The sequence below is a fragment of the Amphiura filiformis genome, chromosome 13 (genome assembly GCF_039555335.1).
Source record: "Amphiura filiformis chromosome 13, Afil_fr2py, whole genome shotgun sequence".
Classification (NCBI taxonomy): domain Eukaryota; kingdom Metazoa; phylum Echinodermata; class Ophiuroidea; order Amphilepidida; family Amphiuridae; genus Amphiura; species Amphiura filiformis.
This window is the reverse complement of record NC_092640.1, coordinates 53,659,682-53,803,860: the sequence shown is the minus strand read 5'-3', so window position 1 is coordinate 53,803,860 and position 144,179 is coordinate 53,659,682. Positions and strand designations below refer to the sequence as shown.

The following is a 144,179-nucleotide window of genomic DNA, read 5'->3' as shown; positions in this document are numbered from 1 at the left end:
GATTTTGAGAGCCTGCCACACTGTTTCTATTCTATGTTTTTACGATTTTCGCATGATCAGTATATGGCTGGCCGTAACCGCCACAACCTGGAGCTGCTACGCGTAGCTTACTTTTCGCTTCGCGGAGCTAAATTGACCAATCATGTTAGATCTTTTCATTACGCGGAGCCAGTGGATGCATCCTCGTTCCAGAGAGAGAAAACTCTTGCCAAAATTAATGTTTACTATGGGGATTTTAAATGAATCGATTGTAAATAAACCACGACCAGTTGTACAGGATCCATACCATTGTTTGATTAGTGTATAGTCAATGTTACCTTGCATGCATGTGTCATGTGTGTGGCGTGTTTGTTTGTTTGTTTGTCTACTGTGTCAGGCCAGGATCACTGACACCCACGGTACTGATACTGTCATACTATCACGGTGATCATATTGTTGAATGTTGTTGACTTTAAAATAATCATGATGCAGTCATGTCTACAGTAGAATTCACCACGACCTTTGAAGGACTTAAACCCCATTAAAAGCTATTAAACCAAGATAACACTCAATGAAAACAGCTCAACTATGTTACATCAGATCTTATCTGGTTAAATACACACTGCACTTGTGTCTGTTTTACCTGTGCAATGAGCAATGAGCTGGTATTATAGTTTCAGTTGGGTGAACGATTATAAAGCGAACGCAAGGTAACAATACTGTGGGCTTTTGTTTACGAAATGAGACAATAGTCTGCTTATTGTTAACCAGCGTTCTTGAAAATGAGAAGCTTAATGACTTAACACGGTTTAAAAATAATTTCTTCATATTTTTTGGTGTTATCTGTCGTTTACATATCCTTCCTAAAACACTAAAGTACCAATATTTCCAAACACCTAAATTAGCTAAAAATTTAGGACATGTTACAAAACTATATTTTCTAGAATTTTAGAGAATACTTTAAATATTGGCCGGTTATTTTTTACACAGTGACGTCAACTAGGCAATGGCCTATACTTCTAACATACACTATTTGTAGAGGTCACGCGTCAATGGTGAGCGCACTGAGTATTATGTATAGGAAAACGGACAGTAACTACAGTATGTATGGCCTACTGTTTGTGTTATATCAACCTTTATTCAGGAATGCAAAATACAAAATATAAGCAATGCAAGAATACAAGGAGGAACAAAAACCCAGGACAAAATCTGGACAAGATGCCCAAATTAATGCAGGGTGACATATTATACATTAGCAAAAATACACAAGAATATACAAACAAGCAGAACACACCAGGAATACCAAGCAGGACTGAAAGAACCCAACAAAACGGCAGGGCGGCGGGTGCGATCACAAACTAATGTGGGGCTGATCTTCGGAGCCCCAGGCCGGCTCCTGCCTAGCATTCCAGATCGTGTAACTAGACAGGAGGGCCATTTTCTCTCATGAATTTCTTGGACGGTTTGGCTCTGCCTACAAAGGAAAATATCTCGACAATGCGTCCAACATTTTCTTGGGTAATGAGCCCACGTGATCCAACTTCAAAACATGTCAAATCACAAGTAAACCCATTATCTGAAATGTCGGACACAAGGTCAAGGTACTTCGTTTGTTTTCGCTCATGGGCTTTTGATATGTTGGTTTCAAATGGCACAGTTAACTCAACAAGATGGATGGAATCGTCTTGATTATTTTGGATGACAATGTCAGGCTTGAGTTTAGAAACAATGACATTAACTGGTAGGGTACCCCCTGTTGTGGTGAAGCCCGAAACACCCCTGAAGATAAGGATATTGTTATTTTCATGACCGGTTAACGCTTTAAGGGTGTGTTTGAGGATGGAGTTATGGCGCCAGGTGTATCTACCTTGAGTTAGTGACACGGGGCAGTTGTTCAGAGCGTGGAGCAAGGTCTCATGATTGCCACAGAACTTACATCCAGTTTGGAACCTTTTCCCCCACGTTCTGAGGTTGCTGAATGTTGGTAGGAAATCAATGGCAGACCGAACGGCAAAGCTGAGGACACCTCTGGGGAGATCATATATTATTGATCTCCATGTTAGGTCTAGGTTTTCAAGTTCAATGATCTTTAGGAAGTTACCCTGTTGAACAAGAGGTCTTATGTACTCACGCCAGAAGTTGAGACGATTATCAGTGACCAGGTTTTTGACAGTTTGTTTGATGGAAGTCCATTTATCTGTATATAAAGTAAATCCGAACTGGTTTGCAGTTTGCTGAAGGTCGAATTCCGCAGGGACACCGCGCAAGTTATACAAATTAGCTCCCGGCAATACACTGCACAGATCGCAGAACTGTGTGCATAGTTTACCACCACTCTGCCTAGCTATATAGTCATGTACAATACTGTATGAGTTTCTTATGAGTGCATGTCCATCTTAATAATAAGTCAGTCCCGGGAAGTCAGTTCGTACTTTTCATAAACTACTTTTTGAATCATAACTTTCGTGACCGAGGATATCTTGCAACTACGTGACGCTCGTCTGGCAAATTCTTAATGAATAAATTCGCTTCACGTAATGAGTAAGTCGTACTTAATTGGTCAGTTTTACCTCCGAGTAATGAAAAACTCTAACATGATCATGATTGGTCAATTTGGCTCCACGGAGCAAAAAAGTCAGCTACGCGTAGCAGCTCCACGTTGTGGCGGTTGCGGCCTACCATATCAGTATCCCATATGATATTTCTATTGCAAGAAAATTTTATTTGTTGTCAGGTTTTATCTTAAATACACTAACTGGAAATTAAATACACTAATTAGTGAGGACCGGTATTTTGCTGTGGATATGTTTAACTGCAATTTGCGGGTAAAAATTTGAAATCCTGGGTAAAAATTGTGATCATATTCAACTCTTTGAGAAAATAATAATATAAAGGAATGCATGTAAAATCCAGCTGCAATACAATGTACATTATTGACACACTATCACTCTCTTTATCTACGGCAATAATAGAATATCGATTTCAATCGATTTGAATACATTGCTCAGTTTTGAGTTTGTAGTTGACTACTAAGCGACCTAAGCGATCGATTGCTAGCCAATCAGATAGAATTCCTTTTATTGCGTTCGGTGAAATACCACTCGCCCGTCGCTCACCAACGGAGTATTACATTTATATTTATCGTATAGGACGTCGACACTGTGTGCCGGACACTGCTTCGTTTATATCTGACGATTTGCGAGATCCGAAGCGGTTATCTCGCCACAGAGGGCGCTATCCCCATTCATGTTAAATACGAAAATATTTGCTCCCAGAAGTAAGTCACCTTCTGAAAGAAGAAAAATGGATACTATTAAAGGCCCATATAAAATTAACAGATGTGGAAATAGGAGTATAAACTGACCAATAGATCCAGTTGTAGTCCTACTAATTCATGGCATATTGGATGGCCTAGGGGAAAGTTAGCCCATATTAGCAAGACTATCCTTGCCTTCAAGGTGAAACAAACCTACTCATGTTACCCTTGGGCTGGTCTGGTATCAGATCTTACCCAGGGAAAGATGACATTCCAATATATGCCTTTAAGTCACTGAAGTTTTGAATGAAGTTAAGGCATTCACCCCCCGGGATTCACCCATTTTCAGAAAAACAATGAGGAAAATTTTACCCCAGAATGACATAAGTGCATTTAATCAGGATTACGTAATATAAAGTGTCCTATTATTCTAACATTACGTTTCACAACCTGGAGAGAATTGATCAAAAATTTAATTCCCTCCTGAAGTTCGTATCTATCAATGAGTTGACCAGATCTTAAGGATGTCATTATAGCTAGAAGCAGTATATAACACAAATGGGTCAATGAGTTATATAAAAATGACCTTGTGTGGTATTTGGTTCCCATGAAGTTATGTTGATCCCTCACTACAGCAGTTATTACCCAGAAGTATAATTAAAGACAGAGATAAAAAGAATTTATCGCGTCTGACGTCATCTGTCAATCAAACTCGAGCACGGTTTGTTTACAAGTGTCGTGATGATGACTTGCTGAACAAGGCGGTATAACCGCGGTCGCCTTATTGTTAATTTTGCACCTTGAAACGTGCAAACCATCTCAAAAGTTAGGTCTTTATAGTAGGAAACTTTCTTTCGCGAAGACAAGTTCACGGATCAGGTGTATAGTACATGTAGGCTACTTTGAGCTACTTTGGTCTAACATTTAATATTCATATCTAACCTACTCTGCACTTATTCGACAATAAATAAGTGATATGAGGCTTAATAATGATACCTGCGTCTTGACTCTGGAAAACAATATTTTTTAAAAACCTCATTCCCAGACCACATTCACAGGCGAATAGTTGGAACCCAACAAAAGAAATCTGTTGGGCTGTGAATGTGGTCCAGGAAGGTGTTCCATGTCAGTGCATTTTGCTGTTGTGTCAGTTGGACAACTGCTTGGTTACTGACATGTGTTTAGAGTAGAGTATTGTAGTAATCCTATGTGTAATTTTTGTTCATTTTTTGAAGATATGACGTTGTTAAAAATTATAAGTTTCTTTTTGAGGCCAGTTTATATAGTACCGAAAGGTTCAGGTATTTCTAGCTAGAATTACCCGAGGGTAAAACATCTTTGACAGAAACTGAAACGATGTCACGACTTCTCCGCTCTGTCGCACCTCGCGGCTCGATGTCACGGCTTCATCGCCTCCAAGCTTTTGTGGGTTTGTTCTAGCACATGAATGTCAATAATAGAGTTGGTTCACTCACTGCGCACGCTACATTTAGGTATGAACATTCATGGATAACATGGCCTAGAGTAAGCGTGACTGCTGTTTTAGATTATAATTAGGATATATTGACAATATTAAACTTTACTTTAAAACAGTTGAAGTGAAGATGAATTTCCTTTAGATCAATGGATTCATGTTTTTTTGCCGAGACAAAGTCGGACAAACTCACTCAAGCAAAGTTTAGGGAACATTTTAATGTAAATTATGCACCCAGCCGAAATACAATCCAGCAACTAGTGCAGGAATTCCTATCAACTGGATCTGTTCATAATCTACCTCGGGCAGGACGTGGAAGAACAGGCAGATCGGCTACAAACATTGATGTCATATGAGGAGTGGTGGCGAAAAACCCAAGACGATCAGTACGTCGACTTTCAATGGAAAACAACGTACCGCGTACAACTGTTCATCGAATCCTCAGAAAAAAACTTAAGCAGTTTCAATATAAAATCCTGATAAAACAGAAAATGAAGATTACGCATTGAAAACAAACAAACAAACAATCAAACAAACATAGCAAAATTAAACAAAACAGATTTGAAAACGATAACACGTTATATCGTGTTATCACGTCTCAAATAACGAGACTTATTTTGCGATGTGGGTTTTACGGTACGGTAGATATCCGTTAATTTCATACCAAAGGGTCATGACCACATAGGCATGTTTGGTATCATAACATTTCTAAAAGTATTATCTACATACTGAGCAATTTTTGTAACAACACTATTAACACAACGCAAGTTATGGCCAATTCATAATGTTAAGTTACTTTTGGGACACCCTGTATTTCACAAAGATTCACAAATGTGTTGATATTATATTTAAATATGATAGAAGTCACTTCAAGGTCACCAGAGGTCAAACGAAGGTCAAATTTTGATATTAAATGGAATGTTATGAAACTTTTCACGAAAAGACAACTTTGTCTAAGGTTATTTCAAGGTCATCAGAGGTCATTTAAAGGTCACATGTCGACTTCCTGGTATTTTAGACGGTAAATGCCTTATTTAAGCACCATATGCTAATTAGGGTCAGGGGTTACTAACCCTAATCTTAACCCGTACCTAACCCCTAATCCTCGTAATCCTGACCCTAATTATCTTATCGTGATGGTCTGTCTTAAAAGAGTAGTTCGTGATCCTAACATCCTCTTTTTATGACATTTTTCAGAAAAAAGTTATTTCCCAAAATGTCAGTTGATTTCCACTTTGCGATTACGAGTTAAGCATGATTGTGTATTACATTGCACCATAGGCCACTGTTATAATTTCGTTCTGGTACACCGAGGACGTAATTCAAACTTGACAATATTTTTGCTATAAAACGAATTATTCTGCAAGAATTATGTAGCCAGAGGTTTCCAGTGATATAAAAATCACATCTTTTTTTGAGAAAAATGAGGTGGATGAGGTGGGGCATGAGGCTGGATTACGAAATGCCCTTTTAAATGAGATATCTACCTTTTAACCCGCAGCATATCTAGTGTTTAACTGCATTTGTATTTAAGTATATAGGGCCTAGTACCGGTAATGGAATTATTCGGTTGACTTTAAAGGGAGTCTCCGGCAATATCAACATTATGTTAGAAAATAATTATCAAGCACGAATCACGTGAAACAAACTCATATTGACCATAAAAACGAATTAAAATATCCGTCTCTCAACACGCGATATTCAAAATTCTCGGGCGCGGAAATTGTCGAGTGCAATGACGTCCCAGTAATACAATGAAGGCTGACGACAATTGAGCACAAACAACCATTACGTCATTGCATTTGACAATTTCGGCGCGGGAATTTTGAATATCGCGTGTTGAGAGCCGTTTTTCGTTTTATGGTCAATATGCGTTTGTTTTAAATAAAACCATGTGATTCGGGCTTTATAATTATTTTTCTAACATATAAGGCATAATGTTATGATTGCCGGAGACTCCCTTTAAATAATTCAGCTCATAGAAATCCTATATTTACCGCAAGAATTAGGCTGTCCTACATCGCAGTATTCCCATCGGGTGGCAGGGTCCATCGTATAGCACCAGGCAGTCGTGTAAGCATCAGCAGGATTGCGGCAGTAATTGTGATCACCGAATCCGTCATAGTCGGGGTTATTGACTTGGTTGTATGGTACTAGGGATAACCATCAAAATTTCATGTTGCCCCTATTGCTACAAAAGATTTTTTCTGGATAGAACTCATCAATAGAAGTATTTTGGTGGTTAAATGGTCAAAATTGGTCAAAAACTTTTCGAATTATGAATTTTCAAAGTTTCCCATTCTGACCGGTCATTGGAACGAAATAAAATGACAAGGTCCAAAAATATCAATTGGGAGCAAAATTGGCATAAGCATATATTTACCTTTATATATTTCTTTATTTTAACATAATGCAAACATGAAACAAGCATATTGTGAAAGTATCAAAGGGGTTTCTTATGAAATGGCACTTTACTAGTTAATGGCATAAATTATTTTTTCAAACCGAGGCATTGAAATCATGCATTTAGCGAACATTTGCCAAAAATCATCCCAGATGGCCGATATGGCACAAAATCAAAATTGCAGGTGAACTTTTTTTTTCACAACCAAAAATTTCGATGTTATTGGGTTTAATATGACCAATTAGTAGGTGTATGCAAATTAAATCTTAAGTGTCATTGAAGGTCATTGACTCATTCACAACAATAGAGGTTATCCCAGGGGCTATTTTAACGTGCCTCACTGTCACGTACGTGACGAGATAAAATATTCGTGCAGTGAAAATTAACAATCCGAGTAGATATGCTTTAATAGTAGACAATGGTAGAGCCTTTCTTATGGTCACATTCAGGTAAAAATGTCAATTTTTTTATTTTTGAAACGCACTCTACTTCATCAACACTTTTATCTCATTGCACGATCGTGACAGTGAGGCACGTTAAAATAGCCCCTGGTTATCCACTTCACTCATCATGCTCATGTGTGACTTCTAACAAAAGGTGCTGGTTCCCGTAGTATTCCTCATTCAAAACAATTCAATACATGACCTTGGAGTTACCTGCATGACTTTCGCGGGCTATTTTGAAACAGTTATGGTTGCACATTCAGGTACTTCTAAACAAGGTATACGCTGGCAGAGTTACGTAATAATCGGATTAACTACCATAGCAATAGGTGAAAACAATTTTTGAATATACCGCGCTGCACTGATACGTTCACGCGGTACCTCTTCATTGAACCATATCATGCTGATTACTTGCACCTGTAAGATTAGTATCTTTGAAAAGACCACTATTGTATTCAATCTATGATTGCAGACAGGCACATGTGATGAGTGTAACCTGTTTGTAGTGTAGCGCGATATGTTCAAAATTGTTTTCACCTATTGCTATGGTAATTAATCCGATTAATTACGTAACTTCGCCAGCGTATAGCCAGCAGCAAGTTGTAGATGGTATGGGCCTAAATATAAGAAAACGTTTAGGGTTGAAATCAGGTGAAAAATACATCAAATGAGCACGAAACTTCACATTTATGTTCAGAAAGGTGTCTTCTTAGCATGATTCGAAAGGAGCATGGAAATTCCAAAGGGAAGCTGGTGATTTAATTTGTAACTCGAGATCTACTTGTTCAATATTTTAACCTTTTTTTTACAGAGGGTATGATAGAGGTATTACTGGCAACTCTGCCAAATTTCAGCTCAGTAGGTTACGTTTTTCACCTGAAATTATTGACATGAATATTTTGTGCCATTCTTGAGCAGTGCTGAACTCAGCCACTGGCAATTAAGCGCACTGTGGCGATGGACCAATTTTGACTTGCACTTACAGGAAAATGAAATAAGTTATGTTGCTGTAATTTGCAAGATAGTTACAAAATATAATTGGCATTAACTTCCCCAATTTTTACAGAAAAATATTAAAAAATAAAAGAATGAGATCAATTTAGAAATGTCTGTGCAAGTAGTGCACAGTTGAGCTACCTGCATGTCTATGGGAGTGTTCTAATCAAGTTGATGGTTCATTGGTCATCCCTAGTATAACATTGTGCTGATGTGGCGACTGAGCCGTCCATTTTTGGCAAGTCTTTCCAGATGCGGTAGTTGAAAATCCTCCACGGTAGTCAGTGGCACTGGTTTTTCTATAACATTCTGCGGGAGAAAATAATTTCATATCTACATGTAAAGCAGATGTTTGATGAAAATACTGGTCTCATTTTTGGTTAATCAAGGAATTCTACTATCATCGTTAATATCATCAGTTACATACATTATGGAAAGGTTTGGCTACAAAAACGATTCTCTTTAAAACCATCTATGCACAGTTTCCACCTCGATACACCTGAGCACACAATTTCGTCCAAGAGCTTCCAAGTAAGCAGAGAATTGTCTCCACGCAGTTTTTGATTACACTACACGGTTAAGTGCGTAGAGCTGTGTGAGCTTCTAGCTAGCTAGATTTCCAATTGTTTTGGGGTTTTTTTTCTTCAAAATTTCCAATTGTTATTTTTTGCTTACACCGGCATGTTCCTGCTTACACCTAATCGGAAGCAGCCACGTTTGTTGTGTTTCTATGACATTTGAATGAATGTCGAAATTACGATATGAAATGCCCCATATAGCACCACGATATTACAACAACCGAGGTAAACATTCAGTTTGCTTTCATTTGCCTTATTATTTCGGCTTAAAATGGACAGAAAACCTTTCTGATAGCTAGCCATATTACTGATACTTAGTCGGTCAAGAATAGATTGACAATATGATAGAAATTGTACGTTACCCTTGTCATTGACGTTCCAGATGGTAACCGACTGTATACATTTATCTTCCCCCTTATTTAACACCATCGCAATATATGTCTGATTGCGCGTCTGCAATCAAAACGAAAGAAAAACGATTCATAATCTACCGCAAGCCGTATCGGATATTCAACGACAACAATGAAACTTAACGACAACGATGAAATTTTGCACACAAGTCTATGGAGCATTTCGTTGTTGTCGTAAGGTCAACTTTTCATCGTTGCGTGCATGCTCATCGTAGATTATTATACGACCAAGCACCAATATCGCGCCAATGCAGGGGCTCAGCGAATGATCGTTGTTGTAACATTTCATTGTTGCTGATTTTCTTCATTGTCGCTGATGTATTTCTTCATTGTTGCTGGTTGTAATTTCATCGTTGCATTCTACATTGTTGCTGTTTTCTTCATTGTTGCTGTTATTGTCGCTGTTGTTGTATTCATTGTTGCTGTTTTGATCATTGTTGTTTAATACTAAATAATTCCATTGTTGATGTTTTTCTTGTTCTTTTCATTGTCGCATGTTTTCCTTTATTATTGCTGTTATTGTCGCTGTTTTTTTAAATTTATTGTTGCTGTTTTGTTGTTGTTGTTGTTGTTGTTTTTTGTTCATTGTTAGCTATACGGGCCTACATCGTCGCTATTTTCTACATTGAGAGAAAAAGAAAACACATTTTCATTTATTTTATTTTAAAAAAATTAAAAGAATAAAAAAGAATATACTAGAATGGGATCCAGTGATAGGAATTTTGTGATTGGATTTTACATCTCCGAATATATATACTTTTACACTCTAAATAAGTCACGAAGGGCAAGATAATGCCGAAATAATACATTAAACTGAGAAGAAGTGATTGAAAGAAAAATAAAACGCATTTTTTATGTATTTTATTGTACAAAATACATAATATCCCATTTACCTGTGTTGTAGGTAAAACTTATACACAGTTTAATCAATCTGACGTACAAAATACATTGTTGTATAGACATGTCGGCCAACAGTGGCGAATCGAGAGTGCCCAAATATATTGTGTAACATTTCGCTTTTATACGGCGTGCATAATGCTTGTCGTTCAGCTTGGCGTATACATTGACCTCATGTAGTACGGACTCAATGCACACGCTTTAAACTATGCACTTATGAGTTAACACTGTCGCAATAGCTCTGTATACGTCAGTATTGCAAACGTGGCGTTTACCGTAACATCGTTTGGACGTATTTACAGTATGAATGAAGCCAAAATAATATTCAATTTTAATGCATGACTTGGTTGTTTTTGTTTGGTTGTTGGTTTTTTGGCATGATTTGTTGATTTCTTCACTATTGCTGAACCAAGAAATGATATCAACCTATGTTAGTCTTACTTACTTACCCGGTACTTACTTACTTAGGCCTACTTACTTACTTACTTACTTACGTACGTACGTACGTACGTACGTACGTACGTACGTACGTACGTAGTACCGCAAGCCGTATCGGATATTCAACGACAACAATGAAACTTAACGACAACGATGAAATTTTGCACACAAGTCTATGGAGCATTTCGTTGTTGTCGTAAGGTCAACTTTTCATCGTTGCGTGCATGCTCATCGTAGATTTTTATACGATGAATCACCAATATCGCGCCAATGCAGGGGCCGGGGCAGGGGCTCAGCGAATGATCGTCGTTGTAACATTTCATTGTTGCTGATTTTCTTCATTGTCGCTGATGTATTGCTTCATTGTTGCTGGTTGTAATTTCATCGTTGCATTCTACATTGTTGCTGTTTTCTTCATTGTTGCTGTTATTGTCGCTGTTGTTGTATTCATTGTTGCTGTTTTGATCATTGGTGTTTGGTACTAAATAATTCCATTGTTGATGTTTTTCTTGTTCTTTTCATTGTCGCATGTTTTCCTTTATTATTGCTGTTATTGTCGCTGTTTTTGTTTTTTATTTATTGTTGCTGTTTTGTTGTTGTTGTTGTTGCTTGTTCATTGTTAGCTATATGGGCCTACATCGTCGCTATTTTCTACATTGAGAGAAAAAGAAAACACGTTTTTATTTATTTTATTTTAAAGAAAATGAAAAGAATAAAAAAGAATAATACTAGAATGGGATCAGTGATAGGAATTTTGTGATTGGATTTTACATCTCCGAATATATATACTTTTACACTCTAAATAAGTCACGAAGGGCAAGATAATGCCGAAATGATTACATTAAACTGAGAAGAAATGATTGAAAGAAAAATAAAACACATTTTTTATGTATTTTATTGTACAAAATACATAATATCCCATTTACCTGTGTTGTAGGGTAAAACTTATACACAGTTTAATCAATCTGACGTACAAAATACATTGTTGTATAGACATGTCGGCCAGCAGTGGCGCGTCGAGAGTGCCCAAATATATTGTGTAACATTTCGCTTTTATACGGCGTGCATAATGCTTGTCGTTCAGCTTGGCGTATACATTGACCTAATGTAGTACGTTTCGTATCGGACTCAATGCACATGCTTAAAATTATGCACTTATGAGTTAACATTGTCGCAATAGCTCTGTATACGTCAGTATTGCTAACGTGGCAAACGTGGCGTTTACCGTAACATCGTTTGCACGTATTTACAGTATAAATGAAGCCAAAATAATATTCAATTTTAATGCATGACTTGGTTGTTTTTGTTTGGTTGTTTGTTTTTTTGCATGATTTGTTGATTTCTTCACTATTGCTGAACCAAGAAATGATATCAACCTATGTTAGTCTTACTTACTTACCCGGTATACTTACTTACTTACTTACTTACTTACTTACTTACGACGACGTAATGGAGTACGGTTTAATAATCCGACCCATTTTGTGTCCCCATTTTCATCACTGAAATAACAATAACAGTATGACTACTAGTACTGCTCTTACTATACTAAATTTACTACTACTAGCCTACTGCTACTACTACTACTACTAAACATCTCAAACAAAGGAACTAACCCCCCTTAAATAATGGCCATTTTTAATAAAAGGGCTATTGTATTACAAATCTGTAAAATGCGTTGGAAGCAGAATTTATTTCTGCGCATTTTGACACCTCATTTGATACGATAGCCCCGAAAACAATAAAACAATTTAAAGTAGTGAGGTCCAGATTTGAAAGTTGCACTTACATACAATTTTTTACAATACAAAAACACTCAGATATCAGTACACAGATTTCCTTCCATTATACTGAATACAAAATCAATACAATTTACTGCAACTTTACATTGATTTAAATGTACGCTGTGACGTCAATATTTAATAAATTTCTACAAAAAAATTGAGAAAAACAGTTTTTATAATTTGACCTCAGATGGCCCCTGAATGACCTTGGGGGACCTAGACCCACTAACCAATACAAACTTGTTCTGTCTCAGGTCAAGAAGCACTCACCCACCAAATTTGAGGAACGTGCGACCCATAGTCTCCGAGAAAATAGGCGGACAGACAGACACACAGACAGACACACATATTGACGATGCGTATTATTATATAGATATTAAACAATAATAATAATAATAATCATGATAAATCTAACCTACCCGGCTACCTAACTAAATAAATAGCTAAATTACAAAATGAATAGGCCTACTAGTTAATTAATGAATAAATAAATAATTAATTAATCAATAAAATAATTAATTAATAAATTAATTGATAAATAACACTGATTTACACAATACACTATACCCACAACGATGAACAACGATGAAGATAGCCATATACATGCCCGTACGCAGGGGGGTGCAGGGGTGGCGACCGCACCTCCCCAAATTTGCAAAAGTATACAAAAAGTCCCAAAATTTCATAATTTGCGAACGCTTTTTTGGTCAAAAAATGTCAAAATTTGGGGAAGAAAGTCCACTTTTCACAAAATCGCCCCCCCCCCCTTGGAAAAAAGTCCACTTTTTCAAAATCAGCACCCCCACCCCCCAAAAAAATCCTGCGTACGGGCCTGGCCATATACAGGGTATATAACCATACACGGTGCATACATTCGTCGTCTTATTTTTACACGATGACATTTTCCCAAATGAAAAAAAATCTACGACAAAACACTTTGACAAAAAAAGAAATCGTTTTGTTCAGACCTCCTATGGGAAATTTACCAGATACCGCAAATTAGTAGATATACATGTAGACGGAATGAGTGCCTATTCCCCGCAGGCGATACCCCGTACGAGTTGGTTGAAAGTTACCACAACGATGAAAAACTTAGTCAAAAAAATTGTGTTGTTTTGTACAGAGCTCCTATGGAAACTTTATCACACCCCGCAAACGCAATAGCTGGACTGAAGCATTGCCTATACCTCCCAGGCGATACCCCGTAATAGTTTGTTGAAATTTAGCGCAGCGATGAAAAACTTAGTAAAAAAAAGCCTATTCCTCACGCCCAGGCGTGCGTAAATGCTTAGCCTTCAGTATGGCGTATATATTCACCTATTATGCAGTACGTTTCGTATCGGACTCATTACACCTGCTTAAAATTACGTATTGATCAGTTAACATTGTCGCAATAATTTGTATACGTCAGTATTGTAAACGTGGAAACGTGGCGTCTAACGTAGCGCGGTTTTTGCACGCAGTTTTCACATGAAGTTATACTAGGCCTAGGCCTACATGTAGTTGATCAATAATATTTATATGAATAAAACACTGGCCAAAGTAAAGTTCAATTAATTAAATGATTTGTTGGTATATAGATGAGTTGACTTCTGACGTCAATGCCTGGCAGTATGCCACGCATCATTCATCACAAATTGCCTCGCAGTATGCGCGCGCACCATATTTTGTTTAGGGCTCGTGTTTTAAAACTCCCGCCACATCACAATGAGGCTATTGAACAGTGCAGTGGTTGCATGTGGGGTTCACTCAAGCATATCGATATACCAGTCCCTTGCCTTTGTTGATAAACATTGAGGTCAACTCATCTATACTATACATAGGCGTAGATCCCGGAGGATGGGGATAAATCCCCCAATATTTAGTGTGGATGGTCCATACAATCATCCCCCCAATGTTGACGCCTGTATGTGGGTTTCTGACCAAATTAACCTCTTATTTGGCCATTTTAGCCCCAAAAGTGCCAATTTTTTCTGTCGCCGTATAAGCCCTACTTCAAGAAATTTTTCCAACCTCACCCCCCCATGTCAAAAAGAAATCTACACCACTGGATCGTCGGCTTTTCATCCCAGCTACATACACTTTAAGTACAAACAATTAGATTTATAAAGTTTGCTTCGAGGACTATTAAATAAACAAATAATATCAATTAGGCCTATAAATAATTTACCTTAAATTTGTATTACACCATAGGTTAAATTGGTGCGTTATGATGCGTTAAATATTGTAAAATGCATATTTTTGGGGAAAAATACGAAATTTGGGTCGTTTCCATAGTTACAAAGGTTTAATTCAAAATTGGCTCTGAGTAATTCAAGATATATAAATTATGCCAATGACATATCTGCCAAATTGTAGAGTGATCGGAGCTGGCGTTACTGAGAAAAGCTGCTCTCAACCTGCGTAAAATCGCAATTGGCAGAAAACGTCTAGTCTATAAAAGCCTAGAAACACTAAATATGCAAAACGGTTGGTAATTATGCAAATTTTCTATTCTAAAAACATACTATTAACTGTGATAATAATTTTAACAATTAAAATCAACATTTGCATTGCAAATTAATGACAAATTAATATCTAAATGGCATTTATCTTTGAATTTGTTAAAAACCGCCCTTGAAAAACAATAAAATAGGCCTACATAAGAATCGTAATGTAGGTCTACGTATTAGGCCAAGTAAATAAAAAAACATGTTTCTCGTCCCCTCCCGCTTCCTTTTTTGAAGATTTTGCATTTTTATTTTTATTTTGCAATCTTTCTGTCATAACTTTTTGAAAAGATACTAGAGAAGTTACAACTTCTACTATAAGCCTTTACAATAGTATTAGAAGCATTTGTGAAGTGTTTTGTGATGACCAGAGGGGTTGACATCTCAAAACAACAAAATAAAAAGAGCCTCTTCATGTTTTTCAGCTTCTAATCTTTACGCTATAGAAAGGATAAAAGGCGTCTAAATAGGGCAATTTAGGGCATTTTTTTCAATAAAAAATAAAAAATAAAAAGCCCCTCTTCCTCCTATTTTTCCAAAACCTGGACGAGAAACATGTTTTATTTTTTACTTTGCCTTACTAAATTGGTAGAATGTTGCGGTAATGATGGATTTAAAAAAAAATACTTTGGAGACACTCACAAATCTGGACCCTTTTGATTACGACCCAATCATTCCAGATAGGAAATACATGGCAGAAACCTACGCCTGGTGTTATACAGGAATTCTTTTGAATTCAATAACGAATACGTCCTATAAACCTCAGGGGTACCTATGGGCCAAAGATCATCAGGTAGCATCTGTAACCTTGTAGTCCATGAATTGGAAAACAAGATCTTACAATCGACTACACACATCCACACCTGATACAGGTATATGAATGACACGTTAGTCTTCTGGACGGGAAGTTTAGAAGACCTACACACTTTCGTCCAGCAGGTGAACACCTTCCACGACACTTTGAAGTTTACATATTATGAAGCTTCCGAGGACACCATCCAGTTCCTAGACCTGGTCATAATACAAAGGCAAACGTTTTAAAGAGAAAGGTATCCTGGACATCAAATGTCATACAAAGAAAACAGAGACAGGACAATTCTAATTACATAGATCATCATGCCACCCACAGCCAGTTTTCCATGGTTTCGTGCGCGCTGAAGTCATGTGATACGCAAGAAATAATAACAACTATGAAACATTCTTGGAAAAGAAAGATTTCTTCATGGAGAAACTTTACACCAGAGGCTACAGCGAAGCTGAACTTCTCAAGGCGGGTTGAAGACCGCCGTTTATTCCTCGAGGAGAAATCAAAATCTCGAGAAATACATTTGGTTTTCAAGACCAACTAGAGCGGTTCTCGGGTTGCGCGGTTTTCGGCATACGCGGTTGGTGTGTAAGGTTGTTGGGTGATGGTATGGTAGTGGTTGTGTTTAAATGTGAGTTTCTTTTCAGAACCCTGTATGGGCGAAGCCTGGATGGTGGATGAGGAATAGACATGATAGACAAGCTCTTCAAAGAGTTTCCAAAGAAATAGGGCCTCCAGCAAGATACTGATGAAGGACTATCGTATCCCGTTTACATGGTCCAGAAACGCGTGTCTAACAAGCTGCTATTATAGCCTGGACTCGACCCTGTTAAAAGTTACAAGATAACAACCCCTAGTGAATCACATACAATCCATGATTCACTGAGTAACAGTTTTCAGGCCACAAAATGGGGCCTGAGATGAGAGTCGCAGTATCCAGCTATACTCCGGTCACATATCTCAGGACATGTGACCCACCTTGTCTTAATCAACAGGTGAACACAGAAACCGAAGATCTCCCCATTACATGAAGTCTCTAATAAGAAACTCACATGACGGGTATTTCTAATCCTATGGATCTCTTCTATTTCGGAGCCAACTATCCTAGTTAATTACTATACGTTACTAGTATCTCCGTTTCCGACACTAGCGCGCATGCACGCTTGATTCTTGATTGCGTTTATACGCACCATGCGCGAAATACGTGCACATACCTCTCACAAAATAGTCAAAAAAAGGATGACAACTACAGTTTTCTATTCATTGTTGCTGTTTTGTTCATTGTTGGGTATAATTCCATTGTTGATGTTTGTTTGGTTTTTTTTGTTCTCTACATTGTCGCCTGTTTTCCTTTATTGTTGCTGTTATTGTCGCTGTTTTTGTTTTTTATTCATTGTTGCTGTTTTTCTTAATTTGTGATGTTTTCTTAATTTTCTACATTTAAAGAAAAAGAAAACATATTTTTATTTATTTTATTTTATTTTATTTTAAAGAAAATGAAAAGAATGAAAAAGAATAATATTAGAAATTTTGTGATTGGATTTTACATGTAATAATATATACACTTTTACACCCTAAATAAGTCATGAAGGACAAGATAATGCCGAAATGATACATTAAACTGAGAAGAAATGATTGAAAGAAAAATAAAACACATTTTTATGTATTTTTTTGTACAAAATACAATAATATCCCATTTACCTGTGTTGTAGATAAAACTTTTTAATCAATTTGACGTACAAAATACATTGTTGTATTATATTAAGTCACGAAGGACAAGAGGACAAGACAATACATTAAAGATAAGAAATGATTGAAAGAAAAATAAATTACACTTTTTATGTATTTTATGGTACAAAATTGATATATCCAATTTACCTGTGTTGTAGATCAAACTTCTACACAGTTTAATGAATTTGACGTACAAAATACATAAACACCTCAAATAAAGAAAGTCCGCAGTCATGTAACCCGTCCTACACCAAAACCTGATCTTGTTATGACAATTTGATTGAAAAGGTCGTGTAAAATCTTGTTAGCTGCAATTTGATACCAAATTTGCTACCGAAAACTGTAAATTCACAGAGATTGATACCATTATATGGAATTTCGTGCATTTTCAAAAGTTGCAAATTAAAAACGGACCACGCGGACCTGTAGAGGTGAATGGCAGGGCGCGACCATTGACATAGCCCGAAACAACCGCCAGGTCATATCGATCGCATCGTGCCCTAGTATTCATCAGTAAAGCACTGTAGCAATCCATGCGTTTTAAATTAACAATTGAATAAAGCGCGCACTTGGGATAGTCGACAGGGGGCCCATCGTGGGCAAGCAAGCTTGACCATATTGACACGCTATAAGCAATTTCGACCGCGTGCTTCGTTTTGATTTGCAACTTTCAAAAATGCACCAAATGCCATAAACTGGTATCAATCTTTGTCACTTTTGAGTGTTTGGTAGCAAATTTGGTATTAAATTGGAGCTAACAATATTCTGCACACGACCGTATCAATCAAATTGTCATAACAAGATCAGGTTTTGGTGTAGGACGGGTTACATGACTGCGGACTTTCTTTATTTGAGCAGTTTAGTTGTATATAGCTGTGTCTGGCAACAGTGGCGGGGCAAGTAAGCCAAATTATTGTGTAACATTTTGCCTTTATACGGTGCTTGGAGTATGTACATTCACCTTAAATGTAGTGCGTTTCGTATCGGACTCACTACACATGCTGAAAATTACGTACAGATAAGTTAAGGGCTGGGGTATGAACGTTTGGACAGTATTTATTTTGGGACATTAGAGCACATCAGACATATCGAATTGCATTCTGAATACGAAGAATGTCCTTCGGATATCAAATAATTTTGATTCTTTGAAATTCGCAATGTAATACACATTTTATGGCAAATCATTAAAATTGATATTTTTGATATTTAACAGTACTTGAAGTAAACTTTATAAATCTGATGATTTATACTTAAAGTGTATGTAGGTGGATTAAAAAGCCGACGATCAATTGAAAATTTTGACCTTTCGTATTGAAGATATGGATTTTTTTCCCCAAAACATGAAACAAAAATAAGGTCTTTTTTGGGAAAAAATCCATATCTTCAAAATGAAAGGTCAAAATTTTCAATTGACCGTCGGCTTTTCCTCCCTGCTACATACACTTTAGGGTCAGTCCATATGAAATCAAGGAGTCGCCCCACCTGACCCCCTCAGATTTGCTTTACATTTTAGTCATATGTTGTACCTGTAAAAATATTAAAAACCTGCAAATTTGAGGTCTGTATCTCTTACGGATTTTCTGTGGCAGCCATTTAAAGTTGGAGTAGGGGTCTAAATTTGGACCCAAAGTTGCCCTTTAAATAAATTTCATCTTTGGGAGGCTGTGCCTTCTTTATAAAAAAGAGAGGTCTGACACTTTGTGTACACACTAACTGCATGCCCAATTTGTCAAAAATAAAAATAAAAAATTTCTGTAATTACGTATTGTGTCACGGGGTCATTAAATATGCAAGAAAAATGTAATGTTTTGTAAACTGGCAAGTTTAGCCCCCTAAATTCACATTTTTGTCAGATTAATATTTTTTGTTGTCACTGATGCTATATATAGGATAAATACAAACCATATATAAAAAATTGAGGTCACAACTCATTTACATTTCGAACAGCGCCCTCACGAAGATGAAATTTATTGCAAATTCAACATTTTCAGGGGCCCAAAGTCGATGTGGTCCACCTTCAAAATTTATAAAACATCACTTTTATATAACTACTAGTCTTAAATTACAACTTTGCTAAGTCCCAGTAATTGTATAGATTGACTTCATATAAAATGACAAGCCCAAAGTTGACCATTTTCTTATGATTGCTTGTAGTGCAAATGTGCCGAATTCGGAAGGCTTGAAAGTCAAATTGGCTCCAATATTGAAAATAAAATGGAAATAAAAGTAAATAGGGTCAATAACTATGCATCTAGTCATTTATTTTCAATATTGTGGCCATTTTGACTTTTAAGCCTGCCGAATTCGGCACATTTGCACATGCAATCATAAGAAAATGGTCAACTTTGGGCTTGTCGTTTTATATGAAGTCAATCTATAAAATTACTGGGATTGAGCAAAGTTGCAATTTAAGACTAGTAGTTATATAATAGTGATGTTTTATCAATTTTGAAGGTTGACCACATTGACTTTGGGCCCCCTGAAAATGGTGAATTTGCATTAATTTTCATCTTCGCGAGGGCGCTGTTGGAAATGTAAATAAATGGTCACCTCAATGTCTTGGATATGCATTGTATTTGTCCTATATATCGCATCAGTGACAACAAAAAACAATTAATCTGACAAAAAATGTGAATTTAGGGGGGCTAAACTTGCCAGTATACAAAACACTACATTTTTGTTTTGCATATTTAATGACCCTGTGACACAACACGCAATTACAGACATTTTTTTTTTTTACTTGTTGACAAATTGGACATGCAATTAGTGTGTATAGAAGGTTTCAGACCTCTCTCTCTTTTTATTAGGAAGGTACAGGCTCCCAAAGATGAAATTTATTCAAAGGGCAACTTTGGGTCCAAATTTAGATCCCCTACTCCAACTGTAAATGGCTACCATAGAAAATCTGTATATATTGAAAATGAAATGGAAATAAAAGTAAATAGGGCCAATAACTACTCATCTAATCATTTATTTTTAATATTGTGGCCAATTTGACTTTCAAGCCTTCCGAATTCGGCACATTTGCACTACATGCAATCATAAGAAAATGGTCAACTTTGGGCTTGTCATTTTATATGAAGTCAACCTATACAATTACTGGGACTTAGCAAAGTTGTAATTTAAGACTAGTAGTTATATAAAAGTGATGTTTTATAACTTTTGAAGGTGGACCACATCGACTTTAGGCCCCCTGAAAATGTTGAATTTGCAATGAATTTCATTTTCGTGAGGGCGCTGTTCGAAATGTAAATGAGTTGTGACCTCAATTTTTTGGATATGCATTGTATTTATCCTATATATAGCATCAGTGACAACAAAAAATAATTAATCTGACCAAAAGTGTGAATTTAGGGGGCTAAACTTGCCAGTTTACAAAACATTACATTTTTTTCTTGCATATTTAATGACCCCGTGACACAACGCGCAATTACAGAATTTTTTTATTTTTTATTTTTTGACAAATTGGGCATGCAGTTAGTGTGTATACAAAGTTTCAGACCTCTCTTTCTTTTTATTAAGAAGGCACAGACTCCCAAAGATGAAATTTATCTAAAGGGCAACTTTTTGGTCCAAATTTAGACCCCCCTACTCCAACTGTAAATGGCTACCACAGAAAATCCGTAAGAGCTACATACCTCAAATTTGCAGGTTTTAATATTTTTACAGGTACAACATATGACTAAAATATAAAGCAAATCTGAGAGGGTCAGGTGGGGCGACTCCTTGATTTCATATGGAATGACCCTTTAAGAATATTTCATTAGATTTATATAATTTACTTCGAGGACTGCTATATATCAAAAATTTGAAAAATATCAAATTTTTATAATTTGTCATAAAATTTGTATTATATTGTGATTTTCAAAAAATGAAAATTATTTGATATCAGAAAGACATGCTTCGTATTCAGAATGCAATTCGATAGTTCTGAGGTGCCCTCATGTCCCACAAAAAATACTGTCGAAACGCAATAAACGCTCATTTTAGATCCCTTAACGTTGTCGGAATATCTGTATACGTCAGTATTGTAAACATGACGTTTACTGTATCGTCGTTTTTTGTACGTATTTCAAAGTAAAAAAGTTTCTTCTATTAATTAGTTGATCAATTTATATGAATAAAAAATAGAATGTTCAATTAATTGAATGCTTTGTACTTACTTCCTTTGTTTGAAATTCGTAATATAGGCCTAATACAATTTTATGGCAAATTATTAAAAAATTTAGGTCTTTTGGGGAAACAAATGTGTATCTACAATACAAAAGGTCAACATTTTTAAGGGCTGGGGTATGAACGTTTGGACAGTATTTATTTTGGGACATTAGAGCACATCAGACATATCGAATTGCATTCTGAATACGAAGAATGTCCTTCTGATATCAAATAATTTTGATTTTTGAAATTCGCAATTTAATACACATTTTATGGCAAATCATTAAAAATTGATATTTTGATATTTAACAGTACTCGAAGTAAACTTTATAAATCTGATGATTTATACTTAAAGTGTATGTAGGTGGGATGAAAAGCCGACGAGCAATTGAAAATTTTGACCTTTCGTATTGAAGATATGGATTTTTTTTACCAAAACACCAAAAAAAAATTAGGTCTTTTTGGGAAAAATCCATATCTTCAATATGAAAGGTCAAAATTTTCAATTGACCGTCGGCTTTTCCTCCCAGCTACATACACTTTAAGAATATATCATTAGATTTATATAATTTACTTCGAGGACTGTTATCAAAAAATTTGAAAAATATCAAATTTTTATAATTTGTCATAAAATTTGTATTAGGCCTATATTGTGATTTTCAAAAAATGAAAATTATTTGATATCAGAAAGACATGCTTCGTATTCAGAATGCAATTCGATAGGTCTGAGGTGCTCTCATTTCCCACAAAAAATACTGTCGAAACGCAATGAACGCTCATTCTAGATCCCTTAAATGATCGTCGGCTTTTCATCCCAGCTACATACACTTTAAGTACATATAATTAGATTGATATAGTTTGCTTCGAGGACTATTAAATAAAAAAATATCAATCATCAATAATTTGCCTTGAATTTTCTATTATACCGTGAATTAGAAAAAAAATTATTATTAAAGAAATGAGGCATGAAATACTCATTGGCATATCACATTTACATAACATGAAAAAAGTGGGCCCAAAATACTTCCCTGCGGGACTCCACATGAGATGTTTAGAGGATCAGACTCCACATCATTGTCCAGTAATCGCAGGTTTTTGCCGCTTGTGGAAGAACCCGCGGTTTTAACCGCTTACATTTTTACCCCGTAATTTCCCTCATTCTTCAGGCCCTGCCCTCTATCGGTGGCTAATTTACAGTTTAAGCTTGTTTGCTATTGTATTGGGAGCAACATTGTTTCTTTATAGGCCTGCGGCGCAACCTTGAACAATATTGTCCTTGAGCTAACGCCCCGTAGCCACCCCCAGCCAACCCCATCATACCTCATTTTAGTTTTTAAATTAACAAAATTCTGCTTTTTACATTTTATAGTGTTACTTATTAACTCAAATATTAATTAACTCTCTTAAAAAGTACTTACTAAAGTGAATTTTGATCAACAGAGGGCGCTATTTACTGCCGTATAATTTGATGATGATGATGATGATGATCCTTGACTACTGCGCATCCATTCTTGCGCATGGTCTAATTTGTATCATATATACATTTTAACTGCTTTGACCATTTGTATCATATGTACAAAATAAGATTGAGAATGGGTTGGATGATGATGATGATGATGATGATGATGATGATGATGATGATGATGATGATGATGATGATGATGATGATGATGATGATGATGATGATGATGATGAGGAGGAGGAGGAGGAATGATGATGATGATCCTAATATTGATGATAATAATAACAGACCCCTGTGTTAAATATGAACATTCATTCATTCATTCATTCATTTTTTCATTCATTCATTCAACAATTTATTCATGCAACAATTTATTCATTCATTCTTTTTTTTTCCTGTTTTAATAATACGCATGCATTCGTCGCGCTACTAATTATGACGTACGTTTACATAATGTCTTAATGGTTATCGCTGGCCCAATTGGTAACAGTGTTGAAACGGCATGTGTTTAGACTACATTATAACTTACAAAATATACGCCATTATTTACGGTTTGCCGTATGTAATAGTTAGTAGATACATTCTGAGACTCAAGGTGTTAACTAGAATCATATCTCTCACTATATACACAACACTAATTATGTGCGTCAAATATGAATGGTGTTGTAGAAATGGGTTCAGATACACGGTAAATTCCATAAACATGATTTTGTGGTATATTTAATTTAAAATGATAGTGGTATTTAAAAGAAAACAATATAATTATTGCAACTGCAACGTTGCCAACTTTTTAGGGGGGGCAAAATTCAATTTTCGTACCCATTTGTCAATTTTCCGACCCATTTTGGTCATTTTAATGACACTATGCTATAGGCGTCCCCATTTTCATATTGAAATAAAAATAACATTAATAATAATTTAAAAAAATAAGAAGAACAAATCTACCTCACTACTATACTAACTATTTCACTCACTAGGTAAATAAATAGCTAACTAACAAACTACCTAAATAAATAGCTAAATTACTGACTAAATAACTAACAAAATAAATAAATAAATAAATAAATAAATAAACAAACAAACAAACAAACAAACAAACAAACAAACAAACAAACAAACATACAAACAAACAAACAAACAAACAAACAAACAAACAAATAAATAAATAAATACAAACCTCGCAAACACCCCACATCCCGACACACCACTGATTAACAATACACTTATTAATGTACTACCAGCAATGCCCAATACATTGCACCTTTTAAAAATCTACGACAACGATGAAGAAATATCCCATGGCCATACACGGTGAAAGCATTCATTGTCGTATTTTTACAGCAACGATGAAAGTTTCCATTGAGATGTATACAAAAACCCTTCATCGTCGTCATCAAGAAAAAAATCAACGATGAAATACTTAGACAAAAAAATGAAAATGTTTTGCACTGTGCTGCTATGGAAAATTTATCACACACCGCAAATTACCGCGAGGCGGAACATTGCCTATTCCTCACAAGAGATACCCCGCACAAGTTGCTTGAAATTTACCACAGCGATGAAATACTTAGACAAAAAAAAAATGGAATTGTTATGCTTTATACAGGTAAGCTGCGCATGGTGAGTAATGTTATCGGAGTCAAAAATTCACCAACACCCATATTTCCTTTCAATTTTCTAACTTCACCTAGGGTTATTGGGGGGGTGTTGCGGGGCTGTAAGGTAATCCAGCCCCGCACCAAAATATTGAGGGGGTTGAGCCCCCAGCCCCCGGGTCCTAAGCCTGTGAAAATTCAGAAGTTTTGTAACTTATAGTCTCGAACTGGGTCTGGAACATCAAGTAGAAACAGGCGCGGGTAGGGGGGCGAGGTATGACTGGGCGGCCGGTGGAGGGTGAGAGAAGAGGGGAGAGGGAGAAGGTCCATTTTCTTCTGTAGAAAACATTGAAACTGTTTTTTGAAGGACCGTGACATGCAACAGATAATAATAAAATTAATAAGTACCAGTAAATAATAACAATGATGATAAGCGAGTGTTCAGCATGTTCAGAGATACTCTGGTGGGAGGGGTTGGGGGCTGGAGAATATGTAGGGGGGTCATACAATTGTAGGAGTTCTGAATAGGGGTGGGGGTTAAAAAGTTTTGGGTGTATGAACGTAAAAGGGGGTAAAAAGTGTGTTGGCACGTAGAGAGGGGGTGTAAAAAAAAAATTCCGCACGCTGCGCGCGCATATAGGTTCCAGTAGAACCAGAACAAAAGTACATTTCATGAGGTGATTTAGGCCTATGTATTTGGATAAGTCATTCAACTTGTTCAATAGTCAGAGATATATAATTATGGAGTGTTAGAAATTGTCTTGTCTATAACTTAATTTTGAGATTTGTGTCAATTCCTTCTTGTCTGCACTTTAAATCACTAAAAAGCTGCAATATCTTTGCTCTTCTTTAGTGTTGACAATTTTTACAATAATGTTTCATGGAGTACAGATTATTAATTAACTAGCGGGATACCCGCGCTTCGCGCGTGTCCCCGCTAGATGAGTAAATGGGAGCGATCACTAAAACAGGAGGAATTACTGAAAAGGTAGAATCATTTAAAGGTAAATTTTATTTTCTAAACCTGTCCCTTCTTGCATTTCCATTTTCTTTTCAGTTGATTCTGCACGGGCCTAGTTTGTTTCATGCATTAAAACAAAATGCTATTTAGCTTGTGATTTTCCGTTTCCATGTTATTTATCTATCTAGGCCTAACCCCATTCCCATTATTTTCTAAATCTATCCTTTCTTATACGTTTCCCTTTATAGCTTCATTTTTATCAGCTGCTTAGCTTGTGATTTCCCGTTTCCTTCAGTTGTTATTTATTTTTCTTATTTTTCCTGATTAGTTTCTAATTTTAACTTCTTTTTCCCTTAATTTTCCTGATTAGTTTCTTTCTTTCCCTCTTTAGTTTGCTCCCGTTTCATTTAGTTACTGTAATCATAATCTGTATAATAGGCCTACCCGTAGGCCTACCTTTTTTGTCTTCTTCTTTTTTTTCTATTCATTTAGCTCCTTTCTTTCTCTTCAGTTTCTTTTGCATAGGTCTATTTTGTTCCCATGCTGCTTAGCTTGTGATTTCCCGTTTGAATTTTATCTATTTAATTCTGTTCTCATTATTTTAGTTTTTTTACGTTATTTATTTATTTATTTATTTATTTATTTATTTACAAGCTTTTGGAAGAAAATATTACAAAGTCATATAAGAAATCAAATGCAGTTACCAAACATAACATCATCATGAAGGACAAAAAGATCGCTACTGAATTAGACCTTGACAACCGCATCGATGTTACGGCACAAAACCAAGCTTTTATATCTTTAAAAGACCATAAGCCAAACTCTCTAATAAACCAACATGCAGACTTATCAATCCCACTAAATCGGAACTTGGAAAGATAAGTAAACAAATCCTGGAAGGAATCAACCAGAAAGTTCTAAGTAAGTGCCCACTAAACCAATGGAAGAATACCAAAGAGGTGACTGAATGGTTCAATAACATAGATGATAAGAACAACAAATCATTTATATGCTTTGACATTTGCGAATTCTACCCTTCCATCACCAAAGACTTATTATTGAAAGCCATCGAATTTGCCTCTACCTACGTTAGCATTACACAACAGGATAAGAATATCATCCTTCATTCTAAAGAATCACTACTGTATGACGACAAAATCCCTTGGTGCAAACGAAGTAACACTAAATTCGATGTTACAATGGGTAGTTTCGATGGGGCAGAAACATGTGAGCTAGTAGGATTATACATTTTATCCAAACTTCAACATCTAGATATCGAAGTCGGACTATATAGAGACGATGGCCTAGCAACCTGCTCAAAAACATCCCGACAGGTTGAACTTATCAAGAAAAAGATATGCAAAATCTTTGCAAACAATGGCCTTAAAATCACCATCGAAGCCAACAAGAAATCCGTTGACTTTTAGATATCACAATGGACCTAAGAACAAGTACCTACAAACCTTATATGAAACCTAACAACACCATCTTATACGTCCACAAAGAAAGTAATCATCCACCTTCTGTAATAAGGAATATCCCCGAAAGCATCAGCAAAAGATTGTCAAATATATCGTCCACCGAAGATATCTTTAACGCCGCAACTCCACCATACCAGGAAGCCTTAAAGAAGAGTGGATACAATTACGAACTGAAATACAACCCTGCTGGCCAAAATAGCAATCAGCAAACAAATAAACGCAGACGTAAACGGAACATTACATGGTTCAATCCGCCGTACAGCGATACCGTTTCTACCAATGTTGGAAAGAAGTTTCTCAGCCTACTAGATAAATGTTTCCTCCAGATCACCAGCTCAACAAGATTCTAAATAGAAACACCGTAAAGATAAGTTATAGTTGCATGCCCAACATGCAGCAACTTATATCAGGACACAACAAATATGTGATGCAATCTGCGAAAACATCTTTGGCTTCGACACAAAACACCACTAATTGCAACTGCAAAAACAAATTGTGTCCTCTTGATGGAAATTGCCTGATATCGGGAGTAATATATCAAGCGACGGTTACAAGGGCAGACAACCGCAAGGAAGAGACATATGTTGGACTTACAGAAGGCCCATTTAAAACAAGATTCAATGTCCATAACAGTACCTTCAAAAATGTAAATCAAAGATACGCCACCGCTCTGAGCAACTATATCTGGAACCTTAATGATAAGAAAGTATCATATTCCATCAAATGGAGAATTATTGCTCGAAGTAAATCGTACTCTACCAGCAGCAAAAAATGCAATCTATGCATTACTGAGAAATACTTTATTATAACTAAACCACAAATGTCAACCTTGAACCACAGAAACGAACTAGCAAGTGGCTGCAGGCATAGAAAAAAACATTTACTGTGTAACTATAAATAAGTCGCTCTTTTAGCATGTTTAGCAATAAGTAGGCCCAGACATGGATACGCACTTAAGACGCGTATTGTGTTTCGCAACTTTAAGATACGCGGTTGCGTTAATTCCTCTTGCGCGCGCATCAAAACTCAAGACATATTCTTTGTCATTTTACACATTGCAACTGACGAGTGTGGATGGGTGAAACCATCCATACGAAACAAATTTGTATTACGATGTGGTAATTTCACTAATAATAATATATTTCGCTCCTATATTTTATAGTTGAGCACTTTATCTAGTGATGGTTTCACTACAATTTCTTACTATATTTATTTATTTATTTATTTATTTATTTATTTATTTATTTATTTATTTATTTATTCTTTCTTTCTTTCATTTTTAGCTTCCTTCTTTCCTCTCGTATCCTCACGATTTTTATCATCTTGGCGGGTAGCCTAATCTCTTAACCGAATCCAGTACCATGCATAATCCACAACCCGACCCATCCATAGGCCTACCTTTTCAGTTTTGTCTTCCTTTCTTTTCTTTTCTGGCATATTATGCACCCCGTACGTGCGCGTCACATTGCTCAGTACGCCGACGTACTAACGCCAACCCCCTGCTGCCAGTTAGTTACGGTACCGGTACGCGCTATCACTGAGTTTTGACAACAAAAATCCCGGGAAAACCCCGGTTTTAACCATATTTTCACTGATTTTGAGGCCAATTCTTGGTCTTGACCGTTTTCAACCAAATAAAGTGCAATGCGTTCCCCGTATATTCCTCAATCTCCCGTATGAATGTGGCTGTAAAACTAAACGACGATTCATTATAGGCCTAGAATCTATACTATTAAAGAGGAACTTGCCGATAATCGATACTTTGAAGAGGAACTGATCGATTCATCGGTATCATCTCGGAGATTATAGATAAATTATAAATTAATAAATAGATAAATAAATAAGTTCTAGCATTTCCAGATGAATGGTAAATGCATAGATAGATAGATAAATTAATAAATACAAATAATTATTTGGATTTATTCGGTAGATCAACCAATGGTGGCCCGCTTATTTACGGTCCGTTGCTGCGTTGCTATACGCGGATTACGCACAGGTCGTGGCAACTTCCCGACGCGCTAATGGTAACAAAACTTCCAGTTTCATCTAAGACGGAAAATATCACATCTCTTAGACGGAACTAACAAATTAATGGCTGAGACAAAGGTGGTTTTAAGTTACGTATTTTGAAAATAAATGGTCCAAGTGATCTAATAATTTTGAAAGTGATATTAGTTTATCCGTTCGTGGTGACTTTCGACGGAGAGTGGGCATTATGCGGCATGGTAACCGCAACGGCTATAATAATAAATCAACTGCATTCGTTTATGCAAATTATGCCCTTTCGGAAACTTCTTTTGTGATGACTTTCCGAAGATTTTACATTCAAGGTAGGCCTAGGCATATATACGGTATTGGAAAGTAATTTGAGTTTATTCGTTTGTCATGTTGTGATGAATTTCGATGGGGAGTGTGAGACATTATTAGCAGATTATAGCATGGTATAAAACCGCAACCGCTAAATATCCGTGGCGTAGATTTCTTTTTGACATTAGGGGAGGGATGAAAACATTTCTTGAAGTAGGCATATTAATAGTGAATCCGGCATCTTTTGGCAACATTAACAATGGCGTAGATTTCTCTTGACATGGGGGATGGGTCCGTTTAAATCAATTTCTTGCAATAGGCCTACAGTGAAGCCAGCATCTTGGCGACAGAATAATTTATGGCAAGCTAATTAGGCCTACTGGTGAATTATATTGTGCAAAAGTGGAACAAACAAGCTAATTAGGCCTACTGGTGAATTATATTGTGCAAAAGTGGAACAAATTCGCACGAAGGCCGCAAAAATTGGCACTTTTTAGTTTGGCCAAAAATGAGGTTAATTTTGTCAGAAACCCACATCTATTATACATGTGTGAACTTGGGGTGATTGTACGGACCATTGACCTTATCAAAACATTGGGGGGGTTATACCCACCCCAACACCGGAATTTACGCTATGTAACTCAACCTTCTTGAAACCCAATGTTGCTATAGGCCTACTTGATGAAACAGAAACACATATAAAAAAGAACGAACGAAAGAAATAAAGGAACCCACATACATGCGTCAACATGGAGGTGATTCAGTAGATCATGCCCTTATCGAAATATTGAGGAATTTATTACTCATCCGGGATTTATGCCTATGTAAAGAAAGAAGAAGGAAGGAAGGAAAAAGGAAGGAAAGAGGGAAGGAAAGAGGGAAAGAAAGAGGGAAAGAACGAAAGAAAGAAAGAAAGAAAAACAGAAAAAAAAAGAGAAAAAAGAAAAAAAAAGTAAGAAAGAAAGAAAGAAAGAAAGAAAGAAGGGAAGAAAGAAAGAAAGAAAGAAAGAAAGAGAAACAACGGGAAAGAAAGAAAGAGAAAGGGAGAGAGAAACGAAAACATAGAAGAAATAGACAGACAGAAAGAAAGAAAGAAGAGAGAGAGAGAGAGAGAGAAAGAAAGTGAACAAGCAAGAAACAGAAAGAGAAATGGAACGCAGGAACTTGAGAGAGAAACTGAAAGAAAAAAGGGAAAGACAAAGAAAAAATAAGTAAAAAGGGAAGGAAAGAGGGAAAGAAAGAAAGAAAGAAAGAAAGAAAGAAAGAGGGAAAGAAAGAAAGAAAGAAAGAAAGAAAGAAAGAAAGAAAGAAAGAAAGAAAGAAAGAAAGAAAGAAAGAAAGAAAGAAAGAAAGAAAGAAAGAAAGAAAGAAAGAAAGAAAGAAAGAAAGGGAAAGCAAGAAAGAAAGAAAGAAAGGGAAAGCAAGAAAGAAAGGGAGGGAAAGCAAGAAAGAAAGGGAGGGAAAGCAAGAAAGAAAAGAAAGAAAGAAAGGGAGGGAAAGCAAGAGAGAAAGGGAGGGAAAGCAAGCAAGAAAGAACGGGAAAGCAAGAAAGAAAGAACGGGAAAGCAAGAAAGAAAGAACGGGAAAGCAAGAAAGAAAGAACGGGAAAGCAAGAAAGAAAGAACGGGAAAGTAAGAAAGAAAGAACGTCGTTTGCAAAGTAGAGGCAACAAATGGTAGGCCTACCACATCACTAACCGCGTAATAATTGAGCTGTTAAAAGCGATACCAATTGACATGATTACCATTTCCATCGTTTATACTAACCGCTCCCGTTTACTAACCGCTCCCATTTACTCATCTAGCGGGGGCCCGCGCGAAGCGCGGGTACCCGCTAGTAAATAATAAAATTCACGCGACGTAGCCTTAATCTCTTGGCTGCCAACTTCGGTGCAGTGGCGGAAAATGGGGTGCGTAGCTCTGCGTAGGGGCGAAAAGCTCGTAAGATCATTCTTAAAGTACGCGATGTTGTGCATCTAGATAGCCTGAATTATTTCTTGGCCACCTCGCAGTTGGCAGAAAACAGGGCAATGTTGCTCTGCGTATGGTTTTTTAATGGAAATATTATTACGCGGTTCACACTGTCCTTATTACCCACAATGCCACTGCATGCGATTTTGCATAGCAACACGACAGTTTTTATGTTATTCTCTTAGTTACCATCAATTTTGCAAAAATGAACCTCAGATGGTTTAATGGCAATATGTACCGATCAATGTACGAATAAATCAGAGCTGAAAGTGAAATCATCTCTGAGTCTATTCGCGCACAAGATTTAGCGACTTCCTTTTATTTATATAGATTATCACTGATATATACAACTAAATCATGTCACGTGGCATTATAGGCGGAGGAAGCTTGGAGAACCGGGGTACACGTCACCTCCCCCTACATTTTTCCATGGGAGACACCCCCCTAAAAAACATATAGAAAAAAATAAAGCAACAATTGCCACGTGCGACTTTTTAGCACATCGAAAAGCATCGTGATCACGTGAACTGGCCATAGGCGTAGATCCCGGGAGGGATGGGCGATAAATCCACCCAATATTTTGCAGGGGGTGGTTCATACAATCATTCCCCACCCCAATGTTGACGCCTGTATCATGGGTTTCTGACCAAATTAACCTCCTATTTGGCCATTTAAGCTCCCAAAGCCCAAATGTTTTTCGCGCCACGTGCGAATTTATTCCAGTTGCACAATATTTCATAAGTTTAGCTTTAAAATGGCAACATTTTTCACGCGCATCGCGCGCTTTGGAACAATAAACTTATTCTGTCGCCAAACGGTGCCAGATTCACTATATTTCAAGAATTTTTTTTCAAACCCATGTCAAAAAGAAATCTACGCCACTGGAACTGGCCCATCAAATAGCAAAGCACACCAATTCGGCAGTCACGTAGAGGGGGGGGGTTAAACATTTTTGACATGAAAAAATATTTTCCAGCCCCCCCACCAAAGTATTTCTGAACACTCCCTAATAATAACAATAAGAACAACAACAACACAAATTATTAGACTATAATGATAATGATATAACGATATAACAGACCCCTTGTGCCAACTGATGAAAAAGAACACCCTCAAACCTCTGGCCCCCGATGAACATGCAAAATTAAAAGTAAATTCATTCATTAATTCCTTATTTCATTCATTCATTCATTCATTCACCCATTCATTCATTCATTCATTCATTCATTCATTCATTCATTCATTCATTCATTCATTCATTCATTCATTCATTCATAATCATTCATTCAATCATTCGTTCATTCGTTCAGAAAAGCCCGTGTTTTAATAAACCGCATGATTGTATTCGTTGTGTTACTAGTTGTGACGTACGTATGTGTACATAAAATCGCTAGCACAGTTTAGAAACGTACTGTTTATACGGCATGCGTCTGCACTACTCTTTTAAGTAATAAAATATACGTCATTTTTTACGCTTTGGCGTGTGTAACAGTTAGTAAATTCACACCGAGGCCTAGTTAGATTAGCTGACTGTTACATCCTGACCATATACACAACACTAATTATGTACGTCAAATCATGGTCAAATATGAAGGGTAACGTAGAAATGGGTTCACATACACAGTAAATTGCATAAAACGTGATTTTTGTGGCATATTTAATGTAAAAATGACATTTTTTTGAAATGTTTTTTATGTTTACTTTGATGTTGCAATCAGCAGCGTAGCTAACTCTTTAGTGTAGGGGGGAACACCAAATATTCGTCCACATTTTCCAACATTTAGACCCATTTTTAGTCATAAAAACATGAACATTTCTGGTTGCAATTGCTTATTTGCATTTCACCCGGGCATTTCATGATTAATGAATGGTTTACATACAGGCCCCTACGCAGGTGGGGGGGGGCGGGGGGTGCAGGGGCACCCCCCCCCCCCCCCAATTTGCAAAAGTCCCAAAATATTACAATAACAAATTATGTTTATAACGCTTTTTTTTTTCAAAAAGGTCAAAATTTTGGGAAGAAAGTTCACTTTTCTCAAAATCGCCTCCCCCCGGAAAAAGGTCCACTTTGTCAAAATCAGCACCCCCAAAAAATATCCTGCGTACGGGCCTCCTGTTTACATACTTCTTTCTTTCTTTAGTTAGTTAGTAAATGCTGTTGGTAAATTCTTTACAATAACAACAACAAAATATTAAGAAATATTGAAATAATATATTATAAATATTTATATATTTTTATAGAAAAATATCACTACGTTTACAATCATAACGGCAACAAACATGTTCAACAACGATGAAGATGAATAGAATGTGCAACGATGAAAACGATTTTACGACAACAATGAAATTCATATTCAGCAACGATGAAAACATGCAGCAGCAACAATGAACACAATACTACGGCAACAATGAATGTACGTTCATCGTTGGCGTATATTTCATCGTTGTTGTTGCAATGTCCGATTGGGCTTTCCGTAGATAGGGCTTTCCGTAATAATCAGTTTGAGCTTGGGAACCCTATGTATACTATAATATGCAAGGGCATACGCCAAACACCCAACACCCAACCTACCCGCAAGGTTTGTCTTTGCATATTCTGCATGCACTTGTGTTTTCTGTGTCGCAAATTGAGTTTTGAATTGAATTCTGCTTCCACCGCATTTTACAAATTTGTAATACAATAGCCAGTTTTTGAATAATGGCTATTATTAAAGGGTGGTAATTACTTTTTTGAGAAAATAAATTAAAAAAACATAGTGCAGGTTTTGGTTATTCAAAATACATAGACCTACAATCCCGCGCGAAAAGCTTAGGACAGTTTGTTGATTTCACGCATCCCCACTCCCCTTATTCAATGTTGAAGTACAACATTTTAATGTTATTTATGATATTAAAGTATCATAATTATGACCATATCTCCTAAACGCGTTGTTTGATTTTGATCATTCTTTCAGCTATGAATAGATTAATAAATTTGCCATCTTTTTATATACACGGTTTTATAAACTTGTCAATCCTTTTATTTTTAATATAAAGATATATGCAAATTCACGTTATCAATATTAGGACAGTTTGTTTATTTTACGCATCCCCGCTCCCCTTGTTCAATGTTGAATGGTGAAAAATAGTGGAAAGTGGTTGAGCTCAATCTGTGCTCCTAAACAAATACATAACATAACCTATGAAACCTATCATGTATTTTCAGCGTCATGTTCAATTCACAGGAATTTGATCTTTCAAACATCATCTGTCCCAACGATTTTCGCACAAGATTGTAGATACCTTACCTTGGTTGTCCTTAGGTTGAAGCGATAGCAAGTCAATCCTTCAGTTATGTCTTCTTCAAAATGAAACAAGCATTTGATCACCAGCCTTCTATATTTCACCTTTTTATCCCCTTACTCTATAGAATTCAGAATACAGAATTAGATGCCAATATCCAAAGTGGGCGGAGCGTGGAAATAAAACATCGTGTACATGTAATGGGACATGAAAATTAGGTATACAGACATTATAAATGTGGGCTATTCCATCTAAAATCCACGCTACCTCAGAGGAAGATTTACCTAAATTATGCCACAGAGGGAGTATGAGTTTGAATACAATACCGATACCGTAGATGATTGGGTAACTTCCATTTGATGATTGGGTAACTTCCATTTGATGATTGGGTAACTTCCATTTGAAATACTCAGACTCACACCAGTTGTGGAGGATATAGGTAGGCCTACATGAAGCCATAATACAGAGGGAGTATGGGTTTCAAAATGAGTAACCTTGACAAATTACATTTGAAAAATATACTCCCTCTGTGGAAATTATTTCCCAAATCTTGCATAGGGGTGGTGTGGATTCCAACTGGAATAGCCTAATCAGATGCGGTATTCAACCAAAAGTGAATGGGTGGAGCACTGAATCAAATGAGTCATTTAGGGAATTGAGCATTTAGCCAATCAGAGACCAGTGGTGTAGATTTCTTTTTGACATGGGGTGGGCTTGGAAAAATTTCTTGAAGTATATTGAATCCAGCACTTTAGGCGACAAAAATGAGAAATATTGTATCATATTGAAAAGCTAAAATTGTGACATATGGTGCAAAAGTGGAATGTGGAATGCGGTGCAAATTCGTTATAATTAGCTCCTTTTAGGTTGAAATGGCCCAATATGAGGTTATAATTTGGTCAGATTCCAACAGGCGTAAACACGGCCGGGGGAATTATTGTGTGGACCTCCCTTCCCTGTCAAAATATTGGAGGTCTAATGGAGGATTTACCCCTAAGTCAGAGGCCAGATATAATCCTCTCTACAGAGTTTAATCGTGTTTTCCACCAATCAAATGCCAATATTCAAGCTGGGTAATGAGTAAGTATAAATATCGAGTCCTTAAACAATTTAGGTCAAATACAACAGTATAGTAATCATACTAAGGTCAGAAATGAAGTCTATCCACGATTTTTTTAAATACCTACTTTCTTGTTTGACCTTTGTACATTTTAAAAAGTGTCATCTTTCTTCTTCGTTTATTCATAAACAGTAGGGCTTACAGAATTCATGATTATATCTAGAACTCAGAACTCAAAATCCAAAATGTTTTTTTTTCTTGTTTGGTAGGCCTACTGAGTAGATCGTGGTGGTGAGTATGAGTAGATAGTTGATGAAGTAGCGTGTTATCAGCAGTAGATAGTTGAATATCTATTGCTATCAGCAGTAGATAGTTGATTATCTATTACTATCAGCAGTAGATAGTTGATTAATTAGTTTGCTATCAGCAGTAGAGAGTTGATGAAGTAGCATGTTATCAGCAGTAGATAATTGATTATTTATTGTTAGCAGCAGTAGAGAGTTGATTAATTAGTTTGCTATCAGCAGTAGATGGTTGATGAAGTAGCATGTTATCAGCAGTAGATAGTTGATTAATTAGTTTGCTATCAGCAGTAGATACTAGATAGTTGATGAAGTATAGCGTGCTATCAGCAGTAGATAGTTGATGAAGTAGCGTGTTATCAGCAGTAGATAGTTGACGAAGTAGCGTGTTATCAGCAGTAGATAGTTGATGAAGTAGCGTGTTATCAGCAGTAGATAGTTGATGAAGTAGCGTGTTATCAGCAGTAGATAGTTGATGAAGTAGCGTGTTATCAGCAGTAGATCTAGGTAATGAAGTAGCAGCAGTAGATAGTTCATGAATTAGTTTGATGTCCGCAGTAGATACTGGATGAAGTGGTGTACTATTCAGCAGTAGATAGGTGGTGAAGAAGTTTGCTATCACACTGCAAAAAGCGTGTTTAGGAATTAAACACTTTTCTTCCACCACATTCTAAACATGCTTGATTCCTAAACCCTATAGTGGCAGCCAGCCCTGATATATAGCTACTAACCGCTCCATCTCGGGGGCACTTGACGTGATACAGACAGAGCACTGCAAAAAGTGTGTTTAGGAATTAAACACTTTTCTAAACACTATCTTGCACCATGTTTTTAAACATGTTTAAATGCTACACATGTTTAGGAATTTGATGGGTATGTGTTTAGGAATTTAACACATGATGTTTTGGAATTTGACATTGGTTTTAGGAATAAAACACTTTTCTTGCACCACATTTCTAAACATGTTCGATTCCTAAACACCAATGTCTAAACACATTTCTAAACATGTTTGATTCCTAAACACCAATGTCAAATTTCCTAAACACAGCCCATCAAATTCCTAAACATGTGTAGCATTTAAACATGTTTAAAAACATGGTGCAAGATAGTGTTTAGAAAAGTGTTTAATTCCTAAACACACTTTTTGCAGTGCAGCAGTATATAGTTGATGAAGTGGTGTGCTATCAGGAGTATATATGTGATTTTTTGTTTTATCATTTCAATTTTATTCATATTACACATAAAAACAGATATATTAAAAAGGACAGGAGGGATGAGAAGGTACACGACCATACCAGGCTCAAACATCCGCAGGTTTACGGTATTAAACAACAGCACAATACAACAAAATATAATTGCGGGTTAGAAAAAGAAAACATTTATTTTATAGAAAATATTGCTAAAAAAATGTTGACAGGGGCCCACCCAAAAACAATTGCACTAAAAAGATAAAATAATGGTCTAAAAGACGGTCATGGTCATATTTTGAGTAAACAAAATGAGTAGGAACATAAACTTGCACGTGACTGGGAGATTTCAAAAGTTTTTCAAAGACCCGTTTCATTGTTTTGTTTGTTTGTTTGTTTGTTTGTTTATTTGTTTGTTTTTTTAACTAAGGGAAAAATGGAACTCAGGTTACACTTATTATAGAGCTTGTGATGAGGCCTCTTCTGCCTATTTCAACACAAACTAACTTTGCGCCATAACCATGTTCTTACAATTCAGCAGTTAAACTATAGCGTATTTATTTTGTTTGTAATCATGGGTTTTGTGGATGTTTTCCTCGAAAGGAATGCTGAGCTCAATAATGATGGTGGATTTAGAGCTTTCGTTTACGAGACCAAGATCTGCATGGTCTTTGCTGCGTGGGAAGGATATCAGGAAGAATTTAGTGGTACCATCTTTGTGATCAGATGTGGTAGATAGTGGATGAAGTAGTTTGCTATCAGCAGTAGATAGGCCTAGTTGATGCTATCAGCAGTAGAAGCTAGTAGATCGTTCATGAAAAAGTTTGATATCCACAGTTGATATTGGATGAAGTGGTGCGTTAGCTGCTATAGGTAATTGATGTAGTAGTTTGCTATCAGCAGTAACTATTTGAAGAAGTAGTTTGCTATCAGCAACATATAGTTGATGAAATGGTTTGCTGTCAGCAGTTACTAAATTTGGGTAAACCTTTTCGGGCTGTTGCTGCAAGGGGCGGCAAAATTAACATTATATTTAATCAATTAACATTATCTTTAGCCCCAATGGTAGGAGCGGCCACGGTAGGCCTACGCCACTGGAATGAACAAACAAACAATGCCAGAACACCCTTAAAAGTTACATCGCATGTAGTCTTTGTCAAAGACGACTCACGATCCTTGCCGAGGGGGAGCGGCGAAGCCGCGACAGCTCGCCGCGAAGCGGCAAGTATCAGGTCGAAGCCGCAAAGCGGCGAGCGCGAACCGGTCGCCGCGAAGCAGCGACCGTGAGTTTACCATACTATACTCCTATCCTACACATGTTGGTAGCTCGTGGGTAGTAATCAGTTTCCCAGTCTGTAACACAGACTACATCGCATGCTGCGCTTTCGCTCCACCATTTTTTTGATCAAGCGCCCTCTTCCAAGTTGTAAGCTGCCAATAGCAGGGGCGAGTTAAGGGATGGGGTATGAGCGTTTAGACAGTATCAGACATATCGAATTGCATTCTGAGTACGAAGAATGTCCTTCTGATATCAACTGTATAATTTTGATTTTTTGAAATTCGCAATGTAATACACATTTTATGGATATTTAACAGTAGGCCTACTCGAAGTAAACTTTATAAATCTGATGATGTGTAGGGGAGACCGGGGATGGAAGTTACACGGGGAAGTTGTTACGGCACCTCTCAGTGTGCCAAGCTGGAATAAGAGAGGGCAGGCTAACTGACATCCATATGTTGCCTACACATCACTGGGGTATACTGCCAATCGCGAGCTTCCTTTCGTTTTTGTAATTTGGGGGGGTGCCAATATCCAATCTTTGCATAGAGATTATGTCTATAGCCTGGTAGGCCTACGTTAGGCAAATAAAAAATATTATTTTCTGCTTCCTGACATCATAAGCTTTCCATTGATATGTAACTTTATTTTCAATGAGGTTCACCTTTAAAAGCTAAAAGCAAAAAGCCAAACAAAAAAAACCCCAAAAAACAACAACAACAAACAAACAAAAAACAAACAAATAAAAACAAAAAAATGTATTTATTTATTTATTTATTTATTTATTTATTTATTTATTTATTTATTTATTTATTTATTTATTTATTTATTTATTTATTTGTGTGTTTATTTGTTTATTTATTTATTTACGTATTTATTTTTATTTATTTATCATTTCCGGGGTTTGGTGGGGAAGGCTAAAAGCTAAAAGCAAAAAAGCCATACAAAAAAAACCCAAACAAAAAACAAATAACAAACAAACAAAAAACAAACAAACAAAAACAAAAATTTATTTATTTATTTATTTATTTATTTATTTATTTATTTATTTATTTATTTATTTATTTATTTATTTATTTATTTATTTTTTTATTTATTTATTTATTTATTTGTTTGTTTGTTTATTTGTTTATTTGTTTATTTATTTACGTATTTATTTTATTATTTATCATTTCCGGGGTTTGGTGGGGAAGGCCTTAAAAAAATCAATAAATATTTTAGTTACATATCCAGTGACGCAATCACTTCTCCAATATGTAATGTTGTAAAAAAAAATCACCACATAAGAAATGTGCAGTGAGCCACCATATCTTAGCCATCAATTATTCGTCCCATGCGTCTGGGAGACTTGTATATACATTGTGCTTTGACACAGCGTAAAGTAAGTAACTGGAACCAGCGAATTAACCAGGGTGAAAAAATAATTTTGCAACTACGTTCGTTCACACGTGTTATGTGATGCACGTAAAGAACACTGTGCAGGTATTCGTCTAGTGCATAGAATGGCCGAAGATACTATAGTCGATAGTCAGAAATCAAATAAGCAAACTAATAATACCGAAGGATCTAATGATTCCAATGGATGTTCTAAATCGGAGGATAACGCCAATAAGGTAGACATAAACGGTAAGTGTGATTTTTTCTTGCAAACATGCATGATGGATTGATGAGACCATGTACTCAAATGCAGCCACTGTACCATGTTATGTATGCATACATGTACAGCATGTACAGCATTGTACGTATAGTACAGTGTGAGTGTTATCAACGTGTCTACATGTATGATGTATGGCGTGCATGTACAGTATTTTTTTAATGTATTTTTTCATATTTACCTATTATTACCGGTACAGTTTTGCAGCATTATCATGCATATTATTTTACATGTTTATGAAATTATGTATTGCTGAGTGTTGTTATCGCAGATCCAGGTCGCAGATATCGTGCGATTCCAGTACGTACATGCATGCATGTCATGACATGAGTATCATCCATGGCTATGCATCATTTATATGATCATAAACATGAATGATAAATGGATGGATTCCGAAATAAATTAATAATTAATATTATATAAAATTCATAATATTTAATTGCTCGATAAGGCTTGTGTATAGGCCTACATGTAATTTATAATATTTTAATATCATGGATCTATTCACTCGGTCGGACATCCGGGAACATTGTCCCCTTCGTCCCCTTTGCACAAGCGTGCGCACACCAACCAGCTAGGTTTTACAAGGTTATTTCCCCTTTGTGACGTCAGCCCGACCAAGAGAATGAATAATACAGCATCAGCCATTGGCAACCAATCAAAGTCCCCATGTTTTGTCGTACTGAATTCTCACATTTTTATTATGAGGGCAGATTGTTCGATCGTGCGTATCACGCCAGCGTTACGCACCTTACTTTGAAAGTCTTCATGTTTTATACGAGAAAGACAGTAGAAATATGCGGTATCATGTGCATAGCAGTTTTGCCGGGGAGTTTGGCCCGTCGCATTTCATGGAACAATTGACAGCCCTCATTGGGTACCGTACATGATGGCCTGTCAGACACAAAGTGTACCGGGGTACGGTAAGTTTAGCTGGGGGATTTGTGATACAGTACAGTACACATGCAGTTTTAATACTCAAAAACTCTAGTCTAGCTTTGAATTTGCACACATGACACGATAGTTATGTACGTACCGGTATTTGATGCTGGAGTGCAAATTAATTGCTATCGTTTTTTAATTCGATCAGCGTTGACATTTTTTGCAATTTTTATGTATTTTGTTTGTATGTTGAAATTTGGATGAAAGTTATTTTGATGAGTCAACTGTATTAAAATCTCTTAACTTTTTGCATATATTTTGAATATAATGTTTTGTTGATGTGCAATTTTACTTCTGAATTGCTTGAGAAATCTCTAGAGCCATGAACTTGCTCACTGATGACCTTCACATTCAATTCAAGGACAAGTCTGTATGTTGTGTTCAAAATCTAGTATGCATTAAACACCATGTATCGTCCTTAAAATCAATAATGGAAGTTCAGAAGTAAACACAGCCAATCACGACAGGCAATTGCATCAAAATGTTGCTGAAATTGCACTTAAAAAACAAAATTTTGGACTGTTCAAAATAGGCAATCTGTAGTACTCAAAAGATACAGTTGACTCATCAAAATAACTTTCATCTAAATTTCAACAGGTATGGAGGACAAGGAGTCTTAGGAGACAAATGTACACATGCCAAAACCAACATTTTTGCAAATTTATGTGGTTTCTAACAATTTTGCGAATCAAGATTAACTCTCAATCGTCACATGATCACACACTGAGTGAGTGGTCATCAGTCCAATCATACTTTCATGGTCAAATGTATCTTTATAGTGGACCAGATCCGATCAATATCAACTAATGCATCCTAATATCACTTAGTGTACACAGATAGGGGTGAACAGGCAAATCACTGCCTGCATCTTCAGGAGTGTACACCTGGATACACACAATAAATCATTGATGACCACTTCAAATGAAGTTCATGTGTTAATTCAAGGAGCAAATTTGTTTGTCAGATAACACTACATGTAGATATGATACTTGATGAAAGACCAGGTTATTTTTATCAGATAGGACTAGTACTACCAGTAGTAGTACGTACACAACACAACATGTGATGACAAAGTTCATTCTAAGCCCAATACATACACTTGTACGCTCTTTGAACGACCTTTGAATGTTGGGTACAATACAAAAACTCATTACTACACAAGTAGAGGTTGACTTTTGAACTATGATTATTGAATAGATGTCATGAACTATGCCATTGGGATGAGATCATGTTGGCTCACAGTCTATATTCGCCTATTTATACCAAAGTGTGTGTGGACTTTTGGACCTGCAGGCCTCAAAGTGTTAGAAGACTTGGATGACTTTATCAGGTAGCCAGAAGAAAGCCAGTGTTTGATTGATAAGTGGTAATTTGTAATCTGTACATACATTGTATGATGAGCCTGCAGTGTACATACCGTAACCATGCAGGTATAAGCCTACTTTGGTCTACAAGCCCACCCCCCCCCCAAAAAAAAAAAAATCTTTCTGGAAAACAGGAAAACTTTCTGGAAAACAGGGTAGGCCCAGGGGTAGCGCTAGAACTAAACACTTGAGTGTCCGCAGGGACCCCCGAACTTGCAAAAAATTAAAAAGCAGGGGGTCCGGAGTAGAGTTTGGTGAGTCCCAGTTGCACAAATGCAGCATAAATAGTATATCTGCAATAGCGCTAGTTTGAAAAGCTGGGGGTCTGCAGGGACCCCTGAACTTACAGAAAATTTAAAAACAGGGGGTCCCAAGTCTATTTTGGTGGGTCCTGGACCCCAAAAAGCAACTTAGCGCTACCCTTGGGTAGGCCTACACTGGGGTGATAGCTCAGTAATTTTGTCTAAGCTCATTAAAATCAAATATGTTGCTTTGCTCTACATGAAATTGATATTCCACACTTGCCGTATTTCGTTAAATAGTTGCCCCCCCCCCCTCAAATAAACGCCCCCACCACTTTTTTCAACCAAGATGTTTAAAAAATGCTGATATTTCCATGCTATCTTGTGTAGTAAGCTTACCAAGTTGCCCACATGGTCGATAATAGCGTCACTTTTGGCGAAAATCTGGATTGGAAACCCGGAAGTGAACCAGAAGTCAGTGTTTCTAGTTCATAGTTCGTCATTTTAGCGTGAGTTTTAAATTTACCGTTAATTATCGTTATAAAATTGACCTTGAATAAACGCCCCCCCTTGGTAAAATGTAACGCCCCTGGGGGCGTTTATTTGATGAAATACGGTATATTTTCAATGATGATTTTTACTGTATACATCCAAGTGTGAATGGAGTGAACTTGTCCATGTTATTAATCTAGGAAGTTTGTGGCAGATGTTGTTGGAACTTGAGCAAATTGGGGGAAATTGGCTCAAATTAAATTAGCATGGTTTCTGTGATTTTGGGGTCAAAAATGCAAACTTCCAAATTTATTTGGTCTTTGGAAAGATGAACAGTCTGGACAGAGAATAATAACACACTTGTAACAAAAGTTATATAGGGACAAGGAATCCAGTTACTACACTGGAATTTCAGTGACTCAAGACAAGCGGTACAGTTACGTTATTTATGATAAGAAAAGAGGTACCACTAGAATGTACCTCATATACGGTATGAACCACTTGTCTTGAATCACTGAAATTTCACTGAAGTAATTGGATTCCTTGCCCCCTTATAACTTTGTTACCAATGTGTAGTTAATATTTTTGAGAAAAAAATGCAAAATTAGTCACAAAATTTATCACGGGGTGTAGTACCACCTTAATGAAGCATGTGCCATGCTCCTTGCAGTTGCACCAATTGACCTTTTCGGTAAATCCCATAAGCCTTTGCGAGTACACCTACGAACTCGTCATTCTGCGTCACCCCGCTCTGCGCCGATCGTTTATGGAACATTGTTAGTGCGCATTGCAAGTCGGCGTGACGTCAAATGACGAGTTCTCAGGTGTACTCGCAAAGGGTTATGGGATTTACCGAAAAGGTCAATTCAGCAGCAACTCCGTCCTTCACATTCATACATGGCTAACTCCATAGAAATGGTACATTTGCATGAATTTTAAAAGTTCATTCAATGCTTCCAAGTTATTGTTTCCTGTAAAGTAGACTAGCAAAGCTTTCAGAAACCAATCTTGTTTTTTGCCTCGCATAATTTTATACATTTTTATGACAATTTGAAGTTTGGGGAATTGGAACAGCTTTGTGTATCCCTAATTTTGCAGGAAATTGCTGATCTTATGAGTATTGCAGATCCTAGTGTACATGCACAAAAGATATGTATTAGTGGTTTAATATCAGCTTTGATATCTTTACTGCAATTCCAGAACAAAATTTAAATCCATCAGTAACATTATAAATGTATACTACTGCCTTCAAATATGGGTATTAAAATGTCCCGCCTGTCACAGAAAAACATCAAAAAGTTGTTTATTTTCTATATTTTAATATATTTTTTTTTCAAAACTTAATTCCTATCTCCTATCAAGTAGGCCTCATATAAAAAAAAAAGTAAAATTGTTCACTGACATTTAGTATAGAAGATATTCCATCTCAAAATGTGTCCCGTCTGTCACATTTTAGCATCTTACCATGTACAATCAAATGGGGGGAAATTTTCAAGTCAGACATTTTTAGTTTTTTACTTTAGATTCATATTCTGCACTAAATTTTGGCCAATAAAAAATGATTTAATGCTCATTTTGACAATTAAAATTCCATCTGGCAGTCAAACCATTGTAAACTCTAAAATGTGATCATTTGTATGGGTACTGGATGTTTGAGGTTGACTCCCCTCACATGAGAGGCCTCAAATGATGTTTAAGGTAATATTTTATCATGATTAGATGTTGTTTGTAATATCTGTGTGAAAATAAATCCCACAAAGTATATTTGAGCAATTCGCCATTGCTCTAAAGAACACTGTAAAAAATGTTACAAAATGGTCCCGTCTGTCACGTCCCGTCTGTCACGACTTTGGCGAGCCCAGGTATAAAAATCTCAGCTTTGTATTTTTTGAGTATGATGTTTACTGAGAGTTTATGTACCAATATTTAATTTTGACAGCATTTTTCAATAAATCTCACTTGAGAACAGATAGAGTTTTGCAAGAAGGTACTTTTCTAAAAAATGATGTTTTTTCCGTCCGTCTGTCACGCTGTATTTCAATTTGCAACCATACAGCCATTGAATCACTTGGTTTCATCTTGTGTGTTTTAAATTAAATTATGACATGTTCTCTTTGACTTGGAGTATTAAAGTTTGGGATATGTCTTGTAGATTTTGTTGTTGAGGCATTTGAAAAAAAAAAGGTCTATCTAAATGTCCCGTCTGTCACGCTGGAGTTAACCACATGTACAATGTACCCTCAATCTATTTCAATCACGTACACTTAAGAATTTTTACTTTTATTTTATTTTCATATTTGTCAACATCCCCTCAATACTGTCGATTGTCGAATATGAATATAACCACTTTTCTCTCAAACTTCACAGAAGTATGAGCTATACAAGTGCTCAAAATTGTAAATTTAAAAACATGCAAAGTATGTTAGTCTGAAATCGTCAAAGTGTGATAAATTAAACAATAGACCAGTAGAAGTATAACATACAGTCTTGTACAACGTAAGGTCAAATTTTAATTTTAAATTGAGGTCATTGAACTTTGTCATTGCCATGGGGGATGAGATCATACAGGTACCTTAAAAGAGGAAATTTTTGTGGGATTAATTTTTTGCTCTTCCAATTTTGAAATAAGTGCGAAAATAAATGTATCACACAAATTTCCCTGAAATACAGTACTTGGAGCTACAATGTAGTTGCCAAAGCAAGCCTTGTAGCGATTTCTTATCTCTTATTTTGTATTTGGGTCGGAGGGCTGCGGAGGGCTTCATTGGAACGTGGCTGGAGGAGATACCTTACTGGGCACGCTACTGGAATTAATGCATGACCTTTAAACATGGCTAGACCAGATACATGTACATTGACGCACGTGGAGGCACTCATGGAAGTCTCATTGTCATGAATTGAAAGCTAAAAAAGCTTGTACTAAAAATTAAATATTTAGGCTACAGGTTTAAATTAGGCCTAATGTGTATAATATTTTATCAACTTTATCTTCATCATTTGAGATCCCCCGATCTCATTGATGCCATTGTATTTTATAATGGTCATCATCTGCAGATTGGTCATATCATCAAAATTGAACATCATCATCTGGAACAGAGAATATAACTCACTATTTTATACAGCAGGACTTATTTTGTCCATACCTGAGAGTACATCAGACATGCACCTTACATAGTAATGAGGAATGTCCTTCTGATATCAAATAAGAAAGAAGTTAACTTCCAATTTGATTTTCCAATTTGATTTTTGAAAATGATATTTAAAGGAAGGATTAGCATGAATAAAATATGTTTGACTGTGGTTACATTCAGCGTTCGAAATAGGGTCGGTCAGCCGGCCATTGGCCTGTAACTTTTTGGCCTGGCCGGTAACTTTTCTGACTGGCATCTAGTTGCCGGCCCGGCTGGCTGGTAACTTTTTAAGGTCAAGCCCGGCTGGCCTGTAACTTTTTGAGGCATATTTCGAACACTGGTTACATTAATACACCGTCACCATGTACACTCTAAGCCTGTAAGCCAATAACTGTTTCTGCAGAGTTGAATAATGCAGGTCCAATAATTTATTCAATTTCTGTGTAGTTTGAAATTAGAATATATTCTTATAACATTTACAAGTAGGCCTACATTTCAAATGAGTAGATATGATTTTGTTGACGTTGTTCTGTACAATTTTGAACTACAACAAATCTGCCCAAAGTCATTTATTATATTCCCTGTCTCCTTGTTGAAGACAATTGAAAAACATGCACTTGTGCAATGTAAATTCAACCATGTGGAGCAACCAGGGATCAGATCAGGGGGCTTAAATTGGCACTGATTTCATAACACTAAATATACCTTCAAGATGCAGGTATGATTTTGTTGATGTTGTTCTGTACAATTTTGAACTACATGTACAACAAATCTACCAAGTCATTTATTATATTCCTACAAGTATCCTTGTTGAAGACAATAACATTATGTATGTTACAGTGCACTTGTGCAGTGTAAATCTCAACCATGTGGAGAAAGGCAACCACGTGGAGTGATGATCAGTGGGGCTTGAACTTGGCATTGATTTGAAACCCTCAGGATACAGACTAGACCATAGTCATGTTCAGACGGTCATAGAATTCTCGAGGATCTGAGTGACCGAAAATTACGATTCTTATTCAGTCGGTCCCAAATGTGTGTCCAGTCCACATGCAACTGAAGATTTGGAATCCTTGAGTTTCGCAACATTTGCCCGACAACGTCAGCTCTGGAATTACAAGCGGAAGCTTAGTGTAACCCATCTTGTGGCGCGCCAATTCGGAACCGCATTATAATCAAGGTCGTAGGTTACATGTAAGCTTGGCACTCATGAATCGCAAAATGTATCGTTTAGCGGTACACTCATGGATCACTTTGGGGAAATTAAGAAATCCCTTCAATTTCTTGGGGATAAATATGTGGGCAAACCATTGGAATCCTTAAGACACTTCACACGGCATATTTCCGAAAGATTTTGCTCGAGGAGACGAGGACCGTGTTGCTAAACAAAACTTAGGCACTCTGTGTGCTGTGAACGTGCCTTATACATTGTATACAATGTGGTTCAGTGTCACACATTCATTCATTCATGCACAGCCATTCATAAACTGAATAATATCCACTTAAAAGCCATCCATTTACACATGATGTCAAGTCACGTATACCACGTAAATATGCCATGTGAGGTTGTATGTTCCTCGTCATTGTGAGATTTTGAATATATATTTCCAGAGAAATTTATAGATTGTTTTATTACAATAATTTATCTACATAAAAATAGGTGGTTTGTAGATTTTTGGAAGTGAAGATCTGGATACTGCATTTTTGATAATTTGTTTTTGTCTGGAAGAGATATATTGTATCAATTGTAAAGAAGAAATTTAAATTTTTGATTCCTGTTTTTATTGTAGTTTGCTAAATTTAAATATCTACGTGAACAAAATGAAATGTATCTCTGTAAGTGTAGGCTCAAACTTTGAAAAAAAAAGGTTTGGTCTAAAACGTGTTCTTTTTATAAAAAGTCATGAAAGTTATTGCTGCAAAAATAAATTACTAGTAGTAGCCTATCTGCTGATGAACATTGAGGTTAGGCAACCTTTTCTTATTCAGTACTGTAGCCTGTGCTGGAATCATGTAAGTATGATAGAAAACACATCACATGCTTTGCATGTGCAGATGTGCTGCTCTTTACCCTATCAGATGTGTAGGCCATAAAAGTCTGTTTTTCAAAAACACAGTAACATCTTTCGCTATTATTAATTTCTCTATTGATTTCGAATGGATACAAGTTCAATGGATATTATCAAAACACTAGCAATTTTTTTGTATGTCAACCGTGAATACATACATACATACATATTTTATTTATTTCCATCATATCAAAATACATGCAAGCAAATTTAACAAAACGGCAAAATAGAATTTTAAAAAAGATGGCGGAGATGTAACAAAAGGCAAAAGCCTGAATTGAGCGTTACACCACCTTAAAAGAAATATTAGGCTAATTAATATAATACTAGAATTACAGAAATTAAGAATTACACTCAAATACAGATACATACATTTACACAAACACACAAAACAGATGTCTCATGCAACAAAAGCAAGGTAATGTAGGAAAATAACTCACAAAAATAAATCATTTGATCAATAAGTCAGAATTACGGATGTGATAAGAAAAATAGTTTCAACAAATCCTAAACCAATTATATACATGTACCAAATACTGATACATAATTTACAACAAAGATATATTATATGCTTAGATTTTTCTCCATGAGAAAAGACGACAAATGCTTTTAAAAGAATTTAAATTTCGAGCCGCTTTAATATCATGGGGAACGAGTTCCAAAGTTTAGGTCCCAAAGTTAATACAGATTTAATTTTGTGTATTTCGAGTCTGTAATCAGTCTTGTTTCTCGTATCATATTTGTGAATACTTTCCAATTCTGTAAATAAATTATCAAATGATTGAGGAAGTAAACCAGTTTTATACTTATACATAAATATACCCAGTTCTTTGTTGTACAATTCGAAAATATTTAAGGTATTATACTTTTCAAACAAAGGCTTTGTATGGCATAGATAAGAGCTATTAGAGATTATTCTTAAAGCCCTTTTTTGAAGTTTAAAAATTTTCACAAGGTACTCTTTGCTGGCATTACCCCATAACAATATTCCATAGGTCATATAAGGCAAAATTAGGGAGCAGTACAATTGATACAATGATTGTTTTGGCAAGAAGTGCTTAACTTTATTTAAGACACCTATATTTCTCTAACACACCTTATAAATTTCATTTATCTGTGATTTCCACGTCAAATTCTCATCAATTGTTATACCTAAGAATTTTGCAGTAGAAACACGAGTTACTTTACAACCATCTAAGTGAATATCAGCATTTATTTGAGCGTGTTTTGTTCGATATGCTGTTCCCTATAAGCATAAGGTTTGTTTTTGATGCATTGAGTGATAATTTATTGCATTTGAACCAATTGCATACTTCTTTTAACTCACAGTTCATTGTATCATAAAGCACATTTACATCACGATCAGTATGAAATACAGTTGTGTCGTCAGCAAATAAAATAAATGATAATAATTTGGATGTAAAACAAATATCATTCATATAAATTATGAAAAGTAATGGCCCCAGTATTGAACCCTGGGGCACACCACAAATTACATTTTCATTAGATGACACAACATTATTATACGATACATATTGTTTCCTATTAGAGAGATAATTTGAAAACCAATTGTGTGATACGCCACGAAAACCATAGTGATACAGCTTACTGAGTAATATATCGTGGTCTATGGTATCGAAGGCTTTTGATAGATCCATAAAAATACCTAGTGTATACATATCATTATCTATAGCCTCACTTATGTCTTTTACAAAATCCAGAACAGCCATATATGTAGCATGCTTGTTTGAAAACCATATTGTTTTTTGTACAGGATGTTATTTTTGGTCAAAAAATCATAACATCTATTGTGCATAATACGTTCCAAAATTTGGGAAAAACACGGTAACACAGAAACAGGCCTGTAATTACCAAATATTTCAGGGTTGTCCTTTTTGTAAATGTTTTCTTCTTTTTTTTTCTTTAAATCGTTTGGAACAACTCCACTACCAAGAGATTGGTTGAAAAGTATTTTTAGGGGGTAGGAAATTTCATTTGCAATTTGTTTTACAATATCAGATTTTATATTATCATGACCCGGACTCTTTTTGCTTCCAAGTTTACCTATTATTTTAGTTATTTCATCTTCGTCCGTTGGTTTTAAAAAACAAGTAGCACTGAAATAAGTTTTCTTAAGGTAAGTGTTATAATCGCTTCCAGTATGTTTGATACTAGAAGATAACGAAGGACCTATGTTAGCTAAATACTTGTTAAATTCATTAGCAATTTGTTTTGGATCTGTAATTGTTTTTCCATTTTGTACAAATTTGTCAGAAATTGATTTTCGTGAAGACCTAATAATTGAGTTAAGAATTTTCCATGTATTTCTCATATTGTATTTTTCTTTTTTTTAATAAGGTACTAAAGTAATTTTGTTTCGCCAATCTAAGTAAACTATTTAGTTTGTTTCTGTACATTTTGTACTTTTGGATATTACATTCAGTTGGTTTATTTAGTGATTTTTTATACAAAATATTCTTTCTACTGAATACACTTCAACAATGAAAATGTTATCCAAGGTGATTTTGGTTTGTTTTTTCTAGTATGCTTTTTCAATTTCTTTTTTGGAAAAGTCTCATCGTACAATTGATTAAACTTATCAAGGAAGGAAGTGTATGATACATTGACATCTTCTGATGAGCAAACAATATCCCAACAACGCAACTCAATTTGTTTTTAAAAACTTGTACATTTTGATCATTTATCTGTCTAACTTCTACATTGGTATGGGTTACATCTTTTTGATATATCGATAGATTTGTTGAGATGAAAATTGGTAAATGATCACTAATGTCAGTTAGAATAATACCAGCAATTTGCTTTGTATGGGAGTTAGTAAATATATTGTCAATAAGCGTTGCTGATTTTGAAGTAATTCGGGTTGGTTTAGTAATGCTAGGATACAAAGAGTGACTTGTCATTACACTAATGAAGTCAGAAGTTGGTGTATGGATGTCCTCATTCAACAAATTAATATTAAAGTCACCCATTATATACAGAAGTTTGTTTTCATGTTTAGTAACATTGGCTAATATGTTATCAGCAAATTGATTAAACTCATTTATATCTTGATCTGGCGATCTATATACAATGCCAATAATTACATTTTTTAATTTTTTACGCTCTATTTCAATAAACAAGGTTTCAGTATTCATAGGGTGCTTTACTTGGCTCAGATCAGTTCTTACAGTATATTTTAAACCATCTTCAATGTATAGGCCTACACCACCACCTCGTTCATGTCGATTGTTTTGTCGATTTGTGAGTTCCAAATTAAAACCATCTAATTGATAATACTCAAGAGGTTTATCTTTCAACCACGTTTCGACAAGGCCTATAATATTAAAATGAATATTACAACTATGTAAGAAGTCTTTGAATTTGTCGAAGTTTTTGTTCATGCTCCTTATATTTGCATTTAACATAGAAAGATTATTACCATTGATTTTCTTGTTTACTTCATCAATATTATCTTCTAAATAGTAATCGGAATTGCTATTACATAGAGTATTGTAAATATCACTTGGTATATCCTTTAATGGATTAAATACAAGATGTTCATATTTTTTCTCTATAAAATCTGTTGATTTCACATCGCTATTTAGTGACATATTATACAATTCTAATAGATATTCTCTTTCATCTACAAAATGATTAAACGGGAGAGCAATTAGATCATTACATTTTATACAGTGCCAATATTTGGTATCTATTTTCTTACTAAATTCCTTGGCAGTCACATCACTACAACATTTGTGGACATATTTTTTACAAATAGAACATAGCAATTTCCTTTGATTTTTCTTTACAGTTTTGAGACACACTGCACAGAGACACGACATTTACAAAGTACAACAACAAGAAAAAATAAATAAATTTAAAACCCACCAAAAGCTTGAAATACAATAAATCAAATGAAACAAAAATTCAATTGACAAAAAAGAATGATCCTAGCATTTCATGTATTCATACTCTTGATCAAAATATTAATTGAATGCTTACATGATGTTCACAACAATGTATGTATAGCATGTGGGGCTTGTGGGCCCATGGTCATAACACATCAAAAGGACCAACCTTAGTCACAATCAACAGATTTATACACATTGCTGATAAACATTGTAATTGAATAGCAATTTCCTTGTTTTGCATCATTAATTTAGCTCAGAATCAAAAGGGGACATATATCTGACAGTGAAAACTAACATTGTGTGGAAAAGAAATACAAATCTATTTCTTACATAATACGTTACAATAGTGCTTTTAGAGCAAATATGAACACATTGCCATACTATTACTAGTAATTTATACAGGGTGAGTCAAAAAAAGTGCAATACAGCAAAGAATCGATATTTATGTAAAAAACACGTTGAACTTTCCAATTATTGAAAGTTTCTATAAATACCACACTCAATAGTCACCTGTTGTGAAAAAATGAAGTCAATCACATCTACCGTTTAATTTTTAATGAGTCCTTTTGCTACGATACTCAATTTCATTATTTGTCCACGAGGTACCATGTATTTTGAATGAGAGCGCACAATGAACGATAAATGCACCAGCTCTGAAACTGACTTTAACTTAAATAAGGTTGATTTTTGCGGTATTTTAATTTCTTTTTCTATTCAAACAAACTTTCTAACATTACTTTAAGTCCTTCATACCTCACTCGACTCCAACTCCAGTTTTTTAAATCCCAATATGTCCAACTTACTGGATATTTTATAATTCACTCCACTTCAATTTGCGCCCATTTCATTTCGACATTTGAAAAAATCCGCCTACAAATGTGTATGTTTTTGATAGAGAATAAACATCTTTAAAGTAAAGATAAAATGATAATAACAACAAATAATGTTTCTTTTCCTTAAACAAGACCAAGGACAATAACAATTTGGATGCTCCATTTTATTTCAATGCCAATGAGGTTAAGAAAATAGCAGTTGTTCCAAATGTACCCTACAAAGAGTGGGCTGACATTCAAATTTTAGATTTTTCTTGGGCAAACATAAAAATTGGGTATCGCTATAAAATGTGTCATAAAAACAAAACGGTAAACGCTAATTCCTTGGTTTTTTCACACAAACTCACTAATGGATAGATCATTTATAAAATGTTTTAAAACCTAAAAGGTTTAAATCGGTTCTTAAATAAAAATGGATTCTTTTCTCTATTGCACTTTTTTTGACTCACCCTGTATTTGATACACTCTAATTATGAGGTATTGTTTAAAAGATGAACCCTGTGACCGAGAGATTATTTAGATAATCACAATTTTATCGATAAAATGCACTTGATAATGCAAGAAGATATCTGGTTATAGTATTTCAATTAAGAATGCTTTTGTACCAGGTCCAGTGCATGTACGCTTTTGCAGTGTGCCAACCACTGATATTGGCCCTTGACCAACTCTTGTGCAAAAGACGCTTAATTAAGAATTGCGGGTGTAGTGTCCGGGGTGTAGTGGCCCTCAAGGATGTATGGTTTAATGTGTTTGGCAGTGGGGGGCATGGGGAACCAAAAATTACAAATTTTTCCACTTTTTGCCGCATTTTGCACAAAATTTGTTGACCGCCCCTCTCAAAATTCACTTTACCCACCTATACCCCCCCCAAGTGTGAAAATAAGAGAGCTTGAACCAGGGGCCACTTTGGCAGAAAAAGTAGCCCCTGGTTCACCAAGATTTGGAGGAACCAGAGGCCATTTCCAATACCAAGGGGCCAATAAAAAATAAAGATGTGCTGGATGAGTTAAAGAAACACTAGTTGCTTTGAATTATATATTTTTGGTTCATTATGTTGGGCCACTGGGCCAGTTTTGTGAGAAAAGTGTCTCCTGGTCAACTAAAATTGAGACGGAACCAGGGGCCATTTCAGAGTTTCTGGGGGCCAAACCCCTGGGGCCAAACAGCTCCTGCCTCCCACTTACTTGCCCTCCCCCCCCCACCACCACTGGTGAATTCCAGTAAAAAATATTGACTGCAAACATGAAGTAAGGTATTCTCTTCAAAATTTATAGAGTGTATGCAATAAACCAACCAGAACGGAACGGTATAACAATTGAAATGGCAGCCATGCTGGAGTTGAACTAGATCTAGTTCTTCGAGGGGGTGCGTGCGAAGCGCACATGGCCGCGAAGCGGCCAGCGAAGGCGCACCAGCACCGAGGACTGGTGGATTTTGTAATGTCGGACTCAGAGAGGGGTTGTCATGGTCCCATATACTGATACTAGGCACAGAACAACAAGTGCTATGCTGGAGGACAGTTCTAAGATAACAGATGACAGAGGGATAGGTCTCTAGATCGATTCCCCAACCATTCATACCTATCACACGTTATATTGTATTCATGCGAATTTTCATGTGGTACCTTATGGAGGACAGAATTTTTTTAAATGAGGATGACTCTGCCATGAAGGACGTCGTATTGCATACCCTCTATAAAACAGTGGACATTTTCACGCTACATTTGTACATTTATTTTTGAACATTTTGCATTCAAACCTGCTTGCATTCTAAAACATGGGAAACCATTCAAAATTGGCAAAGTGCAAAACTTAATAATCACACCAAAATTTCCACTCCTACAGTCAAGGTCAACAACTAGAACTGCATGTAGACCCTGGACTGTACAAATAAATATATGGCTGGATGTGTGTGAACTGCACCAGACCAACACTTTTTGACCTAATTTTACCATGAACATATTTTGCACTGAACTTGCATGTTTGACATAATAACAGATTTTGAGCTTTTGTGCAGTAAGGGTTACATTTTTATAATTTTTTCATTAAAATGAAAAATTTAAATTTTTAAATTATTATTTTTTTCCAGATACCAACAGTACACAGAACTGCGATGTCAACCCAACCAAACTAAAAATGGTGAACGATAACGACCAAGATACCCTGCCAACGAAACCGAAGTGCAACGGAACCTTCGTCAACGGAGATGGTCCCATCACAAACGGCCTGCCTCCAAGCCCGACCGACCTCATCCCAAATGGACATAACATTATGAATGACATTGATGAGGATGAGCCACCTCCTCTGGAGGAGATTCCCACAGATGAGAATAAAATGAATGGTGATAGTAAACCAGTGGAGCTTGAGGGGTCAGAGGTCAAAGAGAATGGTGATAATGAAAAATTTAATAAGGAGAAAGTGGAAGATGTTATTGTGATTCAGGATGCGGTGTTTACTATTAAAATTCAGCCACCTGGTACAGAGTTATTTGATCTACAGGTGAGTGCTTTGAATCTTATTTAAAATAAAGCAATTTTAAGTCATTTTTTGTAATTTTGAGATGAAAGTACATGTACAAAATGTGATTTAAGCATGCATACTACCCTAATTATTTCAGATTATTCCCTAGTATCATTTATCGTTTGTTGTGCAAAGATTGGTGAATGATTATGTTATGCATGCTTGAAACATATATTTTGTACTTTGTTCTCAAAATTACAAAAAACAACTTGGGCAATTTAAATCGTAGAAGGCTGACAATATTTAAGGGAGTTTTGAGGTCTCTTAAACTTATAATCTCAAGTCACTTTAGTTCACAGTGGAAGAAAGCGTAAGTTTCTTTCTCATTATTTTAAAGATATGAATCTTAACTTCAGGGTGTCTGGACCAAAAATAACATTAAAAACAACATTTAGGAGAATTTGATTGTATACATTACGTACCCTGCAGGAGTATTTACACTAGGTTTTTTGCAGAAATCATTTTTGGGCAGGAAACATGGTTAATTTTGTGAACAAACTTGAATATTGTGGCCGATGTCAATGACCCTAAAAGGACATCAGGCCTTGATGGTTGTGGTTAAGGGGGTACTACACCCCTATGATAAATTCGTGACTATTTTTGCATTTTTCTCAAAAAATAATAACACACTGGTAACAAAAGTTATGTATATTATTGGGGCAAGGAATCCAATTACTACACTGAAATTTCAGTGACCCAACACATGTAGTTCGTTATTTATGATAAGAAAAGAGGTACCGCTAGAATGTACCTCATTTTCTATCATATATACTGAACCGCTTGTCTAAGTTATGTATATTATTGGGGCAAGGAATCCAATTACTACACTGAAATTTCAGTGACTCAAGACAAGCGGTTCAGTATGATAGAAAATGAGGTACATTCTAGCGGTACCTCTTTTCTTATCATAAATAACGAACTACGTGTTTTGGGTCACTGAAATTCCAGTGTAATAATTGGACTCCTTGCCCCTATAATATACATAACTTTTGTTACCACTGTGTTATTAGTTTTTGAGAAAAATGCAAAAATAGACACAAATTTATCGAGGGGTGTAGTACCCCCTTAAAAGTATTAAAAATATACCAATTTTCCACAAAAATCACCCAAATTTGCCCTAATCGGGCGCTTTTAGGGGTACTTTTGCCCAAATTTGGGCGCATTGGTCTCCACTGAAAACCCACTCATTGATATACCAAAATTGCTGAAAGTACCCCAAAACCGTGGCATATCCCGTATACCTTCAACCAGGGAGAACCCCCTCTGGGGGGCTAGCCTACATGTATGTTATCATTGTTATGCAAGTAATTCATAATCCTGATTTCAATACTTCAGAGTAGTTAATCCATTTGTGATTTATGTAGGCTATATACATTTGTAGGCTTCTGTAACCTTCATTTTTGGCACGGTAAAATATTAGCCTGCATGTTTGTTTTGGTGCCCTATATTTCGCACCACGTATATATATTGGGAGTGCAGTGCTGCCATATATTTGTGGCAGTGGCCTGTGGGTAATTTTGATTCAGCTGAATTTTTAATAATTCTATTGAAATTTTGTCTAGATATTGTATCACTGAATTGCTACTTTAATACAATTGAGATTTAAGGTGATACCCTCATACCTCAACACTTGGCAAGAAAACAAAAACATCTACCAGTTGCAGAGAACTGATAAGAACACAAAACCTGAGGACAAAACCTCAAAAACATATTGTTTTCCAGACAAGGTACGGTGTGAGTGAGTGAGGGCAAGACAAAGGTAAAGTTCCTGGTTGTATCAGTGCATGGATCAGCAGCACATGGAGGACATGGTGTAGTTGATCTCTAGATCCTTGAAGTATTATGTTGTTTGTCATTATTGGAATTGGAAGATAATTAGCCACAGAGGAAGTGATATAATTCCACCTGATTTATATGCTACCTTTTGCTATGTGCTGGTTGTAGGAATACATGCATGTACGTAGGCTTATGCTCCACCAGGCCCATATGTACCCAGACCCAAATTTGCAATAAAAAAGTCCTTAAAAATCCCACTTTGTAAGCGTTAATATGGAGCAAAAAAAAAATCAGTTTTTTATGCTTAAATTGCAAAATTGCCCCCTCCCCGAAAAAAAGGTCCTGCACACAGGCATACCCCCACGTCATGTACCAAGAATGGTATGTTATACTTGATTGCTGTTCTTGGAACATGTAGTAAAAGAGGAAGATATGCATGTAACATAGCAGTCCAATTGTACCGGTACTTTAAAATATAAATCAAAATGCAATAGACATTTTGGTTGAACTTCAAATTGGCATAAAAAAGTATAAACTTTGCCAAATCATAGACCATTATGGCCAAAAATTTACTTTCAAATAAAATGAAATTTCATATTGAGGCAAGACTGTGGATTTAAATGTTACTAAGTCTCAAAATGACTCTGTTTTGCACTGTATGAAAAGAATTGCATCCAAATATTCTTAAATTGTCCCATAAAATAATGCTGAAATTGTTCTTGACCATGACCTGGTCATTTATGCATGAAAGCATTTTTACAAGGTCTTAAATAATATTGTGCTTGAATACACACAATCACTTGTTTGGAAACTGTTTTTAATTGACCATTCATTTATGGGCAATTTAATATGGATGGACTCCATAAAAATAATTTTTGTATCTAATTATTTAAGGGGGACTGTGGATACTGTACTGGTGTATTTATGTAACCTATAAAATTACAGTGGAAAAGCATTTTAATAGGCCTACTACATAAATAGTAGGCCTATAAGGTTTGAAACATAGACCATTGAATTCAGTATCGAAGTTACGTAATGTTACTATGTCAACGGGATCACGCGCTAGAGTAATGAACCACGATCGAAATGATCACCACATAAAGTATATGGCACTCGAAGGCATACCAAAGTAGCGTGATCCGGTAACCAAGAGAATTACGTAACCACTTCGATGCTGAATTTGTTTGGATGGTAAATGGAAACATTGAGTAAAAAGCAAATTTGATTTGACTTTCTTACTTTTCATTGTACAGATTTCAGATTCATTTATTCCTTCGTTCGTTCCTTCATTCATTCAGATTCAGTCAGTCAGTCATTTTTTTATTCAGTCAGTCAGCCTGTCATTACAATTTACATTTTTCACTTCATTCATTCATTCATTCATTCATTCATTCCACATGGGCAAACCCCAAACTGATAGTTGTACAAATGTCCATGTCTTGCTTGAAACACTCGCCAGTGACTGACTACATGTACGTACATTGTATCATCTATGATTGTATTTACATGATGTAGTAAACCATTTGTGTAATTGAGACGTTAATTGATTACCCTAGCAGCTTTGATTTTTTAAATATTTATTACTTGAAGGTTGATTGATGAAGGTGTGTAAAGGATTAAAGGCATATATTCCATGTTGAAGATTTATTGGAAGCCACATCCTCACATCATCACTAAGGCCAAAATAAAATATTGTTGTGTTGCCCTCAAGTGGAAAAATGGGAAAGTTGGGTCGAGACGGTCAAATTTTTTTCCTTTTTCTTTTAAACCTTCAGTTTTTAAAAATCCCTCAAATATTAAATAATGCTTCTTCAATTAGGGACATTTGTCAAAGACTAGTCTTTCAATAAAATGTTAATTTTAAGTGAAAAACATTGATTTTTTTGAACAAATCTGTAAAAATCATCATTAACAAACAAAAAAAGAAACAATTGCGATTTTTCAGGATTTAGGGACGGACGGTTGAGGGCAACACAACAATTTTATTTTGGCCTAATCTTTGGTATATTTTTGTCAGCAAAATAAACTTCCATCAGGCGGAGGCGCCATATTTAATGTTAGCTTTAGACATTTAATTATTTTCTTTATTTCCCACCCGGCTTACCCCATCACATATGTGTTACCCCATTTTATAAAAAAAAAGGTTTAAATACTTATTCTCTCCTTTCTAGGTGAGTCCCCAAGAAATGGTTCAAGAGATCCATCAAGTGATGATGGACAGAGAGGACACCTGCCACAGAACATGCTTCTCACTCCAGCTGGACGGCAACGTCCTGGATAACTTTGCCGAACTCAAGAGCATCGAAGGGCTCAAAGAGGGCGCTGTCATCAAAGTGGTTGAAGGTGAGATTATTAATTATTCATTATTCAGTCAAACAAGCTAACAAGCAAAAGTGCTCATTGGAAAGGACTTTCACACATTGGGTGCTAATTAGGCCAGATACTCTTAAGGGACCATTCACAAACACTTGTTAGGGGGGCCTGATGCAAAAAAAATTCATCACAAAAATTTATCACCCCCTTTTTGAGATCTCAAAAATTTCAGGGCCCCTTTTTTTTGACATGAAAATTATGTGTCAACCCCATAGAAAAGCATATAAACTCAATTTTCCCAGGAAAATTTGTGGTTATTTTTTTAAATGGCTTCCCTTTTTGCATCACCCCCCCCCAACAAGTGTTTGTGAACAGTCCCTTATATGTAACAATTCATGAAGACTATATGTAACACTGGTCTTCCCATCCAGGGGTTTTCTCAATGCCAATCGAGTTACCATGCATTCAAAAGACATTTGCATAGGAAATGCTTCATTTCTGGTGTCAGTTCTGTCTCACCATCATGCCCTTGGATCCCAGTAAACACTGTATCCTATCTGACCATTTATATACCAAGTCTCAATTTCAGTCACAGGTGAAACAAAAGAGTAAATAGTACATTTTGTACTGTAGAATTCAACTTAAATTTAAGTTTGAAAGTAGACCCATCATTATAGCAAAAGTCAAAAATTTCAGTCAAATTTAACACAAATTGTCTTAGTTGTTACAAAATTTTGGCTACAGTGAGAAAATTGGGTTATTTTCTGGAAAAAATTGAAAAAGGGACCCATCCATATACCAAAATTGGCCTAAAAGGGGGGTCATTGATATACCAAAATGCCGAAAATACTACCAATGTTTGCAGCACATCCCGTTGGCCGATTGGTAATTTGTACGGAGTACCTCCCTCCCCTGGGTTAGTTCTACTCCTCGAATGAAAGCCTACTTGTGGAATTTTTATACCAGGCTCTATAATGGAAGAGATAAAGCTTTTAAAATCTCTCACACAGGGAGTGAATTTAAATTTACCTGAATGGGTGACTCCATTTGAAATCTACACTGCAAAATCTCTGCAACATTTAGGGGGGGGGGCAGTGCCGCTCTGCAAAAATTAGGGACCCCTTAAATCTGCCTAGATTGTGAAAGGCTTGCCCATACACTGAATGCAACATTTTATCTGGATTTCATCAGATAAAAGTACATTGGTCGGATTGGTCCACACATAATCTGGTAGCATTGTCATTTATAGTGATGCAATTCACAAGTAAAATTGAGATAGCATTAAGGGGGTACTACACCCCTCGATAAATTTGTGACTATTTTGCATTTTTCTCAAAAACTAATACCACAGTGGGAACAAAAGTTATGTATATTATAGGGCAAGGTATCAATTACTACACTGGAATTTCAGTGACCCAAGACAAGCGGTTCGTTATTTATGATAAGAAATAAGGTACCGCCACGATGTACCTCATTTCCTATCATATATACTGAACCGCTTGTCTTGAGTCACTGAAATTTCAGTGTAGTAATCGGATTCCTTGCCCCAATAATATACATAACTTTTGTTACCAGTGTTTCATTATTTTTGAGAAAAATGCAAAAATAGTCACTAAATTTACTACAGGGGTGTAGTACCCTTATACTTTAGAAATGCTGAACACAAGTTGCATCATATTATACATGTTTGTAGGATTACATTTAAGCTGTAGATCTATATTTGTAGGGCCAGTTGTCAAGTGTACTAGCTACATTGTGTACTTCTAATAGTTGTCAACAACTTAACAGATCTGTAGACCTGAATTGGAAACTGCAGACTGGTTATTTTTTGGATATTTTTTGCCCATCTTGCAACTTAGGTCTGCTTCATGAGTAACTGTAGGTAGACTCAATCCCCCTCCCCTCCCCCTCTTCCTTCCCCCTTCCCCTTCCACATGGGTTGAAGGTTTTTTGGGCACTGAAGGCCCTGTAGAAAATGACTATTTGAATTTCATGATTACTTTGAGTAGTTTTACTGAGAGCATACGTACTACTAGCATTTATATACTAATATTATTTAATTCTAGTGTAGACACAGATCAATAGATGGCATTGTGCTGGTGTGAGGATCAGTTATGGATTTCTCTAAGTTCAATAGGTTTGTTTTGTGCTATAGGCCTACATTTAGTCAGAGGTGCTGGGGTTGATCATACATCCTCGCCTCCACACGCCCCTCCACACAGGCACCCCCACCCACCACCCCCTCCCCCCATATATGCACACACAACACAGGAACTGTGCACCCTTCCAATGAATTAACATGTGCATAATTAATAATGAGACAATAGAGATATATAGAAGAAAATACGAAGGTCATTCATAATTGTATTAAAATGATGACAAGTTGTCAATAACCCAACATCAATATTTTGATAATTGATTGAATCACATGATGGACATAAATACTTGAATGAATAGGTTACTAATAAGCATGTTCTGACTATTTATAATTTTATCCTTGAGGATCGGCAGCATACTCTGCTGCACACTCCAGAGTAGGCCTACCAAAGTGGGTTATTCACATGGCAGTTAGCACCTAATACAGACTACTTACGGAAATCGCAAAACAGGTCACACACCTATAACCCTAGCACTTCTGAGGCATATATTGTAACACAGACTACGAAGAGGGGGGTGCAACTCCCCTCAGTTTTCAATTATAAACATCATACCATTATATTTGGTACTAATGTATAGCTCCATAATGTAAGCTCCATTATCAAGTGATACCAAAATATAAGTACAAACATTCCCCACATAATGTCGCTATTTACATCATAATTTTAGTGCACCCTTGCAAAATTGGGAAATTCTGGCTATGAACAAAAGTATATCTAGGCAAAATAGATTTTCAGCTAAAAATTATATGAGCATGTGATTTTCAATGAATTTTATCCTATAGGCCTATAAATTTTAAAAAATAATAAAAAGAGATAACTAGATTTCAAACTAACAAGTGAAAAGTCAATATATCTTGTGGAATAATTTTAATGAAAATGAAAATCATGAATTTTACTGTAGAAACCTACACTGTATGGTGGGCCTCACCACTCCACATGGGTATTTTTGATGGTCGGTCATACCCCAGGTATTAAGTCGTTAGGGTGAAAATGTTATTATTTAAATGAGCACAAAGCATGGATCTACGACAAACTAAAGCAGTTTGGGGCATAAGGACGCACATGGAAAACCTTAGGTGGGCTATTACAACCCCCCACCTCCAGTTCGTAGTTCTAGGGTTAAAAGGGAACATTGTTAATGGAGGCCATAGGCCCGGGGGGCCACTCACATGTACCAAAGTGGTATGCATGCGCGTCCCAGCACCTCAAAAATGGACCCTAAATGGCGTAATAAGGCATCAGAGCACCTCAGACTAACAGGTACAGTGTACATCTTGTTTTATCATGTTTTGTTATTATATCCTACAATGGAACCGCTATGTGAACGAGCTATGTACCTGTATGCAGTAGTTTGATTGTCTTGCCTTCTTTCCAGGAAGGAGGCAAGACAAAGGAAGGTGAACAAATTTAGGGAAAAACAGGAAAGGACCAAGGTGAGCTTACAACAACATGGGAGCTGTATTATCCACTACCGTACAGGATATGTATTGATTGGCGTTTTAAGACCCCCATTTTATGATTATGCAATTGGTACTTCAGGGTAGCGAAAAATAATTTCCTTTCTGGGAACGTGAACTGTTGTTTGAAATATTGTCTGCGAGCGTGGAGCCGGAGCGCGAGTATGAACACAATTATTAAACAGGTGGGGTCCAGGGGCAAAGCTCTTAGAATTAATTTGCGCGAAGCGCACAAAAATTGGCACTTTTTATTTTAAAATGACCAAATATGGGGTTAATTTTGGTTAGAAACCCATATACAGGCGTGGGGATGATTGTATGGACCATCCCCTAACAATATATTGGGGGATTTATGCCCCCTCCCACCCCGGATCTACCCCTATGTCATTAGCTAAAATGACTGTTTGGCGTTATTACTCATTGGAGTCATAGTGTTACACCCAAATTGTAAAGTGCGCACATTTTGTTGATTTGTAGCTTGAGATTACAAAATTGAATACTTAACATTGGTGCGTGCGGAGCGTGCAAAATTTTTGGAATGTACATGCCTTCTTGTACATTTTACTCCGAATTTTACCCTCGAATTTTTTGATCCCCCTCTATTAAGGACTGAATTTATTTTGATCCCCCCTTTTTAGGACCCAAAATCCTAGTTATTGAACATTAATTTAGTTCCAAAGATGTGAACAGTTGAAGTTTTTCCAAAACAATATGCAACAAAAGAAATTATTTCCCTTGGCAAATCAATGAAAAACCTGCTTTTCTGGGGAGCGAATCCTACTTATGCTATATGGCCGTGTGTCCTGAACTCGCCACCCTTAGCGTTACATGACAAATATTATGAATTTTTACACCAACCGGGTTTCTAATTAGATTATCTCGACAATCATCAACCCTAAACTAGCAAAAGTATACATTTTTGGAAAGCTGAAGGCATCAGCAATTCCAATACATTTCAACTCATTATACAGTGTGACCTGCAAGTTATACAGAGTGGAATAAAAAAGATTTTGATAAAAAATGGGTCACTCAATGCATTGCTTATTACCAACTTACAGTAATAAACTGGAAGTAAACAACAGTCATTTGGTTAGAGGAAATGGAGAGCCAACTGACTTCGGACGAAACCAAAATCATAGCTGTTTGGTAATCTCGGAATATAGGGTGTCCCAACGTATGTTAGATTTTTTTACAATTCAACATATTTTGAACCTAAACATTTTCCCCTAACCCATACAGAAAAAATATGTCCATATTTAGATTCCTCGTCAAATTTCCCTTCAGAAAATCTATACTTTGACTATGATAGGATAAGTAATTAAAATTTTACAGTAACTTTCAGATTTTGAAGACATCTGCATTACTTACTACAGTGTTATATGACAACGGGTAGTATTTTGTATACTAAACCAATCATAAATGATTAAAAACAATTAGTAGAATTGTTTAGCTGTAAGGCCGTGTGTCGTTTAGATGCTAAATAGAGTCCAAATCCAATTTACAGCCTTTACAGAAGCAGATTACGCACTAAAAATACCAATCCCATAGAGTTTGTGTGTACCACATCCCCCACCACCACATCCCCCACCACTGCCACCCTGCCCATTCTGAATTCTATGAAGCACAGTGTCAGTATTAAAAAAGTTCAAGTATTTCTTTTTACAGGATTGAAAGTGCATTTTATTTAGCAATAAAATGAGACCACAAGCATGACAATTAACTTCTTGCTTGCCAGAGATATCATCATTTGTTTTGAGTCGACTTTGGCAAAATGTAACGTCGTTACGTCGCCACCTTTTTTTGGTGGCGAGCTCAAGACACACGACCATATTCATTCCTGTCACTGGCGTTTAGTTTTATTTATCAGTTATCGTCGCTGAAAGTTCGCAGAAAATATTTCACGAGTGATCGTGTTCACAGAATATTTTCAGAGCTTCAGAAAAAATGATATTAAAGATTATTTTTCCCGTCTTGATTTTTTTCTGGGAACGCCGGTACCACGATACCGGTGATTTCGTAGCCCTGTGGTACTTCATAAATCATCAACATACAGAGTTTTATGTCATTCATCCCTGTCTATTTCTTAATTTGCAAAGCAAAGTCTTTGATCCACTGCGAGCCCAGCAGTTCAGACCCTCGGGCCTTGGTCCATTCTTTAGACCCTTGATCAGCATGTTCATTTCAGAACCTCTGATCTGTTACAAGATGTTAAAACCCCAGTTCAATACAGTCCGACCTCCTGACTCCACTTCGCAGCGCGATGCGATGCTTTTCAAACATCACAGCATCGTGTGATGAAATGGTATAGGACTGGTGGATTTTGTAATGTTAGAAACAGGTTGTCATGGTCCCATACAGGAACTGAACAAGTGCTAGCACGGCTGCGATGTCATTGTTCAACATTGTTCAACTCCCACCGCGCGATGAGAATTTTCATGCTGAGCTCGTAAAAACCTGGCTCAGATTACAGTTTTCATAGCATCGCATCGCGCTGCGATGTGGAGTCAGGACCGGGCTTTATTCGTACCTTGTTACAGATCTCTGTTTTTATCTGGACATGTGATCTTTCCCTCCCTTCCTCACCCTGTGGCTGCAGGCCTGGTTTTGATACTATGGTTGATTTTTAAAAAAAGAAATATAAAAAGTTACCAAAAAATTTCAATTTTGTATGTAAAAGGGGCTGATTTGTAACTTGTGTTCACATCAGAATCTACTCAATATAGACAATTTTTTTTTCAGATTAGCTTTTTTGGTGGGAAATCACAGATTGCATTTTTTGGCAAATCAAGGTGCATTTTTAACCTCCAAAATTGTATATTTCTGGCAGGCCCTATTTTAAACCATCACAATAGCGGTGTTGCTTTGTTGGCTGAGGCCACCTGATGTGTTCATGGTAAATTACATGTGATGTCTGAGCAAGATAACTGAGAAGGTTGGGAAGTAGCGCAATTATGCCAAAGTCAAATGTAATCATAGTAATTAGGGTTGAGGTCTTGGGGTTATGGAGGACACGTACAATGTAAGTGATAACATAACATAGCCCCTAGGATGTGTGATAACGATGGCTAGGACATGTATGTAATAAGTGCAGAGCTTAAAATAGCCAAGTGCTGTGGCCTTAGCAAAGGTCATATCTCAAAATCCAAAATTACCAAATACCAGGGTCCAGGGTAGCGCCGCTAGAACAAAACTCTCAAGAGTCCATGAGGGTCCCCAGATCTTGCAGAAAATTAAAAGGTAGGGGGTCTGTAGTAGAGTTTGATGAGTCAGATATGCACAATTGCAGCATAGTATGTGTGCATGAGAAAAACTGGGGGTCTGCAGATCTAGGAACCCCTGAAAATTTAAAAATAGGGGGTCCGAACTGTATTTTGGTGAGTCCGGGGCCCCCTAATGCAGCCTAGCGCTACCGTTGCTGTTTGCTGGGATGAAGATGAATTTTAAAATACTGTTTGTAACTGGATGAAGTTTGCATTTGCATCCACCAACTATAAATATTACGGCCTAGACAAAATGTTAGACGATGTTTGAGACAAAATTATACTGTTAGGCAAGCATGGCTTTCTTGTTTATTTTCAACAGACCCCTGTAGGTATAAAAAGTTCATTTATAGCATCATACAGCATATGATTCATCCTATTTTCATACCTGTTTCACATCATGACTGCTAATAAGCACCATTAAGTGTGATGAGAAACATGCTTTAAAAGTTACTATCTAAACATAATGGAAAAATCATAGCAGCACTCATATTGGGGATCGAAAGGATGAGATTCTCTATGAAATAAAGTTATACAGAACAAGAGTAGAGAATCCCACAAAGAACATTTAGCAAAAACTTTCGCCTGATTTCGAACCGGTCACCTCATCACTTTTTGTATGCATTCCTCACCTCAAAAATTAATCCAGCATATGGGCCTGCAGCAAGGATCCATGTTTTGTTAGCCGTATCAGAGATCTCAAGTCTGTGATGTCTAATGTATTGCTTGGCTTTCTGTCTTCATACATTTCAGAGCTGTACACAGTCCAGGAAACAGACACTGACAAAATGGGCTAATTCCATTTAAAATCTACACTACCCCTGTGGAAGATTTAGCTAAAGTCTTACACAGGGGGAGTATGAATTTCAAGTAGAACATGAGAATAGACAGTTGGGTAACTTTCATTTGTAATACTCACTCCAGTTGTGGAAGAAAGCCATAATACAAGGGGAGTATGGGTTTCAGAATGATTAACACTGACCAATTTATTTTAAAAACATACTCCCCCTGTGGAAGATATTTCCAAAATCTTCCACAGGGGTAGTATGAATTTCAAGTCACTGGAATAGCCCAATGTTACATACAGTCTCTATTCACAATGAATAATGTCTTATGTTTCTGTGTTTCTACACTCTACAGAACCATACACAGTGCGTGAAGCAAGGATCCATGTGCGCCATGTGAGAGATCTACTCAAGTCATTAGACCCATCCGATGCATACAATGGTGTGGATTGCCAGTCTCTTTCATTTCTTAATACTATTCTTAATGATGGTAAGTATAAACAAGAGGTTTAGGTACAGTTCAAATATTGCGGGACAATAGTTTTTGTAACAAAATTCCTACTCCCTACTCCCTATTCCAGAAAAATACAGCACTAATTTTTTGGGATTAGAAAAATATTATCAAGTTCTGCCAAATGAAACATAGCTAAATCCTAATCCTTTAGTTAGTCCTAATTGGCAATAAAATAAAAAATTCACTATTTTACTAATTTCTTGAAAAAAGAGCCAAAAATTTGCATTTTTGGGTTGGTCATTCAAATTTATTTAAAAAGATCTAGGGGGACATTAAAACTTGCAAACTCTTTAATTTTTGGCATGAATCCACCAATCGATTCTCAACGTACAATGTGTTCTCAGAAAGATCCTCAGATTTGTGTTTATCTTTGAAAAACACATTTGAATGTTATTGTTACATACCAGCCTTCAAGTAGTATGCCCGGGTAGTATGCCAAAGCAAACTACTGTAATGAGACATTGTCCTGCAACTTTTTTGTCAATCAGGTCACACATTTCATTTTTACTCTCTTGTAAATAATTACTGTGTATGTAATACCACTTCCCTGGTAATACAGATTACAGGTTGCATCATGATGTGTGACAAGATGTTGAATTTATTATGCCCATTGTTGTGCACCAAATAGACCCAAATTCAATTGAGGTGAAATGTCTGCCCTGTGTTGCATCAGGTGGTATGCATTACAGCAGCTTTATGAACCCATTGTTGAAATATCAGGCTGACAATAATAAAATTGAACTTGGAAAATAGGACTTTCTGTAGTGTGCTCTATATAGGGTGCAGGGTGGGATCATCCCAATCGACATAAAGGTGTTTGTAAAATGTTAAAATGTATCATACCCAAGAAGATCTAAATTAGAAAGAAAGAATGACAACTTTTCCATGGTAAACTCTTCGAAATTGCCCTACAAATTCAAGCATGCATTTGGTGAGTTTAAAATTATGGACCAAAGAAACCAACAAAAAATCTGTATGAAATAAACTTGTCCCTTTGACTCGCTTTAAATAAATGTATGTGTAATTCTCATCCTTACTTGAGGAAGTCATTTATTTATCGTATCAATAATTTCAACTTTTTTTTTCAAAAGCTGAAATAACTTTCTAACCCCAAGGGGTTAATAAGTCGAGATTTCTGTCAATTGGCTTGCATTATGATTCAGAGGGCAAAAGGGCATTACAGCTGACTTCAGTGACTGCAAAAGCCACATGGTTGAGTTGTAACACCACGTGGTTCAGATCAACGTGCTAGCTTGCATGCTTGATAGTGTACTGTGTGTTAAATATGAATAGACAGAACTTTCGGTTTTATAGAGCTATTTTCTAATTATTATTTTTATTTTGTGTTCTACTTATGACAAACAATTGCATTAGTATTAATTGAATATTTTGGGGAGCTACTTTCATGATTATCTTTTTATTTTGAGGTAAAAGCCAAAGAATCGTCCCCATAGTTGAATTTTCAGGGCTATTTTGGTATTTTCAGGGGGAAATCAAACCTTTCCCCTAGCTGGCATATGAATGCTGGCATAGGTCTAATTTGTCTTGAATCAAAGAATGATATTTTAACCACCATATTATGATGTGGATTAAGTTTTGAGTCAAAATATTGGGAGCAGGCCCATACCATGTAGCCAGGAATCATTTGGGGGGGTTGTAGATTTCATATAGGCCTATAGTCTGGGGTCAATGCTGCAGAAGGGGTGTCTGAGGGGGATGTGCCTTCCTTTATAGAAATTATGAATTTTTCAAAATGAAGCCCCAATAGAAGCCAATTGGAGCATCATTCAAGGAATGCACTTTAGGTATCACAGTTTTTTTGGAGCGATCTAATTAAATATGCAGCAAAAAAATGTGTGTCAATTTTGCTAAGTTTGTCACAACCCCTTGGTCGCAACGATGATGCAATTGGGTAATGGTTCTTCATATATCTTTCAAACAAACTCATGCCTGAAAGTAGTTAACATGGATGCTATGATATATACCTCATGGTATGAGTAACTTCCTTCACAAAAATAACCTTAGCTTTTCAATACCACATGGAAAATATCAAGCATGGGCTATAGGGGATTATGGCCATGGGTTTGGGAATATTTTGAAACTCTTTGTGAATTATGTGCTTTTTATAGACATTTTAGACAATGAAAAGGAATTAGTGTTTTGCAGTATTTGATCATGTGCAGTTTATTCTCAAAATTGTATGCCAAAAATTACTTGGGGGCCCCCTTTCAACATGCCAAATTAAGTTCTTTGGCCCCCTATCGATGTGCCAAAAATTGTTGGCCCTCCTTAGACATGTACATGCCAGATGTTGGGAAACTCAAAAACCTTTTAATAATAATGATAATAAATAATACTGATTAATACAGCAATTCTTTTCGAGCGCTTAACACTGTCGTCCCTTATGCTTAACAAAGAAAACAAAAATGCAAAAAAATAAATAAATAAAATAATAAGAAGAAAAATAACACAAAAAAACATGAAAAATCAATTATTACAAAATGCCAGAGTAAATAAATATGTTTTCAAATAAGATTCAAATTGTACAAGAGTTTTAGAGTCTTTCATATTGATAGGTAGGTTGTTCCAAAATTCAGAAGCGGTGAAAAGGTCGGTGTCCATAAAAAGGGTCTTTAGGGTTGTCTTATTCCTGGAATTACGGAAACATTTCTGGACGGTATATAAAAGTATACATATTTTATAGAATGGAAATGACTTGATGAATCCATCTGTAAGGCCAAATTTGGGCAAAATGCTCAGTTTGGGAGAAAATCCCAAAAATGTGTTTTTGGCCCACATTTTTTTAGTCACCCTAAACAAAAAATTTCTTGAGTAAAAAAATTTCTATTAATTTTTAAAAACAAGGTAAAAATATCCAGGAACGTTTTTTTTTTTTTTTTTTTTAATTTTGACGAACTGAGAAATTTGCACCAAAAATGGTTAGAAAATCATAAAAAAAGCCTGACTTTCACCCAAATTTCAAGTATTTTTGGAGCAAGTCCATAACAATATTTGTTAGAATATGATATAATAATGATACCGGTACAATACTTTTACGGGGCTAATTGTCTTATATATATTGTCTAATGTTTATGTCATCGGTTAAATTCCAATTTTACTCTGCTTGCTAAAATTCATTTTTGAATAAACAATTTTTTTCTTCAGATCGTAAACGAAACAAAGCTGGTTCCAACTCCATCGACTGCACCCCGCCTGATTACATCATGCCAGGGACAAAGAACCACCCACTGATGCCCCTACAACCTATGTGTAAAGAGAACCGTATGACACCATGTCTAAAGGTCCTGACTGTGTCGGGATGGAACCCACCACCTGGAACAAGGAAGATGCATGGTAAGTAACATTATGTGTCAGAACGGGCAACCTTTGTATGACCAGAGATTCTTTTGTGTCAGTAGTATGGTGCTCTAACCAATCGAGCCATAGAGGCATGTTGAAGCAAAGCGGAAGATTGAAATTTTATGGGTAATGTTGGAACAGCATATTATATTTTTAACAAATATATCTCGGTCTGGACTGGACTGTGGAGTGTGGATTCATCACCAATTAACAACGCTTGGCTCCTGCAGGTATAGGAAGAGTTGTTGAAAATATAATTGCCAACAGCAGAGGAAAATTGGGCCCATAAGTGCGAAAAAGTGTGATGGGAATAACACACCCTGTTTTATGGGTGGAGACTTTTTAAGTAGAGTCTGTCAGGATTGTGTTTTTTTTTCTTGTTTTTTTATTTGAGGCAAAAATGACCCTTAAATATCACCAGAAACTTGAAAAATCTGGCAGAAAGTTGATGATTTTTTTTGGCATACATATTTTGCGCCAAATGCTTTGAATTTTTTCAAAACATTTCAGTCAAAATCAAAACATCTTAGCCAAAAAATGGCTGATTTTACATAATTTTTAGCGAAACTAAAAGAATTCTCCCAAAACGCAAAATCTGGTTCCAGGGCTATTTGCTGATGTAGTGCACATTGGTGTATAAAAAAATACTGTTGATTTATAATGCAATACGCATCTAGGCACAATGTCTGGACGTTTATCCACAAGCCTCAGCACACTTTACAGGTTGTCGCTGACCACTAACAGGGACTTGCAGCTATAAAGATTAAGAAGAGCCCACCCTAGACATTCCACAATAGATCTTCGCCGCCAGGATCAGCTCCCCAAGTTTTGTACGGGTTACAATGTATCCATTGGTTAACTGGTTCAAGCCTAGGCTTATACAACCTCTTCCGAATTATGATATGCCATAGGCTTTGTGTACTGTGTAGTGATCATTTCGATCAGTGGTTCGTATCAAAGAAAGTGTGAGCCAGTTGACCTAGCAATGGTTATATTCTAACATGCCCTACGCCAGTGAATATACATGTATGTGCACATCTCTATATACATGTGCCAAAGACCATGCTCTTTTACTGGCTATGGAAGTTTGCAATAATACAATGTATAGACATGGTAGCTTCTACTAGCTTTAGAGCTTATACAGTAGGTAGTCCTACATAACCCAAATATGTACATTCTAGGTCAAGGGCATCGCAGCAAGGGCAAGGGCATAATTCTACCATCTACCACTCCAATCTATACCCAGGCCATTACCCTGGATCTTTACTAGTTTGAAATTTGAACCCTCCGTAATGACCTTTGACCTCGGTTGATCTCGCATTTTATTTCGCGCATATATTCCCCTGGTATCAAGGATTCCACCTACCAAGTTTGAGCCCGATCGGACAAAGTTTGAAATTTGAACCCTCCGTAATGACCTTTGACCTCGGTTGATCTCGCATTTTATTTCGCGCGATATATTCCCCTGGTATCAAGGATTCCACCCACCAAGTTTGAGCCCGATCGGACAAAGTTTGAAATTTGAACCCTCCGTAATGACCTTTGACCTCGGTTGATCTCGCATTTTGTTTCAAGCATATATTCCCCTGGTATCAAGGATTCCACCCACCAAGTTTGAGCCCGATCGGACAAAGTTTGAAATTTGAACCCTCCGAAATGACCTTTGACCTCGGTTGACCTCGGATTTTATTTCGCGCATACATTCCCCTCGTATCAAGGATTCCACCCACCAAGTTTGGGCCCGATCGGACAAAGTTTGAAATTTTGACCTTTGACCTTGACCTCCGGTGACCTTCAAAACCACCCGGTCAACATGCTTTTCCCGATACATATCCATATCCGAAATATCGGATCGATGTGTCGAAGCGCGGCGAAACGCATAGCCGGACAACCAGACAGACAGACAGACAGACAGACTTCGCTGGTTATTTTAGTATAGTAGAAAGCAAGGCAGGCATTTACACCACTGTCAGTGTGGGCATTACCTGCAATAGAATTAAAGTATGTGGGCCATTCTTCAGAAAATGAAACTAATTTGGAAAAAATCAAATTGTAGGTATCATTTATTTTCAAACTTTTTTGTGATAAGTACAGTTCAAAGTTTTAAGAACTGTAATTTTCATGAAAAATTAATCGCGGAACACCCTAATTTGCATAAATTAACATAATTGTTAATTTTGGGTCTAAAAGTAAGCTTTTTGGGCCATTTTAACACTTACTACAGTTTTAACTTTTTATAATTGTGTTTTTTTAATTTCCTGAAAAATATGCTGTTATGGCGCCACTAAAACAAATCAGAACAGTTGAAATTTTTTTCAAAAAACAACAATCGCTTAATTAACGAAACAAATTAATTGGTTTGGTATGTCACACACGTGACCAAAAACATGCAATTGTTTTTACCATCAGAAAAGATTTTATCAACTGAACTTCATATTTTATGTCAAAAGGTAGACTGATTATACCCTCCATTCCAGCTTCCTAAATGGAAATTATTATTGTTAGGTTTTACGTAATTCATGGTAATTAACAAGTCACACACGTGACCGAGGTCACGTGTGTGACAAGTTTGGTAACGTGTGTGACGTACAAACTCCGCCATGGAATTCCATTATGAGCACCCTATGATGTTGATTTTTGGTATCAATGTATAGCTATGGGTCTCCTCTATCCACTGACACCAAAATAAGTACCAACATTCTTGATACCTTGCTGCTATGGTATCATTTTGTGGTTGTGTCCTCACAAATGTGATAAAACCTTGATCGTACACCAAAATAGGCTAAAAATGGACTTTATGGAAGAAAAAAATCCAAACATGTAATTTGTACCTGATTTGTAGTTGCCATATAAAAGTTAATCACAAAATGAACCTAAACACAAAGTTTTAGCTCAATATCACCTGAAATATTCTTATAAGAGCAAAAACTGGCCCATGTTTTACCCCTACCCCTAAGAATATGGATTTCTGTGTCACCATCCGGTTATTTCAGTTTTAATCGAAGGTTTGTATGAAGTGATTGTTGACATGACACCACTGTTTTCCCCTAAAAAATACATTTAGTTGGTTATAGGGCATATAATAAATAAATTTGGAAACAAATTTGCTTTTATAAAATACTTAAATTGTTCACCCAAAAGTTTGGTAACGTGTGTGACATTCAGACGAACAAAACCAAATGTCACACACGTTACCAAATGTTTAGTATCAAACCGTCAATTAACACATCTAGGCATGAATGTTTCTTGTCAATGTTGGTGTCATTGTAATTGCAAGATAGCAATGCTTTACTACATTTGGTATGAATATGTAGGTCCTTTAACATTCACAGAAATTTAGAAATGAATTTTAAAATCCAAAAACTTGCATCCGTCTGATGTCACACACGTGACCGACCCTTTGTTGACCCCTGGCACGAAAATAAGACAACGTAAGAAAAAATTTAAATATTTTTGAAAAGTACAGACATTAGTGTAACTATCATGCAAAAGATATGGGGTTATCTGTTTTATTTATAAAGCAGGCACAGGAGCATTAGTGTGAAATACCCCTAGTTATGTCACACACGTGACCGAAGAATGGCCCATGTGCATGTGTGAGCATAGACCCTAGAAATATTCTATGGTGTGAGTGAACACACTGCATAATTTGTACAATTGGATCAGAATAGTGCAGCCAGGCAAGGAAGCAAACAAACGTTAATAATTTTCTTGATAAAAAAAATGATGTATGAAAAAAAAGCAGGTGTAAAAGGTGAAGTTATGCCACTGAAAATAAGTTTCCTTTCAAAAACTTTGGGGATTTGAATTTCTGTCTTAAAAGGGCCAACAGAAATGTGCTCTTTCAAATTAAATGAGGCCTATCTAGGATGTAGCATGATGTATATTTAGCAATAGCTGTGCTCATCAAATGATCAAACTCATTTTAAAGATCATGTCCTTTTTAAAATCTTTTTTTTTTTTTTTTCGTTTGTAGACATTTTAACTGTGTACAGGAAAATTATACTGAATGACTATGGTCATGCAATATTTTGCAATGTGTACCATTAATAATGCAAAAAATTACTGTAAAATCAGGAATGTTTAGCCATGGTTTAGCAGACTCTATAAATGCCAATTGGGAATGAAAAGGTGACAAATAGTTTGACCTTTGTTGACCCATGACTTGAGATACATTGTACCTGGTACCTGGGGATAGTTGTGAACTAAAGCTGCTCAAGTGAACCCTTTACTGATGAAAGGAATAAACAAAAATTTCCTTTAAAAAGATAGATACAGTACAGTGAGGAATTATCTCAGATTTAACTAAACATGTGCTGGTGCAGAATGCCAAAGGTGTGATTTTCAGGACAGATCTACTGTAAAAGTGGACATTTTCGTATGTATAATTTTGCGCTTTGCCGATTTTCAATACGCTTGTTTTTAAATTCACAATTTTGAGTTTTCTTACATAGTAGATCTATACATAAAAGAACATTCAAGTATTTCTATTGTCGCGGTCACTGAATGTGTTGAACGCGAAAAGCGCAAACATTTCCACTATAACAGGACTCTATGAATCAAATGTATGTATTTTCAGGAGTATGCCTAATTTGTATGAACAATATGTGTAGGGCTAATTGGGAGATGGAAACTATCAAAGCATGATACCGTCAGCCTTTTTCCGCGGGATCCGCTATCTTGTGGGTACTGCCGTTCTGCATGTCATGCGTAAGACATTACGCCCCGAATACTTGAGAAGTCGCAGCGCGTGATGCACCTCTTTAGTAAAGCATCAACGCCGTGATCTTAGCAACAAGGCACTCCGTACCCACAAGATGGCGGCGGTGACATCACAATGACTACCTCTATTCCATAATGTGCAAAATATATACCGGTTACAGTGTGTGCAGACACTAGACCCTTAAAACATAGGGTGTGTGGACTGCAGGTTTTAGACGTGACTTTCTTTTCCAAATTTATGTGCTCGACCAAACATCATATTTTCTCACAGACCATGAAAGGCAGAAACACATCTAAAAATAAATGTTGCCACTTTTAGTAATGTTCATATCAGTGAAGTCCACTATTGCAAAATCTCCCACTCCTAGACCTGTATAGGATTTTAGTAATGACTGGTCTCTTAAAAAAAACTTAGTCATTTTGAAACTCAAGAAGAACAAATCGAAAGTGTAGCTTCTGACATTCAAAATGGCAGTCTTAACCCATTGAAAGTATGTAGGCAAAGGTGTTGTTGGGTCACTGAAGTGCTTCCGACATATGAGCTCTTGTTGACACCTAGAGATCAGCTCGATGTACATAGACATGCATGTGTGTATGTTGCAATCAAAGATGTTATACCCAAAGAGTACCAACATAAATTGCACCATGTCCATATGTAACGATATGGTAAGTCCACCATCTTGGTTTATCACTCATAAAGAGCAGATAATGTACCACTGGCAATAATTGTTGACAAGAGCCCAAAATTGACTGATAATTTGTGTCTTTAGCTTGTTTCAAATGTTTGTGCATGCAGACACTGCTTAGCCCCATATTTGGTACAAGATGTTACAGGCAGTTTAATGCAAGCAACCACACAGTTGAAGTTTGCGAGGCGCACAGCAAAATAATTTGGAGGTCCACTAAGTTGCCACCATGAGCGACACACAAGCATTGGGGAGTCTGTACTCTTTGGTTCTACCTCATCAGGAGGTACACTATTTGCCCTCCATGTGCGATACCCAATCGTGGCAGAGTCAGTACTCTTTGGTTCTACCTCATCAGGAGGTACACTATTTGCCCTCCATGTGCGATACCCAATCGTGGCAGAGTCAGTACTCTTTGGTTCTACCTCATCAGGAGGTACACTATTTGCCCTCCATGTGCGATACCCAATCGTGGCAGAGCCAGTACTCTTTGGTTCTACCTCATCAGGAGGTACACTATTTGCCCTCCATGAGCGACACACAATCGTGGCAGAGTCAGTACTCTTTGGTTCTACCTCATCAGGAGGTACACTATTTGCCCTCCATGTGCGATACCCAATCGTGGCAGAGTCAGTACTCTTTGGTTCTACCTCATCAGGAGGTACACTATTTGCCCTCCATGTGCGATACCCAATCGTGGCAGAGTCAGTACTCTTTGGTTCTACCTCATCAGGAGGTACACTATTTGCCCTCCATGTGCGATACCCAATCGTGGCAGAGCCAATACTCTTTGGTTCTACCTCATCAGGAGGTACACTATTTGCCCTCCATGTGCGATACCCAATCGTGGCAGAGCCAGTACTCTTTGGTTCTACCTCATCAGGAGGTACACTATTTGCCCTCCATATGCGATACCCAATCGTGGCAGAGCCAATACTCTTTGGTTCTACCTCATCAGGAGGTACACTATTTGCCCTCCATGTGCGATACCCAATCGTGGCAGAGCCAGTACTCTTTGGTTCTACCTCATCAGGAGGTACACTATTTGCCCTCCATGAGCGACACACAAGCGTGGCAGAGCCAGTACTCTTTGGTTCTACCTCATCAGGAGGTACACTATTTGCCCTCCATGAGCGACACCCAATCGTGGCAGAGCCAGTACTCTTTGGTTCTACCTCATCAGGAGGTACACTATTTGCCCTCCATGAGCGACACACAATCGTGGCAGAGCCAGTACTCTTTGGTTCTACCTCATCAGGAGGTACACTATTTGCCCTCCATGTGCGATACCCAATCGTGGCAGAGCCAGTACTCTTTGGTTCTACCTCATCAGGAGGTACACTATTTGCCCTCCATGTGCGATACCCAATCGTGGCAGAGCCAGTACTCTTTGGTTCTACCTCATCAGGAGGTACACTATTTGCCCTCCATGTGCGATACCCAATCGTGGCAGAGCCAGTACTCTTTGGTTCTACCTCATCAGGAGGTACACTATTTGCCCTCCATGAGCGACACCCATTCGTGGCAGAGCCAGTACTCTTTGGTTCTACCTCATCAGGAGGTACACTATTTGCCCTCCATGAGCGACACGCAATCGTGGCAGAGCCAGTACTCTTTGGTTCTACCTCATTGGGAGGTACACTATTTGCCCTCTGTGAGTAACACACAAACATGACAGAGTCCATACTCTTTGATTCTACCTCGTTGGTTATACATGTAAAGCTGTCATCACATATTCATGATGAGAATGTGATATAAAGAGGCGGGCATATGAAAGCCTAAACTCCCCCTTCTATAAATACCATCATGTCAACATGAGAGGCTGAGTCAAGGGCTCATGAAATATGTCAAGCGAACATGAGTCTCCAATACATCATCATCATCAGTAGACACTGTAACAGTAGCATGCACAATGTCAAGGAACTATATAGCACTTGCAGTGGCATTGTTCAACTGTGTGGAAGGCACAGTTTTCCTGAAACCCTCAATCTATATACACTACAAGATTCCTATTGGGGCCAACCCTGGTCGTCTGCACAGGTACCAGGCTGGTAAACACAGAGTACCTTCAAAGTACCAATGCTGCAACTGCACAGGACCCACCAGCAGTGGTACTGCACAGTGCACATGTAACCCTGGGGGATGTGGGAACACCTGTGCTGAGTGGCTGAAATAAACCCAAAATAGGTGGTTTTCGCTTGATTTTTCAGAAAATCCTCAGGGGTCTGAAGCCTCAAAGGTCACCCACCTGGGCATGACGTGCGCAGGCTAAGGCTACTCTGTCAATTTGCCAATCAAAAATGCTTATTGCAAGCAAATTATGTGCTGAACAATTTTTTTTTTAGCGATACTGTCGCTATCAAAAATAGTAAGTCCAGATGAACAGATATTCATTTTATTATGTGCTGAACAGATCAAACAATTGTGCTGTACATGTAGTTGTCTGACTGCAAACAAATTCATATCCGGTCCACAAGTTAACATTGTGCACCTTACAAGCAACATGTTCAAACCAGTTTCCCTGATGCTCGGTCCATCGTGCACATTGTTCAGAATGTGACGCCACAGGGAGTCCTGTGCATGAAAGCCTAAACTCGAACGTCTATAAATAGTCAATATACCCACAATAAATGTTAACATGGAAACATAATGTGACAGGTTCATGTAATATGTCAATGGTACATGAGACAACATGAGACAACAAAGGCAACGTCACCAGACACATGCACCGCGCCAGGCCAGTCGCGTGCACATTGTTACCCCATCCTAGATAGTCTGTAAATTAGATGCGGTGAAAACAACATGGAGAGGTCATGTGATAATGTTATAGAGTTAACTACATTACTTTGTCTTCTCTTTCATCACCCCTATCATGGTGCACAGCAGCTGGAAGGATTATCCCATCATGCATTGCAGTATGTCTGCATGCCCCATAGGAAATGAATACAAAATATAAACAAGAGCCACTTAGTTTCACAATACTTTAGGGGTCATATTTTTGCAAACAAAAGTCTAAGCTTCCCTGATTTAAAAGAGTTATTTAAAGTTGAAGTGAGGGATTTTGTGTACATTTTCTACAGCACATTCAGTTCTGTTATGGTACTGCAAAGCATAATGGGATACTCCCTTCAGCTGCTATGATCATGATGTGTTCCAGGCAGACTCCTCAGTACACAGGGATGACAAAAAATCTTGCCTTTTTGGTGATACGGCATCTAAAAAAGTCAAACAAATTTCATGCGGAGGCGCCATATTTAGCGTTAGCTTTGGATATTTTATTATTTTCTTTATTTTCCAGCCGACTTACCCAATGTGAACAATAAAGAAAATAATTAAGTATCCAAAGCTAACACTAAATATGGCACCTCAGGATAATGTGTAGGGTTCACTTTAAAAAAAATCTGCATTAAAGCACACATTTTGGAAGGGACATGCCTTTTACGGACAGGCCTGGTTGTATGGAAGGGGTGTAGTGGAAAGGGGTGTATAGGGATGTGTGGTAGGTCTAAGATTTAGCTAGGTTCTTGTGCTAGAAAACAGATTTAGAGAGGATATTTTTTCTCCTCCACAAATCTGGAAAAGTGCTCAATTTTCATTAACTTTTCATTAAAGGTAAAAATTTCATTTGACTCATTTGTTTGTACTCATTTGAATGCATTTTCTACATAAATGTGACACGATCTGGTCCATGGGGCCAAAGGCGGCAAATTTGAAACTGAGATAAAGGTAAAAATGTGGAGTAAAAAAAACCAATAAAATACATAAGAAAGTAGGCATCAAAAAACTTCATTACTTTAGAACCAAGTAGAGACCTTTGGTATTTTCACTGTATGATAGCCAATTGTATGTATAATGTAATAATTACAGTAATTCAATTTTCAAAAAAGCCTCCTTTGGCCCCCATGGACCAGATCGTGTCACAAATTACTAGTATGTGGTTAAAAAATATTGAATTTTAGATAACTAAAAAGCAATTTGGCTTGTCTCTTCTCTGCATGCATTTGGAAGTAGGTTACAAAAGCAAGCAGGTGAGAGATAATAACATGTATGTTACACAGCAGGGTGTTGTTAGGACTAGATGGATATGTTTCACAATGGAGTTTGATTTGAAGGGGAAAGTCTAGGACCCTGTTCACATTAGAAAATTTTCTTCTTTCGACGAACCTCGAGCGAAGATTAAAAATGTTTTTCCTAATGTATACGCACTTTCCTTCCTTGACGAATAGCTTTTAGTTGTTTCGACGAAGGAATACTTCGTTCGACGAAGCTAATTTTGTAATATGTACACGCATGCTTTGTTCGATGAAGAAAAGTTATCACAAGCTATCATGTGACAAGTGACCCTTGCCGGCTTTAGTAATAGCCGGGCGTTTATAAATCATTATTTTCATGAAATGTGCATGGTGCAATGTCTTCATTCGATCTTCGTTCAGCGTAATGTGTACGAATGCTTAATTTGTTTTAAATCAAGATTAACTTATCTTTGTCGAATGAAGAAATTTTCTAATGTGAACAGGGTATAGGTTAGGCACCGGAGTTTTGCGCGGCCCGCGCAAAAGCGCACATTTTCGCGCATTTGGGTGTCCAAAGCGCATTTTGGGTTCCATCGAGAATGTTCACGATTTTGACCCATCGATAAGCTTAAAGTTAAAACTTACGATTTTATGCCCCAAATCGGCAGCATTTACAAGAAAATTCACGCAATATTGGTTCTAACTTCACTTATGTACATCAAAATACAAATAACGATCATTAAACCAAGCATAATGTGGGGAAATTTACCCTTGCTTTCGACATTTCGATCGACGATTTGTGATGGTCGCCATCTTTATTTTTATTTTCCAGAAACTGGAAATGAACCGAAATGGAACCGGAAGTCGGTCGTAATTGATTGACATGCCATCGTTTTACCGATGTTTTTTCGTGTTTTGCATTGATAACAGGAGATCACGCATTTTAGCGCATTTTGACCTATTTTTTGGCGCATTTTGGCGCATTTTGAAAAGTGGCCAGCGCATTTTGCTGTTTTAAATCGCGCAAAACTCCGGTGCCTAGTATAGGTCTTATTATTTTGATAGAGCTGCCATTGCCACATCACAGATTCTAGGTTCCTTCTAGAATCTGTGGCCACATTAGTCTTTGTCAAAGATTAGCCTACTCATGATCCTTGCCAAGGGAGGTAGCGGTGAAACTGCGGGCTTTCAGAGCGATGGCCTTTTGGCGCGACAGAGCAGCTTCAGAGCAGCTTTCAATATCTTTGTAATAATTGTTGTATATTGTGTAGTTGAAAATGGGAAGCAAGTATAGACCCATTGTGTTCCCCAATAACAAAAGCATCCACTAAAATATTTTCCACCCTGATGTGGTAGTGATGTCAAAGCGTTGAGACAGCCGTTTCTCGCATGCATATATACAGCGTCTTTAAGCGCATGCATGTGTACGCCAACGCTTTGATCGAACACTAGCGATTTGTAGCTGCGCCCAATGAAATGTGCACTGACGTCATTGCCACATCGGGTAGAAAATGCTTTTACCCATTAGGCCAAGGAAAGTCGATTTTGAGTTTCCCGTCACCCGCCCTCACTTCATTTTCTGACCCTCACTTGAATTCATTATTGTGATTTTCCAAAAAAATACCAATAAAAACTGGTTATATTTGCAAAAAAAGTATGAATATCCCTTTATTTTTTGTGGAAAATTCAAAATCAAAACATACATGTTGCTGTCAACCTTGCAGACTCTAAATATACTTTTGAATCTCATTTGGGCTATTAAAACATCCATCTTCAAGTGAGTGAGCGGCAAAATAACAACACATTTTACATGCGTGTTGGTCATATAATGAAAGGCAGACAAATAATGAATAATGAGTAATGAAAAAGTTACCTCACTTGTTTTCAGAAATAATGTGACGGGAAACTCAAAATTGACTGTTAGGGGCCTTATCTGTTTGTAAGTATAATGATTAGAGTCAAGTCCCCTTGAAAGCCTGGGCCTGGTAACATTATAGGTCAGGGTTGAATAATAAACCAAAAGGCAGAGTTAAGTAGGCCACTGTAGGTCTCTGATTTCAAATGCTGACCATGGTCAAGAATGGGGCTGGGAGGAGGATGGTCAAGAATGGGGCTGGGTTGGAGGAGGATGGTCAAGATGATGAAGATGATGATGATAACATCCTGTAAACACACATTAACCGTTGAGGCTTATCCTATGCACTTAATACCTGGGATGCTTGTCATACCAGGGAAACTCCTCTTATGACCCTTGACATTTGTCCTATAAAGTTGGTCCCTCGCTAAAGCGTAAGGGAGTCACACTTTCTCACTAAATCAAACAATGCTCAAATTTATTATGTTGCCATTTTAAAGCAATAGACAATTAAAAGATGAAATTAATCAGGTGTTTGATGTTTTAATTAAAATTCATTGTTTGCAATTGGTTTTCTTAGAACTGGAAAAACCAAATTAGTTTGCTTGTTTGGTTATACATGGAAGACTCAATTTTAATTAATATTCATTCGTTAGACAATCTAAACTTGGCATTCTGCAATGCTGTTAATACTAGTGGTATTATAAAAAAAAAATGTGACAAGCACCCTGTGCCTAGACTTGTATGTATATGTAGCTGGTCGCAAATGTCAATAGTATAATAATGTTAGCAAGTACACTGGTGAGGAATCGTTAAGATTGAAGTGCGGTTTCAAGGTCATAGTGGTAGGGATGCTTAGCGAGACATCCCAGGAGATTTATAAGCTGTGTTAAGGTCAAATGCTTCTTGTCTTGGCATGATAAATACATGTACTGATTTCGATTTGAGGAGATGACAAGTAAATAAATAAATTTTGGTATTTTATAATTTATATTAGTTCTGCCATTATTTTAGGGACACATCAGTATTTTTGCTGAACCATGAAATGGTATCAGCCTATATTAGTGTATCTTACTTACTTACTCACTGACTAACCTTTTTGTCTAAAATGGGTATATCTCAAAATGCCACTAAGGTATGACCCTGTGAGTGGTGTCAAATGAAAGAAAAAAAAAAAAGAATATAAGGCCAAATAAAATAAAGGAGGAAGAGGGGGCTTTTTATTTTTTATTTTTTATCGCAAAATCGGTGTAAATACCCATAATTAGAGCTATTTTAGCATATACAATGCCTGGAAAGAGGAGGAGGCCTCTTTTTATTTGTTGTTCTGAGAGATAGGCCCCCTCTAACTATCACAAAACCTTATAAAAGTGTTTCTTGTATATTAGTAAGGCTATAGAAAGCACCTCTACTTCCTAGACATACATGTATTTTTTGAAAAGTTATAACTGAATTTCAAAAAATAAAAATAAAATTGAAGAAACCTCAAAAAAGGAAGCGGGAGGGGCGTGAAACATATTTTATTTTTTATTTGGCCTAATAAAAATATTTTCCCACTCGGGGGTGGTACTTATAATAAGTCCTGGGTCAATATTCATATGGGTACTTTTTATATCTCAAAATGCCAAGAGGGTGTGTACCTGGAGTGGTGTCAAATGTAAGAGAACAAAGTAAAGAATATAATAAAAATATTTTCCCACCCAGGGGTGACACTTATAATAAGTCCTGGGTCAATATTCATATGGGTACTTTTTATATCTCAAAATGCCAAGAGGGTGTGTACCCGGAGTGGTGTCAAATGTAAGAGAACAAAGTAAAGAATATAATAAAAATATTTTCCCACCCAGGGGTGACACTTATAATAAGTCCTGGGTCAATATTCATATGGGTACTTTTTATATCGCAAAATGCCAAGAAGATATGTACCCCGAGTGGTGTCAAATGAAAGAGAAAAAAAAAGAATATATATAACAAAAATATTTTCCCACTCGGGGTGGTACTTATAATAAGTCCTGGGTCAATATTCATATGGGTACTTTTTATATCTCAAAATGCCAAGAGGGTGTGTACCCCAAGTGGTGTCAAATGTAAGAGAACAAAGTAAAGAATATAATACAAATATTTTCCCACCCAGGGGTGACACTTATAATAAGTCCTGGGTCAATATTCATATGGGTACTTTTATATCTCAAAATGCCAAGAGGGTGTGTACCCAGTGGCGATAATTTCACCACCGGGGTCACACTCCTCATAAGACCCAGTTCAGTATTCCTATTTTGGGTCCTTTTCATATCTTGAAATACCAAGAAGGTGTGATCCCCTGATGTGTCTAATGAAAGACAAAAAAGTATACTGCAGTTGCAAAGCCATGGTTCAGCTTTGGTGCGGTAACCGCTCTAGTTTTGTGACCATTCATCACAAACTAGGTGTAAAGTTGCCATGGCCTACATTGTAAATATATGGCTCAATAAACTCAACAAAATCCAAAAGGAAAGAAAAGAAAGCATTCTAGAAAGCCATCAAATTGATAATAAAAATCTAGTCAACTGGATTTACTATTTTTGACTGGCGACGTTTCACATTCTATCCTGGATGCTTCCTCAAGCCGTCTGATTTTTCGGCGGCGATTGGTCAGTGACCCGTCACGTCGAGGGGTCTTTTGGATAGCAGGCTTGAGGAAGCATCTAGGATGGGATGTGAAACGAAATTATCTTAAAATGAAATTATTGCTAAAAATCTAAAAATTTAAAAATTGCAACTTTACATTGGATTCTGAAGTTTCCATTCTCTTGACCCAGAGGCTGACAGTAAAATTATTCACTTCATTGTTAGGAGTGGTCTCCTTTTCCTGGATCTTGATCTTCAAATCTGTTTCTCTATTTTCTTTAATTTTGGCTGAACATTTTCAGCTAAATTATGTTATATTTTGGTGATATTCTAGGGTAATTTTAACCTCCGGAAAAAAACAAACAATGCCAGACTGACCAACCTTACTTGTAAGGTCCACCTGCCTGTATAGAACAGGGTTCTTTTCATCGCCTTGGCCAAGATAGACTTAGATAGTACTAGTAGATGTTCACTTCTAGAGATTACATGTGACATTTCCAAGCATTGCCATTGCTTGCTATTAATGTTTAGTTAATGAGCATTTGAACTGGTTTAGAACATGACATTTTGCGAACTTGACCTACAAGGAATGGTTACTTGCCTCAAGTGGTCTGTATCCTATATGCTGATTAAAAACATCCACAAGAAAGCTGGACTAACATTCGGAGGAAACCTAGAGGTATAGATATCTTGAGCGGCACAGACTGCGGTTCAAGCCATGACTTCTTTACTTGTATATCCTCGACCAAAAGCCCTGCACCTGTCCAGTATGAAAAGCTAATAGTGTGAATACTGACCGGCACTGATACTCGGATTTTGCAGCCCACATGCACTTGAAAATATTGTGGGACGACATGATCCAAGGAGATTGGACCAAGTCTACATTTGAGCAAACATCAGGCTTGTTGTCCCTTCTTTGGGTCCCTTCCTTCCTGTATACATGCTGTACCTCAAGGTTGAGTATTAACGCACAGGGATTTACGCACATACCTATGCACGATCCTGGAACCTAGGATTGATGTTCAGGCTTCACGATTCAAGGGACCTGAGCCTGTTCAATCAGAGATTTGATCACTTTTGAGTTTATGAACAAGCTTCTATTTGTCCTTTGGTGGTATACATTCCCACTCTTGAGGTATGATCACTTGGAGTTATAATGCTCATGTGAACGTGCTTACGGTACATGATGTAACATTTAACATAGCTCTCTTTATCAGTGTTATATGGTTGAATGGACTGTCCCGTTTAATATCCATACACCCTCTGTGGAAGACTTACCCTTGTTATCTTTCACACAGATTTCAAATGGAGTCACCCATTCAGGTTACTCAATTTGAAATACATATTCCCTGTAGATAATGTGAAATATTAAGGTCTTGTTTTCCATAGGGTGTATGGATTTCAAGTGGAACAGCCCAATTGGGTTACAATGTGAGACTGTGTAAACTTGACCTGTTTTGGGTGATTGCTGTGGTGGCATCAAGATCATTACTGGTTGAGAAGTTTGATGACAGAAATTGTCATTGGCCAGAGAGAGAATATTGGGTATCCAATAGGCTGTGATTAGGGTGTATGTGTGTGTATACACAAAGCTAGAAGAATCAGGGGAAAGGTCTTTCCCCAGGGTGTACAATGTGTTTCTCATATTGGTAGCAAGGGGAAGGTGCTAGAAAAATTGGAGCCTAGGGAAAGTTTTGTCCCTAGGGTGCACAATGCGTTCTTATATATTTGTATCAAGGGAAGGGTGAACATGAGACAGAAGGGGCTTATGCTTAGCATGTCCTGTGTTGTACTTGTTTTTACAGAATTCAGGCCCATATTTTAGCCAAGCAGATGCCTCCAATCCACCAAGTTGAGAACATCCCATCAAGCCACCCAAAATACCCCAAAATCCATAAATGTCTAAATCCTACAGAATCTGTCCAATTTTGTGCAGCGCTCCCAAAAAAAGCACACATTATTCAAATATATCCTGCAAAAAGGTAAATTCAAAAATCTGCCCTCCTAAAATAATTCCTGGCTATGGACCTGACAGATTTGTATTTTAACATATTAATTAGGGTTATAAAGAACTGTGTACTCGTTGGACCTACAAATCTCGAAAAAAGTACTTGGAACACTTTTTTATATTTCAATGTACTTGGAACACTTGGTACATGTTGTTGTAATTCTGAGCAGAATTGGAAATGATCAGATAGGTGACAAACATGACATCTAAAACAATGATTTACTTTTCCCCTCTCCCCATCAATCAATGTTGGAACACTTTGGAAAACTGCTGAAGACATAGGCATTTTCCAATACTTTTTTCGAGGTTTGTAATATCACATTGTAAATTGCACTACAAAATGTGCCCGTTGCAATAAAAGATGGATACAAAAGTATGATACAACTTTTAACAATAAGCTTTCTGTTACACCTCATTCTCTCATTTTCAAACAAAATTGCACCTCAATTTCATAAAAGGTATTAAACACACTTAAAGTCTACTTCTTGTAACATGTGAACTATGTCCAGGAAAATGCCACCATTGACATCACTGCAATACTCTGCAATGTCTAAGTTATATATATAGAATGTGACATTTTGTGCACTTGACCTAGAGGTTAATGAGTTAATGTTCTTAGCCATGATGCATGGTTGAATGTCTGTTATGATGGAGAGGGATCATGTCAGATGTTGTCAGCTTAGGAGTCTAAAGAGTTTTCATGACAGATTGTATTCAGATGTTAGTGTTAAAGGAAGCCTATGTGCATGCATGACTGTGGTACCGGTTAGTATGTATACTCATTGAACTACATCTACAGGACTGAACATTGCATAGTATACCTAATAATGTTACTGACCACAACAATTTCCGGGGAAATTGCCAACCCTGGGTGTTACCCCCACCACCTATGATGCTTTATGAAATTAGGAAGTCCAGGCAAAGTATTCCAGAATATGTTGGTACAGAGAAGGAACCAATGCTAGTCTCCATCAGTGACCAGAAAGGCTTTAGCAATAGCTCAAAAGCAAACCTCAAATGGCCCCCTCCCCGACCTCCAGTTACCTAGAAAGCCCCAGTTATTTACAAACCCCACTCAATGACACCCATACCCTGTACTGCTCCCTAAGCCTTTTCATAGTGTTTTTTTAAAAGGTATGCCATGAATGCCTGCCAAAAATCTCTTAACTTCCTTTTGACTTGCCAAAAATCTCTTGCCCCTTTTTTTGACCTGCCAAAAATGCTTTCCCCCATCTCCCCAACAAACAAGTTACTTTCCATTGCTTCTTGCCATTTGACTATCATAAATTACTCTTAATGTTCATAGGATTGTCTAATGCAATCAGTATAATGTTGCACCTCAATACAATGTATATGTAAAATGTCATCTGGTTAGGGTACTTGGGATGGGAGCTTACATTGTCAGTATGTATCAAGTCTGGTTAGCAAATTAGAAACATTTCACACTTGCAATGTGTGGTTGACAGCATCTGTCTATCCACACATGTGTACAATGTAGTGACACATACACATCAAGTTTCAAATGATGGGTCTGTGTGGATAGCAAAACTATATACCGAATTTAAAAGACTAGTTTGCGTCTGAGGTCATGACACAGTCAAGGTGTGATTGGCTCCCGGATTGGCTGCTGACCTGCACAGTACAGCATTTTTGGTCTGGTTGACAGGATGTCATTATGCAAACGTGTCTTTTTATTTTGGTCTCTACTCGCTAGGGGTCTTCTGGTGAGAGATTTGATACCAGGAAAGGGGTCATTGGATGAGAAACCCGCGTCATTCAGTTTAGATTTGGATAATTTTGGGCCCTTAGTACAAAATCTCAAGAAAGGTATATAAATTGAGTAACATTTTAAAAATTTTAAACAAATTACAAATTCATTTTGTAGAAATGAAATGTTGGTAAAATGTAGATTATCTGTCAATACCCAGCCAGACTTAACCCAGAAGAAGAAGAGGAAGAAGAAAAATGGGGGACGTTCAGTGAGAGCTTATATAAAATCCATTCACAAGTATTTAAAAATGGGGACATTGGGTGAGAGAGATTTATAAACTGGAGGTCAATGTGGCCGCACTTCCCCTTCACCCTACATACCTACAAAGATGATGAACAGCTATTGACCTTTTCAGTAAATCCCATAAGCCTTTGCGGGTACATCTGTGGGTTGTCACCCCGATGCACACACCGTTAATGCGCACTTCACAGCGTTGAAATGCGCTGTACCAATGTTCGCTAAACAATGTGTACATCAGCATGACGGCATCTTAGGTCTACCTACAAAGGCTGTGGGATTTACAGAAAATGGGATATTCCAGTTGAAATCTATACACCCTCTATGGAGGACATGACCTTCATCTCCTACACAGTGGGTGTAAATTTCAAATTGAGTCACCAATCAGGTAACCCCATTTGAAATTCACACTCCCTGTATATTATTTGGCTATTAACCAATGTAATGTTGTTATTCATGTCTACTGAATGATAAGATTAATGTAACTACATACTAAATACCAGCAGATATAGATATAAATGTTTGCATTAACTGTCATTTCTTTTATGTAAATCATAATTACAAAGCTATTTTTAGAGGATATTGATGACAGTTTCAAGATTGACTGGTTGTATTAAATGTACTTGTTGGCCAACTGTTATAATAAAATTAACCGTTTTTTGCTGTTATTTTGTCATTGTCTCTCCATTGCAGGTGATCTGATGTATCTATTTATAGTGACAATGGAAGGCACTACATACCATGTGACAGCGTCAACCAGAGGCTTCTATGTCAATGAGTAAGTACATACGCCTGGGGAGGCAGGTATTTCTTACAGAACCCCTGATTGGTTAATTACATGATATAAGCCTAATCATAATAACCAAAACTAACCAATCAGAAAATAGCTTTTAGATCTCTCAGCAATTTGAAGCTTAATCCCTATTACTACAGTCTGTCCACATAGAAGTACAAAGTAAATAGACCTTGGAAACAGGAGGTATGAGAATAATTATTTCAGTGCAACGTGTGTGTAAATACATCTTTGGCGCGCCAACTGCTGTGCGATTTGTACTTGCTGAGCGCATCACACTCTTTACGCGACGTTTTTTTTAACACACAATACGTGTGACGCAAAGCACCGACCCCCGATGCCACAGATTTGGTTTTTACTTCTATGTGGACAGACTCTAGTGGCATTAGCCCTTTTAACTATTCTTACCATCTCTGATCACAGACTATATCCCTCATCCAGGGAAGGAGGGAGGTCTTGGTTTTGGTTTGAATATCATTATTTGTTCTATTATTTATGAGCATTACAAGTGCTCTTCAAAGAATACAGCACTTAATGTTCTCCAAGACACAACAAACATAAAGACAGAAAAGTGAAGAATTGAGAACCAGTGAGTTTTTAGGAGACTGTTGAAAGCAGACACAAACTATATAGCTGTGTCTGTGACAAAAAGCAGGAGCTCGCTCCATAGCTGGGGCTGGTAACAACAAAGATACAATCCCCAGTTATTTTGTGCGAATGAACATCAGTGATGAGCCTGGTCTTGGCAGGGGAAAAAAGGGTCTGAATATGCAGAGGTTACATTATGGCTAAATAACTTGATATGATTGCTCAAATCTGACAGAGCTGCACCAGAAATGCAATTACTGTAAAACAACAACTTAATTTCACTAGCGCCTTCAATCGCTAAATTAAATTGCGACTAAATAGTTCATTTATAATGGTTTTACATAGCAAGAGGCAAGAGGATGCAAATTCTTGAAATTAAATTGCCACAAAAAGATGACTTCTTGCCAATTCGCGAAATTAAGTTGCTGTGAAATTAAAGTGTTTTACAGTATAAACATAGAGATATTTTGAAAAAAGGATGTGCAGCTGCCAGCTGCTGGGATTCTCAAAAAGCTGACCTCAAAATAATTATACTCAAATTTATTGAAATAGAGACCAAAAATATTCCAGTGGTGTAGAATTTGAAATGATTTCTGCTCAAAAGAAATTTTCGTACATTTTGCTGTGACAAAATAGCAGAAAATTTAACGAAAAGGACCAAATCTTTAACCCAGTTTCTGCAATTTGTCCAACACGTTGTTAAGCCTGCACAGTGGCGTAGGACAAGTCGTGAGTTGGAATGTGGTAATTATTTAAATTACAATAACTCTCTGAACAATGGTTTAAACACCAAGAAACTTTTAAGTTAAATATTAAAATATTTGAATCTTATTTTGCCACCCCACACAGATCTACTCAGGAATTATTCAATCCCAAGCCAGCGGATCAGAAGCATCTATCACACTCACTAATTGAACTACTCAACAAAGTCAGCCCAGTATTCAAAAGAAACTTTGCACATCTTCTCAAGAAAAGGTAAGTTTTTAAACTTTTTTTTGTACCATTTTGTGTGGAAAGGTACTTTAGAATTAATTGGGCCACATACATGTACACTACTTGTTAATAAATAATATAAAGCTGTGAGTTTTGAGTAGCAGAAGAGTAATACCTGCCACTTTAGATCACAGACTCCTCGAAAATAGTAGTGGATCATCCAGGTCTGTTGTCAACCTCCTCCCCCACCCCATCCTTAGGTTCCAAGATCATTGAGCATAGTTAATTGACTGTGCACATGAAGCCCATGCTTAATACACAATTTGAGGTAAGTATGTTTTAGGAAAGAAAAAAAAACCAAGTTAACTGACAGCTCTTTGTCAACACAGAAGACTACTTCAATAAATAAGCAATTTTGCTCCCAGATCATAGGGGGAAGAGAGGGGAATCGATTTATGATACAGTTCAGTTATACCAATGTTTTTATCTTGTTTGTTCCTGACAGGTCTCAGAGACATCCCTTTGAGAGAGTACCCACACCATTCCAAGTCTATTCATGGATGGCACCAAGTATGGAACACACTATAGATTCAATACGGGCTGAGGATGGTAAGTGGATCAATGAAAGCTCTTTCCCAAGTATGGCAGTATCCTTTATGGCAGTGTATGTGTGGAAAAGAAACTTGGGTCCAATGAGGTAGAACTAAAGATTACTGACTCCACCATGTTTGTGTTGCTTATGGAGGGCAAATAATGTACCTCCCAATGAGGTAGAACCAAAGAGTACCCACTCTGCCATGTTTGTGTGTCGTTCATAGAGGGCAAATAGTGTACCTCCCAATGAGGTAGAACCAAAGAGTACCCACTCTGCCATGTTTGTGTGTTGCTCATGAAGGGCAAATAGTGTACCTCCCAATGAGGTAGAACCAAAGAGTACAGACTCCACCACATTTGTGGCCCTCATGAAGGGCAAATAGTTTACCTCCTGATACTTATTTTGCTACGCGGCTGACAAACTTGTGCATGGTTGTCTGCATTCTGCATGTAACACTGTGCCAAACATGTGCGCTAAGCATTCAGTGTGCAAACCTTTGTCATGCTCAAGCTCAAAGATGCAAAGGCTCTTGCAGGAATTGCTTCAGGGGCAATATAGAGCGTGTACTCTTTGGATATGATATCTTTGCTCCACTACTCAAAATATTGGACCTGCCTGTTGTCTCTCACATGGTAGAGGATCACAGCAGCTGAAGGGAGTATCCCATCATGCATTGCAGTCTATCTGCTTGCTCCGTAGCAAATGCATACAAAATATAAGTAAGAGCCGCTTAAATATTGAGAGCTATAGATAGTTTCATAATATTTTTAGAGATCATATTTTTTCAAACGAAAGTCTAAGCCCTGATAACACTTTCTATGACATGGTATTGAAGAGCATGGTGGATACACCTATCAGCTGCTGTGGTAGAGGATAGCAAAAATAAAAATTCATATTGTTTATTCTCCAAGTCAGTTTGTTCCCACAACCGCATACAAATATTACCTTTCTAGACATTGTAATTTGCAATGTCTTAAAAGTGATGGATGAAAGGCCCTATCTGTAATAGCTGCCACATGTCATATGTATATACCCAATACTATATTATTGAATACAGAAATGACCAAATGTCTATAGGGCAGCTATAGCAAACCCCTCAGTATATTAAAGCTATTATACACACACCTGTTTACCGGGGACTTTTGAAGATTTTTCCCGCGACTTTTGACAATTTCCTGTCCCATAGAAACCAATGGTTAAGAAAAAATTTGGGCGACTTTTCAACATTGGCTCCCGCGACTTCCGTAGTTTCCTGCCCCATAGAAACCAATGGTAAAGAGAAAAATTGGGCGACTTTTCGATTATTTGACCTGCGATTCGGGCTTAAATCTTTTGGCAACCCTGCTGTTTACCACACCGTTGTGTGCAATATGCAATTATGCATGCAGTGTGCTTGTAGGCAAGAAACAGTGAGTGCATCTGTTGAACACTATATAGATTTGTTGCGTTAATTGCTGTTTTGCAGAGTGCAATACGCATTTCATATCATAATGACATTGTGCTTTGTCAATGAGATGAAGGCAGTAATTATGTTCTTAATCAAATTTGATTGATTTAGGCAACGAAACAAATTTTTATTGCCATTTAGAATGTTTCTCATTTGTGCTGCACTGTATTTGGTGAATGTCACTTTGTGATCATAGTTTGGCCAGGTCAAAATGGATACCGTATATCCTGGAATAGTCACCCCGGGGGGCATTGCATTTTCCAAAAGGGGGGGGCATTTATTAGATAGAGGTAATTTTTAGAACAATAACTCCCATTAAAATCATTAGGTAAGCTTAAAACTCACTCTAAAATGATGAACTATGAACTTAAGGAATGATGACTTCTGGGTTTACAAACTTTCGCCAAAATGAGCGGTCACATGTGCACCTTGGTAAGCTTACTTCACAAGATAGCATGGAAAATTGGAAATATCAGCAGTTATCGAACATTTAATTGGAAGGGGGGCAACTATTCAAGGATATACAGTATTTTCCTTCGTGCAAGCATCAAAGTATATTATACTACCTTTAACCCTAAAACTCTGAAGGAGGTTTTGGCAGAGGTGCCTTGTGTATTGCCCACCCTGAAGCGTAGGCACTCAGTCTGTGGCATATTGTGATATTTGGTAAGGTTAGGGGACATCCAGTGAAAATTAAGACAACTTTTGTGATGAAGCTAATAGTCCATCAAAACATTTTGGTACTTTTGTGTGCTTGAAAATGAATTTAGTATAAAAATAGCATTAATTTGTAATTCTTCAATTTCTTGCAGCATACACTTCCAGATTAGGCTATGAAGAACATATACCAGGCCAGGTAAGTAATATATAAACCTAGTAATACTCCACAGGACATTGAAAGTACAATAAACAAGTATCTTGGTGTAGATTATTCATCCAGTAGTTTAAACATTAGTTTGTAAATTAAATCTAATACTGGAACTAATTTGCAACTCACTTTGCTACGTTGCGTCCGAAAACATCGGACTTCGTCAGGCATCTGATTGAAGATGTTGTGATAGCGTCAGATGTTGTGGCGTCACAACATCTGGCGTCATCACAACATCTTCAATCAGATGCCTGACGAAGTCCGATGTTTTCGGACATAACGTAGCAAAAGTGAGTTGCAAATTAGTTCCAGTATTAGATTTAATTTACAAACTAATGTTTAAACTACTGGATGAATAATCTACACCAAGATATAAAGAACAATTTCGGGCAGGAATGCCTTGATCTGGTTAGAAACCACGAAAAGACGGCAAGGAAGATCGCTAACTTTAGGAACCATTTGCGTTTCAACCTACGGTGTTTGCATGAGAAAATCACCCGAGGAGTGTCAAATTGAAATCGAGTTTGCAAGGACATCGAAGCGGATAACATCCTGAGAAATGCGGGCGGAAGCTGTTAAGCGAGAGAATTAGGCAGACAAACTTTACAATAGATGTGTTACACCAGAAAAAGTCGGATTTAGAAGATCGTTTATCCAACTTACTTCCGGTGCGGAATACAACAAGGTTGCGAATTCAACAGGGTTGCACAGCTGAGTCAACACGCTGTAACCAAGGGCGCCATCTTGAAAAATTTGCGAAATACAAAACTGCATCGCAACAAAGATCGCAAGCGGACCTTGATAAGAATTGGAGATCAAGTTCTAATAACCCTGATTTCCAACGGACATGGGTCCGGAACCTGTCGGATAGGAATTTGAAGGATAGTGAAGTATCTGTGTTAGCCAAGGGACTTAATTGCGGTTGTTCCAAACAAAATTCCCACAGCAGATTTCATCACAGCTACGGAAACCGCGATTAAGCAGGCCAAATTAGACCCATCAAAGGCTGAAAATCTTCGTCACAAGGTCAGTAACACACTTCGTAACACCAAACCCCCACCTCCTAATATCACCAAAGAGGAAAAGAAAGCTCTTGATGAGCTGAGCAAGGACAATAACATTGTTATCGTACCTGCCGATAAGGGCAAGTGCATTGTTGTTCTGAACAAAACTGACTACAATAGCAAGTGCCAACTGTTGCTCAAGGACAAGAAAACTTATAAACCCATAGGTTATAACCCTACCAACGGTTATAGAAAGCAAGTGTCGGAGTTTATCAACAAAATCTACACTGCTGGGGCGGTGGACCTCAGTCTCAAATTTAGATTGACCCCCCTACCGAACCGAGCGTTCCAGCTTTTTATGGCCTGCCTAAGATACACAAGCCAGATCCCATACCAGTGAGACCAATAATTAGTAGCATTGGCTCGGTTACATACAACTTAGCCAAACACGCAGCGAAGATTATAGGACCGCTTGTCGAAAAATCCCCACACCATCTTGTCAATACACAGGACTTTGTAAAGAAAATCCGCGATACCTCAGTGGGCGATAACGAGATCATTACTTCTTACGATGTGAGCGCACTTTTCACCTCTATTCCACGGACGGCGCCATCAAGGTTGTGAAGGATTTCTTATCGGAGGATACCACTTTGAGTGAGCAGCACAGATTTAACCGTTGAGCAAATTGTTGAACTTGTCACCATCTGCCTCAAAACAACTTATTTCTCGTACGACAATAAGTATTTCATCCAACAATATGGGTGCGCGATGGGCTCAGCCGTTTCCCCAATTGTGGTTAATCTCTACATGGAGAAATTTGAACAACACGTGCTGAGTAGTTACCCCGGTAAACCGCCCAAATTGTGGCTTCGTTTTGTTGACACATTCATCATCATAGACAAAAGCGAGTCGGAGTCCTTCTTTAATTTCATTAACCAAGTTGACCCGAACATCAAATTCACTCAGGAGGAATGTGTGGACAATAAGTTAGCTTTTCTGGACTGCTTGGTTCATTTGAACAGTGACGGTACCCTCAACTCAGCGGTTTATAGAAAGCCCACGCATACCGATCACTATTTACAATTTGACTCACACCATCCGCTGATCCACAAATTAGGCGTGATCAGAACCCTCCAATACCGTGCGGACACTGTCATAAGCAATTCTGAGGACATTCCGGAGGAAAAGATCACTTACAGAAAGCCCTTGGAAATTGTGGATACCCCGGTTGGGCGTTTACCAAAGCGAACAAAACCAAAGACTCCACTAAATCCACCACAGTAGAGGTTAACCATGACAATCGCACACAGGTAACCATCCCATACATCGCTGGATTATCGGAAAGGCTTAAGAACTCTTTCAAGTCCTTCGGCATTACTACGTGCTTCAAACCTACCAACATCCTACGGGGGAAGCTCGTGCATGTTAAGGACAAACCCCCAGAGATAAACAGTGCAATCTAGTTTATGGCATTACCTGTGCTGCCCCGGACTGTGGTGACTCCTATGTAGGCGAGACAAAACAATCTCTGAGCGCGTTTGAACCAACACAGGCGCCCTAGCTCCAGCGAAGCCCAAAACTCCGCTGGGTTTACAACCACTGCAACAAGAAAACTGAACATTTCTTCAACCCTGAGGCCTGAGGAAGCGGTTATTCTAGATAAGGAGGAGAAGTGGTTTGAGCGAGGAGTCAGAGAATCCATATGGGAAAGAGTGGAGGATCCCGCCATTAACAGAAAAGGGGACTCCGCTTCCAGTTGTCACGTGCATGGGACCGGCGTTACGAGATATTCCTCGCCGTCTGGCGTCACAACATCTGGCGTCATCACAACATCTTCAATCAGATGCCTGACGAAGTCCGATGTTTTCGGACGCAACGTAGCAAAGTGAGTTGCAAATTAGTTCCAGTATTAGATTTAATTTACAAACTACAATAAACAAGGTTTAATTCATTTCAACATGTCAGGCAATGCATCGTTAGTAAGAGCTTTGTTTGTGTGACTGCGAGATCAAATCCCATATATTTTAACAAATATTTGTTCAGTAAATGTATCAATTTGTAGTGACCAATTTAGCCCATTCCAACTTATTGGTTACTTTATTTACTTTGTAAGTTTGTTTCTAGAAAATGGTAGCATTTGCTTGTCTTTGCAAGTGTGAACAACTTCATAAAAAAGTGGGATTTTTTAGGTATAATAGGTTTTATGAAAACATGTAAAATATATGTTTACAATTGCAACTCACCTCGTGGATTATCGGTATGAAATGTCCAATGATTTCGGTACCAATGCGCAGATCTTAATCTCCTCTTTCCATTGATACAAAAAAAGTACAAACATCACAAGATTTACAAAACAATGATGTCATAAATGACCAAAACCTTGAAAAGAGCTGATTATGTTTGAGGATTTCATGGTGACAGGAAAAACTCTGGAGGGGTTGCATTTCTGCCCCCTTTCATTAGACTAGGGTTGATAATTATTTGCTGAAAATTTTACCTTTTTCAGAATCTATTAGCTTTTTAAGGGGTACTACACCCTGCCCAATTTTGTGCCTATTTTTGCATTTTTCTCAAAATTATAGTGCATTGGTGACAAGTAAGATATGTATATTATAGGGCAAGGACTACAACTACTGCACTGGAATTTTATTTCAGCACAGACAACAGTTGTGGAGTTACAGTCAAAAATGAGGGAAAACCAATATTTGATCAATAAATAAATAACTTCTTGCCTTGAGTTGCTGAATTTTCAGTGCAGTAGTTGTAGTCCTTGCCCCTATAATACACATAATTATCTTACTTGTCACCAATGCGCTAAAATTTTTGAGAAAAATTTAAAAATAGGCACAAAATTGACCAGGGGTATAGTACCCCCTTAAGGGTAGACGAGGTATTGTTGGTTGAAGCAACCTAAAAATCGATTTTCATTATTTAGATCAATATATTATTGAAAAATAACACCTTGATGTTTTGCAAAAGTTCATTCTACAAATCGTATACTTCGCAAACTTGCTTAATTTATTGTTGTCAATGAGTTATGTATGTTTTACAAAAGTGTTGTTGTTTCAGCCCTCTTTACAACGTAACTCAAGAACCGCAGCACCTATAAAAGTATATCTGTGATATTTTAATTCTTCTACACGCTCGCTATGAATTGAGCAATGCAGTTTTGCCAAAGCTCACTACCATTAAATAAGATGCTGTGAACTACCAAATCACAACAGTTTAAAGTAATTAATAACCTTAAGCAAATTAATGTCAAAAATGACAAGTCCAATATCAGTCTGTTAATAAGTATATCTGACAAAACATGCATTTATGTTTTTGCTGTAATACATTGCGTATAGAAATTACAAGGCTTTCATTTCAATATCATGATTTTTGAATCGCTACAAATGTACTTGTAAACAAATTGAAACAAACATCAAAACATACAAATAAACAAGTAGATATACACTGGAAGACACCCACCCACCCACGTAAATAGTTTACAAGTTGAATTATACCACGTGGGGCTTAATGCTAACACATTCAACCTTTCCGAAGTGTGATGAAAAGTAGTAATTTTTGTGTGTGTAATTTTTCGTGCACTTTGTCGATTTTGAGCTGCCGGTACATGGCTTGCTTTTAAATTTTGTAAGTTTTTTAAGGTTTTGGACATAGACCCATGCAAAATAGAACCTATTTGTGGATTTTTATTTTTCGCAGATTTTTATTTTTCGCAGATTTTTATTTTGTGCGGTAGCTATGGTGAGCGTGAAAAGTAACACTCCGCGAAAATGACTACTTTACCAGTAGCATGTGAACACATTTTGCTCACACCAACTGGACGTAGTCAGTTGTGGTATCCCGTGATCCAGATACAGGCTATTTTGACCTTTAGCCAATCTCGTTATCACATGCACTTCAATGGGGGGATGATGGAGCCAAAATGTATGGTCATAGTTTAAGGGGAAATATTGCCAACATTTTTTTTTTTTTGTAATTAATTTTATTACACTTGTGCTTTTATTGGGGGCGGGATGGCAGAGGTCAGGCGTATGAACATTGTTTAACGGGAACATATTGTGCAATTATTTTCCACTATGCAACAATTGCAAAGATTTTTTTGCTAGTTACTAATTTAGCAAATTTGAATTTGCAGTTATACACTAAAACAATGTTTTAATTTCAAGCTTATAAAGAGTAGAAAGCTTGAAAATAAATTGGGTGTAGTTTTGGCAGGCCCAAAAGTGTCATTTGCAAGCGTAGTGAGTGAAAAAAATATGTTTTTATGCCTTTTGGTCAAAAAGGTCCAAATTCTAAAAAGTCCACTATTCCAGATGAAATACACAACCCCCCTATAGAAGACACGACCTTAATCACCAACTCGGGGATTGTGAATTTCAAATGGGTTACCTGGATGGGTGATTCCATTTGAAATCTACACTCCCTGTATGGAAGATTAACATCATCTATACAGGGTGTGTATTTGTTTATTTTTGTGGTAGCTTCCCAAAAATAAAATAACACAAATAAATTCACCACATCAGTAAATGTCCTGAACGTGATGAATCTGACCTTAAAGTATGTAAAATTTGCTGAAGCTTAAATAACACATGAATGTACATGTAAGAATGAATGACCTTTGTGTACGGTATGTTATATCAGCACCAGTGGAGGGAAGCTGAGCATAGGACAAAATGGTTGCATAGATCATTGGGTAATATGACAAAAGGTCAAAGGACAATTTTTGAGAGTTTTTGGGAGTATATGATGACAGGATCAAGGAAATAAGACAAAACATTTAGGAAGTTTGGTGATTTCAACTTGGGAACAGAAAAACTTAAATGACAGCAAATTTTCACAAGATATGAATTATTTTAAGCTTCAATTAACCCTTTTCAGCCATGAAAAATTACATTTTCATTCCAGATAACGGACTGTGCGAATCCAGGCATTTTTTTTCAAACTTTTCTAGCCTTTTCTGACCCGAGATTGAAGCTTGAGTGAAACAGACAATTCATATGACGTTAAAGAAAATTACTTGAGAAATTGCAAGATAAGCTTTTAAAAGTGCAATATTTTGGGCATATGATATTGTTTTGCATTGTGACAGAAACCCCTTTTCTAAAATTGAGATTTTATATATGGGCAATTCCATGGTAACTCGTGCTACACTTTATCGTGTCCTTTGACAAACTTTATGCTCCAACCTTTAAACTCATTTGAGTGGAATCTTTATTTTTTGTATTTTAATACCCAACATTCAAGGCTAGATCCTCATAGTATTGCTAAATGCAGATATCAACTTTTATACGTATGGGACAGCTGTGAAAAGCGGTAACTCGTACTACGAGCCGTGACATGCCAAAAAATCACTCGCTTTAATTTGGATGGTGTCCTAAAACAAAAACACTATAAAGCCTAATTGATTATGATAAGTAACTACTATGTTAAGCTTGATCTTGATATACATAAAAAGATTTGTCCTTCATAGTTTTACTTTGGCTTGCAAAAACATGGTAACTCGTACTACGGTAACTCGTGCTACAGTTTGTCCGCCCAAAAAGATGGAAACAAATTACGTAATAAATACATTAACAAGACAAAAAAACATGAAAAACATCATAGAATATGTAAATTTCAATATTCCTTGAGCAATTTAAAACAAAAAACATGAAATAAGACCTTAATGAAGATGTGTAAATGAGATCCCAAACATAGGTCTTTTTTCACTTAAAAAAGTAACAAATTTGGCTAAAAACAGGTTTTTCAAAGAAAATTCATGATAAACATGCAATAATGTAACTGCAAGTCGACTTAATTTAAAGAGTATGATAATCTCTTTCATTTGATACCAAATTTGCCATTGCAGCACTTGTAGTTTTGAATTTCTGAGCATTTTTCATGTTTTGGGTCATGTCCACTTTTGCTTGGAATTGCCCATATATAATAAATTCTGTACCACATTCTGTTTGCAAAATGTATTAAGCTTAAAATCCCTGAATGTCTCTTTAATAAGTTCTATGATACATTAATGAGTGATTGCATGACTGACCTTTAGGATGGTAACATACATCCCTCAGGGCTGACATATATCTTGTTTCCTTAATGCTCATACCAACATCAATCAGATTATGTTTGTTTACTTACATTGTTTTTATTGTTATCATTGCTTTGCCAAGCTGTCGATGGCATATAGAACTTACACTAGAGACTCAGAGATTTCTGTATTTAATAATTTGCCACCGAAAAACTAAAATATTGACCATAAGACCGTGCTTTCAATTCTCATAAAGCACTCAAATATCTAAGGCGATGCAAAAAAAAAACCTGTTGCGGGCGGACGTTTCAAGTAGGGTCGGTTGTTTTGGGGTTTTTTGGAAATGACCCAAAAAAATCACCAAATTCTGTAAATATTTTGCGATTTGAAAATACCAAAAAAAAAAACATTTGTTCCTGAAATTTTTGAAATTTGGGTCGCCACGTATCTGATATAAATAGCATACATACGGTCAGAAAATGCGCGTTAGCACACATTTATAAGGTGACAACATATCACCACACAAGGTTACTCGCTTATAATACAAAATGTGGCATTTGAATAGCTGAATTGTGGACACGAAGACCCATAAATCACCACTCTTTTGCAAATGTCAGTTGAGTTGCTTATACAGATTCTTAACAGTTCACATCTTACATATTGTACATTGTAGCCAGTTTACACGCGGCCACGATACAAAGTGTGAAGTAATCGTGTAAATAAAAAGTTTGATGATGAACTTTGCTTCTATCATTTTGTTTACCTACCCTTTGGATAACCTACATGTGTATAGAGATGTCATGACTTTGATACTGTCAAAATTATAATTAATATTTGATTATATTATTACAATGCATTGCTTTTGGTACTTAATTTTGTAACTTAGCTCTGTTCTGATTTGCGAACAATTATTTAAATACACCCTGGCAACCAAATTAACCTCATATGAGGCCATTTTAGCCCAAAAAGTTCAAATTTTTGCACGCTTTGAGCGCATTTATTCCACTTTTTGCACCATATTTAGCTTTCAATATGGCAAAATTTTAAGTGAGCTTCGTGCACATTTGTACCATAAACTTATCCTGTCGCCAAAAGGTGCTGGATTCACTATACTCAAGAAATGTTTTTCCAACCCCATCCCCCCAATGTCAAAAAGAAATATCGCCACTGATAAATACTTCTGAACAGTATGGGCTATCTTCATGACCTAAAATTCTTTGAGAAGAACTGGTGCTCATAGTGAAAAAAATTCTGCAAAAATGTCAAGTTGTCACTTCCTATCATTTTGATACAGTTTGTAGTATTATTGTCAATTTTATTCTCATAATGTAATTATTTGACATTTAACATACTATGAACAATCAATGGCACCATGTGTGCATTGGGTGTCATTTGAGATGCATCTGGGCCATTGTGAATTGTAATAAAGTGTGAAATATAATTTCAGCAAGTCACGATTGGTCCACATAGCGCTTAAGTCGACAAATGAATATAATATACCAAGCTCATTCTGAATGTCACAGACAGTACAAGATATGCAAACATTGCATATGTGTATAATATGACTAAGCATAATTGAGTTTGCTTGTAGTTGATTTTGAGATATTGGAGTGGCCCAATTCTTTTGCATTTTAACTGATTTCTACAAAATAAGGCAAATATTCAAATCATTAGTATTGTGGATCAATCAAATGTCAATTGCATTTGCGTACTTTAACTTGCTATATTGGTCAAAATAATGGGTTATTCCAGTTGAAATCCATCCACCCCCTGTGGAAGACATGACCTTAATCTCCCACATAGGGGGTGTAAATTTCAAATGGAATCACTCATTCAGGTAACCCCATTTGAAAATTCACACTAAATGTGTAGGAGATTAAGGTCATGTCTTTTGTACTGAGTTCCGAGGCTAGTGTTATTGAATTATTCCCCCTTGTCATTCTAATGCGGGTCTGGTATTATTTTTGTATTCATTCAGACAAGAGACTGGAATGAAGAAATCCAAACCACACGTGAGCTTCCTAGAAAGAATCTGCCTGAGAGGCTGCTACGAGAGAGGGCGGTATTCAAGGTACACAGCGACTTTGTGGCAGCGGCTACCAGAGGTGCAATGGCCGTTATTGATGGCAATGTGATGGCCATCAACCCAGGAGATGATTCCAAGTAAGTGGATTTGGTCAAATGGGTTAATTCAGTTGAAATCCATCCCTATGATATACATGACCTTAATCTTCCTGACAGGGAGTGTGAATTTCAAAGGGGGTTACCTGAATGGGTGACTTCATTTGAAATCTGCACTCCTTGTGTGGGAGATAAGAGCATGTCTTCCATAGAAGGTGTATGGATTCCAACTGGGATAGTCCAGTAAAGAACTCTTCATGCTTTTACCCTTCTTTTACAAAAATTTACAAAAGAATCTGTGCAGGAAGGTTAAGTTCAGAAAGCATGCCCAGAAGCATGCCTCATACTGGTGTCAATATAAACAAATTGCTGTGAATAAAAGATTTGGCATACATATAGAGCTGCCATTGGGTTCTGGGAATGTGATATCCCCCCACACAATGTCCACAACATGTTGTTCCAGGATATATGATGGCAGGGTAATGGTGGCTTCCATACTGCATTCAAAACAAGTTAGGTCAATCGATAAGGCATTCGACTGTGGTGCGAGAGGTTGCGGGTTCGAACCCTGACAGTGCCTAGTATGCTCACATGGAAAATTTTTGGAGTTAGCTTGAAATTCCCTTAGACAAGGAACTTAGTGCTAATTGTCTTGTTGTAACCCGTACGAAATATGGGGAGCTGATCCTGGTTGCAAAGGTTATTTTGTCTAGGGTGTGCGTTCTTGAAGCTGCAAAGTCCATGAGTTGTTGTTAAATGGTTTATGAAATGATGTGGGGCCGTAGTACTCAACAACAACCTGTAAAGTGTGCTGAGGCTTGTGGATGAATTTAAGGGATGCCTCCAGATATTAGGCGTTGTGCCTGTGCATAGCGCACTATTATAGATCACTGTGCTTTTTTTACTGCTTACTTGACTGACTCATCCCAAGCTCCCTTATTCCTGCTGTAAATATATTATGATTTATATGATTATTCTTTTCAGAATGCAGATGTTCATATGGAATAACATATTCTTCAGTCTTGGATTTGATGTGCGTGATCACTACAAAGAGTTTGGTGGAGACCATGCAGCATATGTTGCACCAGTAAGTATTATATTGTTATTATGTGGTCTTATCAAAGCTTAACCATCATGAGCTTCAAAAGTGTTAGGGGGAGGGAGAGGCAGACACATGAGAAATATGTGTGTAACAGCAGACTTACAGGATGGTATTCTCAATAGCATAATAACAACTATCGAAAACCCAAGGAAGGAACAAAATCAAAAGTTGCATTTTAATGTTATAATCAATGGAAAGCATGGTGCTAGTTCTCTTGTTGGAACACTGTGTGTACAAATCAATAGGGCATCCAATGGAGCATTCTGCACATTTTGAATTTTCATCTTCCTAAGGATTTTGGATCACAAAGCGAGGCTTAAATCCAAGCTGAAAGACTCAGCCTTTAGCTGCTGTTTCTAATTTTGACATGTCTGTCTTTATTTAGGATATACAGGGGTGAAAATAACTGATACCTTAATTCTTTTGAATTTAAAGGTTTCCTAACGAGAGATATTTCCCTTTAAATCTCTCTAAATGAAAGGATTAGGTATAAAACTCAAATTTAAAAATAAAAAGTGAAATAACTTTACTTTTGTACCCATTTTTCCAGAGCAATGATCTCCAGGGAGTGAAAGCCTACAACACTGTAGATGTGGATGGACTTTACACCCTGGGTACTGTTGTGATAGATTACCGTGGTTACCGTATCACGGCACAGTCCATCATCCCTGGTATCCTGGAGAGGGAACAGGAGGAGTCAGTGATCTATGGATCCATAGACTTTGGCAAGACAGTGGTGACCTGTGACAAGTACAAGGAATTGGTGAGATGCAATTTTACCCTATAAGAACTACCTGCCAATTGGCCAAAATGAATATTGCATCCAATTTTAAACCAATCAAGGAGGGTATTAATAAGTCAAATGCAATTTTGACCATAAATAGTTTAAAGCGTAGTCATAATTGGCAATTGAAATGAGCATTTCTAGTTATCAACCAATCAGAAATGCTGTTAGATGACCGTAGTGTTCAGGGTGTTAAAGTTATAATCAAATTTCAAAATATGTTTGGCATATTCCAATATTTTGAGTTTTAGATGTTTCATTGCCCATGTGTAATTTCCTTTAGTTTTATCACTACTGTGTTTACTCTTGCGTATACTCGATGCACAGACCACTGAAGTATTAAAAAACTATAAAGCCACACATTAAAATAATGCTTCCGTCAATTGCAAGCCCGGCTACCAGGGACCCGGGCACAGCGGGGACGTAGCGGAGGATATTACCAAAGGCAATTGTAATAATCCCCGCTATGCCCCGGGTACCAGGGCACAAATTGTGGGTGAAACCCCCGGTACTGTCCCCGCCCATACCAGCCGGGTTTCAAAGTGCTGTATTAATTTTCAATGTTTTTAATCAGCAAATCCAAAATTTAAGTATTTTCATGGCCCCGCTACCGGGACGACTGATTGTACATCCCGGGTGCAGTCCCGGGTACTGGGGACGTACTTTCTGGTAATTTCAGGGTGACAGTCCCGGGTATTGTGTCTACAGTGCCCGGGTCCCTGGTAGCCGGGCTTGCAATTGACAGAAGCATAACATGTGGAAATAAGAGTATAAAGTGACCAGCAGATATTAGTTGAAGTCCTACTTATTCACAGCATATTAGATGGCCTAGTGGAAAGTTAGGCCATATTTGCAAGACCATCTATGCCTTCAAGGTAAGATAATCCTACTTATGCTACCGTCTGGCCATGGTTTGGACTGCTGGCTGATCTTTCACTGGGAAAGATTACATTCCAATCTTCCCCTTTTAAACTATCATAACAATAGAAAAAAATGAATCATAACATTATTTACTGTTTTCTTTTTCTAGCTTGGTAAATCAGCACAGCAGCTGAAGATCCTACCACACAAAGTAGTGAACCACAAAACTGAAGAGGTGGAGATCTACTCATCAATAGAGTGCAAGGTATGCAATATATCAAGAAGACCCTATCTGTAATAGCTGCCTGGTGTCATATTTTCAGATGTGTACAATATAGGCTATAGGATGTAGAAATTATCAAATGTCTAATATGGCAGCTATTACAAATAAGGATCTCCAATAGCTGCCTGGTGTCATATTTGTTAGATGTGTACAATATAGGCTATAGGATGTAGAAATTATCAAATGTCTAATAGGGCAGCTATTACAGGTAAGGATCTCCAATAGCTGCCTGGTGGCATATTTGTTAGATGTGTACAATATGGAATGCAGAAATTGTCTAACCCCTCGGTATATGGAGAGTTCAGATGTGAAATGTAATAATTTCCATGTGCCCACAGTTGTGCTGCCTTGTTTTTTTGTGTGTCGATTTTGTTATAAAGTGGTATTTCAAATTTTAGTGTACCTCTTTCTTTTGTAGAATATTCAACCTAATTATAATATTTTGCTGTAAATCTTTGACAAGCGCCTATTACCGTGATGTTGCAAAGTCAGAACTACATGTATCAACGCGTACGGTGCAAAGTCCATTCATAAATTTCCACTCTGCAACAGCAGATTGCCTAATTTGCAGCCAATCAGAGACAAGTGTGTTCAAAATTCAATGCAGTAAATATGTGATGCATGCTCTTGTTAAAAGTTTTCAGGAAAGATTATGCCCCTCTCTAATTAACTGGAACAAAGTAATCTTATTACATGAATAAATAGTGATGTAGATAAAAACATACATGGCAGCCTTAAGATCTATCATGTTCCGGATCTTCATATGTATAGTTCAAAGTAAATAAAGGTCATCATCTTCACACACCATGTGTGCTGTGATCATGGCATAGGCTACATCTGGACAGTATTACATCTGTACCAGTTGGTGATCAGTGAATTGTTATTACCCACCTGGCACCATCTGGTATGAAATTTTAAATTTCAAACCTTATGGGAACTACAATCAAAGAAATTAATGTTGGCACACTCTGGCATAATAACTGTAAATCGCATCCCCTCTCCCCCAATTCAATGTTGATGAAAGCAATTTTGACTTTGGGCTCTCCAGTCCCCCCAACATTGATTGAGGGGGAATGGGGGAGGGAAGAGGAAAGGAGAAGGTTTGTACTTCTCATCAAACATAGTTATACTAATTTCACTGAACTCTCAGAGCAGCAATTAAGAGTTCCAACATATTGTCAAAGTGTGCCAACTTTGATTGTAGGTCAAGATCAAATCAGGTCAATAACATTTGAATCATTTTTATGGTCAGAGGTTTTTGAGATGGGGTGTAAAATTTGGAATTTGGAAAGAGTGCAGATTCGTCATTGCAAAATTTGCAAGAAAATTCCAAAATTAAGCAAATATACTGTAATTTTGAACAGATTTTTTTGACAATACATGTATGTACACTTCTCTATAATCGTGTAGGTACTATGATCAAATTGTAGTGTGTAACTCAAATTTAAGTGCCAGATTTCGTGAAATAGGTAGTTTTATTGATAGAAGAATGAAGTTATTAGGATAATATCTGAAATATCAACTTTTCAAGAAACAAAGCAAAACACACAAGACATTGAACAGGAAGACAGTGACGAGGACAAACAAAACACCCAGACACTCACACACACACACACACAAATCACAAACTGCCATGAACAATTCAAATGATTGGCTTGAGAAAATTAATAAAATTCAAAGGGGCATATTTCCCACTTTTAATTAAGTTTTAATATACTACAAATGGTCAATGTGATATTTGTTTTGTTTTTATAGGGTATCAAAGGCAATGATGGGCGTCATTATGTATTGGACCTACTCAGAACATTCCCTCCAGATGTCAACTTCCTGCCAAGTAAGTAACAATAATGTGGGGTGTGTGTGGGGGGGAGTAGGGTATCAAAGGCAATGATGGGCGTCATTATGTATTGGACCTACTCAGAACATTCCCTCCAGATGTCAACTTCCTGCCAAGTAAGTAACAATAATGTGGGGTGTGTGTGGGGGGGGGGAGTAGGGTATCAAAGGCAATGATGGGCGTCATTATGTATTGGACCTACTCAGAACATTCCCTCCAGATGTCAACTTCCTGCCAAGTAAGTAACAAGAATTATTTGTTATCTTTTTACCTAGATGCAAGTGTTTGTTGTTTGTGTGTGTGTGGGGGGGGTGGTAAGATGCCTTAAAAATGGATGGAGTAAGATGCCTTTAAATTGGATATGTTCCATAACTTATACACTTCTGGACACGTAACAAACTTGAATGTTTACAGTAAACTTGTGTTTAATTGGCAGACTTTGTTGAATCAAAATCATGTCTTTTATGATAGCATAATAATGGCAATGTATGTTTGAGTGAATCAAATTAATCAAATGAAATAAAATTAAAACCACACATAAGCAACACACATCAAATTGGTGAGAATTGGATGTGAAATAGTGACGACCATTGGCCTGTAACTTGTTGGCCCAAAAGTGGTAACTTTCCTGACTATACTATTTTTCATCCTGATGTGGCAGTGACATCAGTTCTCATTTCATAGGGCGCATCTTCAAATCGCCAGTGTTCGCTCAAAGTGCTAGCGTACACAAGCACGCTGTCATCAGTGCAACATCAGGGCGAAAAATACTTGAGCAGTCTAGTTGCAGGCCCGGCTGACCGGTAACATTTCCAATAGTTATTTTTTAGAGTTAAAGGCCCGACAGGCCACTAACGTTTTGAGGCATATTTCTAACACTGGCGAGAATCTCACTTTTCATCAAGTAAAATTGCAAAAGAGAATCTGTCCTTAGTTACTGCACGTTTGAAGCCCCTAAAAGAGTTGAACTTATGATTGATTATGTACGTATATAAATCATCCCTAAGATTTTGATTTTTTCCCAGTTGAAGGCGAGACGTTATCAGAAGAAGTAAAGAAACTAGGTTTCCCACGGCAACACAGACACAAGCTATGTTGTCTACGACAGGAGCTTATTGAAGCATTTGTGGAGTAAGTATTTACCCTTCTGGTGGTCCATTTCAATAAACTCTTAACCCTTTGTAACTCTAGTAACCGTTTGTAAAGTTATGAATACCCAATACTAGATAGTAAATTCCTATTACTTACGAAGGGTACTGTTCATAAGTATGTTTCGTGAAATGGAACTTACGACTTGTTGTAAGTTACGAATAATTTTGAGTGAAATGGACCCTGGTTTCACCAGGCATAATGGGAATATTTATTCTTGCCCCTTCATTTGCCTGTGTCAATCAATACGTAGGCCTAAAAGTGATTTTGGGCTGATGGCCATTTTATTCACCTATCATTCAGAAATTTATTCTTGACGTATGAGAGTGATTGAATTGCTAAATCTTGGGTCATCTGTAGTTCTTCTTAATCAAAGTTTACATAGAGCAATTGGTAGATTCATTTATTATTAAAAGTAGTGTATCAGAACATTCCATTTGAAGTCCATGCTCCCCTGTGGAAGATTTTAAACAATATCTTCCGAGGGGAGTATTCTATTTGAAACTCACCCTCCATCTGGGGAAGATTCTGGTGAATCTTACTGGGTGTATGAAATTCAAATGGAGCTGCATTCCATTTGAAATTCATGCTCCCCCTGTGGAAGATATTTCCAAATCTTCCAAGTTTAGTTTGAAGGTGAGAAGAGACTTCAATAAGGTTCTGTTTTCTGCTGCAGGCTCTACTATTCTGGAATATTAAATATTTTGATTTAGTATGGATTTTTTCCGGATTCAAGTTGACTGCTGTAAAATGCCCTTCTGATGAAACTGAAACCTTAATGACCTGAACCCAAACATGAATCCTACCCCTGTAACAAAGGTAAAACTGACCATTGTTTTTATATCTTCTCAACAGACATAGATACATGGTATTTATCAAGCATGCCGCTTACCTTCTGATGCAAAACCAGCATTCATGTGACGATAATGTGCCAAATAAGGAAAAAGACTTGCCAAATAAGGAAGAAGGCACACCAAATAAGGAAGAAAGTGCCCCAAATAAGGAAGAAGATGCACCAAATACAGAAGAAGGCACACCAAATACAGACAACACAGAGTCTTCCACAAAGGAGGAGGAAGAGGAGGATAAATCAGGAGAGGACAAGAGTGACGAAGAGAAGAAAGAGGATGTATCTGAGACGGACAAAGATGTGAATTCCAATCTGTCGTTAGACTTAGAATTGCCCAATGGTGGATCAGAATGCCCTGTTTTGAATGATATTGCCAATGAGGAGGAAATGAAGAAGTTGGTAGCCAAGATGGGAGATATGCCCACAGAGGCAGCTAAAGCTCTGGCCACGCCTAGTAAAGATGCTGGTAAGTGGGGGATTTGTGGCTGGGTTTTTTTTTATTATTATTTTTTTATATGTCAAGCATATCTAGGCATTAAAGCCATTGTACGATGTTATAATATGAAATTGCTTAATTTGTTTAAAACCTGATTTTTTGCATATTTGTAATTTTTACACATGTCCCAACTTGCACCTAAAGGGAATCGGCCAAATTTGTTGTCTTTGTAGGTCAACAAAGCAAAGTTAGACATAAAGTCATAATTTTTTTATTATGACTTTATGCCCTCCCATAGAACTGCATGTTAAATGGCCAAAATAACTAGTGGGATTTCTTTCACTTTACCGTGTTATTTCAGCTTAAAATGGACAGCAACCCTTCCTGGCAGTTATTACTAATTATTTCAACATTTTGAATAAAGAATAACAAAATTAAAATTTGATGGAAATCATACATTATGGCTTTAATAGCTGAAATCGGGTAGATTATACAGATGAAACTTCAGCTAGGCCAAGTGACCTGGTGAAGGGGTCGTCGTAGATAGCAAATGTTTCATTTTAATAGGACAGGCAAGTGTAGCCGACAATCAGGGTTACCCTGATTAGGAACTGACTGTAACAAGGTCTTTGTCATAAGTCACATGCCCCATCTTTTCTAGAAGAGCCATGGGGAGAGCAGATTTTATTTCTGTCCTGTGGAGATTTTGAATCCAGGATCTCTCGCACCAAAGGATGCAGTGAAAGAGGGAGCTTTCTAGTCTTTTTCCGACATCTTTTAAGTGATTATTTTGTTATTTATATAAAAATAGCCAAAACCATGGCATTTTTTTTCTGGAGAATGAAATGGATTACAAACTGTGTAGTATTTGTTGCTTGAGAATGCACTTGCGATTAATGTGAACTGAATGTTTAATTGTCCAGTGCACTTGTCAACATCTCAGTATGTGTGCATTACTTGGTGCAATTTCTCTCTCAACAAGTAATATGCAGGGATGATCTTATAATGATGCAATCAAATTAGACCACTCAGTTTTAAATATAGACCCTCAGTTTCAAGATTATTTAAAAAATAAATTGTTCTTTGATTTATTCACAAATCAGGTGACAGTCACAGAGATGTAGTTACAAGATCAGCGCAACTGTCAGGCTCCCTTAGCGACTTAGAATTTGACGTCAGATTCAATCCCGATATCTACTCTGAGGGCGTCACACACGCCGATCCAAATGGCGCAAGATTTCAAAAGGAGAAGAAATTGGTCAGAGACGCTGCTAGGTTTGTGGTGGTCAACCAAATACCAACTTTGGTAAGTGGATCATTGAATTGGGAGTTTTACAAACCTGCGATCAAAGCCATATTGTAATTCGCCAGCGAAGTGGTTACATAACTCCTTGGTAAATGGATCACGCATCTTTTGGAATTGGTATTATGTTACGATCATTTCGATCGTGGTGCAGAACTCAAAAGCGTGATCCAGTTGACATAGTGATAATCGGATTACACGTAACACTTCGCTGGTGAATATTTGCTGAAGAGGATGCGCTCAAGTTTGGTCAGAATTCTGATTTTTACATGATTGTATTGTACTTTAATAAATTCACATACCCTGCAAAAATCAAGGCTATAGATGTTGTATTTGTGACAAAATCCGATATTTTCCTGTTGTCCATGATCAACAGCATAATAGTATCAAGTGCACAGTCTTCATATGTGGTGTGAACAAGCAAACTCAGTCTGATGTCGGACATATTCAATTTTGAGTTTTCTACATGATTGTATAAAGCATTTGCAAAGGTGCATTTTGCATAAAAAAAGCATTGAAATTGAACATTTAGTTCCAAAGATATGAACAGAACATGTGTTTCCAAAATAATAAATAAAAAAGAAAGTTTTACTTTATTTGTCTATATCTGGAAATCAATATTTCCGCCTTCTGATTGATTTTGCTTGATCACATCACATTTGTCTTTCATTAATTACTTTATTTATGATAGATTGTACTTTTGACCTTCACAATTTTGCCTTTTACAGATCAGTGAATGTCTGGAGCATAACATAGCCCCACTTGATGGTTACACACTGACAGAAGTCTTGCATCAGAGAGGCATCAACATGAGATACCTGGGAGTCCTTGCAAATGTTGTATCAACAGCACCACCACTGTCTTACCTACATGTAAGTTTACATAAGTATATCATGTTAACCTCCTGAGCACTACCTGCCAATCTAGCGTTGCCTCTGATTGGTCAATTACATGATATCTTTACTTTAATCACCAATCAGGATGGAGCTTTGCAAATAATTCCCCCCAATTTTTTTGTGTGGTGAAATTATTCTAACAATGTTGATGATTGGTCCAATTGATAATGAAAACTTCTTTTTGGCCAATCGGCAGGTAGTTCTCATGGGGTTAAGTTTGCATGGAAGTTTGTAAAGGGACACAGCGATCAGTTCTCCAATTTGGCAGTTATATTGGCAAATGAGAATTATAAAAGTGTTCAATAAGTTATTAGTTGGCTAGGTGTATACCATGACCAAATAAATATGTGCCAATGCCCCCTGCATCCTGCTAGATCCCATTAAACTTATATTCCATAGTTTTTGGGTGTAAAATGGATGCCATAGGAAAGCAGCCAGGATTCGCTAACACCACAAGAGTTCTTAGGAACTCAATGAGTGGGGTTTGATAGTAGACCTGGCTACAAAAGTTACAGAATAAATGTATGATATGAATGATTTGATAGATTTGATAAAACGTGCCCATTCTAAACATTGCCCTTATCAAAAAGAGTAGGGTCATTGATGCTTAGTTACCAATTTCAATTACCAAGTTATGTAGAAACTTGCCCATTGCTCTGGCTAGTTTTTGATTATGTTTGATACTAAATACGTCAAAATACATTTGAAATATTTATTTTGTGTGTCACACAGAAATTATGTGTAAGCGAGATGGTGATTCGTTCCGTGAAGCATCTCTTCAAGACGTATATCCAAGGCGTCAGCATGGTCAGTTTAGCAGCCGCAATGAGCCACTATCTCAACTGCTTTCTGAGTTCCTTCCCAAATCCTCAGCCCCCAAAAGCAGACGACGAACTCAACAACGGTCACAGCAAGAAGAAGAAGGGAAAGAAGAGGGTACGATACGTGTCGGCTCTCGGGCACGATAACACGACGTGGGCCAACCTGACGCCCTTGGATATGTGGACCAACATTAAGAACGAGATCAAGGATTACTTCCATTTTGATCTTAAAGGGTAAGATTTGGCTGTTCCGTTTGAAATCCACTCTCCCCCATGAAGGATTTAGCTAAGGTGTTCCACAGAGGGAGTATGGATTTCAAGTAGAATAGACAATTTGGTTACTTCCATTTGAAATACTACTCCAGTTGTGGACATATTGGTAAAGTTGTATACAGGAGGAGTATGGGTTTCAAAATAATTAACCATAGCCAACTCCATTTGATTTGATTTGATTTGATTTGTTCGGGTTTTGACAACCCTGGATAACCCAAGAAAGTCTCTATTGAAGCTTATTTCCATTGGGGTCCATTTGAACACCGGGACGGGTTAGGAACAGTCAGGGGTTAACACCCTACTCTTTTCGAAACTGGCTGCGAGATATATGTGCAGGTATGACTCTCTGCACACGGGACCGACGGCTTAACGTCCCCTCCGAAGGACGGAGTACTTTCATGATTCATTTACCCAATTCTAAATGAACCATGGGGAGAGCGGAAGTCTGAATTTAATCTACAGAGGTTGCCAATTAATTTCAGACTTTTTTTTTCCAAGTCAATTTCCCAGCAAATTGCCACCGCCGGGAATTGAACCCGGGACCTCATGCACTAAAGGCAAGTACTCTAACCATTGCGCCACGCTCGTTTGAAACACATTGTGTGGAAGACTTTGCTTAAATCTTCCACAGGGTTTATATGGTAATTAGCGATAAGTGGTCATTGTCAAACGATTTTAATATAATGTCTGTTGCTTAGAATTAGAAATACAACAATGAATGAACAATGAACATTCATGCTCACAGCATCCTGCTAGATTCCAATAAACTTATACTTCATAGTTCTTGGGTGTAAAATGGATGCCATAGGAAAGCAGCCATGATTCGCTAACACCACAAGAGTTCTTAGGAACTCAATGAGTGGGGTTTGATAGTAGACCTGGCCACAGTTAAGTGCTTGTGACACTACAATGTGCTCATTGCAGTATACAGACATTTTTCATTCAATTCATTATCGGGAGAAAGTTTGCAGGGATTTGATGTGTGAAAGTTCGCTTTGTGCAAGTCATTAACATTGCTAATCAGAATATGTGACACGATCTGATCCAGAAAGTCAGAAATTTTGGCAATTGAGTTATTACCATTACTAACTAACTCAGTACCAAAGCTTACTGATGTTGCTAACTAAATCACTAGTCTCTGGTATACTTGGTTGCAAAGCAATGAACTTTTTATATCCATTTTTATTATTTTTTTGCTCCTCACACGTACTTAAATTTAAATTTCATTGTTACTGAATTTGGTCTGACTGGATCAGATTGTGTGGCAGACAAACAAAATTAATTAGATTACAGTTTCAACTTTTGAACATCATTTAAATTATCCATTAAAAAATAAAGCGTGTATTTTTGTTTTTGACAGTTTTACAAAATCACACTTTTCAAATGCATATTGGACTCAATATTGTTGATCATAACATAGTTTTGTCCCTCAAGAGTCTAATTTTGAATCTACTCGAGAGGGCAAGGTGACTGGAGTGCAATTGGTTATTGACAGGGAGGATCAGTCCCCGGGGGTCTGTCACATTGCTAATCTGGAACAGTGCATCCTGCTAGATCCCATTAAGCTTATATTTCATAATTTTTGGGCGTATAATAAATGAGCAATGAACATTCATGCTCACTGCATCCTGCTAGATTCCAATAAACTTATACTTCATAGTTCTTGGGTGTAAAATGGATGCCATAGGAAAGCAGCCAGGATTCGCTAACACCACAAGAGTTCTTAGGAACTCAATGAGTGGGGTTTGATAGTAGACCTGGCTACATATTGTACTTGTGAATGAATGGTCATTGACTCATTGCTCTTAAGGTTATTAATTATTTTAAACTGTTGTGATTTGGTAGTTCACAGCATCTGACGAATGGTAGTGAGCTTTGGAAAAAACTGCATTGCTCAATTCATAGCGAGCGTGTAGAAGAATTAAAATATCACAGATATACTTTTATAGGTGCTGCGGTTCTTAAGTTACGTTGTAAAGAGGGCTGAAACAACAACACTTTTGTAAAATGTACATAACTCAATAACAACAATAAATTAAGCAAGTTTGCAAAGTATACGATTTGTAGAATGAACTTTTGCAAAACATCAAGTGTTAATTCGCATTAATAAATAGAACTAGAAAATGAAAATCGATTTTTAGGTTGCTTCGACCAACAATACCTCGTCTACCCTTAAAGTCTCCCTACCATTCCTCTCTCTTTCTCTTCCCTTTAATCACTTGAACCTGTTACCATACTTATATTTTGGTCTAATTTGTATTACAGTGATAGCGTCGATACAGTGTGTCACAAGTACAAATTACAGCGTGCAACCCTTCTCCGTGAGCTATGCATCAAAATAGGTATACAGCTGCTTCTCCACGAGTATGAATTTGACAGCAAACACAAACCCACCTTCACAGAGAACGACATCGTGAACATCTTCCCAGCGGTGAAACACATCAACCCGATTGCATCAGATGCTTATCATTTCTTCCAGAGTGGGCAGGCCAAGATACAGCAAGGTATGTATTATATTGAGGGGCTAATTATTTCTGTCTGCCCAACTTTGAGAAATTTTCACCAAAAATGGTTAAAAAATGCTCAATTTTGCAAAACAAATTTGATCAAAATTAAAACAAATAAAAGAACAGGGTCTAGGTATTTTTATCTATTTTTTAAAAATTAATAAGAAAATTTTACTCAAGAATTTTCTTTTGTTACATTGCTCAAAAAAATTTAAGTAAAAAAATTCTAATAAATAATTCTGCAAATATTCTTTGCAGAAGTATAACCCTAATCCTTACCCACCCTAATTATAACCCTAACCCATGTTAATTATAAGTCTAACCCTTATCCTAACCCAAAATTATAACCCTAACCTAACCTAACCCTAAAACACAGTGTAAGCTTAGGATATACCAGAATTATACCAAATCTTTTCATAGATGTGTATGGTGTCATGCATCTGGAGATGCATTTCAATCAATCAGTCAGTCTTTTATGTGATAGTTAGCATCCTGCTAGATCCCATTAAGCTTATATTCCATAGTTTTTGGGTGTATTATGGATGCCACAGGAAACCAGCCAGGACTTGACAACACCACAAGAGTTCTTATGAACTCAATGAGTGGGGTTTGATAGTAAACCTGGCTACAGAATATATTAACTGTAATAGTTGTAACTTCAGTCCCATTAGTCGACCTTGAGCGGAATTCTACAGAAAAACGAATCGGACATATGCTCTTATTTACTTCCGTTTTCAAAATTTTAAGGCAAGAGATCAACAACCATCACTTTTGCAAAAGCAATGTCCCATTTGCTTTGCGAGTTGATAAACTTTAAATGGATTGACACATAATGGACACAAAATATTCAATAGTTGACAACCAAGTTAATTATTACGTCATATTCTTAATTAATTATTTGTATGCTATAAAAATGACAGGTTTGCTAAGAGAAGGCTTTGAGCTGATCAACGAAGCTTTGAATCTTTTCAACAACGTGTACGGTCCCATGCATCCTGAGATAGCGGCATGTATGCGTACATTGGCCAGACTCCACTACCTCATGGGAGAGCAAAAGCGAGGTAAGCTTAAGTCAATTTGGAATTCCTTGTATACATTGTATTTTTGGAGAGGGTATGTGTTTTGCATGTAAATGTGGAGATGCAAAATGGGTTTATTATGTAGATATGTGGTCTCAGCATATAATACTGTCGGCTGCCATGCTGTTACACCAGTGATGTATTATAAATATTACAAATTTATCAAAATTTAAAGCCAACGAATATAAGAAAACAGGAATTTCTAATGTTTAAATCACCATTTTCAGACTGTTGACTGTTCAATTAATGAATTGCACGCCGTAGAGATCAGTGTAAATAATGGATGTTGAAAGATCGTAACATTACAGCCTACAGATTTTCGGTGTAAGTGCACCGAGTCAACATACGAAGTGTAAACACGTTCTCACTAGGCAATTTGGTACCACATCCTAGGTCCGAGACTACCTCAATGAGGTAGGTTGTCTCAATGCTTCATCCTGGATGTAGGATCAAGACTACTTTATTTCACATTCTCACTAGGCTTGGAAGTGGACTCAATGTAGGATTGAGTCCACATCCTAGTACCAAACAGGCATAGTTAGAAAGCATCCTAAATCTTCCACAATCATATGGTAATTGGTGATAAGTGATCATATTGTCAAACAAGGGTAATATAATGTCTATTGCTTAGAATCAGAAATAGTTGAAGTAAGCAATGAATGAACAATGAACATTCATGCTCACTGCATCCTGCTAGATCTCATCAAACTTATACTCCATAGTTTTTGGGTGTAAAATGGATGCCATAGGAAAGCAGCCAGGATTCGCTAACACCACAAGAGTTCTTAGGAACTCAATGAGTGGGGTTTGATAGTAGACCTGGCCACATTTTGTGCTGTTATTTGTGTTTTCACTTTGAATGGTCATTGAGTCCCCAGCAAATACAAAACGTTTTTGTTGACATTATTTGCAACATATTAGATAAGGTTGCCAGAAAAAGTTTAAATGTCTGGTTGTATAAAGTATAAAACAGTGCGGCACTTTTAAATGTATGTTGGCAAAACGGTGCGATTTGAAGCTGTACCAAATGAAATGCACACTGACTCGATTATAGTATAGACCATCAGCTCTCATTACATATAGATGTTATGAATAACTGACTAATATAAGCTTTGTATCTCATGTCATACATTATGCCTGTGTTGTATACCCCAATTTTTCAATGCGATAATTTTATGTGCAATTCCTCGCAGGCGTTGGACTTGCAACAGAAAGCAGTGATGATGAGTGAAAGATGTAACGGTGTGGATCATCCAAACACTATCACAGAATATGTAAGTATGTAGAAGACAGAGTTGTAGTACTCGAGTACGAGTACTTTTTTGGTACTCGTACTCGTGCATCAATACTCGTACTCATACTCGTACTCATGACCAAGTACTCGTACTCATGGTTTGGAATTGTGCTGTACTCGTACTCGTACTCATGCCAATCTACTCGTACTCATGAAAAAATACTCGTACTCGTAGAAAATACTCACGATAGTTTTCCTGTAAGTTGTTACTATCAAACTATCACATAAGATCTGACTGTATTTTCTTGTCTTGCCCATTCAGGCCCTACTTGAATACCTGGGCCCAACTCCAATTTTTTACAAAAATTAGTTAGACCCACCATTTTATTGCTAGCAGGCTGTTCTTCCTTGTGTGTGAAAGATGAGCTAAAATCCACTATCTAAATAGTCTTCCACATACACTTAATCATGGTTTTCATGGAAGAAACCCCCAACTCCATGGAGTTGGGCCCTTCTTCCACAAATATTGGGTTAACGAGGATTTTTGTTCATGAACTGGCACTTGCAGTATATTAGTGGAAGAAGGGCCCAACTCCATCTCGTATTAAGATCGTATTACCGTTGCCATGGAAACATTATACATAATTTGAATGTATGTAATATTGTATGTTCTTGTATTAAAGGTCCCTGAAGATGAAAACATTCTGTCTATAAAACTTTTCCAAATATTAAGTTTTTTCTTAATATCTCAAAAACAGTTTTGATGGAGTTGGGCCCTTCTTCCACTCAGGTATTCAATTGTACTCGTGCTCCTACTCATACCTAATTACTCGTACTCGTACTCTTGCATTAATACTCGTACTCGTACTCATGGCTAAGTACTCGTACTCGTACTCAGAAAAAGTACTCACACTACAAGTCTGGTAGAAGATAGATGGAAAGCAAATATCAAACCAAATTGGGTAGACATCATATGTTGCTGCAAGACTCTGGTTATATCCTAGAAGTTTTGATATTTGGATAGACTTAGAATGAAAACAAGCTCCTCCACCAAGTTGTGGGTAATGATCAGTGGCATGACCTACCTGCTTATCAGATAGAAGACAAGGTTACAATGTCCGCACACAAAGTAAACGTTATAAGTAGCGTTCCAAGTAAAGTGGTGGATACGAGCTGTAAAAACCCTAACGGTGTGCCTTGAACATGGCAAAGGTTCCATCCAAGTCAGCAAAAGCATCTCAATCAAGCGATGGGGGGGGGGGGGTACTGATGAAAACCTCAGATGATCTTCATTCTGAACCTTTACCCATGAACTAATCTAATCATACAACATTTGATTCCTTAATCATTACAGATGCATTTGGCATTGTACTGCTTTGCGACCAGCCAGCTGACAAGCGCCCTAAAGTTAATGTACAGAGCTAGGTACCTGATATTGCTGGTATTCGGAGAGGACCATCCAGAGATGGCTCAGTGTGATGTAAGTCTGCAAAATATTCTTTGTCTTTTCGTCACTTTTCCTTGTGTGTCTTTTTTTTGTGTTAATTTGATCAGATCTGCATATCTTTCACTCTTTACTCTTTTCTAGCATTTATTGGCAAAATCCTTATACAAAGCATTATAAATGTTTGCATGCATAGCACTTAGAGTGCGTCATTGGCACAACACATGACATGCAGACTGCCAACAAGCACACACGTTGAAAGAAAGAAAGAGTTAAAGAAAGAAGCTACTACAGACTCTGCAGGCATTTTGAATGTCCAGCCAGCACAAGTAACTTCAAATCAGGATTTGCGATTCTTATTTTTTACATTTGATTGTTTACCGAGAGGGGAAGCTTTCATCCAGTTTACTCTTGATGTTGTCATCCCCAATATGACACATGGGTGTGCTTTTGGGTTATTCTGAGCCCACACTCGTTAAAGCACACACTTTAATTCCAAGTTTACCTGCCACATGGTGGAATAATCCAGAGATAAACTACATGAGCGACAAGCAGGCATGCTTGTTGTATAGATTGATTTTTGTTGTTTGTGTGTCTTGAAGTAAACATAAATTGGTTGAAAATTATTTTTAATCATGTCCCGTGAGACAGAAACTTTTATTTTATTTTGTATAAAAAATGCTTGACCATGTTATAGCAATAATCACCTCTAACACATAATTTTGTTCATATTTTATTTATGATACAGAGCAATATAGGTCTAGTGTTACATGGGGTTGGCGAGTACGACTTGGCTCTTAAATTTCTGCAGAAGGCTCTCGATATCAACAACAGATACCATGGACCCAAGAGCCTCAAAGCTGCTCTAAGGTAAGGCTATTATCTGTTCTATTAATTGGGCTGTTCCATTCAAAATCCACACACCCTCTGTGAAAGATTTCACTGCCATCCCAATTCCAGTTACATCTTATGTTCAGTCCAGTATTTTGGCTAGTTTTTTTTTTCAGTTGAAAATTGTTGAAAATAAAATCCAGTTGAATTTGTTTGGAATTCCAAAATCCTCTACACCTGTTTCTGTTTTTATTGGATAAAAATGTTATAAAATGGATATGGAATTATTTAAACTGCTGAGTTTGGTTGGAATTCCAAAATCTTTATAAATGTGGGTAAGGTTTTCAAATGGAATAGCCCATTTAGACAGATTTTAATTGTTTTAATGAAACCTTTTTTTTTTTTTTTTTTTTTTTTTTGAGGAGGGTTAGGAGGAGGCTTCCTCGAGGATTTCAACCTAGGCTCGCATGAGGAATTTAATTTGTATAGTGATTTGTAAGAACGATACATAGTGATTTTTTAGATAAAGTGATTTATATCCCCATGAGAACTACCTGCCGATTGGCCAAAAAGAAGTTTTCACTATCAATTGGACCAATCAGCAACATTGTTAGAATAATTTCACCACACAAAAAATTGGGGTGAATTATTTGCAAAGCTCCATTCTGACAGTGACAAGTGAAGATATCATGTAATTGACCAATCAGAGGCAATGTTATATCGGCAGGTAGTGCTCAGGGAGTTAAGAACGATAAATTGATTTTTTTAGAATGATGCTTCATACATGGAGTGTAAAAACAGGAGTGCTTATGGATTGCGCATCTGATATAACTTAGCCTATGTTGTTTTGTTTAATAAATTCATTGCATCCATTGCTCTCACCCATTAAGCTTATATTCCATAGTTTTTGGGTGTAAAATGGATGCAAAATGAAATCAGCCGGGACTTGACAACACCACAAGAGTTCCTATGAACTCAATGAGTGGGGTTTGATAGTAAATCTGGCTACAGGATATTATGTTAGTTTCATTTGGTTGGTATACCATCGGGAAGCTATGTCAAGTCTCAATTTTTATTGGATAAAGTGTGGGGGATGAGGCTGTCACCTACCGTAAAGCTTTTATTTGTATTAGGCCCACTTTTCATTATGATGGCTTCACCAGGGCCTGAATGCTATGTAAAAACGCAAACAAATGGACAAACAAACATATTAGGCCTTACAATGTTTCACTTAAGGATTACAAGCCAAATTGTGCTCAAATGTAAACCCATTTTTTATATTGTCCTATATTGTTGCACATTTTGTCTCCTGTATCAAGGGATTGATAACATAGTATGAAACTCTGGAGTGAGAATATGCTGGGAATATAAGCCAAATTTTGCATAATTTCTGTTGTAAAAGTTTCTTGGAATGAGCATCCTGAATTCTGCATTTTTGACAGGCCTTGGAGTGAGCGGGCGTCTGTGTTTCAGGCCTGGTTTAAGTAGTGTGTGATAAAAGGGACCATCCTCTGTTAGATATCTGACACACAATATCTGCTATACTTGGTATTGTAAATGAACACTGTCAATTTAAATGATTTCATGTGTTTTGATCCTTTTCAGTTACCACTTGGTGGCGCGTGTGCATTCGTGCCGTGGCGATTTCCGCTCAGCTCTGCGCAACGAGAAGGAAACCTATGCCGTGTACAAGGAACAGGTAATACATTTGTCATAATTAATATTGACTAGAAACTGAAACGGGGGCCTTAATGGCGTAGTAACATAGCAACAAGAGAGGGAGATCATGCCCAGATCAATGATAACGCTTGTGAAGTAACAGCAGTGAAGTATAAATTAACATTTAAGATGTAGCTTTTGTAACATAGCAATAGCGAGGGAATCATGCCCAGGTTAACAATATATGACCATACGCGACGAATCCAGTGTAAATACACTGGGGACTTTACACTGGGTTCGTGGTGGATGGTCATATATATCATGTGAAATGACAGCATTGTAGTGGAGATTATCAGAGATTGATGATTTGTGTACTTTTCCTCCTTTTATTTCAGTTTGGTGAGAATCATGAGAAGACAAAGGAGAGTTCAGAGGTACTGAGCTACTTGACCCAGCAGGCTGTCACGCTACAGAAAACTGTAAGTACACATGATCAAGTCTTCAAAGACAGACTTTGGCTTAGATTTTGATGTTTTTCATCCATAATCTGTGAACATGACACCAAATCTAAGGTCACTTGACTCAAATTGATGATCACATTTGGTACATCTACCTTTCTGTGTTTGCTTGTCAAGCCGAGTGGTGACCTCAAACCACAATGGCTTTCTACAGTTTCTGTCCTACCTCAAGTCCAGTGTCTTCTGTTATGGTGTTTACATAGATCAAGGCAGGTCTACCAAGTGTCCATCTCTCATAAACAACTATGGATGCAAGCTCTTCGCTTCTGGAACAATATCCAGCAAATCCGAGTCTTCTCTCCCTGATCATATGGCTTTAACTTGGAATATCTCCATGATGGCATACAAGTCTGCATTTGTCAATATGCTCCTTCCAATGCACATTTAGATTCAGAATGAGTTTTAGCATGCGGGTATAACAGCTATCCAACTAGTTTAAGGGGTGGTAATGGATATTTATCCAGTACCAAGTATGCCATAACAACAGATTGGAAACTTTACAGCTTTTTTAGTGGATTTCAGCTTTTTTAAAGTTGTTGCTCAACGTTACACATTTTCTTTTAATTTTGGCCCAATTTGAGCTATTTCACTCAAATGTCACACCCTTTTTAGCTTCTTCTTCTTCTTCTTTTTATTTTATTTGCAGTTTCAGCTTTTACCACTAAAAATCAGTTACAGGTCTATAATAAAATCAGTAATTTGAGCCGTACTCTACCATTCTTGTTTTGCTTACATATATTTTTCTTTCCTTACAGATGAACGAGATACGCAAGGGTGGTCCCAAAGCAGCGATGCGCCCTCTACCTATCACACCTCCATCCATGAATAGCGTATTGGACACACTCAATATGATCAATGGTATCTTCCTTATTCCCGTCAGGTAAGAAAACCTTTTTGGTCCTGCAATATGTTATACTTTAATCAGCTCGTAATTGGCGGGAAGTGTTAGGCTTTTACCACTACGCCGAAAAGTAGATTGATGTTAAAAGTGATATATAGTCTCTATATCTACCTTGAGTCACAGGCACTAGCGTGTGACTGCGTTGGTTTAACATGGTTTTTGCGTGTACGTATGCGGCACTTAGATCATGCGCGGAAAAGTATGTATACGCACCAAGTAATACTAAGCTAACACAGGACACGCTGAACTTCAAAGCTAGTGCTGGTGACTCAAGGTAAATATATAGACTATAGTTTACTGTATGGTCTATATTTTGTATGTTAAAGAAAGTAGACAAAGTATAGGACTTTATTTAATAGATTGTGGTGCTTCTGGTGAGATATCACAAGGTGGCATCCTACAAGGATGTCAACCTGGGATCTCATCTACAAAGGCTATTGTAATTGTTGGAGTGTAAAGTACCTTTTTTACGAACAGTATATCATACACACAATATTAGAGAAGAGCTCATGAGTGGTACACCTAATTGTATCACCTAGCCAATGAGAATATGAGCTTTCTTTCTTTGTTGTTTTGCTTAATCGATTCTTAGCATCCTGCTAGATCCCATAAGCTTATATTCCATAGTTTTTGGGTGTATTATGGATGCCACAGGAAAGCAGCCAGGATTCGCTAACACCACAAGAGTACTTAGGAACTCAATGAGTGGGGTTTGATAGTAGACCTGGCTACATAATATTATGTAGAATTATAAAAGTGAAACTTACGTTACAGTTTCATTTGGTTGGTATACCACCAGGAGGCTTAATCAAGTCTCAATTTTGATGGGGCATGAGGCTGTCGATCATGTCATCCACCTTAAGCTTTTGTGTTAAAAGGACTGCTTTACATAATCATGATGGCTCCACCAGGTCCTGAATGATATGTGTAAAGCAAATAAATAAACAAACAAAATACTAGGGTTAGAAATGTTTCATTTGAACGTTTACAAGCCAAATTATGCTCCGGATGTCTTTATTATAATGTGCTCTATCATTATATGTGGTGTGATCAAGCAAATTCAGTCTGAAGTTGGTCATATTCAATTTTCTGTTTTTTACATAATTGTAAAAGCATTTGCAAAGCTACATTTTGCAGAAAATCCCGTTGAAATTGAACATTCTGTTCCTAAGATATGAATGGTTGGAAGTGTTTCCAAAACAATATGCAACAAAATAAATTATTGTCTTTGTTTGGCTATATCTGAAAAATCAATATATCCGACTTCCGACTGATTTTGCTTGATCACATCACATATGACCTTCAAAGTGTTGTTTATGTCAAAGGGTAGATGTGGGTAATGAGCAGGGTTGTATTTCTTACATGAAGAAGCAAAATTTAAGAAAATTACCATTCATTTTCCACCCACCTTATCTACCTGCTGATTGGTTACAAGACGACTATTATGATTTTTTGAGCCAATCAGCAACATGGTAAGAATGATGGTAGGGTTGAAGAGGATTAAGTTTACATATTTAGAAGCTGTATTGTAATTGAATACCTGAGTGGAGGAAGGGCCCAAAAATGAGTTAGACCCAGCATTTTATTGCAAGCAGACTGTTCTTCCTGGTGTGTGAAAGATGAGCCAAATTGCACTCTCTATTCTTCCACGTACACTTAATCATAGTTTTCATGGAAGAAAGGCCCAACTCCATGGAGTTGGGCCTTTCTTCCACAAATATTGGAATAAAGAGGAATTTTGTTCACCCATGAAATCTGCTTTTCACTACAATAAACTTTCTTGCTAACATATCACATGCTTCTACTTGTGCAATTAATGGATAATTACCAAATTTCTGTAGCTATTTATAACATATCTGCTTATCGAACTGGCACTTGCAGTATATTAGTGGAAGAAAGGCCCAACTCCAGCTCGTATTAAGACCTGTGCCATTGCCATGGAAAAATCATATATAATTTCAAATGTATGTAATACTGCGGGGAGGAGATAAGTTTAAGTGACCGCTTATGGGTTCGAATTTCAACCAGCCTAGTCATGAAGCTCCCGTGGCCAAGTGGTTAAGGCATAGGTCTCGTAAACCTGAGGTCCTGGGTTCGATTCCCAGGCGGGATCACTTTTCTCCTTGTCTCCTTTATTATTTGCGACGGCGAACCTGATGAAAATTAATGTTTATTTATATAATTCCCGTCGATCATGCCACTGTTTTTACGTGTAATACTGTATGCTCATGTAATAAAGGTCCCCTGAAGATGAAAACATTCTGTCTATAAAATTTTTTATTTAGTTTTTTCTTAATATCTCAAAAACAGTTTTGATGGAGTTGTGCCCTTCTTCCACTCAGGTATTCAATTGATCACTCAGATTATTATATCATGTAATTAACCTATCAGAATCACTGTTAGAAAGGCAATACTTCATAATGGGTTAAGCAATGAGGTATATAGGACATTTATGGAATTTGACCAAAGTTCTTATTTTCATATCTAATCTACTGTGTGACCAGTTTGACGATAAATTTTTGTCACTTTGGTGTTTGGTACACCTACATGAAACTTTTGTTCTACAAGATTTAAAAATCAATAAACATTAAATTTATAAGTTTATAAGTTTATAAGTTTATTTTCTTTGCATCTCTATTTTACAGTATTCGAGGACTTCAAAAGAAGGTAGACCCCAATACAAAAGCCATTGAAGCAGCCCAGAGTGCTACACCAAGCACGGAAAATGCAACCACAGACGACGCTAGCGAAACCACACAATCGGAACCCACCACTAACGGGGAGGAGGCAGCGAGGTAACCGTGTGTAGCATCATGTAGCGATTCAAAGACTGGGTGATAAGTCGTGTTTCACCAATACGGATGAGAAGCGAAGAGCTCGATGCTGATGTCATATGTCACATGAGGCTATTCTAGTTGAAATCAATGCACCCCCTGTGGAAGACATGTTCTTAATTGTCCACACAGGGAGTGTAGATGTCAAATGGAGTCACCCGTTTAGGTAACCCCATTTGAAATTCACACTCCCTATGTGGAAGATTAAGGTCATGTCTTGCATAGGGGTTGTATGGATTTTAACTAAAACAGCCCAGCGGAAGGGCTTCTCTCTGCTTTTATCGCTCTACAAAGAACAATGGGGGCGTAATTGGTGCTGGATATATACGTTATTGTTATTCAAATAGCTAGAAAATTTAGAATTGGATCTATATAGAGAGATGTAAGAGCCAACTGGAGTGCAACCAAGTAGAACCTCTCCAAAGGATTTACACCCAGGCTGTTGCTTTCAAAATTGTTCGCTATAAACGGACATAAAATTGCACTTTGTCAGATTTTCAAATTTCACAATATTGCAACAATGCACTTGCTGTTCTTCTCTGAACATTCAAAAACTTGAGTGGATGGACATTAATATGCAATTGGGAATTATCGTAGTGCGTAGTCTGCTATTGCCAACTGGGCGAAAAATGATATCTGTAGATCACACAAGTAGCCTATCAACATGCAGCACTGCACACAAATGGTGCGCTTACATGGCAAGGATTTTTGACGACAATTTCAGCTCAATTGTGACATCTACTTGTTTGTATTCACTACGCAAAGTAGATCGGATCTTAAAAATGTTGCCTATGCTTCTCCAGAAACTGTGAAAGTGGAAAATTTTCACAGGAACATAGATTTGTGTGCTTTTCAGCACAGCTACAGTGAATATATAACCCCACAAATATGTTCTTTTATGTATAGGTAGCAGGTACACCACACATGAACTGTATAAGATGCTTGCGTTATGAAATTTCAGTGGAGTGGCTTGGTATATAGAACAAGTGCTCCTGCTATAATGTTAATGGTTGAATTCAATATTGTATCCTAGTTTTAATGTTGTTGTTCATAAATATGCCAAAAATTTTAGCAATACAATGTCCTCCAAATGTAAAGCAATGCAAACTCAGTATACAATATGTGCCCATATCCATATGAATTATATTGTAGAGAATCATATTTTTTTTGTGTATTAAATAGCTTGTAATTGTACCATTATATTACGTTTAAAGAAGCGACTTGCGCTGCTCAGCCCTCAGGTAGATGTATGTATACTTATTCACTCGGTCGGACAATGTTGTTCCCTTCACACAAGTGCACATAGCAATCAGCTCAACCAAGGGGAATTGTACATGTGCACAATTGTTTTGCAAGTTTGTTTCCCTTGTGTGATGTCAGCCCGACCAAATGAATGATATTTGACACAGACTGCCTAAAAATGAAACATGGTTGTTGTCAATCATCATCAGTCGGCTGTGGAGCAGGCGACTACTAGCTTTCTCCAACTAATGCGATCTTGGGCAAGCGAAACAATTTTGTTTGGCTGCAGCATCCTTCAGTATCTCCCAGGAGGTGCTGGACATACTGTAAGTACAGTGTGCTTGGCCGTCCGGTTTCCTCTTCCCATATGGTGGAATATTAAGGGCATATTCTTTCACAAGCTCGTCATCTTTAAGATGCAGTACATGACCGAGACATTTGAGTTGATGAATCTTGACTCTGGCATTTTTAAGTAAAGGCCCAAAAGTGGGGGAAAACTGTTCTTTTGTTATTGTTGTTGTTTTTGATTTGCAATAGAAAAATTCAGGAATGTTACCTTTCATGTTTTAACAACCTATAACAGTATAACGGAGCAGTATTAATTTGTACATTTTTGTAGTTACAATTATTCCCAATTCGATGTTTTTAGTCAGCATGATGGCAGAAAAAAATTGCACAGGGAAAGAATTATTAATCTGTACTAATGTATTATGTATCTGAAGGTATCTATGCCCTATGTGTAACAAATGTCTGATTTTGTTATGCCAGTAACACAGACTACTACAGACTATTTGCAAACAGGTCAACGATCGGCCCTCATGAATATGCGAAAATTCACAGCATACAAAGCACAGGTACTTTGGTTGTTTGCAAATAGTCAGTAGTAGTCTGTGGCTAGTAACCTCTGAGCTTAAGTGTTTATAACAACCAGTAACAGCAAAAGTTCCCCCTCCCTCCAACTTAAAGCACCCTTATATAAAACACAAAATGTGTTGTTGAAACCATGGTCTGCCTGTCATTTAGGACAGGAGTTTGCTCCTAGGATAAGCAAAATTTATCCTTATGACATATGCTAAATTCTTAAAAGAATGCTTGATTAAGTTCTGTGAACTCAAAATAGTCCAAAATCAAGGCTATAGCAATAGCTATTTGAACTTAAAGAACTCCCAGAAGGGGTAGATGTCTGGTTTATGTTTTCAGGGTCAATATTTGGACATGCAGTTTTGTTGAAAATGATGGGCGCTTGTCAAATCCTAGCTATGAACCTGATTTCAAAAATTAAGATCTGTAGCTGTTTAACCCCATGAGAACTACCTGCCGATTGGTCAAAGAGAATTTTTCATTATCAATGGGCCTAATCAGCAACATTGTTAGAATAATTTCACCACACAAAAAAAATTGGGGTGAATTATTTGCAAAGCTCCATTCTGATTGGTGATTAAAGTGAAGACATGTAATTGACCAATCAGAGGCAATGTTAGATCAGCAGGTAGTGCTCAGGGGGTTAACATTTCATAATTGAATTTGAATATTCACCTGTTTTTGTTGGTAAACATATCATTATATGTTAAAAAATGTACCTGTAACTTTTAAAATTATTTAGTCAGCTGAATATTATTATAATTTATGTTTGTGAGAATAATAATTTACATTAAATGTTTGGTGATGATAAAAAGTAAGCGTTTTAATGATTGCCATAAGATTGTATTTAATTTTGATGGAATATTTTATCAGATCGTATTTAGATTTAAGAGAGTCTTTAGTTGGTTGTATATTTACTGCCAGTTTAGACACTAACTATTGCTAACAAAGTCACTGCCATTTACTCTTTGTTATTTTCCTTTTCACATACTTAATATGATCTAGTTTATGAAATACCCATTATACATCTGGGTAGAGGAGACCTGTCGCACCAATTGACTATTCATCAAGTTGAAACCTGTATGCCCCCTTTGGAAAAAAACACGGATTTAACCGCGGTTTTAACCGCTTGGCAGAAACAATTCTTGCCAGTTTTTTCCTGCAAAAACTAAAAAAGTGATTTTTAGTTCATTTTTTTCCTCTCTAAACAAATGATTAAGTTACAAAAATAATTTCCTGAGTGTAACACGGCCAGATTTTGTAATTATAAATAACATATTAAGAAATTAAATGCATGTGTTTTCATTGCTCAAGTGAATTTAACCGAAATGTAGCATATATCAAATTCAAAACTTTTTCACTTTAAGACTTGATGAGACAAAAATATGTTGAATGATTCTTTAAAAGTTGAGTGCTGGTTTAAACCAGGCAAAACTGGCAACAACAGGTTTTTGCCAGTTTTTGCCACTGGCAACGGCAAAAACCGAACCCTGTTTGGAAGACATGACCTTAACTTGCAACACAGGGAGTGTTGAATTACCTGCATGGGTGACTCCATTTGAAATCTACACCCCTTGTGTGGGAGATTAGGGTCATGTCTTCCATAGGGGGTGTATGGATTTCAACTGGAAATAGCTCAATATGTCAGAGTTGATGTGCACCAAACTTATTTGTTTTTGTAGAGATTGGATATACCACTTTTAAGTAAAACACATTTGGTTTTTAATTTTGAGGTGATGTGTGATTTGATAGTGTGTTGTTGCTATGGTAACCATTCCATTTGTCCACCTACCATGCACCTATTATTGATTGTCCTAGGCCTGTTGTTTTCCGAAAGTTTCTCATCCTTCGTGCCTCGATCTCGTCTCACAATGCCTTTTAGCATAAACATATAAGTAGATATATGTTTGAAATATATTTTATATTATACTTCATGTTGTTAGCAGTAAAAAAGAGTATTTTGGCTGTGTGGATGTATTTTAGGTTGTTATAGTATTATAGCAATGATGACATTTTTGTTGTAAAATAAGCTACCCATACACACCTGCTATGGAAGACTTGACCTATATCTTCCACACAAGGAGTGTGACTTTCAAATAATTAAGAGTTACCTGAATGGGTGACTCCATTTGAAATCTACACCCATTGTGTGGGAGATTGTAAAGCCATGTCTTCAAGAGGAGGTGTATGGATTTCAATTGGAATAGACCAGTATACGAGGGGGTATCAAAAGGTTTTTGAAATCACCTAGAAGTGAAGGAGCTATATCGATGAAATTTTGTCAGTGTAATCACCGACCATCTACCACCACCTGTAAAGAAAGTAAACATAATTATGAGACCATTTTTGGACCATAATGTACATAAGGTAAAATTTCATCGCTATAGCTCCTTCATTTCTGGGTGATTTCCAAAAATTTTTGATACCTCTCGTATTACCTTTTTTTCTTTGGTGGTGTATGGATTTCAATTGGAATTGCTCAATCCACTTAGTATATCTTAAAGTTTTGTTTCCTTGATAATTTCTGCATATTCTCTTCTGTTGCTTATGTTCAAATTGCTTTCACAATTTAATGAAAATGATAATTGTGCATTTTACGATGTTGTTTTCTTCAATAAGTTAACTACTGTAAACTACTTGCGGGTATTTAATTTCATGATTTACTAATCGCCATTAAATTTCACAAACCCAGAAAATGAATGTTAGCAAAATGCTAAAACATAAATTTGCTGGCATTTGTATGTTGTGAATCAAGTCTTACGAACTTAAGTACCTCGCAGTACTCAACAGTATTGGGTTATTTCGGTTGAAATCCATACAACCCCTATGGAAGACATTACCTTAATCTCCCACACAGGGGGTGCCGATTTCAAATGGGAGTCACCCATTCAGGTTACCCCGTTTGAAATTCTCACTCCCTGTGTGGAAGATTTAATTAACTCTCTTCACGTGGGTGTCGACTGCAGGCGACACATTTTGAACAAAATTCAAAATTTCAGAATTGTAGATTTTCATTACCATATTTGGAATAAGCATGAATAATGCATTAAAGTGAGTACAAACAAGCCTAGTATTGGTTCAGTACTTCTTTAGATAGCTCTTGATATTTTGAGAAAATATTTGAAAACTTGGACTTTTTATGTTGAAGCTTATGGCTAGTACGCAGAGCATTAAGCTCAAGTCTTCCATAGGGAATGTAAGGATTTCAACGAAATAGCCCATTATTTTCCCCATGTGATGATCAATGTATATTTAAATCAGCATAGTCTCGTTTCTCATTTTGAAATTGTGTTTCATGAAGTTTAGAACAAAAATTGGCTCTTTAGTAAACTGTGTTTTACGTTAATATGAAGGAACATCGTTATCTAGTTAATTTTTAAAGCAACCCTGTAAGTTTTTTTTCCATCTTATTTTATTACAGATGTGAACCTATTATACAGGGTGCGTCAATGTTGTGTAAATCTGTAAATTTTGACGATTGAAGAGGTTGAAGTTTCAGTTATTGAAAAGCAATAATCGATATATGTTAAAGAGATGTTGTAAAATGAGTTTGTTAGTTAGGGTTATTGATTCATAAGATATGGTGTAAACAATTGACCTTTTCGGTAGATCCCATAAGCCTTTGTTGGTTGATTTGAGATGTTATTATTTGACATCACGCCGATGTGCACATTGTTTAAGGAACATCGTTACTGCGCATTTCAAAGCTGTGAGGTGCACAGTAATGATGTGCACATTGGTGTGATGACATTACAGGTCTAAAAAAAAGAAAAGCGTAGTGATTTATAGTGCGCTACGCACAGGCACAACGCCTAGACGTTGATCCACAAGCCTCAGCACACTTTACCGCAAAGGCTTATGGGATTTACTGAAACCAGGGTTTTCAGGCTTTTGTTTGAATTCAGGCTTTTCTGTAGTCAAGATACCCAATTTCTTTTATTATCAGCCCGTTTTAGGGCCATTTTGGTCATTTTCACACCGTTTTTCAGGCTTTTGTCAAAAGTGGACTTTCATCCCTGGTCAATTGTTTTCAGTTCTTTTGTTTTCAGCAACATGATCATAATGGGCTATTCCAATTGAAATCCTTACACCCCCCCTGTTGAAGATATGACCTTGATCTTCCACACTGGGTGTAGATTTTTAATGGAGTCACCCATTTAGGTATTACACCCAATTGAAATTCACACACAATATGTTGAAGATTAAGGTCATGTTGTATGAATTCAACTAGAATAGCCCATTTATCTCTGAATTCCTTATAAAGTCGGTGACTTGCATATGACTTAAAAAGAAGTTTTCAGAGATATTGACTACATGATTTAAATTTTGTTATAATGGACACCATCCACATTGAAAATAAATGTATTATAGCTGACAATTGCACCAATTTGCTTGGATCTACTGAGGATAGGGTAGGGCTCTCTCATCTTACTGAGGGTGGTTGTATTTAGTGTGGAGTTACTGTGGTAACGAGAAGTATCTGTGTTTTATTTGCTATCTTTCTTGTTGGAGGTGTCGGGATCAGAGGGAGCTGACTTACATGTTGTAGGAGTGTAATAACCCATCTTAATTATATTTAATGGAATCATTTGATAATTTTACGATGATTCGTAATTTGTGTTTGAATTTTTTATGTGTTTTTTTAAACTAGGAACCACTGATTTGAATGAATGACTTTCCCCCTTGTAGGCTGATGTTAATTGAGATACTTAACGAGTAAATGATCGTATTGGAAGTATAAGGAAAAGTAATGGGGTTCAAGCACCTGATTTAAGTGACTGACTTACCCTATTGTGGTAGTGGTATTGTCCTATTGCCCATTGAGTTACTTAATAAATTTGGATGTTCCATTGTTTGAAGAGGTTTGATGATAAAGTGCTAGAAGGAAAGTATGTGCTACTGTGAACAATAACTCTGAAAATGTTGTGTTTAGAAGTAGGTGCAAACGCAGACTGGTGAAATTATATGTACTCATGTGTATGTGAATTAATGAAAATGTGTGGAGGCTAGGAGTGCATGATTTAGCAAAATTGAAATTTGTTAATTGAAGTCAAATGTGAAATAGCAAAATGTTTGGAGAGAAATTAATCCGTTTGAAAGCCACATCCCACTGAGAGAGACTTTAGAATTCCAATCAGATTCAACAAGTAATTCCACATACAAAAGTCGATGTGTGGAAGATATTGGAATTCTTTACCAAATTTGAGCCCAAAAATTGTAAACAGTAACCAAATTTGATAACTTTCAACAATTTTCAACAACATAGTGTGGAATTGAGATGGCAGTGACATCTTCCACATGGGGTGTGGATTTTAAATGGATTAGTCCAATGTATAGAATGAAGTTGACAGTGAATTGTAATAATGGAATAAGATGTTTGAATCGATGTGAAGTTTGTATATTGCTATTAATTGAATTATGTGTAATTTTGAATTGATTGTCTCTTAAGCTGAAATTTAGACAACAGGACAAAGGCTTATTGCACCAATAGGTACCATTAATGCTTTAAACAGTGATACATACAAGAAAGGAATGGCCTGTAAATGCTTGTAAGCATAGAAAAGGATAAATCAGTGGAAAACATTTTTATGGTAAAGATTATTGAGCTGGATTAACGGAGATATATCCATATAAAAGAGGTCTGTAAAAAGGCGAGATAAAGCCTGAGGTCTTTGTGGGTGTAATTCCGTCAGAACTGTCACATTTTCAGTTGCCGCAGTGACTTTCAGTTTACAGCCTTCCGCTTATGCGATTACTAATCACTAGCTTTATTCAGGGTTTATATTCCTTCTCGCCATTTTCTGCAGAAGCGCTGACGGAAATTATAGGCATCATGTCTGTCGCAACAAAAAAATCACCCATAAAACATTAGACTATGTAATGGCCTGAAAATTTACTCTACTCCATGATACATGTTGTATACAGTATTATGGTTAATTTTGAAGTGGAGAATCTGTTATTCCAATTATTCGAAGTCATATTTACTATCTCAAATGAAATGCATTGAAAACAGTACCAACATGCAAGTACAAGTACTAATAGTAAGGCAGCCATGTTTATGCCATGCATATTTTTACTAAGCTTAACAAATATATTCTATAAATTCACACCAATGTATATTCCATCACACTAGATTTGTGAATGTTGAATTGAGATGGTAGTATTAACGTCCATTCCATGATGTAGATACCTTGCGCATGAAATTCAATTGTTAAATTAACGACAAATTTTCACAGCAAATTCATAACATTTTTTATGAAGAATAAACCATCAAAAGAGAACCAAAAAGAGGATGAATTCAAGTAAAAGCTTGCAACATTTTGGTGTATAGGGATGACTTTAAGAATCGTCGTTGGGCAGGAAAATCCTGTGTCATTGGCCCCTGAATATGTTTAATGCAAAACCTCCTATGAAAGCTGTTGGCAGTTTTGTTTTAAACATGTTCAGGGGCCATAAGCACATAGGTTTTCTTGCCCAATGACAGAATGCAGTATCTGTTTTGTAATGGGCTATTCCAGTTGAAATCCATATACCCCCTGTGGAAGACATGACCTTAATCTCCTACACAGGGAGTGTCAATTTCAAATGGGGTTACCTGAATGGGCAACTCCATTTGAAATCTACACCCCCTGTGTGGGAGATTAACGTCATATCTTCCATAGGGGGTGTATGGATTTTAACTGGAATAGCCCAAAATATTACCTTCATGGGAAGGCAAAAGTACATACATGTATATAGTTGTTTTGGCCGAAGTAAGGAGAGAGCTCATTGCTGTGCTATGGTTTTATGGAATTGAATTGAAAAGATATTTTTATGTAAAATATTTGAAAGTGGTCGTGATTGTTTGGTCAGTGGTGAATTATATTTTCAAAAAATTTGCAAACCTATCCTTGACGAGTTCTGTGTTCATTAATCGATGTGGCTTTTATAGTACATATTTTACATAACAATGCCACTTATAGGATGTTCTACCGTAAAACACAGATGATAAGCCTTGGCTTGTTTATGCTGTGGCATATATTCATGGTTTTACGGTATAATCTTAGATAGTCATCCAAAAACTGGACTACATAGATAACAAAAATTGTATTTAGCTACCGAAAAGTAAATATTTACTTTTTTCCAATATATATTGACAAATAGCATAAAATGATGTATGCGGGTGTATTTATAGTAGGACCATTTGGCAATATCTATATATCGTTGGAGCAAGGTGGTCGTAACTGCAATAGTTGCCCTATAGACATTTGACAATTTCTGCATTCTATCTTGTACAGGTATGACACCTGGCAGCTATTGCAGATAGGACCTCCTTGCACTAGTTAGGCAGTGATGTCAATGCGTTTATGTGCTTGGGCGTTGACAAATCGCTCTTGTACGCATGCGTGCACGCTCAATTAACTTTACGCGGGATTCTATATTGCGACCAAAAAAACTACGCACGTACATAACTGCCAAACTAAAGGTGAACAAAAGAATATATACATGTAGGTCTCTTAAAATTTCCTGGTTTCACCTGCTCACAGTTAAACTGCTGAATGTGCATGGGTAAAGGTGAAGAGAAGATTTGAATTGGTCAACACTTCAATAGGCCTATATATGGATTCAACAGGCCCATATATGGATTCAATAGGCCTATATATGGATATTGCCAACCATTTGAATAGAATTCCTTCCTTGATGCTTCCCATCAACCAAACCAGGGGCTGCTCACACAAAGACAACATACGTGCCTAAACACATCTTAGCCCTCTCCACGCGGGTGTCGACTGCAGACGGCAAGTTTCAAGATCTCTTTAAAAATTCAAAAATGTCAGAATTGTACATTTTTATGACAATATTGGAATCAACATGAAAAATGCATTAAAATGAGTACAAACAATTGGTTCAGTGGCTCTTGATAGCTCTTCATATTTTGAGAAAATATCTCAAAACTTGGACTTCTTATGTTGAAGCCATATATGCCTAGCATGCAGAGCATTAAGTCAGTGTGTATCCATGGTATAAGATATATTCATGAGTTAGACTAGTGTAAAGACTCTGTTGAGGAATTAAGCAGCTGTATAATCCTTCAGTAGAATATTTCTGTGCTAGGCTGTGCTCTTGTACACAAAGGTTAAATCTGTAAGGCTCCAAATTCAACATGAAGACTGGTGTGTTTGGGAAGTATTGTAAACTTCTGTGAAATGGGGTATTCTAGTTAACATCCATACACCCCCTGTGGAAGACATGATCTTAATCTTCCACACAGGGAGTGCAAATTTCAAATGGGGTTACCTAAATGGGTGACTCCATTTGAAATCTATACTCCCTGTGTGTGAGAATAAGATCATGTCTTCTAATAGAGAGATCTGGATTGGTTACTCCGTATAAGCAGATACCTGCATCTCAATAGAGGGTGTATGGATTTAAACTGGAATGGCCCAATGTGGCCCATAATGTGGTATAATGTTCCATCCACCCACTGACCCTTGGTACGGTGCATGATGTGTGTGATTACAGTGATTATAATGATGATGAATATAATGATTACGATGAAGAGATTATGCAAAAATAAACTGTTTACTCTTGTTCCTCCAATCAAATATGATGTTTCTTTTGTTTTATTGCTGTGGTGATGAGAATGATTATGTACCTATATATTCAGATATGCTACCTTTTTTGTGAGTCTCAATTCCGACATTTTTTTTCAGCCCGTTTTGGTTTTTTTTAAAACCTCCATTCACATGCTTTTTCAGGTTTTTCTCGCATGTTTCAGGTTTTTTGAGTGAAACTGAGTGGCATATCTGTAGATTGTTATCAAGGCTGTCAAGTCTCGTGCATTTGGGCACTTTCTCACACCAAGGTTGCAAAATCTCGGACATTGTCAACATATAGTTTGAGAAAATGTTTGTACCACCCCCAGGCACCCTGGCGAATACAAAATGTGATAACAATGAACAATTTAAGTTGGCAAGCAATATTTATTTCCCTGTTCGACAGTATCTCACGCTAAGCAATTCTGAAAAGTTGACAGGCCTGATGTTACTTAAGAGTTTGGCAGAATGTTGAATAGCGAATTGTCTCTTGTTATGCATGAATTCTCTTGAATGGTAGGAGTGAAGACGTAGGACAGGATCAGACGACGCATCACTGCACCGTTAACTAGCCATGCATGCCACCCTCTTTAGCTCACTTATCATGCTGAATAAGTTTATCACTAAAATAATTGATGCTGCTCTCTACCGTCTAACACCAGTCCTCTATTTTAAACGAACTCATGTGTAACATTAATTTTAAAAAGATGAATCGCCATTCGTCATTCTGCCAAACTCGTAATAATATGACCTTTTTGAGAATGCTGTGTTGGAATAAACTGCCTATTAGTGGCGATCTTTGCTGCTTACGAAAAAACCCACAATGTTACTATTTATATGCTGGTAGTTTAGGATACTTTCATTTTGTTGTTGTGGCACCTGTGACTTTTACAACGTGTCACATTAAAAATGTACGCCTAAAAACGAAGTAAAATCAAAAGCTTACCCTTGATTTCGTTTTACAGGATTCCCTCTTAACCTTTTGTAAAATTTGCATTAGTTTCAATTCAGCAGTAGATAGCTACTTCATCAATACCCTTATCAGCAGTAGCTAGCTACTTCATCAATACCTTTATCGGCAGTAGCTAGCTACTTCATCAATACCTTTATCGGCAGTAGATAGCTACTTCATCAATACCCTTATCGGCAGTAGATGGCTACTTCATCAATACCCTTATCAGCAGTAGATAGCTACTTCGTCAATACCCTTATCAGCAGTAGATAGCTACTTCATCAATACCCTTATCGGCAGTAGATGGCTACTTCATCAATACCCTTATCAGCAGTAGATAGCTACTTCATCAATACCCTTATCAGCAGTAGATAGCTACTTCATCAATACCCTTAGCAGTAGATGGCTACACATCAATAGCCTTATCAGCAGTAGATAGCTACTTCATCAATACCCTTATCGGCAGTAGATAGCTACTTCATCAGTACCCTTATCGGCAGTAGATAGCAATTTCATCAATACCGTTATCAGCAGTAGGTAGCTACTTCATCAATACCCTTATCAGCAGTAGATAGCTACTTCATCAATACCCTTATCGGCAGTAGATAGCTATTTCATCAATACCGTTATCAGCAGTAGCTAGCTACTTCATCAATACCCTTATCAGCAGTAGATAGCTACTTCATCAATTACCCTTATCAGCAGTAGAAAGCTACTTCATCAATTACCCTTATCAGCAGTAGATAGCTACTTCATCAATACCCTTATCAGCAGTAGATAGCTACTTCATCAATTCCCTTATCAGCAGTAGATAGCTACTTCATCAATACCCTTATCAGCAGTAGATAGCTACTTCATCAGTACCCTTATCAGCAGTAGATAGCTACTTCATCAATACCCTTATCAGCAGTAGATAGCTACTTCATCAATTACCCTTATCAGCAGTAGAAAGCTACTTCATCAATTACCCTTATCAGCAGTAGATAGCTACTTCATCAATACCCTTATCAGCAGTAGATAGCTACTTCATCAATTCCCTTATCAGCAGTAGATAGCTACTTCATCAAAACCCTTATCAGCCGATGATAGCTACTTCATCAACATCCTTATCAGCAGATGAAAGCTACTTCATCAATACCCTTATCAGCAGTAGATAGCTACTTCATCAATACCCTTATCAGCAGTAGATAGCTACTTCATCAATACCCTTATCAGCCGATGATAGCTACTTCATCAACATCCTTGTCAGCAGATGAAAGCTACTTCATCAATACTCTTATCAGCAGTAGATAGCTACTTCATCAATTACCCTTATCAGCAGTAGATAGCTACTTCATCAATACCCTTATCAGCAGTAGATAGCTACTTCATCAATTCCCTTATCAGCAGTAGATAGCTACTTCATCAATACCCTTATCAGCAGTAGATAGCTACTTCATCAGTACCCTTATCGGCAGTAGATAGCTACTTCATCAATACCCTTATCAGTAGTAGATAGCTACTTCATCAATACCCTTATGGGGGCACACCACTAAATCCTTCCGCATTTGGTGTAACCTTGTATAGTTCCGGTTAAAAATAGCGCCTGAGCGAAATGTATGAGCTTCTCGAGGGTACTAAATTTAAGTGAATCGTGCTTGTTTTTATGAAAAGAATAGAGTAAGACCTCAACATTAAAAAAAAAAAAAAAAATGTTTCAAATCGATTGTGAATTAGTGACAGGCTGTCGGAATAATATCAAGGCCGGAACTGGTAAGGAGGCGAAATTGTCGGCTGAAATTCGTGAGGGCGCTGTTCAGGTGCCCGTAACTCAAAAGTTCGACTGGCTTGGTCACAAAAAAGTAAATTTTATTAAATTTTAGACTTTATACTTTAAGAAAATCCATACGACATTTTCTCATTTTCGGAACTAAGGGTAGAAAAACGAATTTACTTTCTTGTGTTTTCACGTGTATTTCAATGGGACGATTATTTAGTGGTGTGCCCCCTTCGAAGGCGCTTTTTTCAACCGGGGCTATATTCGGCTTTTTGATAAATGCAGCCAAAATTAAAGTCGGCTCTTGTTTGAATTATGTTAATTTCGATTTAAATTGATAGTTCAGATGTTAATGTGTAATTTTAAATCGAATAAGATGCAAATCGTGATCTATATAATTCCGTTAGAGGGCTTCAAAGTTGAACAAAATGTCGAAATATGTGAAAAAATAAGATTTCTGCGATTTTAATTGATTTGGTTTGAAGGTTATAAATCTGCACGGGTCCTTAAACTCTCCCAAACTTGTCTTTATGAGGGGGGGTAATTATTACACAATTTTTAGCTACTAGACCCTTGCAATTAATTATTAACGTGACTTTCTTTCATTTAAAGAAAAATTGAGCATTTAGCGGTAAAACTAGGTAGGCCTACAACACATGTTTTGGGTATAGACCTAATGCGAGATTAACGTGCTTTTTTGGCTAAAATGTGGCAAAAGCGGCATTTGCCATTTTCGGAAAAACGCTCTCATTACGTAACTATAAGACACATAGAAGAAAAATATTTGATACTTTTTCTTTAAACTGTCTATTCTTTCAAAAAATTGAAAAAAATTGAGAAACAAAATAAATATTTCTCCTTATAAGGCGCTTTTTTCAACCGGGGCTATATTCGGCTTTTTGATAAATGCAGCCAAAATTAAAGTCGGCTCTTGTTTGAATTATGTTAATTTCGATTTAAATTGATAGTTCAGATGTTAATGTGTAATTTTAAATCGAATAAGATGCAAATCGTGATCTATATAATTCCGTTAGAGGGCTTCAAAGTTGAACAAAATGTCGAAATATGTGAAAAAATAAGATTTCTGCGATTTTAATTGATTTGGTTTGAAGGTTATAAATCTGCACGGGTCCTTAAACTCTCCCAAACTTGTCTTTATGAGGGGGGGGGGGGTAATTATTACACAATTTTTAGCTACTAGACCCTTGCAATTAATTATTAACGTGACTTTCTTTCATTTAAAGAAAAATTGAGCATTTAGCGGTAAAACTAGGTAGGCCTACAACACATGTTTTGGGTATAGACCTAATGCGAGATTAACGTGCTTTTTTGGCTAAAATGTGGCAAAAGCGGCATTTGCCATTTTTCGGAAAAACGCTCTCATTACGTAACTATAAGACACATAGAAGAAAAATATTTGATACTTTTTCTTTAAACTGTCTATTCTTTCAAAAAATTGAAAAAAATTGAGAAACAAAATAAATATTTCTCCTTATAAGGGGCACACCACTAAATCCTTCCGCATTTGGTGTAACCTTGTATAGTTCCGGTTAAAAATAGCGCCTGAGCGAAATGTATGAGCTTCTCGAGGGTACTAAATTTAAGTGAATCGTGCTTGTTTTTATGAAAAGAATAGAGTAAGACCTCAACATTAAAAATCTGTTCAAAAATGTTTCAAATCGATTGTGAATTAGTGACAGGCTGTCGGAATAATATCAAGGCCGGAACTGGTAAGGAGGCGAAATTGTCGGCTGAAATTCGTGAGGGCGCTGTTCAGGTGCCCGTAACTCAAAAGTTCGACTGGCTTGGTCACAAAAAAGTAAATTTTTATTAAATTTTAGACTTTATACTTTAAGAAAATCCATACGACATTTTCTCATTTTCGGAACTAAGGGTAGAAAAACGAATTTACTTTCTTGTGTTTTCACGTGTATTTCAATGGGACGATTATTTAGTGGTGTGCCCCCTTATCAGCAGAAGATAGCCTCTTCATCAATACTCTTATCAGCAGTAGATAGCTACTTCATCAATACCCTTATCAGCAGTAGATAGCTACTTCATCAATACCCTTATCAGCAGTAGATGGCTACACATCAATACCCTTATCAGCAGTAGATAGCTACTTCATCAATACCCTTATCAGCCGATGATAGCTACTTCATCAACATCCTTATCAGCAGATGATAGCTACTTCATCAATACCCTTATCAGCAGTAGATAGCTACTTCATCAATACCCTTATCGGCAGTAGATAGCTACTTCATCAATATCCTTATCGGTAGTTGATTGCTACTTCATCAATACCCTTATCGGCAGTAGATAGCTACTTCATCAATACCCTTATCAGCAGTAGAAAGCTACTTCATCAATACCCTTATCAGCAGTAGCTAGCTACTTCATCAATACCTTTATCGGCAGTAGCTAGCTACTTCATCAATACCTTTATCGGCAGTAGATAGCTACTTCATCAATACCCTTATCGGCAGTAGATAGCTACTTCATCAATAGCCTTATCAGCAGTAGATAGCTACTTCATCAATACCCTTATCAGTAGTAGATATCTACTTCATCAGTACCCTTATCGGCAGTAGATAGCTATTTCATCAATACCGTTATCAGCAGTAGGTAGCTACTTCATCAATACCCTTATCAGCAGTAGATAGCTACTTCATCAATACCCTTATCGGCAGCAGATAGCTACTTCATCAATACCCTTATCAATAGTAAATGACTACTTCATCAATACCCTTATCGGCAGTAGATAGCTACTTCATCAGTACCCTTATCGGCAGTAGATAGCTATTTCATCAATACCGTTATCAGCAGTAGCTAGCTACTTCATCAATACCCTTATCAGCAGTAGATAGCTACTTCATCAATTACCCTTATCAGCAGTAGATAGCTACTTCATCAATACCCTTATCAGCAGTAGATAGCTACTTCATCAATTCCCTTATCAGCAGTAGATAGCTACTTCCTTCATCAATACCTTTATCAGTAGTAGATAGCTACTTCAGCAATACCCTTATCAATAGTAGATATCTACTTCATCAATACCCTATTGTGCATCCAGGTGCTGGAAAACAACATTAGCTTCTGGTATACTGCTCATCGTTGGGCATCCAGGTGCTGGAAAACAACATAAGTTTCTGGTACTGCTCATCATTGGGCATCCAGGTGCTGGAAAACAACATTAGTTTCTGGTACTGCTCATTATTGGACATCCAGGTGCTGGAAAACAACATAAGTTTCTGGTACTGCTCATCGTTGGGCATCCAGGTGCTGGAAAACAACATAAGTTTCTGGTACTGCTCATCATTGGGCATCCAGGTGCTGGAAAACAACATAAGTTTCTGGGACTGATCATTATTGGGCATCCAGGTGCTGGAAAACAACATTAGTTTCTGGTCCTGC

At 37.0% G+C, this 144,179-nt stretch overlaps 1 protein-coding gene across 1 annotated transcript; it reads left to right on the top strand.

Annotated features, from left to right (window-relative positions):
- Positions 1-40,174: 40,174 nt before the first annotated feature.
- On the top strand, positions 40,175-138,066 carry LOC140168519 (clustered mitochondria protein homolog). The gene is made up of 28 exons (XM_072191922.1): positions 40,175-40,348; positions 55,449-55,858; positions 59,827-59,998; positions 67,985-68,119; positions 71,309-71,497; positions 90,096-90,180; positions 91,633-91,758; positions 92,222-92,325; positions 94,571-94,614; positions 103,634-103,818; positions 104,761-104,863; positions 105,429-105,641; positions 106,693-106,788; positions 108,562-108,640; positions 109,669-109,774; positions 110,648-111,108; positions 112,182-112,384; positions 113,110-113,253; positions 114,010-114,332; positions 116,637-116,875; positions 117,799-117,932; positions 119,145-119,231; positions 120,546-120,671; positions 121,384-121,505; positions 123,072-123,165; positions 123,521-123,604; positions 124,399-124,523; positions 127,190-138,066. Exons 1-28 carry the CDS (start codon positions 40,225-40,227, stop codon positions 127,341-127,343), a joined length of 4,467 nt encoding a protein of 1,488 aa, XP_072048023.1. The 5' UTR covers positions 40,175-40,224; the 3' UTR covers positions 127,344-138,066.
- Positions 138,067-144,179: the final 6,113 nt, after the last annotated feature.

What these genes read in the sequence shown, in the direction of transcription:
- LOC140168519 (XM_072191922.1), top strand. Translation starts at nt 40,225, where the DNA reads ATGGCCGAAGATACTATAGTCGATAGTCAGAAATCAAATAAGCAAACT. An exon ending in AAGAACATATACCAGGCCAG is followed by an intron (nt 94,615 to 103,633) that starts GTAAGTAATATA and finishes GTATTCATTCAG; the next exon opens with ACAAGAGACTGGAATGAAGA. An exon ending in AGCCTCAAAGCTGCTCTAAG is followed by an intron (nt 121,506 to 123,071) that starts GTAAGGCTATTA and finishes GATCCTTTTCAG; the next exon opens with TTACCACTTGGTGGCGCGTG.